The sequence below is a fragment of the Gracilinanus agilis genome, chromosome 3 (assembly GCF_016433145.1).
Source record: "Gracilinanus agilis isolate LMUSP501 chromosome 3, AgileGrace, whole genome shotgun sequence".
NCBI classification, from domain to species: Eukaryota; Metazoa; Chordata; class Mammalia; order Didelphimorphia; family Didelphidae; genus Gracilinanus; species Gracilinanus agilis.
Genome location: NC_058132.1, coordinates 621,475,129 through 621,597,292, shown reverse-complemented (window position 1 = coordinate 621,597,292; position 122,164 = coordinate 621,475,129). Strand labels below are relative to the sequence as shown.

The window sequence follows — 122,164 nt, the reverse complement described above, 5'->3', positions numbered from 1 at the left end:
TTAACTTCAACATAGTTTGCATGTGAACAGTGTGTTAAAATGTCCTGAAAAAGGGATCAGCTTGAGAGGGTTAGTGGAAAACATTGGACAAAGACATAAAGGATTTTCAGTAAACGGTTCCCATAGGATTCTAAATGTACTCCAAACCAGTCTAGTCAGATTTCCAAAGCACTTTTCTGGCCATACAGATTGTTGGAGCAAAAAGGAACAGCAAGGAAGACTCAAAACAGCTGGCCTCTCTTGAGGGGCGGGGATGGAATTCTGAAGTGCCAGAGAGTCCCGGACGTCTGCTGCAGGGAGTGGAGGATGTTCTGTAGCATAGTGGTTGACAGGTGTCTGCGCATAGCTTCAGTTACCCTCAGTCATTCGTAGCTTTCTTCTTCTTTGTTTTCCGAGCTCACATACACAGGCGACTCTAGATGTTGGTAAGTCCGTGTAAACTCTGTATCCGTGAAGGCAGCCCACAGCCGGCCTTTGACTCCCTAGCAGTTCCTTTTAGACATTTTTATGGTGCTCTTAAAATGGGAATACACTAAGCCAACTGGCGTTTCTCATCGCAGCGAAGAGTGACTCCAAGACCGGCATGACTGTGTTGGAAATGGTCCGTATGTTCATCCGACAGCCTGGTCCATTGTGCACTGAGGAGAGAGATGGGGTAGCCGTGTAGTGTGCCCGTCTGAGGAGTGAGCCAGTGCTTAAGCCGTGGCTTGTGTAGTGGGAGCAGTTCTGGGCACTTCTTAGGAGTAGCTGGTGACTCAAGACGACAGTTCTAAATCAGACTTGGCACAGTAAGCCGTCACTGGCTGATACGAGACCTGACGTTTTCTTTAGGTAGTTGACAAAGATTGGAATAGAGGCCGAGTACTTACTGTTAGCTTTTTAGTCAGTCATTTCCTGGACAATGTTAGCATTCCATCCATTTTAATATGAAGATATTTAAGACTTATTGCCTGTTGGGCTGTAGAAATGGGCACATTTTTGAGTATACTTGGTTATATTTTTTGAAGGAAGAATTTTAAAACAGATGGTAATGGTGTCTGTTCCTGTGCACTAATGCATTCGGATGAAAAGGCTCTGCTAGTTTGTGGTTAATTTTGTGGGATTAAAAAGAGTCACAGACTCTCTTTTATAGTAATAGTTAAGTGGATGATCAAATTAGGAAATTTATATTAGAATTGAATGTTTTAATGTCCAGCTGACATGAATGATTGGGGCGGGGTTTGGGAAGGGTGTCAAATGTATCATGTTTTCAACTAGCCTTCACTTATTTCTGAACATCAGTCAAATTTTGATGTTAAATACCATTTTGGGGGTTACTGTATTTGGAAGAGATTTCAATTTTTGAAAACTTATAAGGGCCCACATGTTGCTTACATAAATAAAATCCACGGTAGAAAAAAATGTGGTAATTTTAAAAATATATGTAACATCAAATGTTAAACATCATAGAGTAACTTTCATTTGAACAAATGTTCTTTCCCTGTGTTCAGCCCATCTGAAAGTGCTTTCCTGGGGAACTGATTGATCTCTACAAGCAAAATAGGATGAGATTGTTTGCCATGTTGAAAAGTGCTGAACTTTGGTTTTGTTTTTCCTTAAACTTTTTCAGAATGCCATGTTTCTTCCCTGTGATAGACAAGGACACGTTATCAGGGCTTTGGGCAGGACTGTAACATTTGGAAACTATTTCCATTTGGAGATACTTAATGAAAAATCCAGTGTTCCAGAGAGGGACGTGAGGTTACCATAGCAACTCCTAAGGTATTAAGTTAATATAAATCAAGGAAGAAATGGATGTTAAGCAAAAATGGGAGTAGAATATCTAGGGAAAGCAAAGGAAAATGGTTCTGGTTTTTTCCACTTGAGTTTTTATTTTAAAAAAATATACCCACACACTGCATAAATGTCTTATCACTATCACAGATTTTAGTAGCAGAAAGGTATAAGTAATACTGTTTAGAGAAACAAGTAAAAATTATTTCCTGAAGTTTACTAAGTGGAAGGGTACTGGTAAGGTTAGATTATAGATAATACACTAATTTTTTTCAGTGTAAAAGAAGAGAGAGGGTTATTTCAAATTATTCCTAAATAGCAGTTCATTGATCTCTTCATTTCTTTATGCTTCTACTCATTATAAGCATTATTAGGAATTTCAGGCTCATTATACTCAGAAAGGTGATCTCTGTGTTAAGCTCTAGTAGAAAAATACGTATTGTGATGAAGAAAGACCAATTACTCATTTAATACAATTCTTTAATTTCCCTGTGTGTCAGTCTTAGTGGATAGAACCCCTAAGCATCACCTAGGTACAGATAATTCATAACTTCAAAGATCTCTAAGAGTACGTCCTAGTCCAATTTTGCTGCCTAGGGCAATTAAAAATTATTATTATAGCACTTTCCAGTTGTTCACTTCCTAAAGAATCCAAGTTAGTTGTATCTTAAATTTGCAGTTGTTTAAACTTGCCCCAATTGTGGTTAAAAAAAAAAAGTAGAGATACACACACACACACACACACACACACGTAGTGTTAAAACCTAAGCAGGTATTTTCTAAAACCAATTTGTGTCAAAATAACATCTATTTTAAGTTATTGATTCTGTTACCGCTGGAAATTGAACAAATTAAGTTGTTGCTCTTGATACCAGTTACTCATTATGAACTTGAGGTTTAATAATGAGTAAGTAGTATGTACTATATGTATTCAAATGTCTATTGCTTTGTTGTTAAATGCAGATTATTGAATGCCTACTGTATTTTCTGCATTTCACTATACAATAACAATTGTGTAAGAAATTTGTATTTAGGATGCAATTTTAAGTGTTGTTTTTTTTTTCTTGTAGGGTCTTTTTTGAGTGGGGGGAGTGTAGGGTCCTATTAAGTGGTATATTTTAGTCTCTTATTAGCTGTGTTTCTGCAAGATGCTGTGCCCTACATAACTAGGAGAGACTAGATAAACTTTTCCCCTTGTTCCTCTGTTTGTGGGTTTTGTTTTTGTGGGGTTTTTTTGGAATACATGTATAATAAAATTTTTTTTCTTGTTAATATGTTGTCCTGATGTTTTATCTGGATATATTTTGAACAAAATTTAGGTACTGGATTATCAATGTAATTGATAGCTCTGGAGAAATCCAAAGCTTATTTGGATACTTTTCATATGGTAGAATTGTCAGAGCAGTATTGGCTTTCTTATCACCCAGTCCTGCTTCATCACTCTGAGAAGTTCTACTTCAGGAGAGAAATGGTGTTTGAGCAATAAATTTATTTTGTGAAATTTATACAAAGGTGCCACTTAAAGATGATAGTTTCTGTGAGACCATTAATACACCAAAAGTTAATCAGTGTTGGAATATGCATGCTGTCATTCTCTAGAGGAATGATTGCTAATCCTGGTTTTATAATGTCTTGGGATCTCTTCAGTTATATTGGATGCTATGAAAATTTCAAAACTAGATTATTTTAAATAAAAACTAGGTAACAGCTAAAATTGAGGTAACTGTAAAGTGTCCCACTCCAAAGACACTGGGAATTATTGCTCACTAGAATGAATTTATATCCATGACAACTATGGAGTTAATTGTTTACCAAAGAATGCTTTTTCCAAAACTTTTTTGTTTCATCAGGCTGGTAGGTCTCAGTATTAAAGTCCACTAGATTATCAGCTCCATTGAAGTTGGAATAATTTCTTAATTTTTTTTGCATTTCTCCAGCATTTAGCACCTTTGCACATATTAGGTACTTAATAAGTGGTTGCTAGAAGAATGATCACATTGAGCCAATCATCAAATGACCTTTTAAATGTAATGTGGTTTTAGAGTATCCTTTCCCTTGTTGGTGTAGTGAATTGTGCACTGCAGTTGGAGTTAAAGAGGATTTCATTCGAATCTTGCTTCAGACACCTCAACTGTGTGACCCCTCAATCTTGCACTATTGCAGTAGCCTGCTGTTTGGCCTGCCTGTTACAAGGCTCTCCCCGTGCCAGGCCATCTTCTACTCAGTTGTCAAAGTGATTCCCTGGAGTGGAATTTTGAGCACGTCCCTCCTACTCAGTAAACTCCTGTCATGTCCTGGATGAAGCCCTCTGGAACCTAACATCATCATACGCTAACTCCTAGCTTTCTGGTCTTCTTCCATTCCAATGGCACTGGCCTTGCTGTTCCTCAACCAAGACACTCCCTCTTCTGACTCAGCATTTTCATTGGCTGTCCCCCATTTCAGGAATTCTCTCCCTCTTCATCTCTGCCTCCTGGCCTCCCTCAAGTCTTAGCAAAAATCCCACCCTCTACAGGAACCCTTTCTCAATCTTCCTTAATTCTAGTGCCTTCCCTTTGCTAATTGTTTCCATTTTGTCTAGTTTATAGCTTGTTTGTAAATAGTTGTTTACCTGTTATCTCCCCTCTTAAACTGTCTTTGTATCCCCCAGGGCTTGACTGCTTTGCCTTACTGGTTCTTAAGCATAGTAGGCTTTGAAATAAGTGTTTATTGACTGACCTCCCTGAACCTCCCTTTCATTATCTGTGTCTTCCAGCTCTAGGTTGATGATCTCATAACCTTAAGTGTCATCTTAAATTTCAACAAGAGATTCCTTTTTTCCATATATTTGGATGAGTGAAATGAAAGAATTAAGTGAATTTCAACTTCGTAAATAGATATTTCCAGTTAATGTTAGGAAAATAAGGTAAAATTTTGTATTTTTTCCCCCAGATAATTCATCCAACTCAAAATAAGATCAAAGGCTTTAGATCTAGAAGGGGCCATAAAGCTTATGAAAGTCCCTTCCCTCATTTTACAAGTGAGAAAACAGGTATGCAGAGGTTCAGTGATTTGCCTAAGGCCATCCAGGGGATGTGTAGCAGAGTTTGGGGGAGTACTAAGGCAAATGAAACTAAGAAAATAATTCCTCTCTACTTACTATATCTGTACTCACACCTGATATTTAGGGCTTAATAAATTTGAAAGAACAGAATAATTATTTAGAATAAAATGTTTCAGGCATGGGTATATATTAGTGGAGGATGCTAAGAACATTGGAATGGAAACATAAAATCCCCTTCTAGTGTTCCAGAAAGTCAGATTGGAGCCAGAGTTGAAGTAACTTCCCCATCCTCCTAGGAGTGACATTGTTGACATGCATGCCCGATAAACCGGCTGGTTTCTGTAGCCTCTGCTCAGATAACTGGGGTTTTTCTGGGGTCAAAAGAATTAAACTAGGGGTATCCTCTGAAATTAGCTCCATTTATTGGAAACACCAATAGTCTAGAATCTTGGATTCTAGTTTTGCTACTAGCATACTAATAGCTGATCTTGTTACAGCATCGTTTTAAGGCTTATGATTTTATATATTGCTAAATACAGCAGGTATATTATTTGTACATGTTTTATAGATTTTATATACATTGAAATTTGGTCCTTGTAACCCATTAAAGTAGGAATTATAGTATCCCTGTTTTACAGATGAAGAGGTTGGGGACTGTTTGGTTAAGTGACTTTCCCTCTGTCACATGCTAATAAATAATCACACTCAGTCCATAGTATGTTAGCTATATAATTGCAGGCAAGGCTGTTTCTGGGTTTCATTTTCCCTGTTGGCACATGTCAGGGCTGAGCCAGGCTCTCAAAATCCTTTCTAGTGCTATGATGGTGTAACCTAGGAGGTCAGAATAATAAGGGAAATCATGAGACTTCTCAGTTCCTGCTTTATCCTTTTTGACAACTTGATTAGAACTTTTATAATAAAAAAAATTACCTTCTGACTTAGAACTGATATTTAGTGTCAATCTTCTCTGTCTTAGAATTGATACTAAGTAGTGATTCTAAGGCAGAAGGATTGTAAGGGCTGAGCAATTGGGGTTGTGTGATTTGCCCAGGGTCACAACTAGAAATGTCTGAGGTCACATTTGAATCCTCACCCTCCTAACTCCAGGCCTAGCTCTCCTATCCACTGAGCCACCTACCTGTCTCTATTTTATTAATAAAATGGAGTGAATAGTTGTACTCCTTGTCTCATGAGACAATGTGTGGAGAAGCTAGCCACTGAGCTCTGCTGGCCTTGGGACCATTTGTCCTCCCTCATCTTCCCCTACCTTTTCTTTCTAATTGCCCCACTGCCTCTTGTGTGCTCTTCCTTCCCTGGAGAAAGGGAATCAGATCCCACTCCCACTGCCCCTGTTGTTCCTGGTCCTTGTGCCTTCCCCCATCATGGTGCCCTCTTTGGCCAGCACTGCCCCAAGAGGGGTGTTAAAAAACCTGTGCTGTTTATTCCCATTGTACTGGACCAGTTACCATGATTTTACATGAATATAACCGAAGAGTGGGAACATAAGAGCTATGGATCCATAAGCTCCTTGGGGGCTCAACTCCTTTTTTGGTCCTATGTTGTCCTCCATACCCTCTTTAAAACTCCCTTTTGGTAATATGTTGCAGCCTGCTCATGCTCACCTCTCACCTCTCCATTGCCTTTTGTGAGTCTTTCAACTTAGAGTAATTGAAAGTGATAGTTTTGAGGGCACCTCAGTGGACCGAGAGCCAGGCCCAGAGACAAGAAGGCCTGAATTCAAATGTGGCCTCAAATGTTTCTTGGATCTGTCACCCTCAGCAAGCCACATGACCCCTATTTCCTAGCACTTCTGCCTTGGAACCAATATACAGAATTCATTCTAAGATGGAAGATAAGGGTTTATATTTTTTTAAAAGTTAGGGGTTTTTTTTGGGGGGGGAGCAGCCCTACAGTATCACCAGAAGAAGACTGATAAAAAGGATAAACTCTTGTTTCCATAAAAAAACTCAGAGGTCATTATATGTACTAAAATTTCTCAAAGGCAATCCAATCCATCCTTCTCTGGCCCAATTCTGGCCCCAGCTTATTGTCTATTCACAGGTTCTGTCCAAGATAGATACATTAAAGAAATAATATTCTTCTGTTGTCCATCCAGTCACCTACCATGGTCTATAGCAGACATTATTTTAAAAAAAATATTGATACCTTCTACATTTCCTGATATGCTTTTCTCTCTCCCTGTAAGAGCCATCACTTATAACAAAAGAATTTTTTTTAAAAAAGGGGAAAAGGGGGCAGCTAGGTAGCTCAGTGGAGTGAGTCAGGCCTAGAGACAGGAGGTCCTAGGTTCAAACCCGGCCTCAGCCACTTCCCAACTGTGTGACCCTGGGCAAGTCACTTGACCCCCATTGCCCACCCTTACCAATCTTCCACCTATGAGACAATACACCGAAGTACAAGGGTTTAAAAAAGAGGGGAAAAAGGAAGCAAAAACTTAATCCATGTGTCAACCAAACACAACAGTACAGACTGTGTTCCCCAGCTCTTCAACAGAGAGAAGGAGATGCATGATCACTGGGGAAGGAGTGTACAGCATTAGTATGGTACTTTTGGACTCAGAACCCCAGCTCCGCTGTCTGCTGGCTTTGCAAGGTCAAGGGAAGTTGCAAAGCCAATAGACAGCAGAGCTGAGGTTCTGAGTTGGCTTTGCAACCTCCCTTAATCTCTCTGGGTCAGAATTTCCTTATTTATAGAATAAGAGCTGGACTAGCTGGCCTCTTAAGATCCCTTCTAGCTCCAAGTCTATGATCCTGTGTTCATCTTTGGGATCAAGCTTGGTCATTATTTCACATCATTCAGTGCTTGGAAGCTGGCCAGCAACTCCAGGGGTCTGGAAAGGTGTACAGTTTAGATGAGAAAGAATGAAGCAGAAATTGGGAATCAGCAGTCTAACATGTTAGTTCATGACTGTTCTACCAGCCCCCGAGCTTGTGCTTTATTTTATACATTTTTTCCAAGAGCAGTTTTTTTTTCCTACAAGGTACATTTGAAATCAAAGCCATATAGAAACTCAAGATTATAAGAATTACATAACAGTTGACATATGACACGCAAATTTTTTCTCATGTAGATTATACTCGGGCCAGAAAGTGCTCAAGGTTACCAAAGCCTTACTTTAAGTTTTATTTTAATAAAAGATTTCCCATACTTCAAAAGGTATGTTAAAGGATGAGCCTCTAAGATTGTGGGGTATAGTTCAGTGTGGGAAGGTACTCAAATGAGAGTGGAATTTGCTTGGACCTGCCATGCAGTGTCCTTGGGACGTTTGAAGCAGAGAGAAAAAGATACAAGCAGCTTCTGCTGTGTTCTGCAGAGGGAAAGGGCTGTTAACTCATTAAATGCTGGTTTACTATACAGTACTTAGAAGATTTCTATAGGACAAGGCTATCCTAAAAATCTAGATTATAATACTTTCAATAATAAAAAGTGTTGATCAGAAGGGAATCACACAGAGGGGTCGGATTGGGTAAACCATCCATCCTGGGGCCCGATTTTCAGGCCACAAGAATCAGCACAGGACTTTGCCATCTGTATTGATCTTCATGGGACCCTATTTTTCTGAGCGGCTCTCAGCAATTCAGTTCTGATTTGTCTTTTTTGCTGTTCACATGGTTTTAGCCATTCTGTACATTATTTTCTTGGTTCTGGTACTCCCTGTCAGTTCCTAGAAGTTCTCTTCATCACTTTCATCATTCCTACCATTTCAGGAACATTCCATTCTCTTTCTTTAATGGCCATCTACTTTGTTTCCAGTTCTTTGCTATTACAAAAAGTGCTGCTACATAAATATTTTGGTTTCTATGGGGCCTTACAATAGATATTCCCAATTTGATTTTTCCTGCATGGATAATTAAACTCAACTTTTTCAAATGAAGGTGCAGCTCACGTAAGAGACTTTGCAATGTTCTAGCACTTGATGCAATAATCAGCACAATGTTATGAACAAACAGGAATATCCTGGAGGACCTCACCTTCTAAACCTTAAAGCTATATATAAATATTAGTTATAAATAAAGCTTTATATCAATTGTACATCCTCTAATCTAGTGGCAAGGACCTTTGGCCGACTTACATCTGTCTCCCTGTTTTATACATCACAGGATTTCAGTAATCAAAGGGTCACTGAACAAAAGCTCTCTGTTAACATCTTTGGATGAAACTTGTATAATTTTGACATCCATACAGGGGAAGATCTGTTGGAGGAGAGTGACATTTTGTTCTGCAGTCACATGCTTTAAAAAAAAAGTCAACCAACAGTAAGTACTGTGGAATCATAGTCTCTGCTCTTCTGTCAGTGGAGCAGGATGATACATCAGCTTCTGTGAAAGCCTCACTGACCCTTCCTAACCCTGCATGTGTGTTAGTTCAGTGTCAGGAAATTTTTGTAGAGGCTGGAAAGTAGGCATACCCTGTCTTCTCATTTTTCTAAATTGTTGTGTATCTTAATTATTATTCTAAGTTGGTGGTCTAACTGTACACAAACAATTTGGAAATAAATTCCACATTGGTAGCCAGTTGTTTGCTAACATTTATGTTCAGTGGTGTTTGTGTGATGCATGTACAATGTCCCGAGTTTCTTCTGTCCACAACTGAAGAGCCCCTTCTGGTATACCATTCCTGATTTCACATTATCTGGCTTTCCTGTTGGTCACCAAGCTTCTGAGGAAGGGGCTACTGTAACCATTCTGTGTATTTATGAGTGCTTTAGCTGCCATTTAAACCCATTTTCCTTATCCTCAGTGGTCCTCTCAGAGGCAGCTGGGTGGGATTTGAGATTAGGGGAGTGTGTGTATATATCTATAAATATGCACACACATGTAGAGTGTGTATCTGTACAACATGCACATAGAACCATCTACACATACACCTCCTCCTATACACACATGCATGTGTGTGTGCATACGTATAGCACTGGATCCAGAATCAGGAAAACCCCAATTCAAATGCTGCTTTGGGCACTTATGACCTGTTTGGCCCCAGGTATGTAATTTCATCTGTCTTAGCCTCAGTTCCTTTATCTGCAACATGGAAATAATGAGAGCATTTAGTTCTGAAATTAACAACAGGCTTAGTTAATTTCACAGGAAGGGACTTGTCCCAAACCAACTGTCCTTTCCCTCAAGATTCCAAACCCCTAACTGATTTCAAAACTCAGCCAAAGCTTGAAAAAACTATATGACCCCCCTCTCTCTATACTACACTTCACAGGCTTGTCAACTGGAGGAATATGTGTAATGCACTTTGCAAATTGTAAAACTGTTTATAAATGTTAGTTATTAATAAAGGTATATATAAATGATATATCTGAAAGCCATCAAGTTGCCCCAGTAGCCTCCTGCCTTCTCTCTCTCTCTCTCTTTCTCTCTTTCTCTCTCTCTCTCTCTCTCTCTCTCTCTCTCTCTCTGTTTTTTTAAACTTCATATCTCTGAACCTTTGCTTTTCTCACAGGTACTGTTTTTAGTAGAGACCCAGAGGTGGACCCTAAGGCTTGCCATCTGGTTTGGCTAAGTCTGTGAAGGCCCAGCACAATGCAGCAGGATTACAGTCTGGGTCAGAGAGCCAAGCATTACCCATGGATCCTCGGAGAATAGAAGTAAGTTTAACTTCCGTCCTGTGGATCTTTTACATGCTTTCCCACATGCTCCCACTCTGGAGCCTCAGAGTCAGACTCTAAAACACTCCATCTAAAAGGAGACACTGCCTAGAATAGTGTTTCACATTAATAACTAAATAAAAGAAATGGTTTCTTCTCTCCAGGAGCTTACATGTTAAGTTTGTTATACTCCTCTAGGCCATATTCCCTCTGATCTTACTGAATCAATGGAAAACTCTCATAAAATATAAAGAGCCTGGCTTTGACTGTGATTCCCATTGCTTCCTACAGTCGTGGTTTCAGGTAAAGGCTTCTGCCAAACTGTCTTTGAGGAACAGACACAGAGAAGCATTCTGTTAGACCGAAGGTCCCAAGCATTTTGGGAATATTGAGCTTGAGATTCCTACAGGCCATCTGGATAGAAATACCAATTAGAAAGTTGGTCATGTGAGCTTGAAGCTCCTGGGCTTGAGCGTAGAAATGTAAACAGGAGTATAGGAGACAGAAGATGGGGTAACACAAGATTGGGGTTCAGCAAGGTATGAATGTCAACAGGATAGTGACACAAGGGATTCTAGGTAGAAGACGATATATACAGGAAGCGGAACAAGATGGAAGGGAAGGAGGAAGATGAAGCCAAAGAAAGTGATGGACTGGGGGCAGCCAGGTGGCTCAGTGGAGTGAGAGCCTGACCTAGAGATGGGAGATCCTGGGTTTAACATTTCCTAGCTGTGGATCCTGGACAATTCATTTGATGCCCATTGCCTAGCCCTTACCATTCTTCTGCCTTGGAACCAATACCCAATATTAATGATTCTAAGAGGGAAGGGAAAGGTTTAAAAAAACAAAACGAGTGATGGCCTGAGAGAACAGAGGGGTGGAAAGGGATTGAAGGTCCAAGGGAAGAGGAAAAATGGATCGAGTTGGAGCGAGGCACAGGGAGGGATAGAGGAACAGGAATTTATGATTAGACAGGGCAATAGCAAGCTCAAGACCTTAGAGGCAGCCATTACAGGGATAGGGCCTGAGATGGGACTATCTCTGCTCCCATGCAGAAGGAGAACGGGCTGCCAGGTGGCTTCCCTTTATAGAGATATCAGACTGGGCCACCACTTGCTGGGGATACTTGGAGACAATTGTTGGTTTGTTACAGAGCAGACTGGATGACTGGGGAGTGGGAAGGATGGATCCCTTTTAAATTTGTGATGTGAAATACCCTCTAGCCGTATGACAAGTATTCTAACTTAGGGGGAATATTTTGTGAAGTATCCACAGAATTTTCATTTTTGCCAACTCTATGGTTTTTATAGTATTGGGCCTTTTTGCTCTTGACTGAGAATTTGTGCCTGGACAGAGAATGACTTTTTGAGGGTGAAGCTGGAAGACATTTTTTTCCAGATATAAATAATTTCCCTTTCGATCGCTAAGATTTGCCCTCAGCTCCCACACAGACTTCTGTTCCCCTCTCTCATTTTTGTGAAAGAAGGATAGTCCTTGTGAAAGCAGAGTTTTTGAAAAGAGGTGAGGGAGATGGTTTAGGCCTGGATGTCAAGAAGAGAAATAATAAGTTAGTGAAAGAGCCCAGACAAGAGCTAAAATAAAGCCTAGTTTGCATTTTTTATAAACCCCACAGGTATTTATTAAGATTATTTAAGTTTTTTTAAGAGTTCTTAAAACTCCTCTCATTTAAATGTTTCTCTATAGTCACCAGTTGGAAAAACCCTTTGAGAACCTCAAGAGGTTTGCATGCTTGCTTTAGGATTAAAGAAGGGGTGAAACTGTGAAATAGCATTCACTCCTCTGAGGGGAGGAAGTTGCGTGAAATAATGATTAGAAGCAATCAGAAGACCTGGGTTTGCCAGCCAATACCTGAGGCCTTCAAAAAGGAAGAGTCGGCTCACCTGCACAGTGAAGTGACTGATAATCCACTCACAAAGTGGCCTCACATTCCAGGAGAATCTTTTAAACTTTGCAAATGTATTTAATTTTAGATATTTCCTAAGAAAAAAGTAAATCTCATATCCTTCATCTATCATTTTTCACCAAATATAGTCTGCCAAAATGTGCTTTTAGATAACAGAATCTCAAATTTACAAGGGATCTCAAAGGACCATTATGTTTGAATGACAGTCTCCCCTTTTACTCTCCTCACAGTGGTCATCCAGTGTTTCTAAGACCTCCAGAAAGAGAGAACTCACTGTGGTTGCCCAGCTGGGATCTGAACCCAAGTCTATTCTTTTCATTTTACCACTCAACAGTTTGTTTTGGATGTGCATTTTTCTATCTGAAGTAGGCCCACGAGATTTTTATCATTACCTAGATATTTGATAGCAGCCCTTTTTCAGGGTCCCCTCTGCATGGACACCGTTAACCTTCAAGTTCTAATCTGGTCTCCCAGGGCTAGATCTCCTGAGCAGAGAGGAGTTTTATGTATCTTCTGGGCACTTTCCTTTCTTTAGGATTTCTTGTAATTACACCTATTAACCTGTAGAACATAGGAAATTCTTTATCATGGTACCCTGGCCTAGAATGGTAAAAGAAAGTGACTGAAAGTTTGCAGTCTACCTAACTGATTGCAGTGAGGCCCAAATGTATTGTTTTCCCCCTGTCTTTTGTTTTCATTCCAGGAAAAAAAAAGAGATTCTGGCCAGAAGTTATTATTCAAAATGAACACAAGAGGGCTGTAATACCATATTTTCGTTGAATAAAATACAGAGCTTTTGCTTGAAAGCTGTATGTTTATATAACGTGATGCTAGTAACACTGTTCTAAACTAGTCTATTATAAACCTACATTTTATTTTTGCCATGAAGAAGCACATGGATGTCACAAGCATGGATGCCAAGTAATTTTAAAGTTAACATTCAGGCCCTAAGTTTGTCATGTATTTTAGGTTTTGATGATTTTTTATTTGAGTGATTATGAATTGATAAAATAGTATCCCATTCAAGAACTAGATTTTGAATTCAGTATTCAGTATCTTTCATGGAGATGGGAGCTACAAAGTCCTGGTTGATCAGCAGCTGTTGAAGTAAGTTACAGCAATTTAAAGAGGATATGAGGAGATGACTGATCTGGAGAAGAATGGGTTTTGTTATGAATTATTTAGTCATGGGATCTAATGAGATCTGGATGCCATTTGTACAGTTCATTGAAAAATAAATCCTCTTTCAATAAACTCATATCAAAAGGTTTGATGGATAGTAACCCTTTATTTTATTTTTAAAAATTTTTCCATATTTCCATGATTCAAATGATAGCACTTTAGAACAAGATAAGTTGCTTCAGGAATTTTCTTCTTACTTGTACTTCTGGGTCACTATTTATTAAAGAAATAGAGTACCACCTGCCCTTTACTCTGGCTTGCTTTGAATATTTGAATTTCCAGGTGAATGAATACAGGAATTTATTTGTTGTTTCTTTGGAACTTCTAACAATGAGTTTCTTTGGGAATTTCCAATAATGAGTTGGCAAATAACTAGACTTAAATCAGGCAGTCCTTAACTATCAAAGGCAAAGAATTTAGGGCTTAATTCACAGAGCCCTTGCCTTAGATTTCTGGGTACATGCAAAGATTTACTTTCTCTGTCAAACCTAGCCCTGAATTTTATTCCAGTAGGCAAGACAATTGGCCATATTTCTCATTGTGTTAACTCAGCTGCATTTTTGCCTTTTTTAAAATGATATTTATTATTTTAGTTAGTCGACTTTTTCTTCTTAAGTAATTTGTTGCAATGGAATCCTCTACTTTAACAGTTACAGTCAAGCCAAACAAATCAACTCAATGGCCATGTCTGCAGATAAATACCCATTCTATACCTATAATCTAACAACTCTCTACCAAGAATTTACAAAGGCATATTTTGCTTTCAGTCTTCTGAAGTCATGATTGGACACTGCAATGATCAGAATTCCAAAGTCTTTTGATATTGTTTTCCTTTACATTACTGTGATCAGCAAGTAAGTTGTTATCTCAATTCTACTTATTTCATGTTGCTTCTGTTCATAAAAGTCTCCTCAAAGCACCTCTGAATTTTTCTCATTCAACAATTTACAGCATAATGAATGTTCCATTACATATATCTACCACAATTGTTGAACTCCCCAAATGACAACTAAAGAATATTCTAACAGTTCTTTGCTACCACAAAAATGTTATAAATATTTTAGTAGTGTGACCATGGGCAAGTCACTTAACCCCAATTGCCTTACCCCTACTACTTTTCTGCCTTAGAACTGATACATAGTATTGATTCTAAGATAAAAGGTAAAGACGTAAAAAAAAGAATAAATATTATTGTATATGTTAGACCCTCCTCTCCATCTCTGAACTCTTTGGAGCTTATGCCTTATGTAAGTATCCCTGGATAAAAAGGTATGTACAGATTATCATTAACTTTTGTAAAGTGGAATTATAGGGGGGCTACAGCAGAATCCCAAGAAAGAGGATTGGTTGAAGACTGTTGGAACCAGGAGGATAAAAGGGGGAAACCCCCCAAGTAAGGGGAGTTGGTTTTGGGAGCTGTGAAGGAGAAGGTGGTAAAGTCTGCAGCTCCTGGATCAAGCCTGCTCTAACCCCTTGCTGTCCCTGGACAACAGTCCTTACAGCCATATTTGATTCCTGCCAAGTCTGAATCTAAACCACAGATTCAACTGAGAGATTCAGAGACTCTTATGAGAGCCTGTCTTTCTACAACTGATTGCCCTCATCTTTCCATTATAATTATCCCCCTAATGATTTCTAATCTACTTTAAGATAGTTAGGAATAATGGTTTTAGTGGGAAGGGTGAAAGAAACTCAGTGTGGACTTTGGCCTGGCTGGGCCATGGACTCCTAGGTTTCAACAAAGAAACAACAAGCCATTCCTATTCACCCTCTTTCCTCAACCCCAAGTCCTTCCCTCTGATCAATACTGTTATTAAAAGTCAAATTACAAAGTCAGATAGCATTTCTAGTCTATTTAGCAAAGTTATCAAGGAGAGAACAAGCCTGCTGCCTACCTGAGGGAGATCCACCATTTTTCAACTGATTTACGGTTGAAGGAGGAGGGTGTTGGTGTGGGGGAGGTTTCTCCCGCTATCTCTGTCTAATAACTTCACAGAGAGATAAGAAGTTCCTCAACAGTGAAACTCTCCCTCCAAGTATAAGGCGGCAGAGTTGAATCAAATCACTTCATCTAGGGAAGCCATCATCAAATAACCCCCTGATTCCAATTTGTTTTCCAGAATGATTGGAGCAATTCACAGCTCCATCAGCAACGAATTCATTTGCTTGAGGTAGGCTGGAAGTCCTGAGCTAAAACCAGCCTTGGATACACTAGCTATGTGAGCCATGATAAGTCATTGTTTGCCTCAGTTTCCTTGACTAAAATGGGAATAATAATAGCACCTGCCTTGAAGGGTTGTGTGAGATCCTGTTTATAAAAGTCCTTCAGGCTGTGGGTGGCACAGGGTAGAGATTAGAGAGATTCTTATGTTCCTTCCCAAAGCCCTTCCACCATCCCCTACCACTGAACAAGCAAACCATCAGAGCCAGGAGTAGGGAAGAGCATTTCAGTGTCTGTTTGTCTGGAGCTCCAACGGTAGGATACAATTCAGCAATGTTTGGCTGCTTTTTGGTGTTGTTTCTCTACTCATCTCCATTCTGCATTTGGTTCAGTTGGTTTTCTTTTCTTCCTCCTACAGTACTTTATGCGATTCTTAGGCTGTTTCTTTAAAACCCTGAGACATGTCTCCATGATGTCTTTTCTCTTTTAGAAATTCTCTTAGAATTCATACTCATAAGCTTTGGGCATACCCTTCATTTTGTTAGACAGGATGTTCCATTCCTTTCTCTCCTGGAAGCTTTTAAGATCATTGAGTCAAAGGGAATGAACAGGGTGAGGGACTTCTTCACATCAGCTGCATTTTTTGTTTTGTTTGTTTTTTTGTTTGTTTGTTTGTTTAAACCCTTACATTCTGTCTTACAATTGATACTAAGTAATGGTTCCAAGGCAGAAGAGCAGTAAGGCCTGGGCAATTGGGGTTAAGTCACTTACTCAAGGTATCTGAGACCTCCCCCCCACTGGGCTTGGCTCTCTATGCACTGTGCCACTCAGTTGCCCTTTATCAGCTGTGTTTCAGTGATTCTTGTTCTGGGTTTTCCCCTACTGGTGCTCATCTAGTCATTAATGTCAGGGAACTGTACTGATGGAGTTGACCGAACCCTAGGCAGTCAGGGCTTAAAGTCTGTGTGGTTGGGGAATTTTTTTATTTTTTATTTTATTTTATTTATTTTATTTTTTAAATTTTTATTAGAATATTCTTCCATGGTTCCATGAGTCATGAACCCTCCTCCCCACTTTCTCTTCTCCCCTCCCAAAGTGGACAAGCAGTTCCACTGGGTTATTCATGTATCATTGTTCAAAACATATTTCCATGTTACTCATATTTGTAGTAGAGCGACCTTTCAAAACCCTAATCATATTCCCATCGAACTACATGGTCGATCATGTGTTTTTCTTTTGAATTTCTGCTTCCACAGTTATTTCTCTGGATGTGGATAGCATCTTTCTCAGAAGTCCCTCAGAATTGTCCTGGCATTGCTGCTAGTACAGAAGTCCATTATATTCTCCTATGCCACAGTGTATCTGTCTCTGTGTACAATGTTCTTCCGGTTCTGCTCCTTTCGCTCTGCATCAGTTCCTGGAGGTCATTCCAGTTCACATGGAATTCCTCTGATTCATTATTCCTTTGAGCACAATAGTATTCCATCACAGGGGGGCAGCTGGGTGGCTCAGTGGATAGAGAGCCAGGCCTAGACATGGGAGGTCCTAGGTTCAAATCTAGCCTCAGACATTTCCTAGCTGTGTGACCCTGGGCAAGTCACTTAATCCCCATTGCCTAGCCCTTACCACTCTTCTACACAGTATTGGCTCCAAGACAGAAGGTAAGGGTTTAAAAAAAATAGTATTCTATCACTAATAGATACCACAATTTGTTCAGCCATTCCCCAATCAAAGGACATTCTCTCATTCTCCAATTTTTTGCCACCACAAACAGCACAGCTACAAATATTTTTGTATAAGTCTTTTTCCTTATGATTTGTTGAGTTGTTTTTAGTCACATCCAAATTGTGATGACTATTTGGAGTTTTCTTGGCAAAGATACTGGAATGGTTTTCCATTTCCTTCTCTAGCTCATTTGACAGATGAGGAAACTGAGGCACATTGGGTGAAGGGACTTACCCAGAGTACCCCAGCTAGTTAATTGTCTGAAGTCAGATTTGAACTTAGGAAGCTGTCTTCTGGGTCTCTATCCATTGCACTCCCCAGATGGCCCCAGAAATTCTATAGTGTTCTTATGAAACGAACCCTTTTAGCATCGATTTCTACTGTTGTCAGTATGGAAAAGATGTACAAAACATCTGAACAGAAATGAGATGGGAAAGAATGGAGGAAAGACCTAATGGGAAGCATGACTGAGTAGGAGAGAGATGAAGCGTAAACAAAATAATGGAAAATGTTTAGAAAAGTGGATTAAGGGAAAGGTCGGGTCTGAATGAAAAAACAATTCCATTGCTCTATGATTTCTTAGCAACTATACAATCAAACAAAATCTTGTTAAACTTTAAAGAATGGAAAATCATTTCTTTTAAAGATAAGATTAATTGACAAGAACTCTTACCTAACAACATTCTTTTTCAAATGCTGCCTCATACTGGAAAAATAACAAGTAGGTAACTGAATATTTAAAATACCAAATTTTTATGATTTATTTGACCATATTCAGAAATGAAGGAGAAAGCAATCTCTTTAAGCAGAGGTGGGGGTAGAAAAATTCAGCTTAATGAACCTCAGACTCAATAGCATGATAGTGAATTAATGATAATGTAAAGGTAAGATGCTTTGAGATGATCTAATTATAGGTATCACTCTAGTATCTAGTTTATTATTATTGCTCAATTTATTCCTCAAAATGTACTTACTTGTGTTTCACATGGAAGGAGAATATGATTTCAATATCGCTGAATTTCAACTTTAGCCACAGAGCTTGCTAACAAAAAGCTACTGTTCCATCTCACATAGCGTTCTAGCTTATTCTGAACTTTTGTTATTCTTTTAATAGGGCATATTTGAACATAATTTTTTTTAAAACCCTTACCTTCTGTCTTGGAGTCGATAGTGTGTATTGGCTTCAAGGCAGAAGAGTGGTAAGGGCAAGCAATCAAGTGACTTGCCCAGGGTCACACAGCTGGAAAGTGTCTAAGGCCAGATTTGAATCTAGGATCTCCTGTCTCTAGGCCTGAGTCTCAATCCACTGAGCTACCCAGCTGTCCCCTGAACATAATTTGAAAAAGGTGCCCTGGTGTTTTAGGGGAGAGCCTCAGCACAGTGTCTGGCACATAGTAGTACTTAATAAATGTTTATTCATTATCGATTAATTGATTTTTCTGTAGAGTTCTGCTGCATAAAACTTATTTATAGAATTTGCTCCATAAGACTCATACATGACACTCATGGTAAGTCTCCATAGATACAACTACTTATATAATTCATTTTCTTCTTTCCCATTCTCTACTCCAAAAAATATGGACCCAGTCAGAGGCAGGATGAGTAGTCATCTTGGGAATAGCTTGTAGAGGTGGAGGATGAAAGACACTTAAAAATTTTGAGAAATAAAATTTTGTTTTTTTGTCATTAAAAAGTATTATATTTTTGTTTATTTTTATTTTACATAATAATAAAGTTACTCTAATTTTATTATTAAATTAAAATTATTATTAAAAAATAATTTCTGCTCTTATTAATGTGGATACTCTCACCAGTAGTGCAGAATTCAATGCATCTGTTTCTTCTCATTCTGTGGGCCTCTTTGTCTTTGTTCCCCCTCAGTTCTCCACCCAGTGAGCGGGGTGCCTTCCCCTTACCCCCTTAACCTTATGTGCGCCCCAGTGCAGCAAGTAAACTGTTACCTCTCTTTCTTGCTCATATGCCGCCCCCTGTCCTTCTTCCAGTTCTTCCTCTCTTTGTTCATATCTTTTGTCCTCACAACTCAGTTATTGCTTACTGTTTGAACTTCAGTTCCCTTTGTGTGACTCACAATTTTGATTCCTCAGAGATGGGGTTCAAAGCCCTCTAGCATTGCTTGAAGAATATTTAATTGATCAGTCATTTAACAAGCATTAAAAGAATAAGATTTGAGGGGCAGCTAAGTAGCATGGTGGAAAGAGCATCAGGCCTGGAGACGGGAAGGAGGTCCTGGGTTTAAATGCGGTCTCAGACAGACACTTCTTAGCTGTGTTCCTGGACGACTCATTTGCCCCCAATGCCTTGCTCTTACTGCTTTTCTGTGTTAGATTTGATGGCAAAACAGAAGATAAGGTATTTTTTGGGGTAAAGGATAACAGGAGAAACTTAGGGTTATTAAACATTTTATACAGTTTCCTTAATGCAATCTAGCTAGATCAGTTCCTTTTGTTCAGTTCTGAGACCCATTCATTGTCCATCTGTAGGCATTAACCCACTGTACACATACTTGAATATCACTTCCTCTTCCTGAGAATTAATACTTCAATGCCCTCAGGATTTTGTTGCCTCTGAGTTCACTGGGTCTGGTCCAGGGGCTCCTATTTTTCATTTCATTAGTACCATTTCTACTTCTTCATGTTGCATATCAAGTAATACAACATTAAAGCCCAAGGCCAGAAGTTCCTCTTTCATCGATGGAGAAGACAATGAATTGTAGAAATCTTGACACTTCTCATTTTTTTCTGCTATTGTCTTAAATTTCTTGAGATTATAGATTTAGAGCTAGAAGGAGTCCTTAGAAGCCATCTAGTACAATCTAATTTTATGAATGAGGAAACTAAGGCCCAAGAAAGTGGACTGAAATGTCCAAGTTCAAATGATTTGGTTTAATTGAATAGCACACTGTGTAAAGGGAACCAATTACAACACAAAGTTTGCTGTAGGTTTGTTTTCCCAAGACATTTACCTTTATTTTATGAGGTAATCCTGTTCACAGTCTTCCAGCACCTTCCCTCATAAAATTTCATTAATGAGTTTATTTTAGAAACCGGTGTGGCTGCCATATTTCTCTAGCTGGCAAGGAGATCAAGTGTTTATGGACTGAGATGACTTCTCATTATTGTGATGTCTTTATGGTAGTAGACTTTTTGCTATTCTTAACTTGTGTAAGTGGGTCAGACTGGAGCTCTTTTGATTGCATGGCATATCTTTTCATTTGTTTTCTCTTTTTTTGATCTTTGCTCTATCAAGTTGATGGTCTGGTTGTACAGAAACAGTAGACTTAGAAGTGACTCCTACAGCAGTAACCAGTCATTTCCTGCATATTAAACTGGCGTTAACTTCATTTTTTTTTTTGTGAAGTGATTCAATGCTTGCCATCTCTAAAGACTGAAAAAAAACCACAACAACTATTTGTGAAGTTGAAGTTTTTGTCCAGTCTATAAGCCTTTTTACCTCTTTTCTTCTTTCTTTATCCAGAGTTATATTTTCCATCATGTTTTTTGCTTTATTGCCCATGCATCAAAATCATTGAGTGTCAAAGTATATGCTGATTTAATTTGGAAGGTATTATTAACCCCCTTTGTAGAATTTCTTTACATCGGGATAGCTGGGTGTCTCAATGGATCAAGAGCCAGGCCTAGAGACAGGAGGTCCTGGGTTTAAATCTGGCCTTAGACAACTCCTAGCTCTGTGACCCTGGGCATGTCACTTAACCCTCACTGCCTAGCCCTTACCACTCTTCTGCCTTAGAACCAATATGCAGTATTGGTTCTAAGACAGAAAGGAAGGGCTTTAAAACAAAAAAAAGGAATTTTCTTATAATTTCTTTATTCTTTGCAATGGATATAGTATATAGACTCCAATTGTTTTGGGATTTCTTATTTATTTGTTTGTTTGTTGGTTGGTTGGCTTATTTATTTATTTGTTTTTCTGACCTTAGTGCTGTAAAGGAAGATGACCAAGCATCCTGTGAAATGTTTTGTGTTGTCTTCAGGTACACAGTGAAACCATTCCTTATTTGCCTTCCTAATGAAAATCTGAAATCTGTGAACTATCCTCATTTAGATGCAACTTCCTCAGATCTTTTTGGTTTCATCTAAAATAAGAACACATATGCTGATATGATAAAATTTGTCCAATAATTTGTGGACTTTGTGGTCACTGAGTAAGTATCTCACATTAAAAGTAATAATAATCACTGACACATGCTTTAAAATACTTTCCTTAAATTATCTCATTTGAGCCACACAACAACCCAATGTGGTAGGAAGTTTTCTTATCCTTTGCAGATGGGGAAACTGAGGTTGGAAAGATATGTGACTTGTCTCTGACCACACAGCTAATATGTGTCCAAGGTGAGATCTGAACCCAGGTGTCCTGACTCTAAGTGCAGCATGCCTTATATTATTGTTTTAACAACAATTAAATGTTTGATTTTTTAAAAAAAATTTTATTTTACCAATTACATATAATAATTCTCCACATAAATATTCTGCATTTGTAAGATCCAAGATCCCTTCTTCCCTTTCCTCCCCTCTCTTGGCTATGGTAAATAATTTGATCTGTTATACATGTATTATCATGCATACATATTGGTAAGAGAATACTATAAAACCAAAACCCCAAAATAAAAATCCAGATAAACTAAAGTGAAAAATTGTATGCTTTGTTCAGCATTCTTATGCCAAAAGTTCTCTCTGGAGGTAGAGAGCATTCTTTGTCATAAATATTTCAGAATTGTCCTGAATTGTTGTATTGCTGAGAGTAGATAAGTCTACCATGGTTGGCCATTCCACAATATTGTTTTTATTGAGTTCAATGTTTTCTTGGTTCCTCTTCATTGTTTCTTACGGCACAATACTATCCCATCACCGTCATGTACCACAACTTGTTCAGCCATTCCCCAATTGATGGACATCCTCTCAATTTCCTATTTTTTTGCCACCACAAAAAGAGCTGCTATGAATAGTTTTGCACAAATAGGTCTTTTGCCCCTCCTTTTTTTTTTTTTTTTTAATATCTCTGGTATACAGACCTGCTATTCCTGGATCAAGGGGTATGCACAGTTTTGTAGCCCTTTGGGCATAGTTCCAAATTGACTTTTAGATCAGTTGGATCAGCTCACAACTCCGTCAGCAATGCATTAGTATCTCAATTTTGCCCCATGTCCTCCAACATTTATCACTTTCCTTTACCCTCATATTGGCCAATCTGGTGGTATCTCAGAGTTGTTTTCATTTGCATTAATTAATTTCTTTAATCAAGTGATTTAGAATGTTTTTTTTCATATGATTATTGACAGCTTTGATTTCTTTATCTGAAAACTGCTTGTTTATATCCTTTGACTATTTGTCCATTAGGGAATGGCTTGTCTTCTTATAAATTTGACTTAATTCATTATAGACTTGAGAAATGAGACCTTTATTGGAGAAATCTGTCATAAATTTTTTTTCCTAGTTTGTTGTTTCCTTTTTAAGCTTAGTTACATTGGTTTTGTTAGTCCAAAAGCTTTTTAATTTAATAAAGTCAAAATTATTCATTTTATATCTTATTCTCTATTTCTTGTTTGGCCATAAATCTTTCCCTTTTCCATAGATCTGACAGTTAAACTCTTCTATGTTCCCCTAATTGATTTATGGTATCACTCTATGTCTAAATCATATGCCCAATTTGACCATATCTTGGTATAGGGTATGAGATGCTGGTCTATACCCAGTTTCTGCCATACTGTTTTCCAGTTTTCCCAGCATTTTTTGCCAGATAGTGAGTTCTTATCCCCAAAGCTGTGATTAAATGATTGTTTATAGATGGTCTAAAAACTGTGGTTCCCAGCATCTACTCACTATACCCCTTTCCATTCACTCTAAAATCAGAAGGAGACCCTGGGGGACTGAGGACTATTCTGGTTTTTTCTTTATTCAATGCCTTGCCAGAATGAAAGAATTCATCACCAAGCAGCCAAGGCAATGATGCTCTTCAAGCTTTGGAATCAGCAAGACCTGACTTTGACTCCTGCCACAAACACTGACTAGCTGTGTACCTCTTTAATAAGTCTCTTTCCCTCTCTGTTTCCTCATCTGTAAAATGGGGGTGAGGGGGTAATAATAATACCTAACTCACATTTATCTTTGATGTTTCATTGTGAAATGGAAGTGGCCAAAGCCTGTGAAAGGCCAATGGGATACAAGCCCTGCAGTCAAATGCTGACTTCAGACATTTCCTAGCCGTGTGATCCTGAACAAGTCTCCCATCTTCTATTCTGGAATCAATACATAGTATTGATTCTAAGACAGAAAATAAGGGGCTTTAAAAAAATGAGGAGGTTGGAGTAGTGGAGCCCCTTCCAGTTCTAGACTGGTTCCTACTCTTTTATAGTAAAGACTGAAACCCTCCACCGGACAATAACACATTTTATCCTTGGGCCAGGACAGAATTTTCACACTGAGATCTCAGGTGCTCCTCTGCTATGTCCTGGCTCTTCTTTGTAACTTAAGCAAACAATGAGCTGTTGACTGATGGACTCACCTACCATCAGGTGGGGAAGGGCTTCCCCTCCGAGAGGGACAGGGCTCCTTGGGAGTCCTTCTTCCCTCATTTACTTAGTAGTTTCTCTCCTGGGAAGTCTAGGAGCCCGCATAAGGGGCTCTTCTAAATCCATCCTGTTTGCTCTTTAAGGACCAATAACTTGGTTCCTAGTCAAGGTCCTGAATTTTTGCTGCCACATTAAAGTTTTGTTGTTTTTTTTAATGGAGTCAAAGGAAACACATTTCTGAAGATGCTAAATTGGGAAAGGATTTTCAAGGTTCAGTTCTGAGCCACACAGTCTGTGAAACTGAGCTTTATCACAGCCCTGCTCTGCCGGACGAGGGGTGTGAAGAATCTTGGAGGGAGCAGCATGGCCAGAAAGCTGTCTTGTGGTGAAGTGGAACGGGATGATGGCCAGCAGCAGCATGGCACAAGGGGATTGGAAGAATGTGTAGTTTGGGGGCAGCTGGGTGTAGAGATGGGAAGTCTGGGGTTCCAAGGTGGCCTCTGATACATTCTAGCTGTGTGACCTGGGCATGTCCCTTAGCTCTAGTTGCCACTCTTTAGAATGGATACTTCATATTGATTCTGAGCTAGAAGGCAACATTTAAAAAAAAGAATCCACAGTTTAGCATATGAGCTATTGAGGAAAAGGAAGCAGGGGTCCAATTAGATGCTTGTGCAGTAATCAAAGATAGAATCATTCCTTGTATATGAGGGGCATATGTGGGGCAGCCAGGTGGTGCACTGGATAGTATCCAGGTCTGGGTTCCTGAGTTCAAATCCAGCCTTAGATAGTTACTAGATCTGTGACCCTGGGCAAGTCACTTTACCCTGTTTGCCTCAGTTTCCTCATCTATAAAATAAGCTGGAGAAGGAAATGACAACCTATGCCAGAATCTTTGCCAAGAAAACCCCAAATGGAGACATGACTGAACAACAACAATTCCTTGTGAGAAGCAATGAGGTGGGGAAGCCGGTCTAGGAGATGAAGTGAAAAACATAAAGATGAAGATGTGTAGGCATTCTTTGATTTATGGCCAACCTGAAAGAGAGCATACATCATGAGTAACTTCATCTTCAAAGGAAGCTATTTCTTGGGGCCAAGAGATGTGGTTTCAGGAATAGAAAACCCAGAAAGTGATCATTGCCTTTGTCCTGTTTTATTTCCACTTTCAGCTCTCTTAAATATCTTCCTGGCATTTCTGAAGTTGAAAACTAGGGCTCTATCAACAGGAGTTTGCTATGTTTTTTGCTAGTGGAGCAGTCCTCAAACTTAGCTTCCTTCCAGACCAGACAGAGCTTGTTATTTTTTTCAAGTACAACCACATTTTCTCATTGTCAACATAATTGCTTACCTATGTGGGGTGTAGCTAAACCCTATTGTTTCTTTCTTTTTTTGTGTGAAATGCAGATAACCATCAGCAGCTTTTGTTTATGCTGTCCTCTAAATCATACTCTACAAGGGCCCACTCCTGCCAAACTGGACTAATCTCTAGTTTCTAGTTAAGTTATAACCAGACCTTTACTATTGGTAGATTTATTTTTGTTTGAGAATCATTGACCTGAAAGGTTTTTTTGTTGTTGTTGTTCACTTGCTGCAAAATCTTATTTAATAAAGACAGGAGACCTAACTCTGCCAACCACTGAGACTGGCCTGAAGGCTTTTGACAGCCTGCTGGGTTGGTTTTACAAACCCATTCAAAATTATTCTTATTTATCTTTACTAGTCTTTTATGTCCTTTCTCAAAGACTATATATTTGAAGTGTGGTACAGTAAACTTTTAATAGTATTTAAAAAAAAAAGCCCTTACCCATCCATCTTGGAATCAATACTGTGCATTGGTTCCAAGGCAGAAGAGCAGTATGGGCTGGGCAATCAGGATCAAGTGACTTGCCTAGAGTCACCCAATTAGCAAGTTTTGAAGGCCAGATTTAAACCCAGGATGTCCCTTCTCTCCAGACCTGGCTTTTTATCCACTGAGCCACGCAGCTTTTAATAGTATTAATTAGTACTAATTAACAAATTAATGGTATTAATTAAAAGTAGTAAGATTTTTAATAGTTTTAATTAACTTCTATCATATCAGAATAAGGAAGTCTTGGCACTTCACCATATTAGCCTCTTGGCTGGAAAGTTTTTTTCTCTTTAGTAGTTTGACCAAACAGTGCTCAGATGATTAAATGACAACTAACTTTACAGTGAAGTTGCTACATCAGTAAGAATTCTTTTTCTTCCCTGGTGGAAAAGACCTTGGACTATTCTGGAGACTAGGTCCATGGCCCTGCTTACTTACTGGCCTTAAAATCTTCACAAGGTAAAAAACTGTTCTTAAATCTTCTACATCTAATTTTCTTCAAGTTCAGGTATCAAGAAGTCATAGTCAGGATCACATCTGATTTAGTAACTATGATTATAAAAGAACAGAAAATTCAGAATATGATATTCTAGAAGGCAAAAAATATGAGTTACAGTCAAGAATAACTTGACTAACAAAATTGATATTAATGTTATAGGGGGAAAAATTGACTTTTAATAAAAGAAGATTCCCAAGCATTCCTGATGAAAAGAATAGAGCACCAGAGAAACTTTGAAGTTAAAACAGTTAAGAGAACCATAAAAAATGCATGCCCCCACATCAGAACAAGAAAAGAAGGGTAGGCTTCAAATGTCATTCTTTTAAGGAACAGTGGAATATGAATTATTTTGTTATCTAATTATATGGTAAAACATTGTGTTTACTATGACACCATATCTTTCCTAAATGAATGCAATATATATCATCTTTACCAGACGAAACACCCATCATCATATTCCTAGCTCATGGGAAAGCAACAGTTAGAAAAATTAGAAAATGTAAAACAAAATCATCACAGCAGGATTTCTTGACAACAATAAAAAATGAAAATGAGCCTGTAACCTAAATGAGTTTCTGAGCAGCCCATTTGTTAACCAAGCAAAGAAAGCTGTATACTGATGGTGCCTTCATTAAATCATGTTTGATTGTAGCAAATGAAGAAATGTGTCCTGAGAAAATAAACTTGTTTAAGACTATTAGTCCTGAGGCTCAATTAAAATCATATATTCATGGATCGCTATCATTATTTGGCAGTACATATCTGTGTGAAAAGACATTTTCAAAAATGAAATACGTAAAATCTTATAGCTAAAGCATTAACAGATGAACATTTGCAATTGATTTTGATGATAGGAAACACTGACTTTGAATTCCAGTTAAATGATGTTATTCCCACCCCCTGAAACAATTTCATTTTTCTTATTAGTAGACTTGTATTACAAAAAAATAGTTATTATTATTATTATCATTGTAGTTTCAATTTCATTAATAAAAAATTTGTGGGGGGGAAATGTTATTAGTAGCACAAGATAATCAGATGAAACTGGAAAACAGCTTCTACCTTTTCTTTTGCAATGATATGCAGGATAGATAAATTAAGCCATGTGCCATCTAAGCTACAAATGACTTGGGATAAAGAAGGGTGTATGTGTTTAGGTATCCATCTTTTCAGACCTTGAAATCAGAGTAAGGGCAGCCCTACATCTCCATATATAGTCTATATCAATTCTTCTTCCTCTTTAAAATGGGAGGGTTGGGGTAGATGATCTCTAATAGGGTGCTTTGGAGCTTTGGCCTGAGCCCTTCCTGCTCTGAAGCCAAATCTTTACCTTGTTGACACTGAATTATTTTAGCTCTTGCTTCAGTCAGTTCCTTGCTTAATAACCCTCAATAGCTTATAGTTGCCTAGAGCAATGATTCTTAAACTTTGGAAACAGGACTCTTTTACATTCTTAAAAATATTGAAGACCTTCCCTTTCCAAAGAGTTTTTGTTTAATGGGTTCTACCAATGAACATTTACCAAATTAGAAATTTAGCATCTTATTATTATGAAAATAATTTGACTTTGTAGAATCCCTGAAAGGGTCTTGGCAACTCCCAGGGACCCATGAACCACAATTTGGGAACTGTTGGATTACAGAATGAAACCAAGACTCCTTCACCTAGAAGTCAAAGTGTTTTCATAATGTGGCACATTCTTCTAGCATTTTACATGGAAACCAGATGATTGGTTATTCTTTGAATTTATATTAACTTTTCCATCTTTATGACTTTGTACAACAAATTATCAAGCTTTATTAAGGACTTGCTTTAATGGCCCAGACAATATATTAGGCCTTGGGAACACAAAATTAAATAGTTTTTACCCTTAACTTGGGAGAGGTAACATGCACAAATAGTAGTGTTTGTGGGTTCTATTGTTTTTCAGAAGTGTCTGATCCTTTGTGACTCCATTTGGGGTTGTCTTAGCAAAGATCCTGGGGTGGTTTGCCATTTCCTTTTCCAGCTCACTTTACAGATGAGGAAACTGAGGCAAACAAGGTTAAGTGACTTGCCCAGGGTCACACAGATAGTCTGAGATGAGTATCCACTGTACAATCTGGCTGCCCCTATATATCTGTATCTATTGTTATCAAGAAATATTTAAATAATCTGAGTAGGTGGGTGTGAGGAAGGATAAAGGGGAGTAGGGGATTATATGGCGATTTGGGGAGGAAATGAAGGTATGGGAAGTTATATAGGAGATAAGGGAAATGGGGTATGTAGGAGAGGCAGCTCAAACAGGTTTATTCCCAGAGGCTTGAGACAGAGAATACAGGGAGGAAACCAGGGCCAGTAAGAAACGTTTAGGCTTGACTGGAGGGTTTCTCTTGTCAGTTTCTCCAGTCTCTTTTGGGAGGAGTGGAGGGGGCTCCTCCCTGCCAGTCAAACTGATGGCTGGAGGAAGTCTTGGGGAGGTACTTCCTGCCAAGATGGATGCCCAAGTTTTTTCAAGAAATAAAAGAAAATGATTCCTTCCTCTTGAGCCCTTGTCTTAATTTTTGACACAATGACTCACCACAGGATTTGAATAGGTAACAAGGGGATTTATTAATGCCAGGGTCAGACAGAAGGGGGAGGGGTTCAGGATTTTCTAACTGCTGCTAGGGAGAGGGGTAAGGGTGGGGGATGGGTCACGGAGAGGTTAGACAAGAGACCGGCTATCCCAGTCAGGAAGATTTGACTGCCTTTTAAGTAAAGTCTTTATCAAACCTAGGGGTAACTTATTCGAGGATACTCCAATTATCTAAAAAAAAACTAAAACCCACAATGTTCAATCATCAAGCCCTCCCTTCCAACCAGAACCCAAAGGAAAAATCTGGGAAGGGGAGGGATGGAGATGGGAGATCAGGGAGAGGTCCAGAGAAATGAGATAGGTCCAAATTTCCCCAAAACAAAATAAGCACAGGCCAAGGCTGAAGCAAAAGCTCCAGCCACAGGGAAAGCCAGAAAGCAAAAGCCCCGTCAGTTGGAACTTCACCTCTATTTATAGCTTTAAGTTCTAACTGACTTTCTGAACATTCTAAGATGTTTTAACTGACTTTTTGTGACCGTTAGAAATTATAGAAGCAAAAAGTTTCTGTTAGCCACCTTGCATTACACTATTTATATATGTACATATAGATACATAATTTTATATGTAATAAATATATATATACATTTGTATATATCACAAATATAAATATATAACTAGACAGAAGGTGATTTATGGGGGAAGGCAGGAATGTGGAAATATTCCAAATAGAAAGTGGCTATTCCTGGCAGAAATAAGGAGTCTCAGAAGATGTATGGGTTTGGGGGGGTAAAGAGTTCAGTTTTGGACACATTGGGTTGGAGATGCCTCTCCAATCTGAAACATTTAATGGGCATTTAGTGATATAGGACTGAGGCTCAAAGGATCAAGCCAGGAGGCATGTGGGTGCCATACTGGATAGAGCTGGTCTTAACTCTGTACAGCGCATGCAACTACAGCCTTAGGAAGTTGCTTAGAGCACTGAGAGGTTTGGCTACTTTGCCCACTCACACAGCTGGGATATGTCAGAGGTGGGTCTTGAATCCTGGCCTTCATGACTTTTAGGCTGCTTTACCCACTGTACTCCATGGTATTTTTCAGAAGGAATCCATGAATTTGGACAGGAGAAAAAGGACATCTTTATCTTCACTAACCTCTAACTAAAAAAAATTTTTTTAAACCCTCATTACCTTTGTTTAAGTTTCAGGCAGTTGGGATTAAGAAACTTGCCCGGGGTCTCACAACTAGAAAATTTGATTTGAACCCAGATTCTCCCAACACCAGGCTGGGTGCTCTATCCTCTGTGCTACCTAGCTAGCCCCTATAACTGACATTTAGCATTTTCCTCAATTATACAGTTAAAAAAAAATTTTTGTGAAAAGGAGTACATAGGTTTCACAGATGTGACAGAGGGACACTTGACCCCCCCAAAATTGAGAACCCTTCCATTACATCATGATGCCTCTCCCTTTCCAACTGGTTGTGTATATCATGGACACTTCATGCAACATTTTTGAAGTCCCCAAAATAGGCTACTTGGCACTTTAGTGAAAAACCAAAATTCTAGATTTTGTGACTCTCATTTCCATAGAAGTTAGCATTGTATCCATGTCACATACACATTCATATAGATACAATGCTAACCTCTATAGAAATAAAAATCACAAAATCTAGTGTTATTTATATATTGTATATATATTTACATATATATGTATATGCATACATATACATATGTGTGTATCTTAGCGAGTTGCTTCTAAGACTGAGGTTTAGTTTCTTGCTCAAGAATTAGAGACATTAATTTATAGGAAATCTGTTTTATGAAGTATTTTCTGTCATAATTGATATATTTAACATTATTTTTACTCAAAAATAGTTTAAGGAACCACTAGACATTCTTTTGTGCACAGTTTTTCTACAAAGAATATAATATATTACTGTTTTGGTTTTAGAAGTAGAAATTTTCCAAAATACTGAAGTGGTGGGTTGAGGGCAGAGTTGGGGGTGGGATGGAGGAGGGTAGCAGTTTACATTGTTCTTGGGTCATTTCAGACACAACTGACTCTTTGTGACCCCATTTGGAGTTTTCTTGGCAAAGATACTGAAGTGGTTTGCCATTTCCTGCTCTAGCTGAGGAACTGAAACACAGGGTTAGGGTCATACTGTAAGTGTCTGAGGTTGGATTTGAACTCAGGAAGATGAGTCTTCTTGATTTCATGACTATCCACTATACCACCCACCTACCCTACACAATTTATATGGCTTGCTAAAATTCACAGCTCCTTACTGTGAGATATTATAAATTTTATATATTTTATAAAAATAAAGATATTAGAAGTATTATAAAAGGAATTATAGAAAACTGCCAGGATTACTGCCTGATTTTGACATTAACAGGAAGGAAGTCATGAGCAATATAAAACTGTTTCAGTCAAATATGACCAAGAAGCAGTTGCATTGAAATTTCAAGTCATTGAATTTTCTTTATTGGTTCTTTCCCTAATTTCTGAAAAGTTTTTCCTGGTTCTTTTGGATTTCTTCATTGCTTTCATAATTCTTCCTTTATCTATTCATAGCCCTCATGTCCTTACTCCCATCACCCCTGCCTTCATTGTGCTAGCTCCCTCTCAACCAGTATGACATTTCTGTATGATGGACTAAGGAATGTAACTCACATTTGGCTAATCAAATATCAGAAAACTTTATGTGAGCAAAAACCAGAAGTATAGGTGGGCATGTGCACTCGCACGCGCGCGCGCACACACACACACACACACACACACACACTCTGGCTCTGGGAATAAAGATAAGGGATCTATTTGTCTCCAGAGTCCCAGACAAGGCTTCAGGTTTAGGAAGGAAACAATAATAAAAGATTTAGCTTCCAAAGACTGTCTCAGTTTCCAAATCCTGCTTAATCCCCCAATGTTTAGATGTGACTGCTTCAGTTTATCTAACCTGTTGGGTACTTGGAAATTTCTAGAATTTAGTCGGGAAGTATTTATGAAACTCTGTACAGGAAAGGTGCAAGATATTTTGTGTCTTTTGGTTTTTAACTCATAAAAACTGCCATTATTATTTTGCAGGTTCTAAGTATGTATGTGTCTTTTTTCTCATCTGCATGAAGAAACAATTTTTGACAACTACATGAAGAAACATTTTTCTGACATTCTGATCCTCTGCCTCTCTCCCAGCCCCCCCCCCCACAGTAAGTAGTTTAATAAAGGTAATGCCAGTGCGTTCATGCAATATTTATTTCCACATTTCTCCATAATAGAAGAAACATACATATTAGTGTTTGTGCTTTCAGTCTGGGATTGACTATGGCACACTTACTTCAGCATGTCTACTCCCCATCATCTCCACATCTCGAGGCTAAGCAGCCCCACTGGACAAAACTGTAAAGGAGAAAAATGTTTTCTTGGGGGTACTTCTTTCATGTGCCCTTCTCTCTCTTTATCCTACTTCTTATGGGTATTCTGTGCCCTCATGATCTCTCCTCCTCTAATTTACAGTTGTAAAACCTATTGACAAGGGTTTTATAAGCTAATTCCTAGAAAGGTGAAAATAGTTCATAAGGCTTAACAGGAATAAGGTTTAGTTTTGTGGTAGGAACTTGGAGAATGACCTCATTCAAATCCTTTATTTTATAGGTGAAGAAACTAGTATCCAGAAAAGTTAATTGACTTCAAAGTCACAAAGGTAGTGAATACTAAGTCCAAAAAATGAACCCAGGTCTTCCAACTCCTACTACTCTCCCCACTCCATTAGGTGCCCAAGTTGTCATTGCATTTTAGCAGGAAGAAAATACTGTTAGAATTTCAGGCACTATTCAACAAAATATTGGTAATATTCTGTCCTGCAGAAGCTTACAGTCTAGTTGTGGGAGGGATGAGAGTACAAGACAGGATACTTTTGAAAACATAAATAATGCATGAGATGCCTTAAGGCAATAAGTGATTGAATGCCAAATGAATATACATTTTGGAGCTGGAAGAAATGTTTTAAATCATCTAATCCTCACTCAGAAGGTAAAGTAATTTGTTCAAACTCAGGTCGTTAAGGGCATAATTGAGACCAAAACCTTTGTCTTTAGTCACCCATCAGAAAACAAGCATTTATTAAGAATTCTTCCTCTGCCAAACCCTGGACTAAGCACTGACAGATATCCTGAAGCTGGTCCAGGGTTCTTTCTACTCTACTCTCTCTTATAAGAGTTAGAATTTTAAGTTTCTAGGTACCAATGTGACCTGTAGATTCTGGTGAAACAATCAGGAACAGGCTGATGGGAAAGAGAATGGTGGAAAGCCCATGAACTTGGGAGTCAGAAGACCCTGTTTGGGCTCTGCCATTCACTCTTGGGCAACTCACTCAATGCCTTCATAGCTTCTGACTCTCTTTACCAACTTCTCACAAAATCTCAAAACAGGACAGATTACATGAGGACAACTGGCCCAATTCATCTCTGAACAAGAATCCCCTTCACAACATCCACCCAGAGACCCAAGGGGCCACTTAGCTTTTGCTTAAAGAATTAATTATGCTGGGGTGAAGGGCTGGTATAGACTATAGAGTTGTTGACTATTGTTCTTTAAGATCTGCAAAAAAGTTAAACTTCCACCTATTCTTCCCACTTTTGGATGGCAGGAAATTTACTTCCAAATTTCTATCTGTAAGTAGTTTCTACTTGCTGAAATTTTTCATATAAAACCATGACCTGTCCTAATTGCTTTGTGAGTCATGTCTATGTTCTTAATTGCCCACAGAGGAAAATCAATGGAGGGAACTAGTGAATGGCTTGTAATATGGTTTTAAACAAGACAGATGTTTGAAACTCAGGCTAAAATATCGAGGGTTTCTAGCTTAGGGGCTTTGAGTTGTCATTGTGAAAGAATTTGACTTTTGCTACATAACTTTTGAAAAATTTCCCTTTAGCTAAATTTAAACTGGAATCAAGTTCTATGTCCCTCAGGTTGGTAGCTAGTATGGTTTGATAAAAGGAGGGGATACTGGACAGTCCTGCTGCCTGGCCTTCTACATCCAAGGGTTTGACAAAGGAGTAGCTCTTCCCAGTAGGGCAGAGTGTGGTCTGGAGAGAATTCCTTTTGCCCACATGACTAAAGGAAGGGATCAGATTTTCCACTTAAGTATCCACACTTTGCCAGGTAGTGCCACCTACTGGGGTAACTGTCTTTTCCTTCTCTAATCTGCCCTTCACAGAGCTGCCAAAATCTCCCTAAGGTCTGGCCAAGTCACTTCCCTGCTAAAAAAAATTTTTCAGCGGCTCCCTACTGGAACTCTTCAGTTTAGTATATAAATATATACGTGTCCTCTACAATCTGATTTCAATCTACCTTTTTAGTTCAGTTTAGTATGTAAACATATACTAAATATACACACACACACACATCCTCTACAATATGGTTTCAGCCTGTCTTTTTAGCTCACATACCTTCCCCTTACATACATCCTGGAGAAACTGGATTATTAGTTGTCTCCCTAAATCAGCATATCCCTCATGCGTAAAAATACACCTTCAAATCTGCCTCTCAGAATTCTTAATTTCTTTCCAGGCTCAGGGCCAATCTTGTCTGGGAAGTCTTTCAGATTCATTTGTTAGTTTTCACTAATTCCTCAAATTCACTTGCATTTTCTTATTTTTGTACATATCATAGCCCCAAGCAGAAGACAAATTCCTTGAGGGCAAAAACTGTTTCATCTTAGTCTAGAGATAAATAGAGGCCTTTACACAGTATATGCCCACTTAATGCAAATTTGTTGAACTGAACTTGAATACATAAAGCTCTGGTTAGGTTTTGGGTCAGAGGAGAAGCAATATGTTATCTCAGGTGCAGAAATACTGAGTCCCAACTGTTTATATCCAGAAATGTCAGGGAAATGTATGCTAGTAGCAATCTTCTGTAACAGCCTTTGTCTTACCTTCTAACTCTTGTGAATTGAGACCCAGGGTCAAGAAAAGAAGGAATCACATCATTGGACAGATTATTTATTTAACATAGCAAAGAAGTCCATGGATTAGGAGCTGGAAATAGTTTTATTTTTCATAAGAAATATTTCATAAACACAGCAACAGTAATATCACTGTTCTTCACACTACCAGATCTGTGTGCTAGAGAGAGCAACATTATGTGGTGAAAATTTTTGCAACTTAAGAAAATATTCTGAACCAGGGACTTCTAAGACTTCTTTCTCATTCCCTCCCCTCCACCTCATGAAATCCATCCTTTCTTTTAAAACAAGTTGAGTTTCTTCTTCACGAAGCCTCTTCTAGTTCCCCTAACTTCTATATGGTAAAAGTTTAGTAAGTGCTTATTGACTGACTTGCCTTCCCAAATTAATTTAATTCATTTCAGAATTCATTATGAGTATATTCATTTTATATAATACACATCATATATATGTGTAAACACAAACATGCATATATACACAAGTATATAATATATAATCATATATAATGTCACATAATACACATATTCTGTATCTACTTATATATGTATATAACACCACTATTAGAATTTAAATTCTAGGAGGGCAAAGACCATTTCATTTTTATATTCATTTCAATAGCGTTCAACATAATGCCAGGCCCCAGAGCAGGTACTTAAGAAATGCTCTTGTTAGGTTGATACAAAATCCTAAAATCATCCACCATAAAATTTTTAGAAACTGAAAAAAGCAAAGAGGTCAGAGGAACTGCAGACTCCTCTCTGGGTCCTCCACCAAAGCCCTAAACATCCTTGCTTCTCAAGGCAACATCAGCAGAGTTCAGGCTTTGGCATGCTCTACCATGCTTTGACCCTGAGGCAAGTCACTTCACCCCATTTGCCTCAGTTTCTTCATCTGTTAAATGAACTGGAGAAGGAAGTGGCCAACCACTCCAAAGTCTCTGCCAAGAAAACCCTAAAGAGGGTCATAAAGATTTGGCCACTGCTGAAGTGTCTAAACAATTACTAGGCTTTAAAGGCTCTGAATATGAGGCTGGTTTTGGCCTCTCTGCCTGGGGTTTTGTCCAGATGTAGAAAGAGAGGTCAATTCTAGCTCATACTCAGGGTGACAAGTTTTCACCACAGCAACTTTTGAAGAAAATGTACTAAGTTATGGGGTCTAAAGCAGAGGATCAAATGATATAATGGTGATGTGCTTATTAACACATAGTGGATGATTAATAAATGCTTCTTCCCTGCTACCCTTCCTTAAATATGTTGGATATACCACTCAGATAAAATGGATTCTTGAAATACTAAAATGTATTTGGGTTAGAATTTCTGACCAGCAATTTAATTAAACAATAAGGAAATTTAACAACTAAAGTAATTATTCCTTAATGAATAAAAAAATTCAGTATCATTGGAGGGAAAGAAATCAATTACCAGAATTAGATTATACCTGCATTTTATTGATCACAGAGGTTTTTAACCTCAGGTTTGTAAACTTTAAAAAAAAAATTGCTCTATTTATTGGTTTCCCTTGTAATCCTATGCATTTTATTTTATACATTTGAAAAACCTTATTCTGAAAAGGGTTGCCAGGGGTCCACACAAAAAAGGTTAAGATGTCCTGGGCTATCAAATTAACTATTTATTGACAGGGCTTCATTTAGGAATCTTAGCACACTGAATAGATTTAAAAAAACAACTTAACCTTCTGATTTAGTATCAACTTTTTTTTCTTTTTTTGAACTGACTTTTCAACTCTAGAATCAGTACCGTGTATTGGTTCCAAGGCAGAAGAGTGGTAAGGACTAGGCAGTGGAGGTTAAGTGATTTGCCCAATAGCATACAACTATTGGAAGTATCTGAGGCCACATTTGAACCCCAAACCTCCCATCTATAGGCCTGATTCTCAATCCATCGAGCTACTTAGCTGCCTCCTTTAGTATGGATTCTAAAACAGAAGAGGGGCAAAGGCTAGGTAATTGGGGATAAGTGACTTTCTCAGGGTCATGCACTAAGAATATTTGCATCCAGACTTGAACCCAAGTCCTTCCAAAATTCTAGGCTCCATGCTGCCCCACACTGAATAATTTTTAAAATATCCAATGGAAAAAAAAATAAATATGAACACAAAGATCCCTTTAAGCCTCCTGTCTTCGTTAAGTCATGGCCATCTTTAAATATACAAATTGATATTTGTCCATTCACTCATGTAGCTAGACACATTTTTTTTTTGACCACTCAAAGATCAATCTCTTCGTTCTTCTCTGGAATATCTGATGGTTTCATTCTCTTCAGCAGCTCTTACACAGAACAGAGGGAGCTCTGGGGCCAAGCTGCCCATTAAATGGTGACACTGAGGCCTGGGAATATCCATATCTTCCATGTGGGTTGCTTTCTTTAACCCATCTTAACACAAGCTAAAATTTCCCCTGCCACCCTCCCACAGGAAAGTCTCTGAAGCCACTTTCATGACCTGTTTGTCTTGGTGAAAGCCCTGCAAGTGTTAATTAACCATACTTGAACACAGAAACAGTGATGAGATATCCACATATTTACACAGTGCCTGTTTTTGGAAGGGCCTTCTTCCTGTTTATTATTTTATTAACTGAAGAAGTCTCAGAGCCACCTCGGGGGAGGCAGAGCTGGCATTATTATTATCCTTAGGTAAAGTCAAGGTTCCATAGTAAATCATCTGAAAATTCAAGGGAGGAACCTCTCTGGGACTTAATTTCTTCCTCTGCTAAGTGAATTGGATTGGAATCAAGAGGCTCTTAACTTGGGGTCCATTGGCCCCCTTCTTCCCCCCCAGAGGATTTGTAAACTTGGATTTAAATGAAATTTTAATGAAAAATGAATTAATAAAAATTTAAATTAATTTAAAATTTAAAAAGGTAAATTTAAAATTACCTATTTTCACTCTCCACAGACTGAGGCATTCCCTTTGTTCACTGAAAAACAATTCAGAGAAGGGGGTCCATCACACACACACACACACACACAAAATCTAGAACCTCTGAGACTTCTTATTTGTCCCTTAACCTTTCTCTCTGCCTTAGTTTCCTCAACTGTCAAATGGGGATAATAGTGGCACCTAAATCTCAGGATTGTTATGAGACAATATGGAATATCCCCAGTCTTCATAGTTGTTTTTTTTTTAAACTCTCCCCTTCCATCTTAGAATCAATACTGTGTATTTGTTTGAAGCCAGAAGGGCAGTAAGGGCTAGGCAATGGGGGTTAAGTGACTTGCCCAGGTAGGAAGTGTTTGAGGTCATATCTGAACCCAGGACCTCCTATCTAATACAGGCTCTATCCACTGGGCCACCCAGCTACCCCTATCCCATAAATATTAAAGAACCCTTTAAAGTCACTTCCACGTGCTAACACCCCTCCCCCCATGTCCTCGCCCCCCAAATTCACACTCGGATGCTAAAGTGAATTTTACTGTGATGCTGACCCCAGAACCGTCCGACTCAGGAAACTCTGCTGGCTCCCTGTTTAATTAAAAAAAAAAAAATCTCTCTCTTCCATCTTAGAGTCACTATTATTGGGCATTGGTTCCAAGGCAGAAGAGTGGTAAGGACTGAGCAACGGGGGCTGCTAAGTGACCTACGAGGAAGTATCTGGGGCCATGTTTGAACCCAGGACCTGCGCCGCCAGGCAGTAGTACTACCCCGTCTCCATTTAAATTTAAAATCCTCGAGGTCTCTTTGCAGCCCTTCCCCTCCCGCGCCTCCTCTCTCCAAGAACCTTACTCTTTCCCCTCCCCCACGGCCGGCTGGGATCCAGGCACCCAGACCCGCAGGCTTTTCCGAATACTCAACTCTCCCGGCCTTTCCGGAGGCGTGCAGCCCCTCTTCTTCGCCCTCTCTGGCCTCCCAGACTGACCTACTTTAAAGTTCTTCCCCCGTGGGTTTTTTTTTTTTTTTTTTTTTGTGTTCTCCCAAACTCCAGCGCTTCGCCCAAGGCCTGGGACAGTAAATGCTTGTTGACTGACTCTCAGATGCAGCCAGGAGATTTCCCTCCGTTCTCCCAGCCTGGATCCCCAGGTGGTCAAAGGGGGCCGTTTTCCTGCGGCTCCCCTGTGGGATTCCGCCCCGGCCGTCCCGGAGTTCCCCGCGAGTTGGGGCCGGCAGGGTCCCCTCAGCCTCCCAGGTACCTGGGCAGGTCTGAGGCGAGGAGGTGGAGGTGGTGATGGTGGAGGTGGGGGAGGAGGCGGAGGAGGCGGAGGAAGGGAAGAGGTATCGCGGGGAGGAGTTTGTGAACTTTCAGTTTAAGGGCATTGTGGGAAACAACTATGGTCTGAGAAGGCTTCACCTGTCACCTCTGCAGCCTGTGGCTCCAGGAGGGGCGGCGGCGCGTCCCGCTTCTGGCCCGTCCGGCCCGGCAGCTCGGGCGCCCGACCTTCGCGAGGCGGGGGGCGGCGGCCTCGGCCCTTGCCAACATGGTAAGTGACGAGACAGGCGGAGCGCGGCAGGGAGAGAGAAGGGGACGCGCTCTGCGCTCTTCGCACCCTCTTCCCAGCCACCTGCGGCTCGCAGCGCGGGGAGGCAGGCGCGCCCAGGCCAGCGCGAGCCGCGGATCGGCGCTCCGCGAGACGCACCTGTGCAGGGGACACCCGGGCCGGGAGGCTACGCTCCTGGGGTCCGTCAGGGAGGGAAGGAGGCGCATGTTTTCTTGGGGCCGCCTCCGGGGGAAATCAGACTCAGCCCAGAGGTCAGGGTAGCTGGGCACAAAATACCCATGCTGTGAGTAGTGAGCCGGAGCCTCTGAGCCTCACCACCTGGAGGGCATTGGACGTGTCACCCAAATTTTTTTGGACTGAGTTTCTTGACCTGTAAAATGAAAGAGTTGGACTGTATGGCTTGTAGGAGCTTACAGCTATGGAGAAATTAGTGTGAGAGGGATGGCCTGCGCGGCACCACACTCACTTTCCCCATCACTGAGTAAGCTTCCTGGAGAGCTGGCTTAGGAAGAAGCTGGGGCGAGTTCTGCTCCGGTACAGGGTACAGAAAGAACGATTGGGCACCCGAATCTCGCCTCTGATAAGAGATAACTTTTGACCCCCAAGGAGCAAAGTTTGGTCTGCACCTAGGAAAACCACCTGGCTGCAGGCTTCTTAATTCTTTGTGTCAACGCTGTGCTTCCTGCTTTGGAAATCCAGGCTGTGGGGATTGTCTGAGCTCTGCCCACTACCCTTGCATTTAGGATGTGAATAATAAAGACCCCCTGACCCCTTTAATTTCCCTGATAATTGAGCTATCCGCCTCCTGTCTGGACCTAGGCTGAATTTAAAATTCCCCTTTGTGTGAGATCTTGAATGGATTTATGCTGATTTGGGAAAAAAAGTTTCAGAAAAAACAAGTTATTGTCTTTCTGGTTGTCTGGGGGCTGCTGCCTCATGGCCCCGGGGAGTCCCCCCTGCTTGGCCTGGAATCTGGAAGGAGGGAATTTCTATCCCAACCTCTGTCTTCTGTAGCTTTGTGACTCTGGGCAAGTCTCTGAACCTCGGTTTGCCTTCATCCATTGGAGAAGAAAATGACAAACCACTCCAGTATCTTTGCCAAGAAAAACATTATCGTTTTAGGGTCCATGGGACCAGGAAGGATTGGAAAGGGCCGAACCCAAAAGAAGTGGACCAGAAATGGCCAAAGGAGTCCCTTGTGGCCCAAGAGGTCCTTCAATCCCAGAGAGCCTCCTGAAGGGTCAGTTCCTTTTGTCGAATGGCTAGTCTGCTCCTGCCTTCAGAATTCTCAATTCTGTCCTATTCCTTTTCTCCTTTAGAGAATCCAAAGGGCATCGAGGGTGTACTATCCATAGTTCAGTGTTTCTAAACAAACATTTGATCATTGATTTCTAATGGCACAAATAGCCTGAGAACTTCCTGATGTGCTCCTGCATCCTGTGGATGGAAGCAAATTTGAAGCAAGCTCTGGGATTTCTCTGGTTTTCTGATGATAAGCTCTAGGATGGAGAGTCACTAGTTCTGGGCATTAGTGCCAAGTCCTTAAAACTTTCCTGAAAACTTTTCCTTTTGATAGGCGATTGAGGTGGAGATCTTAGAGGTTATCTAGCTCCTCATTTGACAGAAACTGGAGCCTATTAAGATTTCAGTGACTTGCCCAAGATCATAAAAGTAATAAGAAACAGAGCAGAAACTGGCACTCAATCCTTCTGCCTCCACATATGGGAGACTCTTCATTGTATCACACTTTCTCCTTAAGGAATGCACAAAGTTTGGAGGCTTTGATAAATCTTGGCAACAATTATTGTTATTCTTGTCCATCTGAGTCCAATTCTGTGACCCCATCTGGGGTTTTCTTTTATTCCTTTTTTGAAAAAAGGCAAACAGGGTTAAGTGACTTGCCCAGGGTTGCACAGCTAGGAAGTATTTGAAGTCATATCTGCACCCAACTCCTCTCAATCCTGAGCCCGACACTTATACACTGTACCACTTACCCATTTGGAGTTTTCATGACAGAGATCCTGGAGTGGTTTGCCATTTCCTTTTTTCAGCTCATTTTACAGAAGAGGAAACGGAGGCAAAAGATATAATTTAGTGATTTGCCCACGGTCATGTAATTGTCTGAGGCCAGACAATTGAACTCTGGAAGATGAGTCTTCTTGATTCCAGGCCTGGCACTGTATTCACTGAGCCACCTCACTACCCCCAACAATTCTTAGCTGAGTATAAATGCATTAGGTATGCTTCTGAAAACTTTGAGGGAAAATTAATTTTTAAAGGCTTGTTTTATAAACAGAGCTAGAAGAAAATCCAATTGGGAGAGTCCTTTTTAAAGTGAAAACCCTTCAGTTTTAGAAATCCAGTTTTCATATTTTACATGATTTATGTAAAATAAGGTACCTCTATGCTAAAAAGGAGAGGGAATTATTTCTTTTAAGGCATTTAAGGCTAGAATCTAATGAAATATAAATCCCCATATTTAAACATGAGTGCATTTATTTATAAGAACTCATTCACTTTAAACAGTGTTCATGCACTGCTCTCTGGGTAATTCACAGTTGTATTTCCCATGTTGACAATAATTCAGTTTTATTCCAAATGCGTTTCTGAGGTAGGAAAATTACCACCTTCCACGAAAATACTATTAGAGTTGCCAGGGGAAACCAGGACTATCAATCTGTGGATATTCTCCCACTTTAGTTTATTTTCAAAATCTGAAACCACAGAGGGTTTATTTTTACTTTATTAGGGAAATGTGAGTTTTGATCAGAACATATGAAATTTGCTCTCCAAATGATTTTTTCAGGTACAGATATTTTTTTTTAATTTTTAAAAATTAGACCCTTACCTTTCATCCAAGGCAGAAGAGTGGTAAGGGCTAAGCAATGGGGGGGGGGGGTCAAGTGACTTGCCCAGGGTCACATAGCTGGGAAGTGTCTGAGGTCAGATTTGAAACTAGGACCTCCCATCTCTAGGCCTAGCTCTCAATCCACTGAGCCACCCAGCTACAGATAATCTTGAATGATTATGCTGACTGCTTTTTGGGTATATCTAGGATGCTAAAAATGCTACTTATTTAAGGGCTGGTTCTCTGAAATTTTTGTTAATGGTTGTCAGCAAATCTTTTCTGGCACTCATAGGATTCTGGAAAGTTAGTTCTAACCCTTTGTGGCTCCATCCACTGGCCCAACTGACTTGGAGATCATGGTTTAAACCATGGTCAAGGCAATATTAATGTAGTAGTGTAATGAGTTCCTTCTTTCTCTGATATCTGGTAATGGCTGTTTGCCAGGAAATACAATGTGATACAGAAGAGGGGAGGCCGGGAAGGGAGATGACCTCTGCTCTTGGTGGTATTTGGCTGACGTCTGACATGAGGGGAAGTTTGGCCTTCAGCATTCATTTCCCACTGGTCTAAAAACACCAACACATGATGGATTTGTGTATCCCCTCTGTCTTGATATCCACATCTGAGATCATGTTACTCTGTTCATTTCTATGTTCAGGGCTCTGCAATGTTAACAATTTGTATATGGTATCTTAGTAACAGCCGGGAGCATTCTTTAGGGAGTTCCTAGGAAATGTTCTAAAAATGGAGTATGTCTATATGGTAGTTATGATGTTCATTTTCGTCTGGCCACATAAATTCTTTTACTGTATAAATAGATGGAAAGAAATGAACTTATCACCTCCATCTTCCCACTGACAAATAAATAAGTAAACAAAATCCTTTGAATTTTCCCAAAGGACAATATATTTTGACATATTTCCAGGCACCAATCAATCTTTCAATTTTATTATGTTTATCCTGTTGCAAGAAGCTATCCCCATAAACTCAATAAACTTCTTTATAGGTTGCATCTTCCCCTGAGTGGTTGTGGTGGTGAATGTTGGTGGGGGCCCATCCTTTTTCTCATAGTTTTATGTATTTCTAATCTAGTTTTTTTTTTTCTGACCTGGCCTTTCCACGGTGTTCTCTGCTTTTTATTTTTGGAACTAGCCTTTGCATGTATTTATCTCATGTCAATTTGGAAAAATACAGAACTACTAAAGTAGTGAGAAAAACCATGTCTTTAATCAGGAAAGAGATAGGTCCGATAAAATCGGCTGCTATCACAGAGCCAAGCACCAAAAACTATGGAGTCCAAACCTGAGGCTCTGGGGACAGTATAGTATCTCTGGGAGGATCCATGGGCTAGAAGATTCTCCAAAGAATAGTAGAACTTGGGGATCCTATATACCTTTTGGGGAACTCAGGACATCAAACCTACACTAACAGGTTGTAAGGAGGCTTGGGAAAGAGGCTGTTAGCCAGAGACTGGGATATATCTGGGAATAGTCTACTACACTGGATACTAAAAGGATGGTTCCTGCACAGATGTTGGTCTTGGGAATAAGGATCTCTGATATAATGGGAGAAACTTCTAAGACTAAAAGGGTTCTTAATATATTTGATTAGGTCTGCTAGCCCCACCTAAGCTGGGATCATCAAGTACTTAAAGGTCTATAATTCAGTCTGAAATGAGTGAGTCAGGGACTTCCCTCCAGGTGAGTTCTCTTGGGACAGGCAAACTTGGGATCTCCAGATTTCAAGTTGACACTCCTAGAAATTTCTCTTAAATCATATATAAAATGACAGACTTCTTCCAAATAATCCCATTTACATTTTAGAGTTAGCAAAACTAAATTGTTGTGCAATTTTGTTAGTATTGAGGTAAATTAAGATCACCTAGAAGTAATGCACTTTGATTAATAAATGGAAATGATTTTCCTTGAGACTATTGAAATGTTACCTCTACTTTTTCTAATTCCAAAGATTTACCCTATGTTCTGAAATAGCTTCCTCCAGCCATCTCTGGAAGCTTGGAGAAAATGGTAGAAGTATGGTCACAGTACTTGTCTTTCCAAAGATAAACTTAAAATTGGATATATTCAGTACAGATCTTTCTAAGTTTGTGTTGGGGATGGAGTATCCTATTCATAATTTTTTGTTTCAGATCTCCTCATGGGTTATTTGTATTCAGTAGAAGAACTGACTGTTTAGGGTTAGAGTAAAATTTATGTTACATTGAGATTCGATCCTTCTCTCTTGGGCTTATTACTAAAGAAATCACAAAGATAGCATTCTAAAGGACAGTATATCATTTCCAAACTGTTGAAGCACACTGAGAGAGTTGTTAATTTTTCAATCTCAACTATTCCCTTTCCAATATATTGTTTATACAGCTGCCAGATTAATCTTACTTATGTATAGGTCTAACCGGTCCACTCACTGCTTAAAAAAAAACTTCCAGTGGCTCCTGATTAAAAAAAAAAAATCATTTTATTGTTGTCTTTTGTATTTATATCATAGTTATTTCTATACCAACAACTTTCCATTGTGAAAAAGTAAAACAGAAAAAAATCATTCAGTGTAGAACCTTTGTTGGATTCAACAAATTTTCTACATTAGTTGACTTATATTATTAAAATGTAATATTATAATAGAATTGTTTTAATGTTTATATGTGTGTATCTCCATCAATAGCTATGGGAAATACTTTGCTCTACTGGTAATCCACATACCTCTCAACTATGAGGGAGAAGGTAGAATTTTTTTCTTTTTCCAGTCTTTTTTTATTACTTCAAGTTAATTTTAATTCTCATGATGTTAATTTCATTCTAGTAGCCAATCAATATATTGTATTCTCTTGGTTCTGTTTACTTAACTCTGTATCCCTTCATTGGATTTGCTCTATATTTTTCTAAATCCCTTCCATTCATCATTACCTCACAATAATGATACTTTTTTTCTAAACTCTTACCTTCCTTCTTACAGTTGATATTAAGTATCGTTCCAAGGCACAAGAGCTGGGCATTAAGTGGCTTGCCCAGGGTCACCCAGCAAGGAAGTGTCTGAGGCCAGTTTTGGTCCTTCTACCTCTAAGCCTGGCTCTCAATCCATTGAGTCAACTCCCTGTTCCCCAGGACCTTCTTAAAGTAGTGCTTCCTCAGGCAGTAGATAATCACTTTGTTTCTTATGTTTTCAGAAAGTGTTGTTTGGGATACCTTGTTCTAATAATTAGACCTTTATTTCTTTCTTTGGCCTCATTGTTGATTAATGAGTCAAAAGGATGAGCGGATGGATAGATGGTTTAATTACTTTTCTTGCAAAATAGAAAATTGAAATACAGAATGGTTAGACTTCTTCACAGCTCCACCAACAATCATTGCTTCTATGTACCTGTTTCTAGCAATGACTACTTTCGTCTTTTTTTTCTCACTCCATCTCTGAAGCTTTGCATGGAGTGAGGTGAAACCTCAGGGTTCTTTTAACCTGTGTATTCTTTGTCTTTAATGAATTGTAACATGTTTCTCATAGTCATTTGTAGTTGGAATTTATCTTTTTTGCAAATTTCATGTATTTTGACTATTGAAAAATGGCATTTGGTGATAAACTTTTTATTTTTTATTTTAAATTTATATATTTTTCCATGGTTCCCTGATTCATATTCTTTCCCTCACTCCTCCCAGAGCTGACAATCATTTCCACTGGGTTATACATATATTATCACTCAATTTGGTGCTATATATTTGCATCAATTTTCTATATATTTTAGTAATAGTTCTTAAAGTGTGGTCTGATGAGGGCCACCAAGATCTTTTTATAGGGTTCACGAAGTAAAAATGATTTTCATAATCTTACTAGGATTTTATTTGCCTACTAAAATATTCCTTTTTCTAGTTACATATCTGTATGGATGAGTGTTAGGCCTGAAGCCAGGGACTCCTGAGTTCAAATATGGTCTTAATAGGTATATGACCCTGGGCAAACCATTTAACCATTTTTACCTTAGTTTCTTCATCCGTCAAATGAGCTGGAGAAGGAAATGGTAAACCATTCCAGTATCTTTTCCAAGAAAACCCCAAATGGGGTCATGAAAAGTCAGGCTCTACTGAAATGACTGAACAACAATAATCTGTGTGAGATCAAATATTCTTTGTATATTTAAACCAAAACTGAATAAAATGCAAAGGCAGATATAAGGATCCAGCTGTCTTCCATTAAGCCAAACATTATAAAGAAATTTGCAAAAATATGTAAAACTGCCATTGTAGTCACTAATTTTTTTGTTTTAGAATAATATTTTTTATTAAAAGTTATTATGTAAGGAGTTTATTATTTTAGACAAATTAAGATCTGATTTGAAGATTTATTTCTAATATCATAACTATTGATAAATTTTAAGAGCCAAACATCTGAGAATCACTGTTTTAGATTTATAACTTCTCAGTGATGCTTGAAGCAATCCCATTCCACCCCCTTTTAGTTTTGCATCAAATCCTATTTTCATTGATTTTATTTATGCAAAATCTTTTTTTTTCATAGTCTTAATTGTGTTTTAATCTCCTAGGATCCATATCCCCTGTTAGGTGAAGCATTTTCCCTTCAGATGTAGTTGTGAAAGTTACCTTAAAATCTCTCTAATAAAAAAAAAAGCAATTGAGTTTTTTATATTCAGGGTCATCAGCTTCTCACTGCCTGGAGGATGAAATTCACCTTCTTTACCTTAGAGTTTTATGTTCCACCACCTGGCTGTAGCCTTCCTTCCTCCTGACTTTTTTCATATATAGTAACTTCTCTTCTGCTCTCCAGTACAGCCAAATTGGACTACCATCTGCTTTATATATGGATAGAATACTAGGCTTGGAATCAGGAAACAAACCTGAGTTCAAATATAGCTTCAGACATTTGTTAGACACCTTGGGACCTTGAACAAGTGGCTTAATTTCTGCTTCACTTTCTTCAGCTATAAAAATTAACTTGCTTCCCTTAACCTCAACAAACATAGAGTAAGTAGTTTACATTTCCTCACCTGCAAAATGAGAATATAATAAGAGCACCTGCCTTGCAGGGTTGTAAGGATCAAATGACATTTGTAAAAATACTTAACACTTACCCATCTTAGAGTCCTTCCTATAGTCTGGAAGCAGAATTAGCTAGAACAGATGCTCACTCCACTGTGACTTCAAGAGAACCTTCCCTTAACTGAACACAGGAGATTGAATAAATGTGCTAGTTACAACATGGCCAAATGGATGGTTGGCTCAGTCATATGACTAGGAAGTATCTGAGGCAAGATTTGAACTCAAGACTTGGACTCTCCATCCACTGAATCATCTAAGTGCCCCACTATATCAATTATAATTCCTTTCTTTCCTTCCCTTCCCCTTCCTTCCTGTTGAGTCTACTCCCTCTGATTCTGCCTTTTAGAAAGAACGATGTCTTGAAGTCTCAGTCTTCTCCCCTGGGAAACCTTTTATCCAGGTTCCCTCTCACCTCTAACCTAAAGTACTCTGTCATTAAATTTTCCCATAACACTTTGGTCCTCTCCCTCCCTCCCTCCCTCTCTCTTTCTTTGTCTTTCTCTCTTTCTCTCTCTGTCTCTCTGTCTCTCTGTCTTTGTCTCTCTGTCTCTGTCTCTGTCTCTCTCTCTCTCTCTCTCTCAATCAGTCTCTCTGCCTCTTTCCCCTTGCTCCCATCACACATAACCTTGTATTATACTGATTTATGCAAGTCATAGTCCCATTTGGTAGAATGTAAGCTTGTGGAAGGAGAAACTGTAGGATTATAATTAGAGCTAACAGGTTTAGGCCTTGAGGGGCTTTTTAGAGGGTATTTAATCCAATTTGTTTATTTTATAGATGAGAAAATAGCCCAGAGATAAAATAACTTGCCCAAGGCCACACAAGTAGTGGCAGAGACATTCTAAAAGATAATTTTCTTGGGGGCAGCTGGGTAGCTCAGTGGATTGAGAGCCAGGCCTAGAGACAGGAGGTCCTAGGTTCAAATCTGGCCTCAGACACTTCCCAGCTGTGTGACCCTGGGCAAGTCACTTGACCCCCTATTGCCTAGCCCTTACCACTCTTCTGCCTTGGAGCCAATACACAGTATTGGCTCCAAGACAGAAGGTAAGGGTTTTTTTAAAAAAAAGATAATTTTCTCTGAAATGAGAAAGTAACAGTTGTATAATGAGAACATGTATTTAATAAATGTTGAATTACATATACCTATTGTTGTTTTGTGTCCGACGCTTTGTGACCCCATTTTTATGGGGTTTTCTTGGCAAAGATATTGGAGTAGTTTGCCATTTCCTTCTCCAGCGTCCCCATTTTATGGTTGAGGAAACAAATATACTTATTAAAAAGCAACAAATTCAAATGTTATTGCTTCATAACAATTACACAAAGAGATTTTGCTGTGATTTTTTTTTCTTGTTTAAGTTATTTGATAAACATCTCAAGGTTGATGAAACTACAATCTAATGTCTTTTTTCTTTGGGCTTTTAGTTTTCCACTCCATCTGAAGTTATGAAAGTCACTCCAGGAATCCTCCCACTTTCCCCCACCTGCTTTATTTCTTCTCTGTTTTGGAATTGGGTTGGGGAGAAGAGATAGTGAAAGTATTTTTATTTTCTTTTTCCATCTTGCTTAAGTCAAAGAAAAATAGATGATAACATCAATCCCTGGCTTTACTTCACTTCATTAGCCTTCAGACTAGATAGGAAGAAAGTTCTAGAGTTGAATTTCCTTCAGGAATCAGAATCCTCTGCAGCAATCAATTAACAGTATCTCCAAGTGGATTAATAATCATGTGATATGATAATTATCCACCCTCTTTGCTTCTTAGAGCTTTTCTACTTCTCTACTTGGATCTCTGATCTCATCAGTCCCTTTACTGACCCATCCATTGCTTTTCTTGTCAGGTGAGATTCTTTCCCCTTTTCTTCCTTAAAGCCTTTCCTAAAAAACCTCTTAGCACTTCCCTGAATTTCTTGAGTTGGAAGGGGCCTCAGTGGCTTTCAAGCTGAAATACATGAAAAGTGGGTATATAGTATTTCAGCCATACATAAAACAGAGCTTAGCAGGCAGGTGACATAGTATCTGATATAGCATTGTACTGAGGAGTCAAGAAGTCCTGAATTCAAAGTTTGCCTTAGGTGTAAGCATTTTATTCACTTCTGGGCCTCAGTTTCATCATCTGTAAAATGAGAGTTGAACTGAATGAACTCTCAGGTCTTTTCTAGCTCGAAATCTATGATCCTGTGATACCCAACAAGTATTGATCCAGCCTTGGCTTGAAAGCTTCAGGTCAGGAAGCTACCTCACCTCCTGAGGTAGCTCATTCCACTTTGGGATAACCCCAATTGCATAGAAATCCTCAATCCTAAATTTGTCTCTGTAGTTGCTACCCTTTTTCTTTTCTTTTTTTTTTTTTCCAAACCCCTATTTCCATCTTGGAATTTATACTGTACTGGTTTCAAGGCAGAAGAGTGGTAAGATCTAGGCTGGTGATGGCAAACCTATAACACACATGTCAGCACTAACACAAGTAGCCATTTTTGATGACACACATTCAGAGAAGTATGGGGCCACATTTGCTGTAGTGTAGTAGACACTCTGTGCACTATAGATGACAATTCTACCTATATTAATTTATCTATTTTGGTTTATTAAATACAGTTATATATTACAATTATGCATTTTTAAACTATAAATATCGCAAAATTATGTTTTTTTTTCTTGAAGTGACACACCACCTGAGTTATGCTCGTTTTTTTTTTTTTTTTTGGTGAATTTTGACACACCAAGCTCAAAAGGTTGCTTATTACTGGTCTAGGCAGTAAATTATTTCCCCTGGGCCACACGACTAGGAATGTCTGAGGCCAGATTTAAATCCAGATCCTCCTGACTCCAGATGCTCTCAATCCACAACTACCTCCCACTATTCTTTTTTCTGGGGTAGGTGGAAGCTGTAGAGGAGAAAATTAGAACAACAGCATTCTGTATTATTATCCTTTGTCCCAGCTATGGGATTGACCTTGCTTCTCCTTTTCTGCCCAGGGAGATTATTGGGAATGTCTTAGAGGCATAGGTTTGTAGATTCACAGGTCAAAGGGACCTCTCGTTTTACAGACTTGAGATCTTCAGTGTCTATAGGAGGTTAAAGAACTTACTAAAATCCTTCTGGTGAAAAGGGGCAAAGCTGGGGATCAATTGGTCAGTTAATAAGCATAAGAAGTTCTTTTTCATGGCAGCACATTCACACTCAGGTCCTCTGTGTCCAGATCTAATAACTTGACTTGCTTTGGGCCATTTGTTTTTAAGTCAAAGTCATAAGTAATAATAGAACCCCACCAGAGTACAAGGAAATCACCAACTTGAAAAAATTAATATTATAATGCTTTTGTGAACTGGTTAGCTCTGGTTCTCCAAGTTCCTTAGATTACTTAAAAGAAGGTATTTAAAATTCTGGATCTCTTGCTGCTGTCCTGGGCTCCCTCAGGCAAGCTATTCTCATGATCAAATGGCAGCTCAGCATTTTGAAGTATACTAATTTTCATTTTAACAGTAGGTATGGCAGGAGTGCTTACCACCGGATCAGGAAATACAACTTGATGATTTTTGCCTTTGTCACAGAAGATTTATTAAGCATCTATTAAATAATTTTACATCAATTCTCTTCTTTCCATTCACATGACCACCACCCTAAGTTCAAACTCTTTATCAACACAAAACTTCTAATTGGCCTCCTTGTTTCTCACTCTCTGCTTGATACATATACCTGTCAGGGTGATTGTCCATAATCTTAATCAGAGATCAGATGAATATCATTCCTGAACCTAGTAAGTGACAGTGGCTCCTTGTTACTTCTAGGACCCAATACATACTTCTTTGATATTTGAATTCTTCACAACCTAATATTAAAAAAAAAACCCAAAAAACCCTACTTCTGTCTTAGAATCAAGACTGCATATTGGTTCCAAGGCAGAAAAACAGTTAGGGCTAGGCAATGGAATTTAAGAGACTTGTCCAGGGTTACATAGCTAGAAATTTTCTGAGGTCACATTTGAACCCAGGACCTCCCATCTCTAGGTATGGCTCTTAATTCACTTAGCCACCTAGCTGGCCCCTACAACCTAGTCTTAACCTACTTTTCCAGCATTACTTTTCTTTATGTTCTCCACAGTCCAGCCAAAATGGTCTTATTGTTTCTCATGTGCCACTATTTCCATTCTCCATGCCTTTGTGTTGACAGATCCTCATGCCTGGAATATTAGCCCTCCTCATCTCAGCCTCTTAGAACACCAAGCTTCTGTAAAGGATCAGGTTAGGCGTCAGCTTCTGCATGAAGCCTTTATTTATTTTATTTTATTTTTTGCCTGCCTCCACATCTCCAGGTACTTTGTATATTTATATATGTACATGTCTCCTCTGAGAGAATATAAGTTCCTTGGGAATAGGTACTATTTGATTTTCATCTTTGTGTCTCCAGCAACTAGCACAACACCTGAAATGTAGGAGGTGCTCACTAAATGCTGGCTGGTTGGCTGATTGTATTTTTTATCCCTAATACCACCTGAGGTTGTATCAAGGTAAATATAGTTTGTATGGAGATAAACTTAGTTTCCAGAATAAAGTGATAATGGGAAAAGCTCATCATCTGAAATCTAATCCTCATGGAGATTGATTCATTGAGAATAAGAGCACCCAGCACCTGATCATCCTCAGTTCCCCTCCAACTGGAAGCTGGAAGTCAGAGCTATAAAGCTCTTTATGGGGGACTCAGAATTCTCCAGCTAACTCTTCATTTCTCATCAGTAGCTCTGCTGGGTTTGGACTTCAGGAACATGATGCCCCAGTACTAGGTACCATCTGGTGATCACCCTTTCCCTTTCAGCTTTCTTTTGTGTATTGTTGTGTATTGTAAGCTCCTCTAGGGGAGAGGTTGCCTTTTCTTTTTCCTTATTTTTATCCTCAGTGCTTAGCTGAGTGCCTGGCATATAGGAGGAGCTTAATAAATATTTATTGGTTAAGACTCTTAGCAGTATTGTGTTCAGTTCTGGGTGCCACATTTTTAGGAAAGATTTTGATAAACTACAGCATCTTTAGTTGGTAACCAGTTTGGGAGAGTGGTTTGAGTTCATGTCATATGAGGATCAGTAGAAGGAAATGGGGGAATGGAGCAAGGTAGATAGATAGCACAGTGAATACAGAGCCACACTTGGAGTCTGGAGGACACAGATTCAAATAAGACCCCGGACATTTCTTACTGTGTGATCCTGGGCAGGTCACTTAACTCCTTTTTGTCTGGCGATTTTCTGCTTTGGAACTGATACTTGTATCACTTCTAAGATAGAACCTAAGGTTGTTGTTTTTGTTTTGTTTTGTAAAAGAAAGCAAGAAATGAGAACCTTTACCTTAGAGAAGAGAGAACTTAGGAAATTCAGATAAGTTTTCTTTTATTATTTGAAGGGGTTGTCTTATGGGAAAATTTCGTCTTTTTGGTCCCAGAGGATGCCCCCAGAAGCAATAGGTGGAAGGTGTAAAGAGAGGCAACTTCATTAGGAAAAACTTCCTAAGAAATAGAGCTCTCTGGAATTAGAATGAGCTGCTTCAAAGAGAAAGCTGGTTTCCTCCCATTGTTTGTCTTCAATACTATTTGCCTGGAATGTTTTAGGTGAGGTTTATGTTCATTAGGGTTGGACAAGATGTCCTCTGAAGCCTCTTCCTTTGAAATTTTGTAATCCAGTGTTACTTTGTCTTCCCGTTTTTCTTTGAATTCTTCATATTCATCATTCTTTGTAGTACACTTAATATTCTATTTCATTCATATATCACAGCTGATTCAGTGACCTTAAGCAGTGGACACATGGTTTCTAAGTTATCAAAAAGAGTGCAGTTAAACATAGTTTTGTACATTTTTCTTTTTCACTCATCTATAAACTCCTAGGGAGGGAGAGATAAGCCTCACATGGGGATCACTGGGTAAAAGAGTATGAGGAATGTTGTAAATCTTGTTGTATAATTCCACATTGCTTATTAAGATGGTTGGACCTTTCATAGCTCTGCCACCCATGAATTACATACTTATTGCCCCATAGCCTCAACAACATAGAGTAATTCAGTCTTTTGTTATCTTTATCAGGTTAGTTAGAAGACATAAGAGCATGAGCTGGTGGTATCATATGGTGCAAGCTGATAACCTCAGTGTGCCCTTATAAGATTTTTAGTAATTTTCATAATTTTCAGATGGTTTTCATAATACATTTTTTTTGGACAATTTTTCGTTTATATCCATTTGGATCTAGTTAGTCATTTGACTAACCAGCCTGATCTATTTGGTTGCATGACTCATTATCTTTATTCCCATTCATTTCATTTGGATAGAGAATATCTTTATCAGCTCAAGTCATTGAATAGCCTTATGTTATGGATCTTGAACTTAATGTATGTGTTTAATAAATAAATGAAAATTAATTGGAAAAAATAAGCAAACATCTCATGCAATATTATTAGCAAAGAAAAGATATTATATAGGATGACATTATAATTGGGCCTACAAAATAGTGAAAGCCTGCTAAGGGATGAGAGAGAAAATGTAAGGAATTGACATTCCTAAAAATAGCTTAAGAGGAGAGGCTGTCTCCAAAGGACAAGAACATAGCTTCTTATCTACCTCCTCCATTTGTATGTCTTCTCAGTAGCCATTCCCCCTGTCTGCCATGTGTCAGTAGAATGTAAGCTCCTTGACCAGGGGCTCTTCATTTTTGTTTTTTTCCCCTGGTTTAGTGCCTGACATAAACTGGGAGCTCATTAAAAGCTTGTTGAATTGGATCTGATACTCTACCTCAAGGTGCTGTTCTCATTCCATTTCTCTGGAAGAAGCACTATCTCTAAGTAAGACTATCTCTAGGGACTGGGGAGGAGAATTCTGCTTACTTTTCTTTTTTTAGGATCTAGTCTTCTGATGGTCTACACTGCTGGAGTATCTTTGTTATTAACAGGCTCAGATACTTGCACAGTTAACCTTTTTGCCATTTCAGCTTCTTTATAATCCAGCATATTTATTTATTAAGCCTTTAGCCAAGTATTCCTAGGCATAGGTAGAACATTGAGCTTGGAATCAGGAAGACTTGTCTTCATGAATTCCAATCCAGCTTCAAGATACTTATGTTAATCTTGAAAAAATCAGATAACTCCTAGAATAGTTATTTAAAAACAGGTTTCTTAGGTGAGGGAGACTAATATAATAACACCACCTAGGACCACTGCCTTGGGATGACTACGGACTCAGGAAAGACATATAGTGCTATAATTACTGTGGATTTCTACTGAACTACAGAACTCAGGGGTCCTTATACCTTTAGGTAGTGTAGGAGCTTGGATAACAAATTGGTTATGTAGTTACAAAGGCTTGGGACCTGAGGATGTAGTCTGAGGCTAGAGTGGGGGACTGGTACTATAGGAGAGACTAAGGAGAAAAAAAATACTTAAGATGAGATTGTTTAAGCTAATCCTGTCTAGGATGATGGAAGGATAATATAGAGTTAAGCACCGTATTAATTTATTTATGCAGGGCAAAGAGGTAATTCTAGGAGCTAGAGGAAACTATTCACAGTCAATTCAGTATTTTGAGTTTGTTTTAATTTCTCTGGAGTGTCAGTAATGGGGTTAACTAAAAAGATGCCATCTGGACCACTTAGCTTCTTGAATTCAAGTTTAGCTTCCAGATGCTTACTAGCCAGTTGACCCTGGGCAAGTCACTTAACCCAATTTGCCTCATTTCCTCATCTGTAAAATGAGCCTCTGAGAAGGAAATGGTAAACCAGTCTCACATCTCTGTTGAGGACACTCAAAATGGAATAATGAAAGGTCAGGCTAAAATGACTGAAGAACAGTAAACATTCCTATACTTTTAGACATGTTTGGGCACTGTTTGCTTGGCTTAGGATGCCACCCAGAATCCTGGAAATAACTCTTGAGTAGACACACCAAAGGACTGGGACTGATCTTCATGAAGGCTATAAGGATGCTAGTTGTTGGTGAATTGGCATTTATTAGGTATTTACTGTATGTGAGGCTCTGGGCTTAAATGCTGAGGATATAAAGATAAAAATCAAGCCATCTATATATCCTCAAGGGACTTTACATTCTAAGAGAGGAACTCACAGGTGCTCATATGATATGGAATGTATGCAAAATAATTTTGGGAAGGATTGCCCTAGGTAAGGATTCCTGTCAGTGGTGTTTGAGCCCAGTCTTGAAGGAAAGCAGGATTCCTGAGAGGTAGAGGTGAAAAGAGGATGCATCACAGGCCATCCCAGGAAGAAGAGATACTTTAGAGGCTTGGAAGACAGGAAATTTACTGTTTAATATGTTCCGTAGTGAGTAGGTCAGTATGGCTGGAATTCAGAGTTTGAGGAGGCAAATAGTGTAAGAAGACCACAAAGGTTATGGAGGGACCAAGTTGTGAAGAACTTATGCCAAAAATGAAGAATATTTCATTGGTCCTGGAGGCAACAGGTGTTTGTTGAGTGGAGGTTGGGGAGAACATTTTGATGATCAGAATTGTTTTTAAGGAAAAGATTGTTTTTGATGTGGAAGGTGGATTGAAGTAGGGAGAAATTTGAAGCAAGGAGACTTGCAATAATTGAGGATGAGGACTTCAACTAGCATGGTGACTGTTTGAATGGATAGGAGGTGACATTTGAGAGATGTTGTGGAGTTAGAAATGACAAGATTGGCCAATTGATTGGGCATAAGGGATGAGTTTGAGTGAGGAGATGAGGATGATAATCATAGTTGCAAACCTGGGTGACTAGTAGAATGTTGATGCTCAGAAGAGAGGAGGTGGGGTGAAGGGTTAGACCTGAGTCTTGTTTTGGACATGCTGAGTTTGAAATACCTCTGGGATATCCAGTTTGACATTTCTCATTGTCAGTTTTATTAGAAGAACCAGTGAACAGAGTGGCCTGTGGGCACAACATATTCAGATAATCTCAGTAATCCCTTTTACTGACTTTTCCCAGACAGGAACTCCACCAAGAACTCAAAAGACAAATAATGACTAAATTGGCTATGAACTGGTCTTGCCTACCCAGGGGACTGAATTAAATCACTTAACCCCTATTGCCTAAATGTAGCATATAGATTAATATGCAACACTCATAAGAATTATATTTTATAAAGTTTATTATTAATCACTTGAAGTAGAAGGAATAAAAAGGAAATAGCAATTAAAAACCTAATTAACAAAATTAAGACCACGTGAGCAAAAACTCTCCTGGCTCTCACCTCACTCCACCTCCACCAAACCTGATCACTGGAAGAGAGAGGGAGAGACAGGCTGCACAAAATTTATATCCTGCCTACGTCAGCACATAACGCGAGAAGGAGAGTGGAGTGCTGGGAATTTAGTTCTGGAGTTCAGATTCCAATTATATATAACCCTTACTAGCTCTTGTGCCTTGAAACCAATACACTCTATTGATTCTAAGATGGAAGGTAAGGGTTTTAAAAAAGAAAGAAAGGAGGGAAGGCAGGAAGGCCCAATAGCACCTATCTTAGCTACTGGATATTGTTGGGCCCCCTCCCAAACTCCCTAGTAACCTTGCTTCCAAAAGACTATTTAATCCCCCTTCTCTGTATCATTGGGGAATATAAGTACCATGGTGCATGGTACTTTGGAGGAACCCAGATTGCAATCTTTCAGATCTTGATTAGAGGCCCTTTATTATAAATTCGATTCGATAATTGATTTTTTTATTTGAAAATTTTTATTTAATTAATTGATTTAGAATATTTTCCCATGGGTGCATGATTCATATTCTTTCTCTCCCCTCCTCTCACCCCCCCCCCATAGCCAACAAGCAGTTCCACTAGGTTTTACATGTGTCATTGATCAAGACCTATTTCCATATTATTAATATTTGCACTAGAGTGATTGCTTAAGAGTCTACATCCCCAGTCATATCCCCATCAACCTATGTGATCAAGCAGTTGTTTTTCTTCTGTGTTTCTACTCCCACAGTTCTTTCTCTGGTTGTGGATAGCATTCTTTCTCATAAGTCTCTCAGAATTGTACTGGATCATTGCATTGCTGCTAGTAGAGAAGTTTGTTATGTTCGATTGGGCCACAGCATATCCGTCTTTGTGTTTAAGGTTTTCCTGGAGGTCATTCCAGTTCACATGGAATTCCTCCAGTTCATTATTCCTTTGAGCACAATAGTATTTCATCACCAACAGATACCACAATTTGTTCAGCCATTCCCCAATGGAAGGGCATCCCCTCATTTTCTGATAATTGATTTTTTTTAAGGTCGACATCTGCAAGGAACTCAGAAAGGCTAATAGACCCAAAGATGTTCTCTTTGCCAGTATCACTAGATGTCCTAGTAGGAGCTTTGTTCTTGGGACCTTTATGCCATGCTTAATGAAGTCAGTTTGTCTTTCTGTTGCCTGCCTCCTATCCCTTCTGTTCTTGGCTGGCATTTTCTTCTAGTTAGCAGCCTTTTCCGTGATTCAGTCACCCACAACACTTCTTGGGTACTAGAGACACCTGACCAGTGAAGTCTGAATTCTCTTCTTTGTTGGCTATAGAGAGATCTTTGGGTGCAGAGCTTTGATATCAAGTTGTGTCAGACTAGTGATTTCCTTTCATTAAGGCTCATCTAGTATGTCTTCAATGGAGAGAGAGCCAACCTTGGAGTTGAGAAGAATTGTATTCAGCATTAGTCTAATACCTGCTAGCTATGCGACTACCAACAAATTACTTTAAACTCAGAAACCCCAGTTTAATTGAATTGGTGAAGGGAGTCTCCACACTAGGAACTTCATATACAGATGAACTCACAGTTCTGGAACCTCCCCATCCCCCCAATCCTCTCAGCCCACATTTCTTTATTTCTCATGCACACTTCTGATATCAACTCACCCTGTAACATCTTCTTTGGTTACTCTAGACCAAACAGTACATCTATTCTTCATTGAAGGTCCTGTCTTATTGTTGACTAGGACTCTGTCCCTAATTAATTAAGGTAATCTATGCTTCTTTTTGACCTGAGTTGTCTTTCTAAACCTAATTAGAACCAAAGGTAGCAATCTTCCCCAAAGGATCACACCAGAGCCCTCCAGGGGTATGCAGTGGCTTTAGGGCTTGATTTGGGATTTCTGGACCAGAGCTCAAATTCCCAGCCTGTCATTTACTAACTGTGTGACCTTGACAAGTTGTTTTGTTTCTTTTTGGATCTCAGTTTCTTCATTTGTAAAATTGGGAAGGGGAGTTGGATGAGAGGATCCCTAAAGCCTCTTCAAATTCCAAATCTGTGTTCCTATGAAATCATCTCCATTGGTCCTTTCTTCTTTCCATTTCTTTTACATTAGATAAGATCAACACTTTTATAGTAACAAACTCCCCCTAGCAGTTTGTTATAGCCATGGATTAATTATAGCTAATGATAAGTTATAGCCATCTATTCTTATGCATCTGTTTTTGTTATTTCCTGCTATTTGTTATTAAATAAAGGCATTAGGTAATAGTGATCAGAACTCTGGGCTTGAAATCCAGGGATACAGGAGTTTAAAGACCAGCTCTGACACTATATGAGAGACTTTGGGCATGTCACTGAACCTCCATTTACTGAGACATTGAATGGACATAACCATATTTACACTAATTATACATTATTTATTATTGTCATCATCTAGGCATCTCCTTTCCCTGCTTTACCCCGAGTGTGGAGTGCTCTCTGCAGGTATTCTTGGTTGGACTTCATCCCTTGTGTCCAAAGACATCTCTGCCCAATTACGGATGGAGCCTGGGGTTGAAAAAATGACCCACTGTGATTTTTCCTCCTTTACTTTCCCCAATCAGCATTTGGTCTGGCATATCTTCTAAATCCCTTTGGAGGAGTTAGGGAAGGAGAGAGGTGGAGCTTGTATCTCTTCCAGTTATTCCATCATCATCCACACCCACACAAGGTCCTCTCTGGCCAGAGCCAAGACTTTTCCCAATGAACTACTGCCTTTTCAAAAGTGACAAAAATGCTTTGTTCTAGCCATCTTTTTTCATCCTTCTGTGTCTCTATAAATTTTTGTTTAATCTTAAAGGTCATGTGGTATGGTTATAAAAGATCGCCAAACTTGCAGTCTGAAGAGATCGCATTGTGTTCCTGCTTCTGACCCTTGATAATTGTGTTTCTATGGACAAGTCATGTAATCTCCGAGTTATAGTTTTCTTCTGTAAAATGGCCATAATGACATTTGGGTATCTGCTTTTCAGGATTGTTTTGAGGTTTAAACAAGCAAAATGCTTTGTAATAAGTGTTCTATCAATAATAGTTGTTATTCTTGACTGCTTTCTGCTCATCTTTCCTTTATAAAATTCCTCATGGTATTTGCTATAAAACCATGTCTATGTCTCTTAATTGAACCTGTTTCTCACATTCTCCAAATGTGAATCAACCTTTTTTTTTTTTAACTGAGAAAATTGAGGGAGCTTGTATATCAGGTGATCTCAGTCCTTATCATCCTGAAAGCATCTGTTTCTACTCTCCTTCCAACCTAATAATTTAGCTGTATTTTTATCCATTTTCTCATTAATCTTCCTTGTTTTCAAAGATATCTTACTTTCCCAGGCTCACCATCCAATGGAATAATAGAATTATAGGATATTACAGTTGAAAGAGACCTTAGGGGTCATCTGGATCTGTTACCGGAAACCTGAATCTTCTTTGTGGCAGTATTGTCCTTTTTTTATTCTTTACCTTCCCATCTTAGAATCAATATTGTGTATTGGTTCCAAGGCAGAAGAGCACAATGGGGATCAAGTGACTTACCCAGGGTCACACAGCTAGAGAGTATCAGAGGCCAGATTCAAAACTAGGAATTCCCATCTGTAGGCCTGGCTCTCTATCCATGAGCCACCTAGCTACCACCTCTTTATGTTCTTTAATGTGTTATCCATCCTCCATTCCCCCAAGTTTCTCTATAAATTAGATCAATAGTCCATCTCTGTTTTTTTGCCTATCCCATTGATAGTAATGTGGAAAGATAAGAGCCCTATGAAACTCTTGTTATAAAATTTCACTTCTGGTTAATATAGATTCATTAAATCATCACTTTTTGGGTCCATTGTTACTGAGTTCCAGACTTACCGTTTATCTACTGGTCTATGGACTTGATCTATCCTTCTCTATCTCTTTTTGGATTTTGTTCATTAAATATCACCTTTCCTTCTATAATCTTTAATGTTTCACTTTTCAGTCACATTTAATCCACAAGTGTGCTTATGTTTCCTAATTTCTCTAGATGCTTGTGAGTTGTCTTTTTTCCCTCCTTCATTTTGCTGCAAAACTTCCAAAAGAATAGTTTATTTTCTATGAGGATTGGGGACTATGTTTTAGGCGTCTTTGCATTCTTTACTGTACTTCACACGGAGTAAGCTCTCAAAAAATATTTGTCAAAATAAATTTTTTCACTTTTTTAAAATGAAAAATGAAGATGTCAAGAAACCATCTGAGGATTTAAAAAAAGATCTTAGCAGTTGATCATGAAAATTTATGTAGGACAGTAGGTACATGACCTGAAAGAAATGATCAAAGAGAGAAGAAAGGAGAATGATAAAAAGTCAGGCTTCTTTTAAAGATGAAAAATATGACCTGTATTATTCTGGCTTTGATAACTGTAAGAGACATTCAGTGATGGAGAACTTCCTCTCTGGTTCTTATCTATCATGCTTGTCATGGAATGGCTGACTGACCATTGTCTTTGATCTCCATTCTCTGTGTCAAATGGCCCACTGGCATTATACCTATAGTAGCATTGCTTGAGCATGGACAAAAGGTTATGAAAACTCCTTAGGACCAATTATGGGTGAAGAAGGAGCTTCTTCCTTTGGTTACAAAATTTTAATAAGTACTTTAAGTTTTGCAAATAACTTTATCCTTATGATAACCTTGGAAGGTTGCTGCTGTTATTATCCTCATTTTACAAATGAGGAAACTGAGCCTGAGGGCATTTAAGTGATTTAACCCAGAGTCACACAGTTAGTAATTAGCTGAGGCTGGATTTTAACTTGAGTCATCCTGATTTCAAGCCCACCTACCTACTTCTTATAAATCTTTTTTTTTTAATTTATTTAGAATATTTTTGCATGGTTACATGATTCATGATGTTTCCCTCCCCCCTCCCAGAGCTGACAGTTCCACTGAGTTATATGTGTATCATTGTTCAAAACTGATTTCCATTTTGTTCATATTTGCAGTAGAGCAATCCTTTAACATCAAAACCCTAATTGTATCCCCATTGAACCACATGATTGATCATATGTTTTCCTTCTGTGTTTCTGCTCTCACAGTTCTTTCTTTGGATATGGATAGAGGTCTTTCTCACAAGTCCCTCAGAATTGTCCTGGATCATTGCATTGCTGCTAGTAGAGAAGTTCTTTACATTAAATTGTGCCACAGTGTATCAGTTTCTGTGTACAATGTTCTCCTGGTTCTGCTCCTTTCACTCTGCATCAATTCCTGGAGGTCTTTCCAGTTTACATGGAATTCCTCCAATTCATTATTCCTTTTTGGGTTTCTTTTGTTTCCTGTGTTTGGACTTCACATTTTTTGTTTAGGTCTGGCTTATTCCTCAGGAATGCTTGGAAATCTTCTATCTTATTGAATGTCCATTTTTCCCCTTGAAAGAATATGCTCAGTAAACCCAATCTTTTGCCTTCCTGAATATTATATTCCGTGTCTTTCAATCCTTTAATGTAGAAGCTGCTAGGTCCTGTGTGATCTTGATTGTAGCTTTGTGGTATTTGAATGGTTTCTTTCTAGCTATTTGAAGAATTTTCTCCTTAGCTTGGTGGTTCTCGAATTTAGCTACATTCCTGAAAGTTGTTATTTAAGGATTTCTTTCTGGAGGTGATATGTGAATTCTCTCAATTTCAATTTTATTTTCTTATTTGAGGATCTCTGGGCAGTTTTCTTTGATAATTCCTCGTAGTGTGATGTTCAAGGTTTTTTCTTGATCATGGCTTTAGTAGTCCAATAATTCTCAAATTTTGTCTTCCCTAGATCTATTTTCTAGGTCAGCTGTTTTTTCAATAAGATATTTCACGTTTTCCTCTTTTTCCCATTCCTTTGATTCTGCTTTATTTTTTCTTGGTTTCTTAAAGTCTTTTTTGAGTTCTTCCAGAATCTGTCTAGTCCATATTTTTCTTTTGCACTTTGGTTGTGTTTCCTTTGCTTTCAGTGTCCTGTTCTGTGTCTGTACCTTACTCTATTCTCCATAAAAATTCTTTAGAGTTAAGTGCTGTTTTAATTGTTTGCTAATTTTTTCTATTTAATTATAGGTAGGCTTTGTGGGATGATGTGATGGTCTGAGTGCTAGGAGCTTTGAAAGCCCCCTCCCCCTGCTGATTCAATTGATCCTTGAGGTGCTGATAACTTAAAACTAAATCTAATTTCATTGGAAAAAGTTATTGATTAAATGAGGTCTTAGGAATGAAAGTTTATTTTCATTTTATAAATTCTCTTTGCTTTTTTAAATTGAATTGAAGCAGGATCTAATGCTCAAATTATTTTAAGGTGAAGGGAATCCTGTGTCTGTAAATTCAGACTGAGATGTACTTATCATTTGCCCCTTTCTCCCCTTTGGAAGTGTTAACTCTTTCTAGCACACATATTGTCTGCTTATCAAGGCACCATAATGATTGGGCTCTTAGTGTAGAACTCATCAAAGATATAAAAGACTATAATGTATTATCTTGTCAGGGTGAAACAGTACCTCTCTTGTGTAGAATATGTGTATAAAAGAAATCAGTGAGATCTTGCATGATTAGGGTTTGATCACCCATTCAGCTTGATGAGGGCCCCAAGCTTCTGTTCAGGATAGTAGAATTGTTTTGTAAATGTTGTGGATATCCCCATTGATGCTTTGTTGAAAGGATGAAAGACCATTTCTATAGCTATTTAGACTGCTCCCAAAATGAGTTAGTTGGTTTGGAGTCTTCCCTTGAGGCTTATTAGAAGATGACTTTCCCCAATGGCAGCTTCATGCAAGCTAAATCAGTTGGCTTGTACTGGGGAGGATTTACTTTTGTGGGAGTAGACATCCCTCTTGCTCTGACCCATGAAAATGTACTCAGATCCTTTTTTTGCTTTTTCCTTCTTCTGAAGAGATCCTGAGGGTACAGTAATTTCTATCCCTCCTCCCTTAGTACCTTATTGTGTTAGAAGTACACAAGTATTTGTGTTAGAGGTAGACATTGTATTTCAGTGACCTGAGATGGAATTCCTGGATGATGTACTTGAGATGGAATTCCTGGATGATGTACTTCCCCAAACTCTAGCCTTCTGGTTAGAGGACGAGAGGATTTCCAGAATAGTGCTAGCCTTTAGATTTAAGGAAAACAATCTCTCATGCAGGGGACAGTTTTCAGGCCAATTTTGATGGGAACTGAGTGAGTGGGAAGGGAAATATTATGAAATGGCTGTTGGAAAAATATATAGGGTCTATATTTTATAAGGCTTTTAAGTGCCAGGCTGAGGATTTTGCATTTTGTCCTTGAGTTATTAGAGAACCATTGAAGATTTTTCTGTGGAGGAGTGACATGAGATCTGTGCACACTATATATATAGGAAGTAGAGGTCATCTAATCCTCCCTCAATCCTCATTTTTAAGATGAGGAAACTAGATCCCAGAGAAGTTAAGTAATTTGTCCAAAATCAAAGAAATAGTCTGTGGTGGAGTTTTAGCAGTATCAGTTGTCCTGTTTGGAGAACACATTGGAAAGGGGAGTTATAAGAAGGAAGGGAGAGCAGTTTGAGTGCTGTTGCAATACTTTAGTTCAGTGGTCTTCAAAGTGAGGTCAGAGTCTGGGACACCATGATGGCCTTACCTGAGAGCTTCGGTCTAGATTAACCAATTGGAATGTTTACCATTTTCACTGCAGTACAGGCATACAGAGATTCTGCAGGTTTGGTTCCAGACTGTCACAATAAAGCAAGTCAAATGAATTTTTCAGTTTCCTGGTACATATAAAAGTTATTTTTACACTGCTATTGTTTAATAAATGTGCAATATTATTATATCTAAAAACAACATACATACCTTGGTCTAAAAATACTTTGTTGATTAAAAAATGCTAACCATCATCTGAGCCTTCAGTGATTTGTAATCTCTTGGCTGGTGGAGGGTCTTGCCTCCATGTTGATGGCTGCTGACTGATCACGGTGTTGGTTGCTGATGCCTCAGATGGCTGTGGCAGTTTCTTTAAAAAAGATGCTAATGAAGTTTGCTGCATTGATGGACTCTTCCTTTCCTGGAAAGATTTCTCTGTTGCGTGGGATTCTGTTTGAAAGCATTTTACCCACTGGTCCTCTTCAATCTTGCCACTGCTTTATCAGTGAAGTTTATGCAGTATTCTTCAGTATTGTGTCTCGGGGAACAGCTGGTGCATGGAGTAGTCAGAACACACGTTTCTCAATTACATTTGCTTCCTTATGTGGATACCAATCGTAGCCTCCAAAACAATGACAGTAATAACAACAAAGATCACTGATCACAGATAGAATGATGGCAGAGTTTGAAATATTGTGATATATTAATGAAAAAATTTGAACTATTGCAAGAATTACCATAGGGTGACATAGCGACATGATGTGAGCATATGCTGTTGGAAAAATGGTGCCTGTAGACTTGCTTGATGCAGGGTTGGCACAAACCTTCAATTTGTTTAAAAAAAAAAACCCTGCAACAAACCAAATAAAACCATACCTCCCCAAAATACAAAAACCCTGAAGCCTCTGCAAAGTTCAATAAGTTGAAGTCCAATTTAAAAAAAATGGACTGTAGCCATTTGTAGAGTAACATGGTATATGAAGAATCAACCTTAAGAGTCAGGAGATCTTGGTTCAAGATTCACCCATGACACATTATTGTCTTTGTGACCAGAGCAACTGTCCTAAGACTATAAATAACAGAACACTGCCTTGCACTGCCTTGGTAAAGGGAGTTTCTGTTAAGGTTAAAATTCTCTTATAATTATATTCATATGTATTGTATATAAAATTCTCTTATAATTAATTTATAATTATTTATTAAACAAATTGAGTGGACCAGAGAAAGAAAGGGCACCAGCCACATGTGACTGGCTGTTCCCTTCTCAAGTCTCTTTCCCTAGGCAGTGCTTGTCCCAGCTCACCCTCTCCTAGCCACCTTCCCCAAGCTTGGTCCCTTTTGGGGCACACCAGTGTTCATCAAGCTGCTTCCTTCAACATGATTCCAAGGCAAAAAAAAGAAACCTATTTCCTTTTCTATCTTTTGGTGACACCATTTTTCTGAGTCCCTCAGATTTGGTGGACTTTATCTCACTTCAGATCAGAGGCTGGTCTTTTGGATACCAAGAGTCATGAGGGGCAAGAGGCAAGCATCTTCTCCCAGAGTGTCCATGGGTCTCCTTCTTATACAGATAAGCCCCAGACCATGTTCTTAATTCAGTCAAAAGATAGGATTGAATAGCAACCTCAGAGAGTGGGTTACCTTCAAACTCACTATTAAACAACTCCCCTTTAAAACCCAAGATTGATCTTAGGGCCAGGGAAAGGAAAAGGGGTACAGACTAGTGTTAAATACTCAGTTTCTTCATTGGGAATTCCCTATGTCAAAGAAATCCCTGATATGAACTTCACCCAACTACCTTTCCTCTGTGCCAAAATTGCCACTAAAAAAACTGTAAATTTCATTTCAATTTAACAAAGACTTACTAAGCTTATTCTGTAATATGGAAAATGGCAGGGTGGAATTCCTGTAGGATACAGGGTCAAGCCTCACCCAGAGTTCTCCAGGGGTCCCCTGGAATTCTGGGTGAGGCTTGACCCTGTATCCTGCAGGAATTCCACCCTGCCATTTTCCATATTACAGTATTAGAAACCACAATGGCTTTTGCCACTATGGCCACCCAGGCAAACCCCAAACTGGGAAAGCAAGCAGAGAGACCTGCTCACCTCAATCCCCAGGAATCAACTGTCTTAACTCCTTTCCCACTGTCTCCTCACCCAGAGTTTTCCAGGGGGGGGGTCCCCTGGAATTCTGGGTGAGGCTTGACCCTGTATCCTGTAGGAATTCTACCCTGCCATTTTCCATATTACAGTTCTCTGCCAGGCATGGAATTAGACCAGAGACAAACATGGTGCCCCTTTCCAGAAAGGGGTGAGGGAGTACATTCTATTTGAATACTTTATAAGTCCTTTTCTTTCTCCTTCATATATTTGTGGATTGTTTGATGGTTCTTTTGAAGTATGTGTATATATATTTGTGGGTGGGTGTGTGGGGTGGATATATATACACACATATACACACTACATATATATATATATATACACAAAGCAAGTGTTAAAAATGACAAGATCTTAAAACCATTATTTACTCAGCCAGTTTTGTGTTTATACAAACAGAAAATGTCATAACATTTAAAAATCTTAGCTAATTTAGGTTGGAATCTACCCTGTTCTTGTCTACACAATTAGGAGCCAACATTTAAGACAGATGTGGCCTGTGAAACTGAGCACTTGCCGTGTTCTTTAAGTCCCATCATGTGAAAGCAGGAGGAGGAAAAGGGACTTGCCAGGCAAGGCTGAAGGGAATCAGCTTTCCAGCCTATTGAAAAGGGTAGAAGAGAAAAATGGGAACTCTCCCATTTATTATTATTTATTATTTTTATTATTATTTTTTATCCTCTTGAGACTTAATTACATTAGGCAGCATCAAGTGCAATTTAAAGAATATTCTTGGGGGGGGGGGGTGGGGGGGGCAACTAGGTGGCTCAATGGATAAGAGAGCCAGATCTGGATGGAGACAGAAGATCATGGGTTCAAATTTGGTCTAGATGCTCTCTAGCTTTGTGACCCAGGTCATGTCATTTAACCCCAATTGCCTAACCTTTACAGCTCTTCTGCCTTGGAACTTATACTTTGTAAACAAACAAAAAAACAAAAACACTTTAAAAATATTTTATACTTTAAAAAAAAAAGACTATTTCAAGCCCGTTGTCATTGGAGGAGAAGTTCTTAACAATACTGTTATCCACATGTTGGTGTGACTGAAGAGGCTGGGGTGGCATTACCTCGCATTCCTTTCCAGATGACAGACTTATGAAGACTTTATTTAATCCAAGCATAGCAGACTTTTGCTCTCTGAAGCCCTGCATTTTCCTGGACCATGATCTCTTTACTCAAAAAATATTTCCCTCTCACTAATCATATTTAAAAGAAAGAGAAATTGCATGGGGAGAAAGGAATAATATTTCACTGGTATTATTTCAGGGAGTGGGTTTGATTAAGATATACTGTTTCTAATTTCATCAGTTTTTGCAAGAGATGTTAAGTTCCAGTAATTTTGTGTACTCTATAGTAGGTAAACCAATACCTATTCCTGGATTTTGGTTTATAAACTTAAATTATTTCATTTTATTTATTTATGTATTTGGATTTCAGATTAAACCCAATTGGTATTCCTAAATAAAGCCCTGGTGACCATATCCCTCCTAATGATTCTCCCCAAATCTCTTAAATGCTTAAGCTTCTCTGTTTGGCATTTAAAGCTCTTCACGGTCTGGCTCCAGACTATCCAAACAGATTCTGAATTACTCCCCCGTGATACACTAGACATTCCTGTCCAAATGGCATTCTTGGTATCCCTCAAACAAGAAATTCCATCTTTTCTTTCATTGTTTTTGCTCAGGCTAATTCCTATGCCTGGAATTTCCCTCCTCCTCAATGACCCCTCCATTCCAGCAAAATGTTCCCCAAGTGTCACTTCCCATAATTCCTTCCTCTAATTGTTATCGATTGGCTCCCCCTCCAAAAACAATATATCGCTTGTACCTGTCACACATAATACTCCAAATAATATTATTTCCCCTTCCCTCTTAGTGGGATGTGATATTGTCAGCATGGAGAGCCCTGCTGCTGTCACTGGAGAACATGTCTTTTTTACTCCTTCGGTGATCTTCTCCTGTTGCTGTGGCCAAAAATTCAGTTCTGTTTAAAGAACATTTATAAAAAGCTGTTATAGGTGGTAACTGGGTAGCTCAGTGAATTGAGAGCCAGATTCAGAGATAGGAGGTTATGTGACTTGCCCAGGGTCACACAGCTAGTAAGTGTCCAATGCTGGATTTGAATTCAGGAAGAGGAGTCTTCCAGATTCCAAACTCTATTTACTATGCCATATCATGGCTCACTCTTATTATTGTTAGATTCTAGGACATCAAGAGGAAAACAAAAGTCTTTCCCTGCAAAGAATTTATGATTTTATGTGTGTGGTGGTAATGGTGGAGAACCAATATGAACACAGATGTGAAGATAGGATTAACTCTCCCCTTATCTATTTTTAGCTAAACAAATCAAGAACTCAAAGCACCCCTACTTAATACTAAGTAAGATAATTCAGGAGTCACTTACTAGAGTAAGGTCACACCTCCAAAGGCTAGTGCCCCCCTTTTGGGCAGTTCTAGCCAAATTGAAAGACTGCCATTGGTTTCTGTGAAGAAGGGGCAATGACAGGAAGTGACAGAAAGTGACATGGAAAAAGAGGAACATAAAAGGAAGAGACCAGCATGGTCTAGATTGATTCATTTCCTGGCATTTGGAAAGATTGGATCCGGAGATTCCTTTACTGGCTTGGAGGAGACTGTTTCCCTGGATTCTGCCTCGCCTTGCTGTGTTGAGTGGAGTGATTTCCTACCTTGCTTCTTTGGTGAGGAGACACTCTCTGCTCATTGGTGCTTCAGTAGGAGACTCCCTTCAGCGTGAGTTCTGATGTGATTCTTAGTGGTCTTAGCTTCATGTGCACTGAAGGTTCTCAACAGATTCTTTAGCATCTCCTGGATCTTTGGATTTCAGCTTCCTAATTAGGAATTTGGATTCTGGTGAGATTCACTTTCAGATTTGCATTTGCAGTCTGGAGAGATTAGGATTAAATTTAGGGTATTTGTAGCTAGGCAGTACTTTCTGTTTATCTACATTTTCCCACTTTCACTCTTTCCATCTCTTTGTAAATAAAGCTGCTAAAAGTCATTTTGACTTAAGCTGTAATAGTTTTAGATCGGTGACCACAATATTACTTTAGAATTCTCATGTTTAGCATAAGACCTAAATTTAAATTCTTACACAGATAAATAACAAGATAGGAAAAATAAATATAAATTTAAATTCAAATAGATTTTATGTAATGATATAATAAATATGTATATTTATGTGAATAAATTTAAGTAAACAGAAATATAAATTTTGACAAAAAGTAATTAGGAAAGGATTCTTATAACAGATGGCACTGAAGCTGAACCTTGAAGGGAGGGAGGAGAATGCCCAGGAGGAGAAATGACTGAGAGCATGCCAAGCACGGGAACATCCTGTACAAAGGCTGGAGGCTAGAGATGGGCAGGGTGTTAATATCAGCCTAGAAATGTAGTAGCAGGTTGGGAAAGGTTATGGCCATAACCCATTTATGCTCTACTAAGACACAGAGATTGTCATACACAAGTGAAATCATATATTTTTGGATATTGAAGGACTGACTAGGATAATAGCTGTAAGGAATTTTTATTAAACCAAACCTCCCTCATTTTATAGTTGAGGAAATTGAAGACCAGAGAGATTAATAAAAATAAGAGAAAATTATATGTGTGTATAGAGGATAACTTTGTAATTTCTCAAGATAAAGATGTTCTGAGAACATTGATCTGATAAAGAAATTCTTATTATATTTTTAAAATTAAAAAATTAAAAACAAATAATAGAATAAAAAGTTGAATTATATAGATTCATCTTATATCACACATATGTCTTAGAGCCAGAATATACCTTAGAAGTCACCTAATAAATTCCCTTTACTTGACATATCTAGAAACTGAGACCTACTGAAGTTCAGACTCTTGTGGTACATGAATGGAAAGCAAACTAGGTTTCTGTCTGGGAGACTGACTGAGGTTGGAATTCTATCTCTTTTCCCAGGTCTGACCTTGGACAAGCAAGTTACTTCTTTTGGTTTCAGTTTTTTTAATTTGTTTACACAAATAAGGAAGTTGCAAAACAAGGGACTTCTAAGAATTCCCCCAACTCATGAATGACTTTTGAATATAAAGAAGGAAACTATAAGAAAATTAGGCAAACACAAAATAGTATACTTGTCAGATCTCTGGGAAAGGAAAGATTTTAAAACCAAGCAAGAGTTAGAAAAAATTACAAAATGTAAAATAAATAATTTCAATTACATTAAATTAAAAAATTTTTTGTACAAACAAAAACAATGCATCTAAAACTAGAAAGGAAACAACAAACTGGGAAAAAAATCTTTATAACAAAAACCTCTGACAAAGGTCTAATTACTCAAATATACAAGGAGCTAAATTAATTATACAAAAAATCAAGCCATCCCCCAATCGATAAATAGGCAAAGGACATGAATAGGCAATTTTCAGATAAAGAAATCAAAACTATTAATAAGCACATGAGAAAGTGTTCTAAATCTCTAATAATTAGAGAAATGCAAATCAAAACAACTCTGAGGTATCACCTCACACCTAGCAGATTGGCTAAAATGACAGAATGGAAGAGTAATGAATGTTGGAGGGGATGTGGCAAAACTGGGACATTAATGGATTGCTGGTGGAGTTGTGAACTGATCCAACCATTCTGGATGGCAATTTGGAACTATACCCAAAGAGTGCTAAAAGACCACCTGCCCTTTGATCCAGCAATACAACTGCTGGGTTTGTAACCCAAAGAGATCATAGGGAAAAAGACACGCACAAAAATATTTATAGCCACGCTTTTTTTGTGGTGGCAAAAAACTGGAAAATGATGGTATGCCCTTCAATTGGGGAATGGCTGAACAAATTGTGGTATCTGCTGGTGATGTAATACTCTTGTGCTCAAAGGAATAATAAACTGGAGGAATTTCATGTGAACTGTAAAGACCTCCAGGAATTGATGCAGAGTGAAAGGAGCAGAACCAGGAGAACATTGTACACAGAGACAGATACAGTGTGACACAGTAGAATGTAATGGACTTCTGTACTAGCAGCAATGCAATGACCCAGGACAATTCTGAGGGATTTATGGTAAAGAACGCTATCCACATTCAGAGGAAGAACGACAGGAGTAGAAACACAGAAGAAAAACAACTGCTTGAACACATGGGTTGATGTGGACATGATTTGGATGTAGACTCTTAATGACCACCCTAGAACAATTATTAATAATATGGAAATAGGTCTTGATGGATGACACAGGAAGAAACCATTGGAAATACACATCGGCTACTGGGGGGTGGGGGAATGGGGGGAGAGAGAGCAAGAACATGAATCATGTAACCATGGAAAAAATTTTTTAAAAAATAAAATAAAAAAGCAAAAAAAAAAAAAAAAAAAAAAAAGAATTCCCCCAACTCCAATGGATTCTAAGTGATTCATTCACTCTAACACACATAGTAAATCTATTTTACCCACCATCTTTTTAAAGGGTTGTGTATAAATTTAATAGTTGTAAGTAGAAGAGGGTGGGGAGTAAGCATTATACCATGGATAGAGTGATGGCCTTAGAACGAGGAAGGCCTGTAAGCAAGTACTGACCTTTCCAAATATTAGTTGTGTGTAACTGTGAGAGTCACATAACCACTCAGTGGCTCATAATTTTCTAAAACTACAAATTACAGATGAGTCATTGATCTGCATTTTAAGAGGGAGTTTCTACATTGGGAATTTTTGACATTTAACCCCTTGCCTGGCACATAGTAAGCATTTAATAAATGTTTTATTATTCGAACGAAATCAAGTTTGGATCAAAACATTTTCTTATTTAAGCGTATTAATAGAAGCTACTATTTAAAGGAATCCTGTGGGAAATTAATTTATAAAGAATTCTAATTTATAAGTTTTTAAAAAATCTTTGCTCAAGTTTTAAATATCTACTCTGTAGAAGGCATTCACTATATTTTGAATTTTCTCAAAGTGCTGCATGTATCTATATATCTATATCTCTAGCTATATCTTTTCATATGATTGAAAAAATTATCCAATGATTTTAGTCTAGATAAAAGAATTCTTGAAAGGCACTTTTTAATTCTGAAAAAAGCATGGACTGGATCTCATTTTACTCTTTCTCTGTTTCTGTAGAAAGTCACCTGTCTGATTTTTCTGTTAACCACAGTTTATTTGATTTTTAAATACTCATTGCACATGTGCAAGTACTAAAAATCGAGCTCTGAATATTATGCCCTCTGAACCTCTTATCCTTTCTGTAGAAATTTTGTGTCTTTAAAGTCAAAATAGTGTAGAAATCCAACATTCCAGGAATTATATTTTATAGAGTTTATTAATAATCACAAAGTATAAAGAATAAAAAGGAAACAGAAGTAAAAAAACCTAATTATCTAACAAAAGTAAACCTTGTAAGTAAGTTCTCCTGGCTCTCAAAAAGCCCACATCCACAGCCACCTGTGATCACAAGAAGAGAGAGCGAGAAAAAGGGCTACATAAAGTTTATATCCTGCCTACATCAACACGAGAGTGGGGTGTTGGGAATTGTAGTTCTGGGGTTCAGATTCTAATTACACAGAAATATACATTTTCAAGAGCAATCATTAGTCTGTAATATAATCGGCAAGAAGAAATGGAATGCAAAAAAATGCATCAGGGAGGGGAGGGGAACCATAGATAAACATGTCAGATTTCCCTTTGATCTGCTTTGAGAAGAAGGTCATTTAGAGCTTTTAAAAGTACTTCAACTTTAGAAGTTAACTCTGTAAATAGCAGTTATGTTAACAGTGTTACTTAAGATGGTGGTGGTGGTGGTGGTGGTTTCCTAATAGTACATCATTAGGACCTTGATCTCAGGGCCCCTCCTGTAGGTTATGAATGGTTGTTATTAACTCTGGGCATTGAAGTCTTCTTTTGTGAGTGTCAGCTTTCAGGGAAGATTTTTATTTTTTATTTTTTTGCTGCATGATTACTCAATTATCTTTATTAACTTATTTACTTTTACTTTTATTTATTAGTAAACATTTTCCCATGGTTTCATGATTCATTTTCTCTCCCTCTCCTCTTCCATTCTCCACTCCACACTTATTGTAATGATTACTCAATTATCAATCAACAAACATTTATTAAGCTCTTTATGTGGAAATACACCTGTAATGAATAAAACAACCTGTATAAGAGTCTTCTATTTTATTTAAGAAAGGAGACATGCTTAAGTATAGAGGACACCTTGGCCTCACCATCCCAGAATGCAGCCTCCTATAGCTTCCACTTAAGGAGATCATCTGTTAGATCATGAAGATTTAAGGATATTTTTCTCTAATGCTATTGGCTCAGCCCCTAATTCTCCTATGATTTCCCTGTTTTTAACCTCCAGGGACTAGTGTCCCAGCTCCATTTAAGCAATTAACATCAATTAGCTTTTGAAAAAAAATATTTATTTTGAAGAAATAGCAAGAGCAGACACACATAGCCCTTCCCATCCGTCACTTTTTTGGGGCACCCTCTCCTCTGTGCCACCTTGGTATCTAGGTTTAGAGTAATTTCTAGAGAGCAAGTGGTCCCACCAAGTTCATGTTCAAAGTAGCATCTCTACTAGAGGATCCCTGGTCTAAACTGCTGAGGGATAAGGAAGGGGGGAGAGGAAGGGAGGACAAAAGCATTTATTAAACAACTACAATGGACCAAGAACTGTCCTAAGGGCTTTATAAAGATCTCATTTAATCCCCCAGACATCCCTGGAGATGGTGTTGTTTTCCATATTACAGCTGGAGAAGCTGAGGTAGATGGAGGTTAAATGACTTATTCTAGGTCACACAGATAAATGAGTGTTTGAGGCCAGCTTTGAACTCAGGATTTCCTGACTCCAGGGCCAGAGCTTGATCCACTGAGTCACCTTGCTGCTCTCCTTGGCTGCGTCCCAAAAGTGCTCACTGCAAAGCAAATTATTGCTGTATTTGCTATATAGACTTGGGTGCCAGGGTGCATAATGGAATTAATACATCTTCCAGTGGATCTGCCCTCATCTTCCTGAGTTCAAATCTGACCTCATACACTTCGTAGCTGTGTGATCTTAAGCAAGTCACTTAACCCTGTTTTGTTTGCCTTAGTTTCCTTATCTATAAAATGAACTAGAGAAGGAAATGACAAATCACTCTAGGATCTTTGCCCATAAAACCCCAAATGGAGTTTGTAAGAGACATAAGTTTAAAAGTAGGTGTGTAAGCAGGCTAGGAAAAGCCTTAGCTGGAGGTCCTGGACATTCTGAATGGAATGCAGGGGAAGGAGGAAGTGGCTTGTGCCTGAGAAGGACTCCATGGTGGTTGGCACAAGCTGTTGCTGACCCTGGGAGATCTCAGAGCTAGGGGAGTTGTATCCAGATTCCCCGGGATCCTGAGAGTGGTGAAGGCTTACAGCAGAAGACATCAGACCTGCAGAGCAGCACCGAGTAGGGAAGTGGTTTGTGATCTTGTGGACAGCATTGCAAACTATCTCTCCCTACCTGGATACCTTGGATCACCAGTTCTGGTGGAGTTGACTCCTGGCATCCTGAAACCATGCCTGGATTAGCTGTGAGATTCCAAGTAAAGCCACCCTCAGGTCCTCAGCTAAGCTGACCAAACCTGGCTGGAACCAGGTTGGGAGGAACTTTTCCTTGTGACTCCAGTACAGCTTTCTTTGGCCCCCGTCTTGCTTAGATCATAGAAGAGTGTAGTCAAGTCCTTCCCCTGCCCCTGTGGTTTGCCCTTAGCTTTTAAGTGTAGTAAACCCTATTCCTATCCTTAATCTTCGTTTGTCCTTGATTAAATGTGTTGCCTTAATTTATAAACTCCTGCCTTTACTTTGCTGATTACCATAGGCCTAGTCTTGGTGCTTCAGAGTGGCAGTTGGACCTAAGAACCAATTCAGTAACAGACACCCCTTTGCTGTTAAACTTTAGTCTCCCTACTTGTTGGGCCCCTTCCTGTCATTCCTGTCTCTCACACCCACCTGGACCCATATTTACTGTTCAAGGTACCTTTCCCTGGTTTCTCCCTTAACAAGTTATGAAGAGTTGGACAGAACTTAAATAACCAAACAACATCTTATGAAAAGTTCTAATTCTATTTACAGTAAAAAGGTGACATCCAATTCAAGTATGGGGAAAGTGAAATAAAAAAAAAAAAAAAAAAAAAAAGCAAAACCCAAAAGATATTTAGTAGAGTACTCTGGCACATCATGGCAACACAGTGAATGTCAAACCAGAAAATGATGGGAAAATGTTATTTTCATTTGTTTTGTGTTTCTTTCCATTTACATTGTTGGAGTCACTGAATACATTGTTTTCCTGTTTCTGCTTACTTCATTCTGCATCAGAGAATAAATCTTCCCATGCTTTTTCTCTGTCATCACATTTGTGTTTCTTACATCAGAGTTATTGAGTTATATCAGTCATGCCCAACTCTTTATAACCTCATCTGAAGTTTTCTTGGCAGAAAAATTGGAGTATTTTGCCAAATCCTTTTCCAGCTCATTTTACAGATGAGGAAACTGAGCTAAAAAGGGTTAAAAGAGACTTGCCCAGGATCACACAGCTAGTAAAGTGTCCAAGACCAGATTTGAATTCATTAAAATGAGTTTTCCTGACTCTAGGCCAGGCATTCTATCCTCTGTGCTCTCTAGGTGCCTGTTATGTTGCTATTCTATTATATTTATGTGCCTCAGTTTATTTAGCTCTCCCTATCAATGGGCATTTATCTTGTTTCCAATTATTTGATACAACAAAAAGTGCTTCTATGAATATTTTGGTGTATGTGGGGATTTTCTTGTTAAATCTCCTTGTCCAAGGATATAAGTATTTTAATCACTTTATTTGCCTTATTCCACATTGTTTTCCCAAATGGTTTCACTGAGCAACAAAGATAGCAACCAAGCATTCCTAGCTTACTTATTCCCACCCAATTTTCTGGGCTTTGATTGTGAAAGGATGCCTTTCTATATATTTTTGTCATCTTCCCTACCCACTTCAGGATCTCAGGGCAGGGAGGATGTTCTGGCCTCTTTAGAGATGAATGATATCCCAGTCCAGGTAGAGAGAGCCAGCTGCCTGCAAGGTTCTTTATAGCAGTGGAGTCTTAGCTTGGTCTTCTTTCTCTGAAAAAGGTTGAAGTTTCCTTCTTGAGGGTACTTGAAGTTGTAAAAAGGGGAAAAGACAAATTGAAATAGATGTTGTTAGAGTCAAACTTATAATTGAAAGGGATCTTGGAGGTTAATTTATGTGCTCTAGGGGAAAGAGGACTCAGCTTTGAAAAAGAGCACCTATATTTAGCTAATGGCACAGTGGAGAGAGTGCCAGGCCTGGAATCAGGAAAACTCATCTTCCTTAATTCAAATCTGGCCCCAGACCTGTTGGCCTCAGTTTCCTTATCTGTCAAAGGAGCTAGAGAAGGAAATGGCAAACCACTCCACTGTCTTTGCCAAGAAAACCCCAAATGGGGTCGCAAAGAGTTGGACATGACTGAAATAACTGAATAACAAAAAGATTCTGATGCTAATAAACTTCAAGGCATTAGGCAAGCCACTTTTATTCTGTTTGGATCTCAATTTATTCATCTGCCATAAGGTTTTTGGAATAGATGATCTCTAAGGTCTTTATTTTAGCTCAGAATTCTCATGATGCTACTCCAATTCCCTATCACACATGGTTTACCTCTTTTACAAAATTCCTGACCAGTGGCCATTTGCTCCTTGGACATGTCCCAGTGACTGAACTCCCTATTCCATGAGTAAACTCTCTCTACTTTTAGACAGCTCTCATTGTCAACTTTTTAATAAAGGATTTTTTAATATGAATTCACATCTGTCTCAGGACCTCTGTGTCCATTAGTTTTCTTACTTCTATGGAGCTGCACAGAACATGGAGAATAGGTAGAACATGAGCCTTGGGGACCCCAACCCCATTGCAGTTTGCTTACCTATTCCTCAGAGGAACAGCCAAGGGAAACAAAGTTATTGCATAAAGAAGGCCAAAGTCCTTTAGGTCTATGTATGTGTGTTGGGCTGTTTGTGTATGATATATAATGTATTATATATATATATAAAATTCATAAAAATATATAACATTTTGCAAATTTTAAGGTGATATTTACATTTCAGCTGTTGTAATTATTATTTTAGCACTAAACATTGTGGGTTTCACTATGGAGAGTATAGCAGATCATCTCATCCTTTCCTCCTTAACGCCTTTATCAATGGGGTTTTAATCAGCTACCCCTTGTTACAAAAACTAGCTTTTTAATTTAATTTTAATTTTTAAATTTTAAAATATTTTTCCATGTTTACATGATTCATTTTCTTTCCCTCCCCCTTCTCAGAACCGACAAGCAATTCCACTGGGTTATACAAGTGTTATCACTTGATACCTATTTCCATATACACTTTTGCAATTAGCTCTTTTTTTTTTTAAAGCTTAGGGGATAATATAATGGAGGTCTGCATGGTCCCTTTCTTTTTTGCTTTATGGAGTTTATTATATTAAACAAAAAGTTAGGAGTACCATTAAAATAGTATGGAGCTCACATTTTAAGCAGAGGTTTGGCTGGCTGTCTCAGTTTAAATTTATGTTTTTCTCTCCTTGACCTCTTTATGGCTGAAACAAAACTTTAGGTTACTGGAAACATTGAAGTAAAGAAATGAATTTAAAATATGCTATCAGTCATTTTTAAAAATTATCCCATTTGGCATTTTCTTAGTAAAGATACTAGAGTGATTTGTCATTTCCTTTTCCAGCTCATTTGACAGACGAGGAAACTGAGACCAATAGGATTAAGCAACTTGTCCAGGGTCACACAGCTAGTAAGTGTCCAAGGCCAGATTTGAACTTGGGAAGACGAGTCTTCCTGACTCGAGGCCAAGTGCTCTATCCACTTCGACATCTTGCTGCTCAGAGTATGCTATAAATGAAGCAGGAGGAGAAGCTGGGGCAGCACCAGACCTTTCTTGGCTTTCCCTCAGCCTGGGAAGATGTGGCTGATGCAATGGGTAGCTTCAGTCTGAATCTCGGGTTCTAAAACCCTTGAAGGGACCCAGGGGCTTCCTTAAAACCTGCCTTTTCTATCGTAGCTCGTTCCTGCTTTCCCCTTCACCCGCTGCCCCTCTGCCAATGATTCTCAGCAGTTCAGTTTGAAGTCCTCTCAATTTCTGACTCTAAATCAGTGGTTCCCAAACTTTTTTGGCCTACCGCCCCCTTTCCAGAAAAAATATTACTTAGCGCCCCTGTCACATACTATCATCACCCCCTTACAGTTATTCACCATCCCCAAATGCACTTGTGGCCATCACTGCTCCCCTGAATTGCTGCAGCACCCACCAGGGGGCGGTGGCGCCCACTTTGGAAATCACTGGACTAGGCAGTGGCTCCATTCTGCCTTCTGTCTCAGAGATCCTGATGATCCCAGATCTCTCACGGTTGAGCTATAATATCTATTCCTCTGAACCACAGATTCCACAGTGCCCCGGTCTGTTTTCAAATCCTCATTATAATATTGTGATGACATGAATAGGAGCCATCACTTTAGTGGAGAATGGAATAGAGGAGTCCAAAATTTGGCATAAATGAAAATTTGACTGAAAAAGTAAAATGTTATTTGATTGAAATTGTCAGTTATTTGACTGTTGTTGAAACTGATTCATGTAGAGTAATACTGAGCAGAGCCTTGGACCAGCAAGAGAAAGGTGGGAGGAAGACATGGCAGAAGCTGAGAAAAGAGTAAGATTCCTCACAAGAACAGGCCAAAGGACCTCAGAATTTCTCATCTCATGGCACCCTCTGGATTTTCATTCATTTTTCTTTCTTTTTAAGAAACCTTTACTTTCTGTTCTAAAACTGATACTAAATATCAGTTCCAAGGCAGAAGAGGAATAAAGTTTAGGCAGTTGGAATTAAACCATCCCCCCACCCCCTGAACTTCTGTCTCCACACCTGGTGTGCCCCCTTCCCCCATTTTCAGTGGCTATATGAATGTAGTGATCCCTCTGGCAGGTCCTAAAATGCCAGAAAGATTCAGAATACAAGGCAATGTGGATGATGCCAGAGCCTATTTTAGGTAAATTCAGAGATTTCATCACCCTGCCTCAGGGTGATCATTATTTTCATCCACAACAACTCAACAAAGTGTTACTTCTGACTGTTGCTCATTGTACATGGCGCCCCCATCTCTTTTCTCCTTGCCTTTGCATGGCTTGTCTTATGTCTGGCATGCTGGCCTCCCTGATCTCCTCTTTGAATCCCCAGTTTCTTTCAAGGCTCAACTACTTCCTACTTTTCCAGGTTCCTCTCCTTCCCCAAGCTGCTTGTACTTTTTCTCAAAATATCTGTTTTGTCCATATAGGCAGTGTGTGTCTATGTTGTCTCTCCTGGCCAGAATGTAAGCTTTCTGAGGGCAAGTTAACTTTTGCCTTTTTTAACCATTGCCTAGTTCCTGATCTATTGTAGTTGCTAATAAATGCTTGTTAATTGTTGATTGATTAACTGAAGTCTTCCTGAGGCATAAGAGAAACACATAGACAAATGAAATTACCTTTTCTGAAAAAATAATATTTAAATTCTTTAAAGAGTTTTCCTTTGAAAAAATTCTCTTGTGGCTATAAAACTGTGTATACCCTTTGATCCTGTAATACCACTACTGGGTCTGCATCCCAAAGAGATAATAAAAAAAGAGGGAAGAACCTATTTGTACAAAAATATTTATAGCAGCCCTTTTTGTGGTGGTAAAGCATTGGAAATTGAGGGGATATCTATCAGTGGGGAATGGCTGAACAAATTGTACATGTTGATGATGGAATTCTATTGTGCTATAAGAAATGATAAGCAAGATATTTCAGAAATAGCTGGGAAGATCTGCAGGAACTGATGCAAGCAAAAATAAGCAGAACTGGGAGAACATTGTATACAATAGCAGCAATATTAGACCATGATTATCTGTGAAAACTTGGCTCTCTCAGCAATCCACTGATCTGGGACAATCCTGAAAGACTTATGACAGGGAATACTTTCCACCTCCAGAGAAAGAACTGTTGGAGTCATCTTTCATATCGGTATATATTTGGTTTTATTTTGGGGTTTTGGTTAGGTATAGTGTGTGTTTTACATGATAATAAAAATACAATAAAATCTTCTTACAAAGTGGATGGTATCCAAGCTTGCTGAATCTTTCATAGCTTTTATCTGACCTGGTAAATCTGAATTTCCATATACTCTTAATTGCTTAAAGTGAAGATTTACTTAAAGTTACATCTGCTTGTACCAAATATCTAGATTAGTGATTCCCAAAGTGGGTGCCACCACCCCCTGGTGGATGCTGCAGCAATCCAGTGGGGCGGCGATGGCCACAGGTGCATTTATCTTTCCTATTAATTGCTATTAAAATTAAAAAATAATAATATCCAGGGGACTAAGTAATATTTTTTCTGGAAAGGGGGCGGTAGGCCAAAAAAGTTTGGGAACCACTGATCTAGATGGTCCCTGTTTTCCAGGAGGTCATTTTCCACTGGGAAGTACAGTGGATTATTACATGTACACTGATTAAATTTAGGCAAAGAAAATCCAAAGTCATTTGCCTGGGGGAGGAGATGGGGAAAAGGGGAAGACTAATATGGGGGAGAATGCTGAAAAACTTTGTTAGAAGATGGCACTTGGGTTGAGCCTTGAAAGGAGGAGATAAGAATTCCCAGATGGAGGAGAGGAGGGTAAAGTTATTTCATGCATTGAAGGACAGCTTGTACAAAGGCTTAGATAGGAGATGAAATGTCTCATTCTAGGAATAGCAAGCAGTCTCCTTTGGTTGGAGTGTGGAGTGTGTATGTAATAAGTAGTCTGGAAAGAAAAGTTGTGAAGAGCTTTTTCAAAAATCGAGTTTGTATTTTTTCTTTCAGGCAGTGGGGAGCCACTCAGGCTTCTTGAGAAGGGGACTGGCATGTGCAGACCTGTGCTGTAGGAATATCATTTTGGCGGCTAAAAGAAAGATAGATGAGGTTGTGGAGAGAGACAGGATGCAGAGAGACCAATTAGAAAGCTGTAGCTAGTCTAGCTGTGATGAAGATGCTAATTTGGGTGGTCGTGGTATGAAAATGAAGAGGATAAGGGGATAGATTTGAGAGATGCTGCAGTAAATTCCTCCTTTCCTTGTTTGCAGACATTTTAATTGGCATTATGTTCTTTATAATGATATTTGAACAGTAGTAATGACTTCATTAACTAGGAGGGTATGTATGGATTATATATAAATACATTTCTGACCCTTACATATATTTTTTAATTCTGTCAGTGTAATACTTCCAGATTTTAACTTTTATGGTTTATTATACCATTTACCAGTTTTAAAACATCCCATGTTGGCAGGCCCCTTCTTAAGTATAGCCCTAGTTCTATTGAGCATTCATTATGGTAACTGCATATGTTGCCATGCCCATGATAGTTAGGGAATATGAGACAATCCAAACTGCCTGTGGTTGCTGTTTTTCATTTTCATTTTTTTTAAACCCATAACCTTTTGTTTTAGTATCAAAACTGTGTATCAGTTCCACGGTGACAGAGCAGTAAGGGCTAGGGAATCAGGGTTCAGTGACTTTCCCAGGGTCCCATAGCTAGGAAGTGTCTTGAGGCCAGATTTGAACCCATATTTCTTAAAAGGTGTGTAATAGGGCAGCTGGGTAGCTCAGTGGAGTGAGAGTCGGGCCTAGAGACAGGAGGTCCTAGGTTCAAACCCGGCCTCAGCCACTTCCCAGCTGTGTGACCCTGGGCAAGTCACTTGACCCCCATTGCCCACCCTTACCAATCTTCCACCTATGAGACAATACACCGAAGTACAAGGGTTTAAAAAAAAATCATTAAAAAAAAAAAAAAGGGTGTGTAATAACTGGTCAGATAAGATGCTTTGTGGTTAACCCTCTGCTGTTGTGATTGTTATTAGTTTGTTATTTGGATTTCTTGTTTCTCTCTCCTCTTGTAGCCTTTTCCCACTCTAGTCATTCTTCCAACCCTCTTAATATTTAATAATTTTGCAACTGCTCTATCACACTGTTTATGTGTGGGAAGAAATGGGCAAACCATTGGTCTGTGTGGCTACTCTGTAGTGCTTTGGTCAGAGCAGTGCTATGGAGGGAAAATTGAAGCTGTTGGCTAACTGGGAATTTTGAATTATGGATAAATTTTCTTTGGAGAGGCTGTTATGGCTAGAGCAACAGCCGTGGGGTCAGACTGACTTGGATGAAAACTGACATATCCTTGCTTTGTGATCCCTGGTAAGCCTCCAACCCTGCAATTTGCAGAGTGGTCGCTGATCTGCATTGGTAGAGAGAGCGCCTTACATGATTTTCAGGCAGTTTAGTGGGTGACAGTGTTGGACAGAGAGAGAATCAGTCTGAGATCAGACGCTGTGAAAGATACTTATTAGCTGTATGGGCAAGTCACTTAACCTCTGAACCTTGTTTTCCTCATCTGAGCAGCAGAGGTAATAATAAGGTTGTTTGGGGGATCATATGAAATAGTGTAGAGTGCTTTTTAAGCTTTAAGCATTAATAATAACTCTCTTTTACATAGTGCTTTAAGTTTTTACCCAGAGCTTTATGAATAAAATTGTCTTAATTTATAACAGCCTGGGAGGAAGGTGCTCTTACTATCCAAATTTTGCTGATGAGGAAGCTGAGGCAGACCAAAATTAAGTGATTTGCCCAAGTTTATATAAACAATAAGGATCTGAGGCTGGATTTGAATTTAGGTCCTTCTGACTAGGTTTGAACTCTATCTGCAGTGCCACCTAATTGCCTATATAAATGTTATTTTTAAAAAAAGATTTTAATTATTCACATAAACTGTTATCCCTTACTTTTACTCATTCCCCATTATCATGCTAATATCAACTGAGTGGAAATGTCCATGAAACTGAAAAAGCTGCAAATTTCATTGAGGAAGAATAGTGAGGGGACACTTCAGTGAACCAGTTTTTCAGTAATTCGTCAAGATAGTGGAGTGGTGTATACCAGGATTGGACTTGGCAATTCTTTTAATTACTTTCTATTTATTCTTTATATAACTAGCATTCTTTATATTTGTCAGCAGTGTTTTCCCCACTAGATTATAAATTCCTTGGGGGCAGGGACTGTCTTTTGCATGCCCCCTCTTTTTTTTTTTTTATCCCTAGCACTTAGCATGTGCCTAGAACATAGTAGGAACTTAATAACTGCTTACTGATTGATTGAAATTCAGCACATCATAATATCTGTGGGTAGGGTGAACACAGGCATTTTTGAAATCTCCAAATCTTAGCTGTTGGCAGTAACCCTTGAAGTGTAAGAGAAAATTAGAATGGAATACAGAAAAAGAAATCTGACTATAATAGGTAATCAAGCTCATTCTCTAGAAGAGGTGATACAGGTTTAAAATAAATACATTTTCTGAAGCTGTAAATGAACTTGGTTCTCCTCTTCCATCTTTTGTATCTTCTTCTTCCTCAAGATATACAAATGACCTTAAACTCTTAAAGGGTGACAGGTTCTGGTAGGCCTTAGATAGCTCAGAAGGCTTCAGTTATAGGCCCAACAATGGACTGTATGTGTGTCTTTTGAGGACCAACCAGCAACTCCAGGAAGCTCACCTACCAAAATGTAATCCACCATGTGATGACATATATATTTTGACTGAGAGATACTCAGAACAAAAGCACAAAATGGCCCCAGTCCTTTGTGGCTCCCTTTGCTTCTGTGGTTTGGGAGATAATCTTAAATTTTTGAAGGTGATATTAGGGAAGACAGCAAAACCTTCCCATAATACAGACTTTGGTACCTTTGTTGGAGGCAGAATCCTGGACAGGATGTACCATGGTTATTCTTTTGATGGCAGGAAAAATCTTAGAATTGATTGTACTTAGATCATAGAAATCTAAGGAGCTGTGTGTGACCATTTAAGGAAGAAAAAGATAAAAAATTAATCTCATTTTATAGTAAATGGCCTTTGCTTTGCAGAATCACCCAATTATAGGCCTTTGAGAGTTGGAAGGGGACTTAGTCACCAGTCTATCCAACTCATACATTAAAGGAATCCTATAAGACACTGGATAAGTGATTGTGTTTGGCTCAGGCTGTTGCATTTGGGGACAGCTTTAATTGTTATCAAGTTTTTTTTCCTAACATCTAATACAAATTTTTGCCTCTTTGTGATTTCTACATTGTTCTTTGCCACCATTTCCAATGGAAATGTCAAAATCGGTCCCTACCTGATGGGTACTTCCATGAAAAGCCCAATTTCAATGAGTAGTGGAAATCATGAAACAGACCATGTTGCCTCTAAATACGTTGGGCAGCTAGTAAACTTGGAACTGGGAATTCTTATGGTCATGAATTCTAATCTGGTCTCAGACTCTGGGCAAGTCACTTAACCCTGTTGGTTTCGGTTCCTCATTTATAAAATGAGTTGGAGAAGGAAATAGCAAACCTCTCCAGTATCTTTACCAAGAATACCCTAAATGGACTCTTGAAGGTTGAAAAAAGACTTAACAAAAACAACTAAATATGTCAAATGAAAAGGACTTATTTTGTGTCTAATTTGTGGACCACTTATCCATTGAAAAGTATCTCAAGAGTTACACTTGATTTACTTATTTTAATTTAATTTAATTTTTTTGGCCCAAGTCTGCGATTTTATTAGGAAATACCCAGTGTAGAAACTTGCCACCAATGTTAAATCAACAGTTCATCTGTAACTTACAGTTTTGCAAGTCATCTGGGAAATTTAGAAATTCAAGGATTTGTCCAATGTCACACAGCTGGCAAATAGCAGAGACAGAATTTGAATTTGGATCATCTATTCCCTGATTGTCATACTCACCTTTCTACTTCAACAATTCTTATTTCTTCATTATAGGAGAAGGGCATCTATGGTCAATTTAGGATTGCTAAATAATCTCTGGTGCTCCAACAAGGAATCCCCAAAGATGACCTAGGAATTTTACCAGACTCTTCCTAGTCTACTTTCAGATCTTCCTAAGATATATGAATGCCCATAGATTTCTGGCGTACCAGACCTTAGGTTGTTGGTATACCATAGCCAAAGATCTATGGATATCCATAGATCTACGATAGCTTCAGAGGGGTGTCCACAACACTAGTACTCAAGAAGAGACCATAATTTTTTCATAGGCAATTTGTGATTCTTTAAGATCTCTCATTTCTTTGGTAGGCCCTTCTATTCTGTAGGGGAAGTGGTAGTTAATTGTTTTTCTAATTTAATGGTGATGGACATGGGTTCCTGGAGTGCCATATTGTTTAGTACCAGGGTTCTTCCATTTTTAGCACTGTCAAGAAATCTAAAATGTTTTAGATTGATCACTTCTGGAAATTCTAGAATGAATCTTGGTTACAATTGATGGAGGGAAGAACATAGAGGATGGGGATGTCATATAAGTTGATAGCTCATTGAAACTTTTTCACCTTGATTTTTACTGTGTAATGAGTTATTTTAAGTGGAAAGAGCACTGTACTTAAGCCAGAAAATCTTGGCTCTGGTCTTAACTCAATTATTTTTTATATGGGCAACCTTGGACAAGTTGCATCTCTGAGCCTTGTTTTTTGAGCCTTTAAAATCAAGATAGAACAGCAGTGTGGCATTAAGGATAGCTAAGATTTGAAATTGAGGAAGGCATGGGTTGACAAGTTCTATTTCTGAAACATACCACCCGTGTGATAATGTTTTTGTTAAGTCTTTTTTCAACCTGCAACCTTCAAGAGTCCATTTAGGGTATTCTTGGTAAAGATACTGGAGAGGTTTGCTATTTCCTTCTCCAACTCATTTTATAAATGAGGAACTGAAACCAACAGAGTTAAGTGACTTGCCCAGAGTCTGAGACCAGATTAGAATTCATGACCATAAGTATTCCCAGTTCCAAGTTTACTAGCTGCCCAACGTATTTAGAGGCAACATGGTCTGTTTCATGATTTCCACTACTCATTGAAATTGGGCTTTTCATGGAAGTACCCATCAGGTAGGGACCGATTTTGACATTTCCATTGGAAATGGTGGCAAAGAACAATGTAGAAATCACAAAGAGGCAAAAATTTGTATTAGATGTTAGGAAAAAAAAACTTGATAACAATTAAAGCTGTCCCCAAATGCAACAGCCTGAGCCAAACACAATCACTTATCCAGTGTCTTATAGGATTCCTTTAATGTATGAGTTGGATAGACTGGTGACTAAGTCCCCTTCCAACTCTCAAAGGCCTATCTCCCCACAGTATGTGCCCCACAGGCCGTACTTTGCCCATCACTGGCCTACCTGAATTATATAGTTTCTACTGTCCCCTCAAAGGGCTTACACTTTAGTGAGAGAGAAAACTGAATAACTGGGGAAAATAAGAGTTTTTATACAGATTGTAGAACTAGAGTTGGAAGGGACCTTAGAGATCATCTTAATCCACCCCTTTCACTTTGAAAGGGGAGAAAACCAAGTCCTAGGGAAAATAAGTAATTTTGCCCAAGGTCAAATAAGATGCTGAACCCAAAAATATTGTGAAAACCATTAAATGTAGCATAAATGTAAGTTAAATTGCTATCTTATCTGATTGGGCAGTGTTTTGGGTTCTTTCCCAGCTAATGCTGATTTGGCAATTCAAAAAACCTTGCCAAGTAGGACCCACCCCAGTCCTGCTCTGGGCTGAGCTCTGAACCACCTAAATCAAAATTTCTTCCTGATACCAAACACTCCCTAAGAGATTAAACATTAACACTAAACACAATGTTACTGTTGTGATTTCTGAATATTTTCCTTTTACTTACACTGGCTAACCTGGTTTTGTGTTTTTCCTGGCTTAGTGGTTACTGTCATTGGGTGACTCACCTGTGTTCCAGTTAATTAAACTATAACAGAACTCGAGTGACAGCCAGGATTCATGTATTTAGAGTTTATTTTCTAAGCATATAGCTGCCCTGAAAAAGGGTGTTTCTGTGTGTGTATGTGGGGAGGCCAGGAAAGAATCTTGGATCAGCGTTTGTTTATTCCTATAGCAAATGTCAATTTATCAATTACTTTAAGATGTGAGATCTCTATTAAATGCATTGGATAAAATAAGAGTGAATAACACATCTTTCTTTTCTCCTGGAAGCCAGTCAGTCAATATAAGCATTTATTTATTTAAAAACCCTCATCTTCTGTCTTGGAATCAATACTTAGGGCTAGACAATTGTTGTTAAATGAATTGCTTGACAGTTGGGGTGAAGTCACACAGGTGTCTGAGGTTAGCTTTGAACCCAGGATCTCCCGATTCTAGACCTGGTTCTCTATCCACTGAGCCACCCAGTTGCCTCAATACTGTGTGTGTGTGTGTGTGCGCCTACATTCAATCCAACACATTTAATTATATATTTATTGATTTAGTCATATATGTAAATATATAATTTATGTGTTTAATAAATTATATGTTTAATATAATATACTTTGATATCATATTTAATAGAATTTGTATAATATATTTATTTATTATTTATGTGTGTGGGTGTAATTAATACAAGAAATGATATTTAATATAGTATTAATATATGACATCGCTACATGTTAATATAATATATAATAAATATAAAACATTTATTAAATTCATACTCTGTACCCAGGTATAAGATGGGATTTTGATGGTAGTACAAATCAGAGCCTCAGTTTCTTCATGTGTAAATAAAGAAGATGGAACTGGATGATCCCTAAAGGCTTGCTAACTTCCTGAGTCCTGGTGACTCCAGAACAGGGGGCTCTTAAGGGTTCTTTGTTCCTTAGACCTCTCTGGCAGTCTGTGAAGCCTTTCTAGAAGAAGGTTCGTTGCCTGCATTCATAAGTGAAGGAAATGCTAAGTTTCAGCTCTAGATTAGTGAAAAGAAAGATGTATTTCCCTCCGTGTCCAAGTTCATGGACTGCCTGAAATCTGAGAGAACTTTCCAGATAGAGCAAACAAAAGAGGTAGGAAAGTGAGTGACAGGTTAGTGCAAAAGGGAAAAAGGCTGTTAGATGAGAACTGGAGAGCGTCCGGGACCCACAGTACTCACGTTACCAAAATTATGTCAAAGACATGTTTTAAAAAGCACACTTCAAATGAAAGAAACTATCTGTAAATTGGCCGTTTTAAAGAGAAGTCGTTGGCTCTAAATAAAGTTAAATATACAGAATGTTCGATTGAAAGCACCGATCCAGGAGGGAACCACTTAGCCAGAACCTCAGAGGTGAGGGATGCTCAGGCATGTGCTGCGAGAGGACACTTACAGGGAAACTCTTGGATCTTAAGTCCAGACCAAGGGAAGTGGATGGGCAGCCAAGTTCTGGGAGATGTGACTGTAGGGCCACATGGTCTCCCAGCCTGGGTTTCCACACTGACATCCTTATGCATCAAAAGAGAAGCCCTGCCATGGGGTGCTCCCAATTTGAGAATTTTGCAAAAAAAAAAAAAAAGATGGTTTCCAGGAAATACAATGCCGCAGAGCAAATAACCTCATGCCTTCTTTGCTAAAGGTTTAAATTCATGCAATGGAAGGAATTTTTCATAGGAAATAGGTTTCTGATTTTGAAATTTTGTAGTCATTGTCATCAGATGCCATCTCCTGCTTGCCATTCTCATCTCTGTAATTTTGAACTTGAAGCCCTCGGACCCTTAAAAATCCTACTCATTTGGTTCTTCATAGGCCACCTTCTATCATCTCATTTATTGGTGGCTTGTCTGATTTCTTTAACAGTTTTCTGTTGGTCTCTTTTATCAGTCTTGAGTACATTGAATGCTCTTTCATTCCTTACTATGAAAAGCACTTAGAAAACATGCATACACATTTGTTTATGTGTCTTAATGAATTGTTGATTATTTTTGTGCTAAACGAGATTGTTATGAATTTAAGCTGGTGGTGTGGCTTCTGAGGACTATGAATTTTTTTCTTTTTAATTTAAAACCCTGACTTTCTGTCTTAATATCAATTCTCTTTTTTAAAACCATTACCATCTGTTTTAGAATCAATACTATGTGTTGGTGCCAAGGCAGAAGAGTGGTAAGGGCTAGGCAATGGGGGTTAAGTGACTTGTCCAGGGTCACACAGCTGGGAAGTGTCTTGAGTCCAGATTTGAACCCAGGACCTCCCATCTCTAGGCCCTTAATATTAATTCTAAGACAAAAGAGCGGTGAGGGTTAGGTGACTTGCCCAGAGTCACATAGTGGGAAGGGTTTGAAGTCAAATTTGAACCCATATCCCCTTGACTCCAGGCCTGACTTTCTATCCACTCAACCAAATACCTGCCCTTTAGTTTTATTTATAAAATTTTTTATAAACCTTTGCCTTCCATCTTTTTTTTTAATTTTTTAATTTTTAATCCTTAACTTCTGTATATTGACTTATAGGCGGAAGAGTGGTAAGGGTAGGCAATGGGGGTCAAGTGACTTGCCCAGGGTTACACAGCTGGGAAGTGTCTGAGGCCGTATTTGAACCCAGGACCTCCCGTCTCTAGGCCTGGCTCTCAATCCACCGTGCTACCCAGCTGCCCCTGCCTTCCATCTTAATATCAATTCTTTTTGTTTTTTTTAAAACCTTTACCATCTGTTTTAGAATCAATACTGTGTATTGGTTCCAAGATAGAAGAGTGGTAAGGGCTAGGCAATGGGGGTTAAGTGACTTGCCCAGGGTCACTCAGCTAGGAAGTGTCTGAGGTCAGATTTGAATCCATGACCTCCTGCCTTTAGGCTTGTCTCTCAAACCACTGAGTCACCCAACTGCTCCCCTCCCCCAACTAGTTTTTAGAGATAGGGTACACAATGTGAAATAATTAGAGGCAGGTCATTATTGATAGATGATTATTGTCCTTATGCTCACTCCCATTCATGAATATCATTTTTGGGTCTAATTTTCTGTAGGTGGGGTCAACATTAGTCCATTGTTATTGGAGAAAAACTAGTTATCTTCAATTTAAAGTGAAAAAACCAGTTCAATTCAGTAAGTTCTGCATTCAGAAAGGTAGTTCAATTTTTATTTTAACACCGTGGGGTCCAGATTGGTATTGATCTAGTCTCTGGCTTTCCTGAAAGTTCATTTTGTCAGTGGTGGCCACAGTTGATGTTCTAGAAAAATGCTTAATTCTGAGGACCACAGGAATAGTTTTGATTTGGGGTGTCAATGTGCAACCAGGATTAGGGTTTAATATTGTCCAAGAACTAATGGAGAACCTTGAGGCCAAAACAATTCTTAAGATAGGATCCTTGAGGGTACTTAAGTTTGTGAATCATCCAGGTTTCATCTATGCCTTCTAGTCGTTGATAATAGGAATGGCTTCCTCTAGAGACATTTTGGCTCAACCATATACTCAGAGGATTTGGGCAGAAGTAGAGTAACCTAAGGAATATGTCCAATTACTGCATAGATATTCACTGGCTATGATGTCATCCATAAGGATATTTATTGCCTCTTGTGAGATTTCACTAAATTTACTTTCTAAATTATTTCTGTAAATTAAAAGGAATTTTTAAATCTAGTGTGAATTTAATGTCGTTTTAAAAAAATGTTAAATCAACTATTAACAAACTTATTAAGTGAATTCTAGAAAAGGAATTTTATTTGGTTAATTTAATATAGACTTGTAAGTTGTGATTTCATACATTTTTATGCTACCTCTATGAATGTTGCTTTAAACACTTTCGTATCTGTCCTTAATAAAATGTGTTCTGAGTTGCAGTGATTAAAAAGAATGTTATCAGCATCATAAGTTTGAATGCCCAGAGATTGGGAATAAAGTCAATGCTTATTAATTAGGGGAATGTCCAAGTGAGACTTGGTACCTAAATGTAATGAAAAATTATCGTACCATAAGATTTGATAAATTATTCAAAACATCATGGAAAAACTGATATGATACAAAGACAATGAAGCTGAACAGAAAAATGGTATACTCATTTGTATTTGTAAAAGTGTGCATTTCCTGGCATATAATAGGCCCTCTATAAAATTCCTATTCCTGTCCCACCTTCAACTAAATGGAAAGACAGGGAAAAAAAAGGTGGGATAGGAATTGAACCCTGTACAGTTGCCAAGCTTGGTCCTGGAGAAGAGCTGAGAAAAATGGATCCCCTTCTCTTCCTTGTGGTATGTGGGGGCTTGAGAACATTTGTCTTATATCACCTTGAGATTCAGGAGGCTGAGGCACAACATAAGAAGTGACAGAACCACAAAATAGAATACAAGGAGGCAGGAGTGAGGAAAGAGAAAAAGTAAAGCAAGCTGGCCTTATTGAGGGGAAATACTTCTAACAGTAAAGGTAATCAAGGAGGTTCGCAGTAGCCATGTCTTTTGGGAGACCATTGGAAGAGGAGAATAAAAAGAGTAGATTTTTAATTGGATTCTTCTTTGTGTCAAGCAGAACCAGGCATTAGGGACTGTTGGTGGGCAATAGAGCAGGGATCCTGGAATGTCCAAGATCCAGAATTTGGGACTGGCACTAATTTGTTGAAGAGGACCCATGGCGAATTGGTGACTGATTAGTTGATATTCAAAGGCAGGAAAAGAGGCTTTGGGCTGTTTGCTCAAACTTTTGAGCAAAGAGCTCTTTTAGATTTTCTCATCCAATCCTTTCCTTTAAAAATAAAACAGCTAGAGCCTAGAGCTGAAATGATTTATCCAAAATCAAACATATTCAGTAGAAAAGTTGGATAATTTTATTTCCTTTTGTCTCCTGTACAATGCTATATTTATTCCCAAATGTTTACAAAATAGATTCCTTACCAACATTTTCTTCTTTTTAGAGCATGGATTTCTAACCTGGGTATTATGAACTTTAAAAAGAAATAGTTTGGTTATTATATTTCAATGTGATTATATTTCCTTATAATCTTATTTTTTTGAATTTTAAAATATTCTATTCTCATTGGTTTCATCAGACTGCCAAAAGCATCTGAAACACAAAATATTCAGAACCTCTAAAGCTAAAGAATGAATAAAGATAAGTTTCATTCTCAATATCTTGCCATCTCTAGACATTTCTGCCAAATCTTAAAATTATAGCCATGGTAGAACTGTTTCCTAAAGAATAATATCTTTCCCAATTATATCCTACTCAGAACTTCCCTAAAGTTTTATTTTCCTCAATAATAAACTTGTTCTTTTTACAGATGATGACAGCAGAATATTTCTTGCTAAATTAAAATTCAGTTAATTAAAATTTTTTAATCAGAGTACAAGTGAAATCTTAAGAATTTGTTGCCAAAATTTAATCTTGCTATGAACAAATTCTGTATGATTCCTTTAAAGCAGACGATCATGTAGAGTAAAATACTATGTAGTCAATTCACTTAAACTAGTAAATCCCCTTTAGATCCTTTTATAAACAATTTACAAATATTTAGTGATTTTAAGAATTTGAAAGGTCAGACTCTTAAAATGAAATTGTAGAATCACATTTAGAGTTAGCAGGTCTCAAAAATTACTAAATCTAACGCCTTCCTTTTATAGATAAAGAGAATAGGATCTGAGGCAAGATTTGAATTGATGTAGAAGTTAAATGTTATGCATAATGCTGTGTTAATGGTGGGGGAAAGGTACTGTACATTAACTGCATACAACTATGACATTAAAACTCATGTACTCTTTGCTTTCTTTTGCATTTTCCTATATTTATGCCAAATTCTATAATTAAGTAGCACTAAACCTATTTTTATAGACCAAGAAGGTAAATGCATTTGATCTACATCTTGAAAACTAGTTTCGTTCTAAAGCAGAGTTTTTAATCAGGAGTCCATGGATAGATCAGGTAGTCTATGAACTTGGATAAGAAAAAAATAGTCTTTATTTTCACTAATTTAATATTTCTTTCAATTATGAATATAAGAAATAAATGTTACTCTAAGATGTCTCTACCAGATTGCCAAAGAGATCTATGGTTGAGAGCCCATTTCCTCCCTCCCTCCTTTTCATATCTCCTTTCCTCCCTCCCTCCATCCCTTCCCTCCTACTTGGTAAAGCATAGCAAGCATTGTTCGAGAAAAAGTGTCATAATTTGAAACATTTTTTCAGTTACACTTCCATTTCCTCATTTTTGCTTTTAAATCTTTGGCACCGAACTTTAATATTCCCGTATTATTTTAGTATTTAGATTTTCATTACTATTCCTGAGGGAGGCAAAATGGACTCTGGGTATGGTTTCAGGATGAGTATCTGACCTTATTTTGAACCTTGAAAGTGCGCGTGTACACACACACACACACACACACACACACACACACACGGCAGAACATAGAAGATTCTATATGAAATTGAATCTGTTTTCTTTAAAAAAAAAATAGACAAATTCTATATTACTTTGAAAACTGTTATCTGTACTTTCTTTTTAAAAATTAAAAAACTGTTTTTCTTCAGTTACCTTAAAACAATTTTTAAACATTCATTTAAAAAAAATTTGAGAACTCATTTTCAAAAGCAAATCTCTATAGGCTTTTAAAAAATCCCTTAGGAATGGTGAGAGAGAAGTATCCATAAAAAAGACCGCATTTTTTAGCTTACTTAAAATATATGTGTATTTTATTTTATTTTTCTATTTCTGCTTCTATTATTTTAAAATTACTTGAAAAAAGGTTGAACATGATAATATGATGATAATTGATCTTGACACTTTCAACCCAAATAAAGACTTTTAATAGGCCTTTTTTCCTCTTTTCTTCCTCTTTATGTTTGCTTTCTTTACCTTTTTTCTCTTCTTTTTTCTCTATCTCTTCTCATCCTACCTTCTTATCCCTCTCAAGATCTAAGGGAGGTGCTTTTTATTTTTAAATTGCATTAATTAAGTTGTTTCCCCTTTTAGGCCTTTGGATGTAAACAAACTTACAAATAAACACTGTCCACTACTATCTTTTTTTTTTTTTTTTTTTTTTTGGCAAATGAATTTGCATAATGAATTGCAAATGAATTGACAGGGAAAGTTATATGCTTTTTTTCTCTAGATTTTTGATTGGTGAAGAATTTCATGTGAATTCTACTTTCTTATAGATTGGATGCTGCTGAGAATTGATATTACTCCTGTACTTTATTTTTTCTAGATCCATTTTATATTGCTGTTCAGTCGACAAGGGAAATTAAGACTGCAGAAATGGTATACCACACTACCTGATAAAGAGCGAAAAAAGATCATCCGAGAAATTGTACAGATGATTCTGTCTCGTGGTCATAAGACCAGCAGTTTTGTTGACTGGAAGGATCTAAAACTTGTTTATAAAAGGTGTGAGTAACTTAATGAGAACTTTTGGGTTTTGGTCATGATTTTAATGATTTATTGTAAACTTGAAAATTATTTCATTTTCTAAACCAGTCTTACTTGTAAAATAGTAGTGAGATAGTGAATATGTGTGAATATTCACAGTGAATATGCTGTGAATAGAATTTTAGAATTTAGAGTAAGGAGGAATGCTAAAGATTATCAGGTTTGTGCCCCAAATTTTACAGATGAGAAAATTGAGACATAGAGAAGTTAATTTACTCCAGGTAACATAGCTGGGCAGTGGCAGAAATAAGAGGCAAACCTGCATCTGCTATTGCCCAATTCAATTCTGGTTTTCTTATATTACACTATTTCACAGAACTTCTTCTACTGTAAGAAGGAAGGATGGTCCAATTATTTGCAAATAACCATGAAAAAATCTAAAATGAACTAAGGATATCTGAGATGATTGAGGAGAGATGGAATGGGCGATTAGAGTTAACTCTGCAGGAGAACAAATATTTAATGATTTAGCTGTCAGGGAAAGCTTACAAGTTTAAGACCTGAAGCTGAAAAAATTCCAAAATCTTAGAGAGTAATAATAAAGCAACTTAGAGTAATCTAGTCCACTTAACACCTGAACAAAAATTGACATTAGAACATACTCAAGTGGGATATGTAGTAGCCTTTGCCAGAATAACTGAATATTTATCAAGATAATCCGTAACACTTTTGGGGGGAGTTTTGAGTGTTATAAAGACTTTCCTTATATTGAACCAAAATTTGCCCCTCTACAATTTTTACTCATTTAAAAAAAAAATCTTAAAGCAGAATTTGACTTTTCACTCTCCTATAGCTGCCTTATTAAGATTATGTTTATAGTCCATTTGTTCTTTGGCAGAATCCCTCTTGGGGAAAAAAAATAAAAAGAATAAATCAAGTTCCCTTTTCTGCTTCTCTATCTTGTTTACCCAGTAAAAAGTAGCATTTTACCTATCTGTAGTTCCTAAGGCTATAACACATTCTTACATTCTGTGTTCCAACCCAGTAGAAAATCCTTAAAATATCTGTGCTGGGTGTGACCTTAAGAGTTTATCTAACTTGGACTACTTTATTTTTACAGATAGGACATAGAAGGCTTAGAAAGGTTAAACTTGGGTTATGTACTGCAAGAACCATATTATGCTCAGCAGTTTTACTGCAAGATGAAGTTGAGTCTGTTGTAGAATTAGGCTTTTGGAGCAGAAAAGTATCCCCAAAGGAACACTTAGCAGTGGGAGACTTGTGATTTACCTGTAACTTTGGATTCATTTATGATGGAAACAATTGTGTATTATAGAAATATACTATAGGAAGCAGGGAAACAACGTTCTGTCTCAAGGTTTGCATTTCAACACGTCCTTGGGTCATAGATTTATGTAGGGAGCTTAAAGACCAACTGTTACAACCCCTTCATTTTAGAGATAAAGATGGAAGGTCAGAAAGGATGAGGGGACTTGTCCACAGTCACACAACTAGACTTTGAACTCAGATATGGTATCCACTAGGAAACAGCCTACACCAACTCCTTGAATCAGCTTTTGCATCATCTAGACTATGGCAGGGCAGGTGGCAAATAAACAATTATTTTATTTTCAAGGAAAGATTCCTTGGAAAGGAAGTAAAAAGATAAGATCTACCCAGTCTTATTGTGATAAAATCACTCCAAATTGTTCAGTATTTCAATTAATTTAATTTCTTTTCTTTCTCTATTCCAGATATGCTAGCTTATATTTTTGCTGTGCAGTAGAAAATCAAGACAATGAACTATTGACACTAGAGATTGTACATCGTTATGTGGAATTACTAGACAAGTATTTTGGAAATGTGAGTCTGACTTTGGTATATGCATGAAAATTAGCAGAATGTTTTAAACAAAATTCTTATCATCCTTTTATTTTTATCATTATTTCCTCCTCTTTGAGTCTGGACATGAAAAGTCACATTTTTTCCAGTGAGTCATATATTCTGGCTTATGTTTAAGGTGATAACTTGAAACTTCGTTGCCGCCGTGATGGCTTTATGCACAAATTGTTCTTGTCTGGTCATTTTCAGTCAGGTCCGATTCTTAAGTAGCCCCATTTGGAGTTTTCTTGGCCAAGGTACTGGAGCACTTTGCCATTTCTTTCTCCAGCTCAATTTACAGATGAAAAAAGTGAGGCAAATAGGGTGAAGCGACTTGCTAGGGTCCCACATGGCTGGTAAGTGTCTGAGGCAAGATTTGAACTCACAGAGATGAGTCTTCTTGAGTTCTGGCCTGACACTTCCATCGTGGTGCCACCCAGCTGCCCCTACACAGGTTCTTGAAGTATTTTGGAACTTGATATTTTCCCCCAAGTCTGCTCTTCTTCCTAACTTCCCTAATGCTATTAAAAGCACTTCCATTCTTCTAGTTAACTAGGTTTACAACCTCAGTGTTTTTCTCCACCCCTCCTCACCCTGCATTATCCCAATAGTTGCCATCATAATAAGGAAAGCTATCATTCAAATGGCCCTTCCTGTGTGCCCAGGCACTGTACTAAGCACTTTACAATTATTATCTCATTTGACCCTCACAATATCCCTGGGAAATAGGTGCTGTTACACTTTGATCGATAGTAACCACAGTACAAGCTTTGGGGAAGTAGTCATAGAATCCCTGCATATCTGTTTCCAAAAGGAAATATTATACAAATAAATACTGTCTCCCTAATGCCAGTCACAAAACAAAACTATATATTCATTACCAGAATTACTTGAAAGGAAACCATCCTTTGTTTTTTCCCAATTCTTAGCTGCCGTTATGAATGTTTAGCACAGTGTCTGGCACGTAGTGGGAGCTTAATAAATGTTTATCGACTTAACCCCTGCTGTATACCCAGATTTCCTTATGCCTTTGCAACTCACATATTGTGCTTTGTTTCATACTTTGTGCCCCGAGCATTTTAGCATCAAAATACTCAACCTGTCAAAAATGATGTTGTGTGAAGAAAGACTAACTCTAAAATATTATTGCAGGGTCATAAATTACACAAAATTTATTTCCCTTTCTGATAGAAGATGAACTTGATACAACTTCCCCACTCTTCTATTTTGTGGCTTTTGGAAAGTTGGAGAGTAATGTAGGACAAGCTTCCATTTAGATAATTACTTTGATTGGCCTAGGTAGCTTTAAGAAAAAGTTACAAAGGAAGAACCTGTAGTGTGGACAACATAATTAGGTCTCATCTTCCCTTGGAAGTAGATTTCATCTCCATTAGCGACATCCCTTCTTTCTCCCATCCCCTTCATGCTCCCAGATTTGGTCTCTCTCTCTTCTCTCCCCTAATGCCACTAGAACAGTGCTTCCAGCTGTCCTGCCCTGGTTGTCTTGTCCTCAAAGTACTGATATGATACCTCAGAGTAGACCACATCCGACGGAAGAATAAAGAGCTTATAAGATTCCACTGTGCTTTCTGTTGGTTGTCTCTAAGTAGTGACACCCATTTATATAGTTTTTGACATGCACTATTTCATTTAATCCTGACAGCAGTCCCATGGGTGCTTCTTAGTGTTCTCCCAAAGAGAGATAATCCATGGAGATTCATCCAGGCCATTGCTCCTGTCATTGGAGGCTACCAGTGGTCTCCATCAGTTATTACTCTTTCAGTATGACCTTTTCCAATCTATATCTCTTTAAGTTGCCTGTTCTCCCTTGTCATCTTTATTGTATTGTAGACTCTGTCCACACACTCTTCTCAATTGATTTGCAATTTTAAAAAGATAGTCCTTCCTTTCAAGAAAAGGTTTGGATCATTAAAATCGATGTGTAGTTTTCAAAAAGTAACATCTTTCTCTTTCCTTCCATTAGATGGAGACTAATAGATTGTGTGGAGGCTATCCACACAACCTCATTTCATACTTGGAACATTAGACAGTTTTCATCCACTTCATTTTTTCCCAATGTGAGTAGTTAGGCTAGCCTTTTTTGTGTGGACATAGATCTCATTTAGGGGGCTCTGTAATACTCTGGAGCTTGACACAGCCAGCTCCATGTTGTCTGAAAAAGTTCTTTTACTTAGGACTCAGATTGGAACTTTCTTCATGGCAAACACCTTTGTTAATATGCCTCTCCCCATTTTAAGCCTTGTTTAATGTAGTTAAACAAAGGGTTGTTGAATATTTATCTCAGTTGTTAGATTTTTTTCAAGAAATCTTTCAGATCTTGACATGCATAATTCTAAATAGTCTTTTTTTAAAATAAGAATTTAATTGGGAACCATCTTAAAAATCAAAATTTTGCTTTAATCACAGTGCCCATTTTTTTTCTCTTCTTCTCACCCAAAAATCTTATTCTACAATTAAAATATTGGTGCATTTTTATTTTTTACATATTTGAATCTAATTAAAAATGCACTCAAGCAAAAATTTTCCCTAACTATTGTGAATTAAAAAAGGAAGCCTCTAGGACAGGGGAATTTATGAACTTATTTTAAAAATTATTTTGATAACTATATTCAATATAATCAGTTTCTTTTGTAATCCTATATTTATATTTATATTACATTTGAATGAACCGTATGCATTCAAAAACATTCTGAGAAAGAATCCATTGTCATTACAAGACTACCAAAAAAGGATTCATGACACAAAAATGATTAAGAACACCTGCACTTGAATTTGAACTATGACTCACTAGGACATTTTTCCTTGGTTTTCCAACAAGGAAAAAAAAATCTGTTAAGTTCTTTTCTTAGAGAGGTTAATTTTGTGTCATTCCTTCTTCCCTGCTCCCCTCCATAAAACCAACATGTTAATAATTTTGCTGACTAACCATACATTTTACATATAGGTTTAACTGTGTTATTTTAGGACCGTATTAAAATTTTTCCTGGTTTCATTCCCAAACTATTCTTTTTCATCCCCATCTTTTGGTCAATAATTCACTTATTGGCTCATTGGTCAGACTTTTTACTTAATTATTTGCTCTAATTTAATTTCTTGCTCCAGTATAGAATACTTTTAGAAAATAGGTGAAATAGAAAGTTAAGCTAGGACATATCTGAAACCCTTGAGCTTCACTAATAATTCTTGATATTTCCTTACAAAAGAACTGCAAATGTTGAAGAAAATTTTACTTGATTTTAATTGGACACCTTCCCTGCCTTCATGGAGGTTATAGTCTAGTAGGAGGGTAAAGTTTCATAAAAGATTCATTTTCTACAAACTATATTGCTTGATATCACTACCATCATTATTCCCTGTCCAGCATAAGTTCATTACCAGCAATTGAGATTGCTTCTAATGGCTGCTAACTGGCATGATGGATAGAGTGCTTGACCGGGAGAGTCAGGAAGTCCTAAGTTCAAATCTGGCCTCAGATACTTACTAGTTGTATAACCCTGAGCAAGTCACTTAACCCCATTTATCTCATTTTCCGTATCTACACAATTAGCTGAAGAAGGAAATGACAAACCATTCTAGCATTTTTGCCAAGGAAACTCTAAATGGGGTCACAAAGAGGCAGATAAAACTGAAATGACTCAACAAGGATGCGATTGCTTCAACTTTGGTACCCACATCTCAATAGTACTTTCTTTTGATTAGAAGATTGGAAGCAGAGCAAAAACACTCCTAAAGACTCCTTTTAAAGAGGCCGCAGAATCTTAGCCAATTTTGCATTTCCTTCTGGGTGCACTGATTGGTTTTGTCTCTACAATTACCATGTTCCTTCTCTGTGTACCACCTTGTCATGCTTCTCTCCCTTCAATCTCCTTTTTGTATATTGTCTTTGACTCCATTAGATTGTAAGCTTCTTGAGGGTAGAGAATATCTTCCTTTTTTAAATTTATATCTCTATTCTAGTACAGTGACTGGCATATAGAAGGCATTTAATAAATGTTTATTATATTGCAGGTAACATTTGCAATATGAAATATATATGTAGTAAAGAGGTGAAAAATACAGTCTTTGCAAAGTATAAAATACTAGAAAACTGGAGAAAGTAAAAAAAGTTGTCATCTTTTCTATTCTTTGTTTTGTCACATTACTTTGTCCTAAATTAACCTAGCTGTGCTAAATGTGGACTAGAATTGACTTCTGGTCTCTGCTAATCTGAAAAGATTTGAGTCAGAGGCCTTAAGACAATGTGTTGGTTCTCTAGAGAACCTGACTCATTCTTTCTACCAGTAATGAATGTGAAAGTGCCAGAAGGGTCAGAGAAGAGTGAACTGTTCTCTTACTTTAATCTTCCATTTTATCTTGGAAGAATTTTAGCACTTTTTTTTCCTTTTCTCTTTTCCTTTGTTTTGATGAACCAGAATTCAGTGTGATAACAGTCTATTGGTGATTAAGGCCCAATCTAAAGCTCCTTAGTTTGACAACTTGTGACCTCCAGATGTTCATTAATATTGTTGATGATAAGTAAAGACTTCCAGCATTTCTCAACATTCCTCCACATCAGTAAAACTAAATTCCTTTTCTTTGCCTTTTTCTTTGAAGGTTCCTTTGAAACATCATCTCCTCCTTGCTCCCAAGGAAGAATTTTGCAGAAACTTTTAAAAGCCTTGGATACCTAGTAATAAGATTCAATTATTAAGAATTAATAAGGGGTTAAAAAAAAGGCACCTTTCTCTGGCTGAGAAAAAATCTTGCTCTTTATTTAAATTCTGTCTCATTTTTAGCATATTAAAATTCTAAGCAGTTCTATAAACATTCAATTATTCTATCTTTACTAAGTGGCCAGTACATTAATTCTGGCCCTTTTTTGTAGAGGTTAAAATTAAAATGCCTTAAAGTAATGAAGCAAGTGGAGGTTGGAACAGGGAAGAAAGTTAGATCAAGACTCTGGAGCACCTCCTGACTTGGAATCTCAGTTGTCTCACTTATTACCTGTGTGCCCTTGGCAAGTTGATTTGATCTCCCTGGGTCTCAGTTTTTTTTTTTTTTTTAGACCCTTACCTTCCGTCGTGGAGTCAATACTGTATTGGCTCCAAGGCAGAAGAGTGGTAAGGGTAGGCAATGAGGATCAAGTGACTTGCCCAGGGTCACACAGCTAATAAGTGTCTGAGGTCATATTTGAACCCAAGACTTCCCATCTCTGGGAGCCATTTAGCTACCCCTTGACCTCATCTATTCTTAAGTCTGCCTGCCATTTTCCAGATGAACAATCCAGAGCAAAGCCAAGAAAGGTTCAAATGATTGCTCTTAAGTTCTAAGTGGCAGAGCTAGAAGTCCAGACCAGATCACCTAACTGCATGTCAGGAGCTGCCTCCCCAAACTATGGTATTTGTCTCCTAATCTTGTCTATCTTTATTTGTTAGCGGTTTTGATCTTTGGTGACCACAACCTTTCTTCACGCTTAGTGTATCTGCCTTGGTTTTAGCTCAATAGATGCTCTGACCCCTAGGAGAAACAGTCATTAGGAGCCTCCTTTGTTTAAGATGTCTTGTGTTGAGGGAGAAGATTTGAGTTTTTGTTTGTTTTGTTTTTGTTCTGTGAATCTGTGATATTTTTGGTTTTAAGGACAGCAAGTCACTGTTATGCAATTTATAGTCTCAAGAATTGCCTGGGGCATTAAGACTCTGAGGGATCTGAGCACCTGTGGTCTGTCACCCTGTATCACGCAGGAAGAGTTGCCCATATAAATTCGAGATGATCGCTACCCAGGAGCAGCTGAGAGACTGTGCTGATGCTGTTTGACTTTTATCTTAGCTACCTGTATTACCTGCCCTCTGTCTGTGCTGACATCTGATAGCTGGAGGTTTCATCCTGGGATCTGTCTCGAGACCCCAGCCTGCCACTGAGTGCTAAGATTGTCATAGTTATGAGGCAGATGGAAGGGCCACAAAGGAAGCGAAAGAACCAGATCTGGTTTCCAGTTTGCCTCTGCTGTTTACTCCCTGTGGGGTCCTGGCTTCCTCGTCTGTAAAATGATAGAGTAGATGATAGTCTGTGATCCCCTGCCTCCCAGCTCTAAATCCATAGTCATGATTGATGATTCATAGCCAATGATAATAAAAAAGGAAGCTTCAGAATTAAGATATTGCTATCCCACTTAATTTTGCGAATTAGAAGCAGGGCTTCCTTTTACAAAGTACCTGGTCGATAGAAAAATACTTTGGAAATGTGAGGGTAGCATTAAAATAATACTTTTCAGGGAAACTAGGTACTGAGAGAAGAGAAGAGAGATAGAGAGAAACAGGGAAGGAAAGACCGAGAGATACAGAGGTGAGAGAGAGAGGAAGGGAGAGAGACAGAGAGGGAGAGAGAGAAGAAAAAACAACTGGAAAATAACACTGAAAACAAATTTCCAGTATTCAAATACTGGTTCTTTTTATTCATCTTGAGCTTCTATCCACTTGGAACATTCTTTTCCCACTGTTGGGGACCTCAGACAGAGAGTCCCTGCATATTGCATAAGCCTCCTCATGTCAGTGAAGAAGAAAGAGGCAATAATACTAGCAACCAAGTTTTGCTGAAATGGCTGTTTGTTGTCATGGCTTCTGTTAATTTTTTTAGATGCTCTTTGATTCAATTGGATCTGTCAGTGAAAAACATTTCCTCTTGGAGGAAAGTTTGTGAACTCAAATCTTTAAAATATTGAGCTATTGGCTGAAATATCTGTATCCAGTAATGCAACTTAATATGCATTAGGAACCAGGAAATCATTTTTTCTGGAAGCCATTTATTCTCTGTTACTGGGTAGATTTTGTTTCACTTGCTCTAACTTAGCTGCCTGATGCCTGTGAAAATTTTATGTCTGATATAATTTTAAATGAGAATTGAAGTTATAGGAAATGACTACTTATGCTGCTGTACTTCAGCAAGAAATTATGTCAAACTTTCCAAATGAACAGAAGTTTGATTCAGCCCATTAGGAGTGTTGTTAATAATGACCTAGAGAAAAACATGATTCTTTTGACTCCCTGTATGACCTTTGGCAAATCAATGAACCTCCCTGGTCCTTGTTCTCCTTCCCATGAAATGAGGACTAGAAATTTTCTGGGATCTTAAGACAGGACAGTAGAAACTAGCAGTCTGAGAAATAAGGTGAGACAAGTAGGTTCTCTGAGGAAAAATGAAAAAATTTTGATTCTCAAAATATATCAGTGGTAGTTTGCTCCATGCCAGGAAAATGTCTGCGATGACAGAGCCTTCAGATCTTTTCCCAACAATTCCATGATTTCTTGAGGGAACTCAAAGAAATAGCATAACACCTAAATAGAGTGATGCCATAGGATTTTTGTTGTCCATCCAGGGCCTGAAAGGCCACAGCCCTGAATCTGTCTATTCTTGGAATGCTGCACTGTATCGTATCCTTGGTTGGCCACAAGAGTGCATCCATTGAATAGATTTGCTATTTGGACGGATGCTAGCATGTGAATGCTGATGATGCTATCACAGGTTTGTCTTACATTTGTTTTCATCCCACCAGGTCTGTGAGCTGGATATTATATTTAATTTTGAAAAGGCATATTTTATCCTTGATGAGTTTATCATGGGTGGAGAAATCCAAGAAACCTCAAAGAAGTCAGCTGTCAAGGCTATTGAAGACTCTGATATGTTACAGGAGGTATGTAAGGGCATAGAAACAGGAGGTTTCTTCCTGCTGAGGAGGGGTGGGGAAAAGAGAAAAGCTTAATTATCCTAGGGCCTATTGTTTAAAGATAGATTTTTATTTGTGAATTAGTAGGGGCCCTGCAAACCACAGAAAAATGCTGTCAAAGGTAGCGATTCTTGTGGTGCTATTTTTAATAAAACCTATTTTTATAGCCTGCAAAATTAATCTTAGGAAAATGTCTTTTCCACTGGGAGAGTCATCATAAATCACCACGCCGTTTGTCAGAGGTATTAGAGCTTTATTATTAAAGGTGGAGTTTATCATTTTAATTAAAAAATCTCAGCACCTCCTCGTGAGAGCCTGTATGGTTGTTCTTCCTATTTTCATAAATAAATTGGAAGCAGAGTGGCTTAAGTACTAAGGTATAAATAAGTGGGGAATCTGTGTCCAATCTTCAGTTTCTACCCCCAACACGATGGAGTATAGTGAAACTGAGCATGATGGGAACTGTTCAAATTTCTGTTATTTTACAATGTAAAGCTGATGCCATCTTTTGTGATTACCTTTTGGAGGTAACTAGTGCCTTTTTAAGCCTCTTCCCAGATATTTCTATGCCAGGATGTTATCTCAACCTCCTTCCCACCAGGACTTAGGACTCCTCATCTTGAACTCCCCTGGGCCAACTTTGTTCTTAACTGTGCCACATCAAGGCCTCCACAGCACTTTAGGCTACTCCTATGGTATTTGCTTCTCCTTCCCCACTTCAGCTTCCCTCTAGATATTATCTTTCCTCATTAAAATGTTAGCTTTTTAAGGGCAGGGACTGTCTTGGTTGTATTTGTATTCTCAGGGCCTACCATAGTGCTTGCCACATATTGAGTGCTTAATACCCTTCCTCCCTCCCTCCCTCTTTCCCTTCCTCCTTCCCTGCCTTCCTCCCTCCCTCCCTCCCTCCTTCCCTCCTTTTCTCCCTCCCTCCTTCCCTCCTTCCTTCCCTCCCTCTCCCACTTTTTCTTATTTCTCTTCTTTCTTTCATCTGTCTTCTAGCTTTCTTCTTGAGGTAGGTGCTTAATAGATTGTTTGATTTGAAAGCAAGAGCCAATTTCATTAATGGCTTCTTCAGACCAATGAGAAAGGAGCCAATATCAGACAAGGCTTTCCTAGCAAACAAACTGATAAATAACTAATCTGATAATCAGTGCCTTCTGCTTCTTTGGTATATCTTTTGTAGGTTGAGAAGGTTACTAAATTGTAGGTTGCCCACAAGGGTTGGTGTGTGTCCTAAGACAATAACTGTGAGGCAGTGGAAACTACATCTGACTTATATTCAGATAATCTGGGTTTGAATCCCAGCTCTTGTATCAACTGATTCTCTGATCTTGGATTTCCTTTTACTTATTATCTCCATCAGTAAAATGGGAATGATCCTACTTGTGTTACTTATAAGATTGCTGTGAGGATCAGATGAAATAATGAATATAGGTTAGGTGCTTTGAAAACCTTCAAGTGAGTGTTATACAAATACATGTTACTGTTTTTCCCAGAAATGGTTTCTAGAAACCTTAGCAAATGGTTTGGAACTTATATCTACTTTGTATTTTTGCACATGTTATAGGAAAAAAATTTAAGAGATGTTTCATGAACCAGAAATCCAATGACCATAGCCTTCTTTGAACGTGATGCTCTTGGGGTCCATCCTGTAGTATTTTTTTAAAGATAAGATGAGCTTATTAAGATGAATCGAGTCTCGGATGAGACTGGGCCAGGTTTTTCTGAATTGTGCCCTGTAGGAAACACTGACCTTGCAGGATATTTGGCAGTTCCATTTCCAGTTAAAGATGAGTTATTTTTAAGAGGTTACTTTCAAAGTTTTGTATTCAGGTTCCTAATCAAAGTCAAACATCTAGAAAGCATTTATAAGAGCCAGTAGCAATTTGCTGGGCTTTTCTCTTTTTTTCTTTTCTCTGTCCTTACTGTGAGGGTTAGAAGAAAGAGGCAGGAAATTCATGCGTTAGAAAGGACTCTCTTTCTTCTAACCCTGTGGCTCCATGCAGAATGGCCAGAAATCATTGAGTTGGAATTACTGGAATAACCACAAGGAAGATGGAGGTGGATTTTAGTAAATGATGGCAGTGAAGGAAGCCATAGCTGAACAATGAGTAATCAGAAGTGGCCAAGGCTCATTGGGAAATGGCCTCATGACAGTGGCTTGAACTGAAATAAAGGTAGCTCACTCCAAACTAACCTTTGGACCCACCATCTAGACTCCTGGAACTTCTCTTATTGGCGTCCTCATTTGTGAGGCTACTCCTTATAACCATTTCCTTTTCTGTCTCTTGGATTTCATAATAAGGTTGCTCTAAATGAAACTTTGACTTTGGTGATTTGCAGAAAATGAGCTCCATTCAGATGTTATTAAGAGGTGATTCTGGTGGGGTAGGCACAGCTGGGTGGCTCAGTAGATTGAGAGCCAAGCCTACAGGCAGGAAGTCTTGGGTTCAAATATGCTCTCAGATACTTCCTAGCTAGGTGACTCTGGCCAAGTCACTTAACCCCCATTGCCTAGCCCTTACTGTTCTGTCTTGGAACCAATACACAGCATTGATTTTAAGATGGAAGGTAAGGGGTTAAAATAAAAAGAAAGATATGAAGGAACTCATGTAAGGATAAAGAGGGTTGGTCCTGTGGGTCCCCCAAAAAGAAAAGGCTCCAAAAGAATAATGAATGGTAATAGAAGCAGCACAGTGTAGTACAAATAGCATTGCATATGAAGTTTGAGGAACTGGATTAATAATTAAATAATTGTGATTATAATTTATAATTAAGCCAAGCCACTTGACTGCTCTGATCTCCAGCCATTCAGTCCCTCATGTGTAAAGTGAGGGTAATGGTACCCAGGCTTTCTATTCCAAATGAGGATGGATGTAAACTGTAGAGTGCTATGTACTTCCAAAGAGCCATGATCCCATCTTGGTTATTAGCCTTTTCACTGACACAGAACCTAATTCCTCCACATTTAGGGGAGATGCTTTTATAGGTTTCTGTGCAAACCTGCCCCCATCCCCACTCCCCACCCCCAAGCCCCCATCATCATCGGTGACTGGGGACGGGGCCTGTTGTTACTGATGAAGCTATTCCCCCTCCCCAGTAGAATGCCATCACTTAAAATCTTCTGTACTCAATAGAATCTGTCACCGCTGGACATCACTGGCATAACCTTTGAGGTCCCAGAGACTGTTTAATCCCTTCATGAGGTATTTACCCAGCTTGTGGTGCTTAGGAATTTCCTTCCTCATCTTAGATTTTTCCAAAAAAATTATTTATTTTCTTATTATGGTTGGACAAAGACATTCTTCCCTGCCCCCAATGATTCTGTCATCTTATTTTTGTAAATTTTGTAAATATATTTGTAAATATATTTTTAAAGCCTTTATCTTTAGACTCATATAAAAAAGGATTTTAAAAAAAAGATAAAAAGACTTTATCTTTAGTCTTAGACTCATTACTATGTACTGCTTCCAAGGCAGAAGAATGGTAAGGGCTAGGCAATTGGGGTTAAATGACTTGCCCAGGGCCAAACAACTAGGAAGTGTCTGAGGCCAGATTTGAACCTAGGACCTCCTGTCTCTGGACCTGGTGCTCTATCCACTGTGCCATCTAGCTTCCCCAACAGAAGTGATGTTGATGAAGAGCAATAGTGTCAAAGCTTTGGAGTAAGTTCTTTCCCCAGAACCCTAGCATAAATTCTAAAAATAGAATTTTTGCATACTCTTATGAGCCAGCTCTGAAAATGAGGCAGAAGTATGGATACAGACCAACAGATGCCTTTGAAAGGTTCTGACAAATCATATCACCACGATCATAGCAGCAAAGCTGATACCAATTTTTTGAGGGTCCAAAACCCCTCCTCAGGAAGAAGGCTGCTTCAGTCTTTGATTTACTCCTTGGTTTTACAGTGAGGCAGCCGTGGCCTGAGACCCAAGAGGTCAGGAAGCTGCACATGTTTTATTCCAACTCAATAAAAAGCCAAAAAGAAGCTAATGAGAAAAAAAACAAAACACCTCAATATGACTCTGGGAACTTTTTCAAGGATTCAAGTTCCAGGAATGTTGCTGGGGTCAGTATCCATCCAGACTTATGCCCCATTCCATCCTCATTTTTCTTTTCATCTGCATTTATACTCACAAATTCAACTCATCACAATCATCATTTGTGAAGAGGTTGACTTAAAAAATGTTTAAAGGACATTTAGTGTTTGCCATTTAAAGTAGGTAGAGAAGAAGTCTAGATCACGTTTTGGAAAGACTGTCATGGTGGGGGTGGGGGTGGAGGGAGGCGAAAGTTTTGCCATTTATAAAGATCCCTATAAGCTATCGACCATTACTTATTCCTGGGGAGGGTTTGCATGGCTGATACTTTTCTATTGGCATAGTCCATCGGTTATGTCAAAAACCATTGCCCTAATGCAGTGGTTAGCAAGGACTGCCCACTCCTGTTCTTCCTCTGAGTCACCTCCTGGGCTCTGTGCACTTTTATTGCCGCCGTGTACGTTCAGAGAGCTGAATGGTGAGAGGGAAAGTCAAGGTGCAATATCCTGAATGCTAGAAGGAATTCCATTTTCATTAGAAACTCGCACTAGATGACCCTTTGTATACAGGTGATAACTGTTGGATGAATGGGTCCTTCCCATCAGTATGCCTGGATGGATCCCTCAAGAACATCTCCGTGGAGATGATGGCAAATAGATTACTAATGAAATTGTTGTCATAGCTAGCATCTTGCTCATCACTCTTTTACTTCTTGACTGTGTTCAGAATGGGCTTTGGGAACATCCCAGAACTACTAATAAACCATTTTACCTCACATGCATCCCTCCATCTACCTGTATCCTAACTGACATCTCTCTATTTGAATAGAATGCATCATTTTTAAAAATAGAAAGTTACATTTTAGAATGTTCATTTTGCACGGTGCCTATCGAACTGGAAGTTGTGAGTTTTTGTTGGTTTTTTTTCTGGGTGATTTTGTTAATTTCATTTTCTCTTTCAGACGATGGAAGAATACATGAGCAAACCTGCATTTTAGCTGAAAAATCTACTTGACAACCCACTGATGCTGCATGTCATAAATCTGCAAAACTTCAGCTGGATGTGGTTCTTTTCTGATGTGCCAGAGTCTCATGCCAAAAATAAGTTAAATGGATTGTGTGCAAAACTTCTTGGATACTTAAAGACTTAAAATCTGTAGTATATTTGTAACAGATGCATATCTATATTATTGTTTGTACATGGCTTCTTTTGACTAGCATTTAAAAGCACCATCATTCAGTAGACTGCATATTTGTTTGTACATTGATTTTTACCAGCAAAGAAATAATTTTAAAATATTTTTGAGAAATGACATGCTATATTTTTGCTAGCATTCACAAAGAACAAGTCAGCAACTCTTTTGTACAAAAATATTACAAATGTACTGCCTACCTTGGACTAAAATAATACTTTTTTCTAACTACATAGTTTGTCTTTTATTATGAATTCGTAGTATGTCAAAATAATGTCAATATGTTAATTAGACAACTGTAGGTATATAATATGTGTATATATATATATATATGCATATTTATGTACATGCACATACACATACGCACACACACACGTAAGATTTCTACAAATCTTCAACCCCCATATAGTAGGCTTGCCTATCTTATCTTGTTTTTCTTATTTAGCTTGACTTTGAGGTAATAATAGCAATGACAAAAACACAACTACCTATCATTTAAAACAAAAATGAAAATCTTCAGCAGCAGCTAGGATGAAATTGTTCTAATAAAATTTTGGCAGTCAGAAATGTAAATAAGTATCCCAGTTTGTATTTTCACCAAAATCATAAATTTCAGAGTGAGAAGGGAGTTAGATGAGTACCATCCAGTCCAACCTATACCTCTTCAAATGAACTAATTACTAACTTATTAATTTAATGTTTTTTATAACACATTTTTGAACTCAATTTGAGTGGCAGTGTCTATGACCTCCCTTGAGAGACATGAGAAAATGATTGAATTGGCTTCCCTAATGCACGCATACTCTGGGTCTCCATTCAATTCTTGCTGTTGACTATAGTGTCAACTCTTTGGATGCACAGAGCATTCATGTCCATGGAAATGAGACATCTGCGTACTCAAGGATAGGAAAGTCTCCGGTGAATAAATATTTTCTTATTTTCAGTCTCAATTTTCCAGTGTCTTAGGATTTTTCTGCATTTTAATTTGCATCAAGTATTTTCCTTAGTACCTAGACAGTGTTAGTCTGGAGGTCTACGTTCACTCATATTGAAGTGATGGAGGGACAATCATGGTCAGTTTTCCTGGGAGGTGAGTCTGCCTGCTATGTGGGTGTCTTTAGGAAATTTTGGATTGAATAACTTCTAAAGGAATTTACTAACACTAAAAACCTTTCTTGGTCTGCCTTAGTAGACATGTGCGTACATTTATTATACAGATTCCTGAATGATGTAGAGAAAACATGGTAGGTAAGGTGATTTAATACATTTTAAGTTTTCCTCCCCAAATTAACACCATTTATAACATTATACACATTAGCACTAGAAATGTTTACTGATTCTTATATGTTACAACATATCAAGCTGAGATTTTGCTTGTTCTGCTCACCTGGTGTTCTTGGAGCAGTCGCTGTCCAGTTTTTATAGTTAAAAAAAAATCATTATCCAGGGCTTTACTAGCTAAAGAAAATAAAGATGAAATTTTGCAAAGATGGTCTCACTCTAAGTCCTTTTATCAGAAACCCCATCACAGCCTTCCTTTTTCTTGGGGAATATTATTTGGTCTTGCCCTTTCTCCCTTAGATAAAGTTATTTATCGAGTCTTACTGGTATTTAGGGAGGATATATTAGTTGTGTAGAAGGGTAGTAGGATCCCCTTATGTCAGGAACCAAGAGCAGGCAAGGGATGGGGTGAAAGTTGTTATTGAAAAACTACTTGAGAAAACACTGCAGCACAGAAAGAAAGAAAGGAAAGAAGAAAGAAAGAAGGAAAGGAAGGAAGAAAAGAAAGAGGTTGAAAGAGAGAGAGGAGCCAGAGAAGTGATAGTAAACATTTATTAAATACCTTTTATGAGCAAGGTGCTTTGAGAAATACAAACATATGTAGATAAGTATAATAGAGTGTAATTGAGGAGAGGAGCCTTATTAGAAATGGAAATGATTAGGGAATACTTCATAGAGAAGGTAGGTGCTAAGTTTAATGAACAAAAAGTATTAAATTTCCCTTGAATGCAAAACAAGATGAAAAGAATAATCCCTGCCCTCATAATTAAAAATGTGGTGTTAAATCACTATGAAACCAAGAAAGTGTTTAGCAAGAGAACTGAGAAGGCTACAATACTCTGTATTGGCCAGACTATGGTTGGAATGCTGAGTTTGATTTTATGGATTGTATTTAAGAGGCACACAGTCAAACCAGAGCAGGCTCAAAGAAGATGACCAGAATTGGGAAGAGTCAGGAGCTATGTCATATAAGGAAAGATGGAAAGAATTTGGAATGTTTAGTCTGGAAGAGAGAAGACTTTAGGGAAACAAGATAGCAGTCTTCAAATATTTAAAGGATTGTCAAGTGGAAAGAGAAATGAGATTCAATTAATCTCTCAGTTAGCATAATCTTTTGACCAGTCAAGGAGCTTCATTTTGCCACTTTCTGTTATGCAATGACTCTACTTAAGGAAGGGAAATGGAAAGATAACTTTTGCCTCTTTCCCTTCGCTGTTGTGTAAATAGAATTAGCCAGATCCCATTAATAGTCAAAAATCTACTCAACCCAGGCATGCTAATGATGTCACTCCCACCTCCCTTAGTGGGGAGGGGAGATGAGTTGCCCACAGGTGACAATAAGTAACAAATCAAGAATAAGGGACTGCCCTTTGGGCAGTCCAAATCAATGTAGAAACTGCCATTTGTCCATTTGAATTAGAGGTGGACCACAGGAAGTGATGAAAGACAAGATCTCTTTAAGTAAGTGAGTGAACTTCCTGTGGGGGCAGTTGCCATCTAGAACTGGAGGAAGACGCATCTCCTGAGACCACAGACAGCTTACACTCTGTATTGTCATGTGGGTAAGTTAGGCTGGCTTCCTTGGCCTAGCTGGGCCAATTCTAAACTCTGCCTATCTGGCTGTTGGGCCCTGTGGCTTACAGCTTCATTTATTTAGACTTCTAACCTCCCTTTTCTCTTTATTCCTACTTTTTACCTACCAGATTGTAAATAAACTCCTCAACCCGATGCTGACTTGGGTCTGATTTAATTACGGAATCAACCTGAATTGTTGATTCCTGGCGGCCACATATTTTTAATATATATAGCTATAATAACTAAATTTTAATTCTTACACTGTTCTTGTGGGTATAAACAAAAGTGCTGCCATCTTACACATGATTCTGTTGTCAAAAGTCACCCAAAGAGTAGCATATCTGCTCTTTTTCTAAAAATATTTTGTAAAAACAATTTTTTAATGTTCTTTCCCCTCAGATTTTCTCCCTTCCTATCCTCCTTCCCTCACTCCCACCTCTCTCCTCCCTGAGACAAAAAGCAGTCTGATACAGATTTTATATGTGCAGTCATATAAAATATTCTCCCGTTAGTCATTTTGTGGAAGAGATCTCAAGTGAAAAAAATTTTTGAAAAGAATAAAGTGAAATATAGTATACTTCAGTTTTCATTCAGACTCCATCAGTTCTTTCTCAGAGGGCAGGTGGCATTTTTCATCCTGAGTCTTTGGGATTGTCTTGGGTCACTGCATGACTTCACAAAAAAAATATTGCTGTTACTGTGTATAATGTTTTGGTTCTGCTCACTTTGCAGCAGTTCATATAATCTTTCTAGATTTTTCTGAAATTATCATGTTTGTCATTTCTTATAACACTATAGTGTTCCATCACAATCATATGCCACAACTTGTTTAGCCATTCCCCAATTGTGTATCTGCTTTTGGACCTTATGTGCCACATACCTCAGTATTTCCATCCTGATAGCAGATTTCCCTTATTCTACCTTCTTTTCTCAGCAAAATCTGGCTTGTAAAAATGAATTAAAGGTATATCCAGAGAAGCAATTCTAATATAGTCTTGCTTGTGCCCTGCACTAATAAGGTACCCACTGATGGTTTTTTCCTTTTTGATACTGATAAGATAGTTTTCTTTTTTTAATTAAATTGCCTACCAAGTGATTATTAATTTGTGTTGTGTTTATGCCAGCTAAATATGAAGATGGTGCAGACAAATATTTTTTAGCAACACTGATTCCTTTTGCAGTACAGTGGAAAGAATGTACAGAAGCTCCAGAATCGGAGAACCTGTGTTCAAATTCCACCTCTGACACTAGTTATGTCTGTGCCTGAATTCTCTCCTATACCTCTTGGTTTCCTTCAAGTTTCTGAAAAAGTTCCAAATTTTGGCATAGTATCTCTCTCCTCATCTCTCTCTTTAGAAAAAATTTTTGTGGATATTTTCTGTTTCTTACATCATCATCACCAGTATTCTACCTCTTCGCTCCCCAAAGAGATATAACAAGTGGTATTTTTTTTAAAGATTAGGGGAAAAAAGCACAACTGATTGTTACACTGAAAAAGTCTGAAAATATATAGTGGATACCACCTGTGGACCTCCCACCTCCATGAAAGGGTGGATTGGGGATGTCTTCTCATCTGCCTTCATTTGAGTCATGTCTAATCTTTGTACTTTTGACTTTTTTTTTAACCTTGACTTTTGATTTTTTTATGTGATTGTTTTTTACATTTATATTGTTGTGGTCATTGTGTATATTCTTTTCTTGGTTCTGCTTACTTCACTTTCTATCAGTTCATGAAGATTGTTCCATGCTTCACCATATTCATCACACACATCATTTCTTATAGCACAGTAATATTCATTACATTCATGTAGCATAATTTATTTCCTCCTAATTTACCAGCATCTATTTGTTTCTGATTCTTTGCTATTACAAAAAGTGCTGCAATAAATATTTTGATGTAGATGGGAACTTCCTTATTGATGGCCTCCTTGGGGCATAATCATGGTAACAGAATCAGATTCAAAGCATATGGACTTTTTAGTTACTTTATTTGCATAATTCCAAATTACTTTCCAAAAAAGGTAATGATATTTGACAGCTTCTTCAACTATTAGCATACTTACCATTCCACAACCCCTCCAGCATTGACTATTGTCTTTTTTGGTCATCTTTATCAATTCACAGGATGTAAGGTGAAATTTCTATGTTGTTTTAATGTGCATTTCTCTATTAGAAATTTAGCGTTTTGGTGTGAAATAGAAAGAAGAGCCACTCAACCGTACATAAGGATCTCTGTGGGCCACATGTTGACTCAGAAAGCCACAATGTAAGAGAGAGACAGACAGACAGGTGAGCTTCTGCAAAAGGTCTGGTGTACGACTTTGCAGAAGAGGAGTGGCCCATGCACGGAACGAAAAGGAGAAGATTCTAGGGTGTGAGGACTGGATAAAAGGAGACTCACAAAAACAGTTACACCTGTCTGTCCGTCTCTGATTACATGTTAACATTATCTATCTAATGTTGCATTTTTATTTATTTTATAAGTATTTCCTGATTATATTTTAATCTGGTTCAGGCTTCTCTGCTGGGCAGCGTGTTTAACACCTGATTTAGAATGTTCTTCCATGTGGTGGTGAATATTTTACAGTTCTTTTCAGAACTGTTCATATCCTTTGACCACTTAACTGTTGTCTTTCCTCTGAGGTTATTTTCAATTGAACCTATATATATATATAGGATCAATACTAGGCCACCAAAAATAAAATAATGATTTTATGTGAATAATTCACATGTCCTTCATACAGGGTGGTGAAGATTATGTGATAATGACCTTAAATCAGAACAGTACTCGCTCATGAAAAAGACCCTTTATGGACAGGTAACATTGATGGCTTATGGGTTCAGGTCCCCAAGCCTTTCCCTTCCTGGCCAGTTCTTCCACATGTAGGACAACCTGATATTTCATCACCACCACATGTATTTGTTTTTTGTTTTGTTTTTGATTCAAAAGATATTTTGGTTTCCCAATTACATGTAATAATAGTTTTCAATATGTTTTCCAAAATTATAAGATCTTAATTGTCTCTATTCCTCCCCCCAACTCGGAGATTGTAAGCAATTTGATCTGGGCTGTAGATGTGTTATCACGTTATATATATATATATTTGAGTCATCACTCCTGAATTATTTTTTATACCTTATTTAGGATGATAAATTTTTGATTTAGAAAAAAAAAAGATGTGGTTTCTTTGGTCTTTAGCCTCTCCAGAGTTGCAGACAAATACAAAGCCCTTAAGACCAAGGGCCATACTACAAGTGCTCTAAGGGGCCTCAAAGGAACCTTTATTCCAACCTTATTTTATATATAAGGAAACTGAGGCACATAGAATTTAAGTGACTTTCCCAAAACCAAATAAGTGGTAACCAGGAGAGCCATATTTTGCTAAGTTTAATAACTTTTAAAAATTCTGAATAGAAACACACCAAATAAAACGAAACCGTTCCATACCTAATCAGTCAACAAGTATTAAGTGCCCACTCTGTGCTAGCCCCTGTACCAGACCCTGGGGACACAAATCCAAAGAATAAAACAGTCTCTTCACAAGGAGCTTAAATTCTAATGGGAGGAAGGAAAGACTAGATAAGGACATTCATCAAAATGTGCAGAATAAATTTATAAAGAATAAGTGTAGGTAAATACAAAGTTAAATGTAGATTTATATAGTTAAAGAAAATATTGAGAGAAATAACACTAGCAGTTAGGCAAATCAAGACAGGTTTCATGTAGGAGGGTGGTACTTGAGCTCCATCTTGTAGAAAGAAAGGTAATCTTATGAGGTGGGTGTGAGAAGGGAATGCATTCCAAGCATGGAAGATGGTCAGTTTGAAGGTACAGAGATAAGAGATGGAGGGTTGTGTGTGTGTGAGAAACAGGAGAAAAGTTTGCTAATATCACAAAGTGTGGGAGGGGAAGTATGCCTACTGAAACCAGAACAGTTGCAAAGGGCTTTAAAAGCTCAAGAAAGGAGTTTATATTTAAGGGAAAAGAATGTCATTGGACTTTATTATGTTGGGGAGTGATATAGTTAGTTTTGAGCTTGTGAAGTAAGAACATAAAAAAAAAAAAAGATAATATCCCAAACTGAGTTTCTTGTTATATACTGTTTGCTTTATCTTTTAAGAATATAATAAATTCAACATATATTTTTCAATGCTATACTTCTGGTTTCTCTTTCTTTTTGAACTTTTTAAAATGTTGCGATTTCTTTTCTTCCTTTTCTTTTTTAATTAGCAATCCTATTATTTTTGGCCCTTTCTATCTTCCACCTCTTTTGTTACACTGGAAAAAACCAAAGTAAAACAAAACCTTTTGTAATACAAACATGCAGTCAAACAAAATAAATTCTCATATTGGTGTTATCAAAAAATGTATATCATTCTGTGCCTCAAATTCGTCCCTTTGTCAGGAGAATAGGGAGTATGCTTCATTTTTGGTGCTCTGGAATCATGGTTGGCCCATTTCATTAATTAAAGTTCTTACGTCTTTCAAAGTTGCTTTTATTTTGGATATGTTGTAGAAATCATTCTCCTGATTCTGCTCACTTTATTCTTTGCATCAAGTCATAAAATCTCAGATTTCTCTAAGACGGTCCCTTCTATAATTTTTGATGATATATTTCATTACATTCACATACCAAAAATTGTTCCCAGTCCATAGGTGCCCCTCTCGTTTCCAGTTCTTTGCTATAACAAAAAGAGCTACTATACATTTTTCATACACATGGATATTTTCCTTCTTTCTTTGCTCTCTTTGGTAATAGAGCTAATGGAGATATACCAAAAGGTATCCATAGTTAAGTGACTTTTGGGGCACAGTTCCAAATAACAAAGCTCAGATTCAACTCATGATCTGGAGTACCATTGGATTGTGGTACTCCAGGTATAAGTTTTTTTAAATTTAAAACGTTTAATTAATTGATTTGGAATATTTTTCCATGGTTACATGATTCATGTTCTTTCCTTCCCTTCCTTCACTCTATCCCCCACAGCCAACCAGTAATTCCACTGGGTTTTACGTATGTCATTGAACAATACCTATTTCCATATTATATTTAGAGTCTACATTCCCAATCATGTCCCCATTGACCCATGTGATCAAGCAGTTGTTTTTCTTCTGTGTTTCTACTCCCACAGTTCTTTCTCTGGATGTGGGCCATGTTCTTTCTCATAAGTCCCTCAGAATTGTTGGATCATTGCATTGCTGCTAGGAGAGAAGTCCATTACATTCGATTGCAATGGTGTATCTATCTCTGTGTATGTGGTTCTCGTTCTGCTCCTTTCACTCTGCACCAATTCCTAGAAGTTGTTCCAGTTCACGTGGAATTCTTCCAGTTCATTATTCCTTTTAGCACAATAGTATTCCATCACCAACAGATACCACAATTTGTTTAGCCATTCCCCAATTGAAGGGCATCCCCTTATTTTCCAATTTTTTGCCACTACAAAGAGCGTAGCTATAAATATTTTTGTACAAGTCTGTTTATGATCTCTTTCGGTTACAAACCCAACAATGGTATGGCTGGATCAAAGGGCAGGCATTCTTTTATAGCCCTTTGAGCATAGTTCCAAATTGCCAGCCAGAATGGTTGGATCAGTTCACAACTCCACCAACAGTGCATCAATGTCCCAATTTTGCCACATCCCCTCCAGCATTCTTTACTCTCCCCTTCTTTCATTTTAGCCAATCTGCTAGGTGTGAGGTGATATCTCAGAGTTGTTTTGATTTGCATTTCTCTAATTATGAGAGATTTAGAACACTTTTTCATGTGCTTATTGATAGTTTTGATTTCTTTTAACTGAAAATTGCCTATTCATATCCCTTGCCCTTTTATCTATTGGGGAATGGCTTGCTTTTTTGTACAATTGATTTAGCTCCTTATAAATCTGAATAATTAGACCTTTGTCAGAGGTTTTTGTTAATAAAGATTTTTCCTCAATTTATTACTTCCCTTCTAATTTTGAATGCATTGGTTTTGTTTGTACAAAACCTTTTTAATTTAATGTAATCAAAATGATTTGTTTTACATTTTGTAATATTTCCTAACTCTTGCTTGGTCTTAAAACCCTTGTGATCACTTGCTGGAGTCTTTTTGCTAGTATTCTATTTAAGATTTTTGCATCTATGTTCATTAAGGGGATTGGTCTGTAGTTTTCTTTCTGTTTTTGGTCTGCCTGACTTTGGAATGAGTACCATATTTGTGTCATGAAAGGAATTTGGTAGAACTCCTTTGCTTATTATATCAAATAGTTTGTATAGTATTGGGATTAGTTGTTCTTTGAATGTTTGATAGAATTCACTTGTGAATCCATTCGGTCCTGGGAATTTTTTCTTAGGGAGTTCTTTGATGGCTTATTCAATTTCTTTTTCTGTTATGGGATTATCTATGTATTCTATTTCTTCTGCTAATCTAGTCAATTTATATTTTTGTAAATATTCATCCATATCACCTAGTTTGCCATATTTATTGCCATATAATTGGGCAAAATAGTTTTTAATGATTGCCTTAATTTCCTCTTCTTTAGAGATGAGATCTGTAATAAGGGAATAAGTTTAGATGTTATAAGGGAATATGGCAATAAGGTGATATGAGACCAAAGGCTGGAGGTAATAAGGAAATTAAGGCAGAGGTAGGGTTGTAATGGTGGATAAGGCAGGCAAGGGACTAAAGGTAGAATGAGTAGGGAATAAGGCACAGTGGGTAGGGGTTTGTGGAACCCTAAGGCAGTAAAGTACATAAGGCACAATGGTGAAGGTACTAGATTGAGATGGTAGGAGAGGTAAGGGAATGACTGAGTTTAAGGAATATAAACTCAGAGGTATAAGGAGTTGTAAGGGATAGGATGAGATACTTTGGGCAAACAGCTACTGCCTGGGAAACACAGACTGGGACACAGGTTTGAGACAGAGACACTAAAGGGATCAGACTGAGCTCTTTAGGTAGGAAGGGCACTTCTACAGACAAAGGTTAGGGACAGCCAAGAATGGCTTGAAACTGACCAGAGGGCTTTCTAGTCAGTTTCTCAGGTTCACAAAGGAAGATTCAGAGGAAGTATTGAGATTTCACTTCCTCCAAAATGGACGCCTCCAATCCCTCAGGACCCAGAGAGAATGTTATTTCCTTTCTCCTTTCTCCCTCTCTTAACAATCAACTAATGAAGTACTCAATGGCTTTGATTAAGTGACAAAACAGGGTTTATTGAATTTTAGAGTTGATTGGAAGGGACAGAGGATACAAGGTAACTCTAAACAGCCGCCTAGAGAAATCTTCAGGTGGGGGAGGGAGACAGGAGTGTGAGACTGAGATAGGAACCTGCCTAAATCAGCCCGGAGAGGTTTTGTAGCCTATAGGGTTAGGAAGGTTGGATACAATAATTAAAGAGATAATTTGTAACCAGGGTAAGCCCTATTTGACTACGGAAACTAAACTATCAAGTTTGGAAACTAACACTCAGATCTACCCTCCTTTCAAAAACCCCAAAAGATTTAGGAAGGGAAAATGATGATGGGAACAAGGGAGGTTAGGGAGACTCAAAGGAAATAGTTAAACTAACAAATTTTAAGAGAAAAGCTGCAGAACATAGGTCAGGTTTTCAATCCAAAGATAGAGCTCTGATTGACCCTCCTCCTCTCCACGAGTCTCCAGGGTCAACTGAAACTCCTCAAGATTCTAAACCCTTCCTCAACTGTCAGAAACTCTGCACCCTATTTGCACTACAGATCTCTCTTTTTATCTTTGATACTGTTGATTTGGTTTTATTCTTTCCTTTTTTTTTTTTATTAGACTGACCAGTACTTTGTCTATTTTTTTTGTTTTTTCAAAGTACCAGCTTCTAGTCTTATTTATTAATTCAATAGTTCTTTTACTTTCAATTTTATTAATTTCTCCTTTAATTTTTACAATCTTTAATTTAGTTTTCATCCAGATATAACTCTTGTTCAATGTAAGAAGTCCCAAAGTAATACAGCCAGGTGAGAAATGAGATGTTCTGAGCTGAACCCCCTTCTTAAAGGGAGATTTTGGAGTTCATGGTCCTACCCCAAAATTAGGGAGTTAGAGGATAGTGATGAGATGGAGTTCTACTGCTGGTGGCATCTTCCAGGATGGTATGGTTTTCCAAATGTAAGAACAGCAAAAGAAGAGAGATTACCAGAGCCTTGGCCACATTTGTTTACTTTTAAGTCAGTTAAAATGCATATTTATTAAGTATCTTTGGTCAGCTAGGTGGCACAATGGCTAGAGCATCAGGTGTGGAATCAGAAGGACCTGAGTTCAAATGTGGCCAAGGCTCTGGTAATCTCTCTGTGTGACCCTGGGCACGTTACAACCCCTTACCCTTCTGTCTTAAAAAATTTTAAGTCAGAAAAAAAGAGCCATTGTATAGGCACAATGCCAAGCAGTTTCTATTATAGTTCCCTGTGTGTGTGTCTACTCTTGCCACTTTGTCAACTGCCTGACTAAAAAAAGGAAATGTTCTAGTAGGAGCTCTTATACTGTATTTTTAGGAGTATTACAAGTTGGATAAGGTAGGTTGTTCTGGGGGAATATTCCATTCTTTCCTTCTCCCATTCTGGAATGGATCCTCCCTATCTCTTCCTCATAAAATTGCTCTTTTTCTTTAAGATATAGCTCAAGAACCACCTTCTCCATGAAGCTTTTCTTGATCATTCCCTCAATCGCTAGTGTCTTCCCTACAAAACTATTTTGCATTTGACTACTTTTTGAAAAATTATAGTTATTCTGTATATTCTATATATGTTTTTGCTGTCTTCTCTATTAAAATATAAATTTATTGCAAGTACAGATTGATTCACTGTATTTGTATCCTCAGCACCTCGCACAGTGAAGTAGGGACATAATAAATTTCTGTTGATTGAGTAATTAATTGAGTATAGGGCAGGGAATTTATTTCTAACTGAAAGAAATGGTAAACAAAAAGAACCATAGTACTTATTAACAGAATGGTTAGAACAGAACTCAGAGGAACTTATAACTATAGCTAGAACTTACACTACAACTTATAACTATGGTTACATTCAGTTGAGAGGCAATATTTCATAGCAGCATAGACCTAGAGCTGGAGAAAGCCATGGAGGTCCATCTAGTCCAACCACCTTATTCTGCAGTGAGGAAGTTGAGGTTGATAGATGTTTAGCAACTTGTCTGAGATTATATAGTTAATAAATATCCGAAGCAGGATTTGAATCCAGGCTTTCCTGACTTCAAACCCTGTAGTCTATCCACTGAATAATCTGGCTGTCTCAATAGAGCATAAAATCAACAAAATGAGCTGGAGAAGGAAATGGCATAATATCTTTGCCAAGAAAACCCTAAATGGGGTTATGAAGATTCGAATACAACTGAAAAGACTGAACAATTATTATGTATCACGCGCTGTGTTGTACACTGGTAACATTCATACAAGCAGAAAGAAGGACAGCTCCTGCTTTCAAGGAACATGTATTCTAATGGATGATAGAAAACAAAAAGGAATCTAAAAAGCGTAGTTGGTATGCTAATTATTTTTACTTTTTGTTATTCTGACTTTGATAAACATCAAAAAACATCTCTACATACAAAGAACAGAAATGGGATTATATGTGAAACTGTGAATTTATATTATGTTCCTTCAAAATAGTCACCTTGGGAAACTAAGGTTATTCCCATGATGCTACCATAAGTTAAAACCCAGCATAGATTTCTGTTTTGGAGTTTCCTTCAGAGACAATGACATTTTCTTTTGATTATTTTCATTGGATGTAAATCTTGGTCCTTTTCACATGGGTTTGATTTTTATTAAAAGCCCCAAATTACTTGGAATTTAATCGCATTTTTGTTTTTAAAAAATGGCATTATTGTAATGGAGTTTTGTGGATTTCAGAAATTGTGCCTGGTGGCATTTTATAGAGAAGAGTGTGAAAAATTGTTTGGGGCTAACTTCTTAGAAAAGCTCCCCATATGTAAATCTAAGCCTAAATATAAAAAATATTTAATGGGGAAAATACTATAAACTTTCACCTCTATTTTAAAAAGAGAGATGGGGGCAGCTGGGTAGCTTAGTGGATTGGGAGCCAGGCCTAGAGATAGGAGGTTGTA

The 122,164-nt window shown here is 38.2% G+C and overlaps 1 protein-coding gene across 1 annotated transcript; it reads left to right on the top strand.

Annotated features, from left to right (window-relative positions):
- The first annotated feature begins 38,814 nt into the window (after window positions 1–38,814).
- AP1S3 (adaptor related protein complex 1 subunit sigma 3) lies at window positions 38,815–109,432 on the top strand. Its single transcript, XM_044670788.1, is given in 7 exon segments — window positions 38,815–38,912; window positions 38,914–38,988; window positions 55,353–55,368; window positions 94,218–94,396; window positions 96,133–96,241; window positions 103,809–103,946; window positions 108,984–109,432. Coding segments are annotated over 7 exon segments (651 nt in total). The 3' UTR covers window positions 109,020–109,432.
- The last annotated feature ends 12,732 nt before the right edge of the window (window positions 109,433–122,164 follow it).